This window comes from Tubulanus polymorphus, chromosome 6, assembly GCF_964204645.1.
Source record: "Tubulanus polymorphus chromosome 6, tnTubPoly1.2, whole genome shotgun sequence".
Classification (NCBI taxonomy): domain Eukaryota; kingdom Metazoa; phylum Nemertea; class Palaeonemertea; order Tubulaniformes; family Tubulanidae; genus Tubulanus; species Tubulanus polymorphus.
This window is the reverse complement of record NC_134030.1, coordinates 804,311-919,398: the sequence shown is the minus strand read 5'-3', so window position 1 is coordinate 919,398 and position 115,088 is coordinate 804,311. Positions and strand designations below refer to the sequence as shown.

Genomic DNA, 115,088 nt, shown 5'->3' with positions numbered 1-115,088 from the left:
AATAAAAGGGGCACTCATTCCCTTATTTTCCCTAAGATCATCCACCGTAGTTTTTGGAAATAAGTGACACGGAAGGGGTGGAATCTGGGAAGATTGGATGGCTGCTTGGGAATGAAAGGGCATATCTCAAGTCGGATTCCACCATCAGGGGTGAGATATTTTGAGGAAATCTACTGGAAAAAAGGCAATTTCCGAGAAAATGAATGTAAAATTTATAGGTTTAAACCAATTCTCTCTTATCGAAAATAGGGCAACCTCAATTGGGAGGGCGGGTATCCGGAACCCCGGTATCCATCACTGAAGGTGTTTGGGAGGGTGGGTATCCGGAACCCCGGTATCCATCACTGAAGGTGTTTGGGAGGGTGGGTATCCGGAACCCCGGTATCCATCACTGAAGGTGTTTGGGAGGGTGGGTATCCGGAACCCCTGTGTCCATCACTGAAGGTGTTTCTAGACCTAGGAACCATGAGTAACCTGTCTGCAGCTTTTGTTTAATGAGTCAGAAATGGGAAGGTTGGTATAAGTCAATCAGTACGCCTGATAATGGCTAATAATAGCATTTAGCCGAAACGTTGCTTGGAATATAATCATTTTACTAAAGAACTTTTCATTTTTGGCTGAATTTATTGTGGGATTTCTTTCTCGTTTTAACACCATCAGGTTTCAACCAACAATGAGGCGATTTTTGGTGAAGATTTCGGGAAAAGAGTGCGATCCATTTAGCCCGAGTCCTATCTGCAACAGCAGCACCGAGAAGGAAAGAGAACAAAATGCACTTATTTCTTTATATCTACGTTTATGAAAATCTTGTTTTATTCCTCCAGAATATCATATAATATATCACTGTATGATACTTAATAATAATATTAATAATAATAATATTAATAATAATAATATTAATAATAATAATAATTAACTGAGACAAGTTACAGTCATCACATACAACGCATTACAATACTACTTCTACACATGTACAGCTCTTACTTACAATAATAATTATCACAATATCAATAATATTGATTATTCAATTAGTTTGAATTAAGTATTTATTGATTAATTATAATAAAAAGAAATCCCCTGATTATCATCTCTACTACGAGTTTTGTAAGTATTTACATCAACACCGGAACTTGGAATCGAATCTGATAAAAATAATTCAATCGTTAAAACTTTTCTCAAAATTTTCCAATCGAATCCGATTAATGATTACGACTTGTTGATAAAATGCGCGAAACAAAAATCGCGTAATTTTTCCGTCAAAATCTGAACTTTGTTTTTTTTTTCCGGCGAAATTTAAAACAATATTTCACAGATACAATATCACAATCAATAACTCACTCGAGAAAAACGGAGGTTCAAGCCTTATAAATCTCACGAGTCCGAGGAGGTCCAGGGGTCGTGATCTCACGAGTCTGATGGGATCGGATCTCAGTAGTCTGAGGGGGCCGGTTCCAGATCTCAGGAGTCTGAGGGGGATCAGATCTCAAGAGTTTGAGGGGAACCGGTTCCAGATCTCAGGAGTCCGAGGAGGTCCAGGGGTCGTGATCTCACGAGTCTGATGGGATCGGATCTCAGGGGTCTGAGGGGGGCCGGTTCCAGATCTCAGGAGTCTGAGGGGATCAGATCTCAAGAATTTGAGGGGAACCGGTTCCAGATCTCAGGAGTCTGAGGGGATCAGATCTCAAGAGTTTGAGGGGAACCGGTTCCAGATCTCAGAAGTCTGAGGGGGACCGGTTCCAGATCTCAGGAGTCTGAGGGGATCAGATCTCAAGAGTTTGAGAGTAGGAGGGGATTTCATCCACTGACATTTCGCATTTTGAAAACACAAAATTATTTTTGTGTAGAGTGGAAACTGACAAAGTTTGATAACGACCAAGTGGTGGACTGAGGTAATCATTTGTACAGTTTACACCGATAGGATACAAACCCTACCCCTACCCTTTAGAGCGCTCCCTACTGAACTGCTCTGTCTCAAGACACTTAAGAAAGATGGTGGTATTGTTCCTGAGAAAATCACTTTTATAAATCCTGATATAATCATCATCACTCGGTGTAAACACGTCCGTAGTTTCTATCTATTTCTATATATTTTTATAAGTACCGGTAAAATATGTTTGATCATTTGATATTTCAAACACATTTGAATATTTCAAACCAACAGGGAACGTTTAGTGTGAGCTGAGCGAACATCCTACACGGACCCGGGAAGCGTTTTAAATGTACCTTATACAGTTATACAGCTTGCCAATGTTTTCAGTTTTTAGTTGTAAACAGTTCTGTACAAAAAATATTTAAAAAAAACAACAAACAAACAAACAAACAAAAGCTCAAAAAACAAATATCGTTTCGAATAATAATTATTCATTAAATAGTTTCATAGTTGATTTGAGATACGGGGTTCGGTAGTTCCATAATTTACCACCAGATGGCAGCAACTCCTGGACTAGGAATGTTTAACGATCTATCGGGTTTGAGATTTTAAATGCCACTACAGCATATTATACACAAACATAAATGAAGGAATAAAAGATAAATGAAGCTTCAGATCTATAATATTCAGGGGCCATACAGATACATACTCTAAAAAAAATTGATAACTTGTTTCTCGTTTCTGCTGAGTTTAAAAGTTGACCCGACCGCGGCCGCCTATCTATCCTGTACATTACTTAAATAATTAATCAACAAGCTAACAACAACAGATCCCGCAGATATAGAAAATGAACTGATTACAAATGTTATTGCAGTTTACAAAACGACCCGACCGATTAGCGGAAACAAGGTATCATTTCTTTTTAGCCTAAATTCATACCGATTGCCAACCTTTCTTCCCCCTCCCTCTCCAAATCAAAGGAATCATTCATTTATTACGTACGCATAAAATTTCAAATTTTTCAACCCCCCCACCCCCTCTGTACGCAAAATCGGCCATTTTTTCATATAAATTAAGTGTAACAGTACACAATTGCACTGACCCCTCCCCCTCCCTTAATGCGTACGTAATAAATCAATGATCCCTCAGCATTATGGAGTAATTTTGACACACGCATTTAGATTTCATCTCCTGGAATTAAACTAATAAGCCATTATTATAGTCAAACTTGTTAAAGTCATCATTTGGATAAGACTACTGAAGTTGACTCAAATCTTTCAGTCCAAATTTGTATTTCCAATTCAGTCTGATATATGAAAGTCGCCATTCGGATCTTGTCAATGAGAAAATCATCACTTTAATAGTTTGAACGTAATATTTTTACCCTTTTTGAACATAACACAGGGTCTGATCTAAGGAATAAGAGCCACTTGCCCGGGCGACATTAGATTGCAATAGCCCGGGGGACAAGTGATAATAATAACCTACTTGCCCTTACGATAATATACTTGACCTGGGCAATCGGACAAGTGTTTAGATCGGCCCTGTAATACAAAAAAAAAATCAAGCGGGAATTAATTCGACACCAGCCGAAAAATCAGTTAATTACAAATAAAACTCGAATCGAACGAGAAATAACTTAAAAATAGAAAAGGAACCGGGATTTAAATGATGTTAGATCTCAGTAAATGCTAATATCACAACCAACAACTTCCTTACTTGCTTCAGGAGAGATATTATATAGAGATACATATACACAAGAATGTACATGTTACAGGTACATGTAACACATGTCAGGTGGAGTATTGATCTAAGTATTGATTGATGAGGATAATGTTATATCGTATATAAAATATATATCTACTGTTGTTTTTATACATTGTTTTTGTAGTTCAGTAAATGTATGAATATGTAAGGATATAAAGGCCACATTATAAGACAGGAGTTCACACCACCTCAAGTGTTAAACACGCATTGACCAGTTAACCACCTGAATTAATCACGCACTGACCCAATTAACCACACCTAAGAGTTAACCACTTCACAAAGTTAACCAGGAGTTAACCAGTTAACCACGTCCAAATTGAATTTTGTGGCCAAAATAAAAAAAACTCATACATTTTTAAAAATTCAGTGATCATGATTATAATTATTTGTTCTTTTTTATGTGAGAATAGTTTTGATCCTGGTTGAAGTCGTAGTTGAAACTATCATAATTCAAAATTCACTCGAATATCGTCTTCGTAGATCGCTATCAATAACATAATTCCTACTCCTATAAATATTCCGAAATTCTGTAAAACGAGAAACGCCACCGCGTGCTGTTCGTGCTCACTCGCCGCAGCCATTTCTGGAAGCTGTAAATAGTAATAAACAAACACACATGGTTAAAGTTACCGTATAAAACCTGTAGACTAACAGCGCTGTGACAGTTCAAATTTATTCAAAGTTCAATTATGGAACTGAATCCTACTCATTAGTTATGAGAGAGAGGAGAGAGGGAGAAAGGGAGAGGATTAGAGGAAAGGAGAGGAAGGGGGATAGAGAGGATAGTAGAAAGAGGCGAGGAGAGAGGGGAGAGAGGAAGGGGATGAGGAAGGATTAGAGAGGATATGGGAGAGAGGCGAGAAGAGAGGGGAAGAAGAGAGATGAGAGAGGAAGGGGAAGAGGAAGGATTAAAGAGAGGATATGGGAGAGAAAGGAGGACAGGAGAAAGAGAGAGAGAGAGAGTCCTAATCAGTTATAAGTTATGTTTGTCTTTTAAAGGTAGAATTACAGTCAAAGTTCATTATAACATCCTTTTTAATGCCACCCCTCACTCTTAATGTAGACATATTTCAGACAACAGGTTTACCCCCAATCAAATTCAATGGAGAATACCATTGTTTAAACTTGTCCAAACAGCGCTGGTTTTATAAAGAACTTGTACTGTAGTTCATTCCATTGGTGCGGTAGTTACAAACATGTATTATAACCTAGAACTGCTGAACTAACTTTTCTATTCTATCATTATTATCCGGTAAGTTATGGGATATTTTAGAAATGATAACTAATACTCGAAGCATCAGTAATCGTGCTTACCATATCAACGAGCGCGATGTATAAAAACATTCCACCAGCCAGCGCGAATATCCACAAACTAGCGGTGCTGATGTTACCGATGGAGACACCTATTATCATACCGATGAAACACAATACGGAAGACACAATGTTATAAACGAGAGCTTGTTTTACGGACATTCCGGCGTTCAATAAAACAGCGAAATCACCTGAAATTATATATAACATAGTCCGCGCATGAGAATTACAGGTTTCAGTTTGAGTGGCTGAACAGAAAATAATTAAGTGCTTTATCCGCTGTATGATTAGATAATGTGAAAATTCTACTTCGCAATATGAAGTAGTTCTTTTAACATAGCAGTAACTTTTGACAGCGGTTAAGAGTATTTTATCAACGTCAGGTAGTTTTCTAGACGGACAACAGCAGCCCGTGTGAACTCAGGGGGTTGCGAGGAGGCGAGGAGGGGATGTATACGAACCTAATTCGTGTGGAAGCTCATGACAGAATACTGCTATAGACGTACTGAGTCCACCGGTAATACCGTTAGCAAACGCTGCTCCTATTAAAACAAAAAACAAATAAATCCTTTCATTCAAGCCATCAATATAACAAAATTCATCCCTGAAAATAATATATTTCTACAACTTGTACAGCACTGTTGATTTCGCCAGAGTCAAAGAGCACTTCAGTCTCATCAGGTATTATAATGTATCAAAAAAAAGCTATCCACAGAAGAAATATGCACATAATAAGCCCACAGAAACAAAATAAACAAATATTAAGAGTATGAATAATAGAATATGAAGACTTATCAATAGGTGTGAGAGTAAAGCATTTTAGAATATATGGAGGGTATATGAGGCACCGCTAGCGCAATAAATGTGAGTTTAGTTAAGTTTGGTAAGGATTCTCTGTGTATGGATTCCTTGATTGAACCTCCATTTAACTACAATCTACAGAAGTTTGGTAAGGATTCTATGTGCATGGATTCCCTGATTGAACTTCCATTTAACTACAATCTACAGAAAACATATATACAAACTCCTCATCAGCAATCTAAATATATACTCTACAGTTTCACCCAATGTTTACCAGTTTCATTTGCTCAACGATTTACAGAAATCTATAATTGCAGACAACTTTTGTTTCACAGCTATGAGCTGACACCTCACAACATCACACAGCCAATCAAACCCTAACCCTAGGTCAGCTGACATCTCACGGTGACATCACAACATCACACAGCCAATCAAACCCTAACCCTAGGTCATGTGACCTGGACACCAGTCACCACTACTAACCCTAACCCTAGGTCAGGTGACCAGTGGGTTTATACATATTCATAACCCAAGGTCCAGCAAGCAATGACATCACAGCCAATCAAAACCCTTATACTAGGTCAGGTGACCTGTATGTAGTGGGTGGGCCCAAGTGTATTATTGACACTTGAGTGAACTGATCACTGACTGTATTCAAATCATATGCTATAGGTGTTTATAAGTTGAATGACTTAAACATTCATTCATTCATTCATAAAACATCAGGGTGTAGAATATAAATAAACTGATGTTTGAAAATAAAGGAGATATTTTGGGGCACCACAGACACACAGGCAGACAGCCAGACAGACAGTATTATACTGGTCTGGTGCTAGAACTGTCACTACGGACAGATAGACAGACAGACAGATGGACAGACAGACAGATAGACAAACAGACAGATAGACAAACAGACAGATAGACAAACAGACAGATGGAAAGTCTGACAGACAGAAGGACAGACAGATGGGCAGATTTTAAAATCATTTAAGTTGTAATTGTTGTCCTCATTGAAAAGCAATAGAAATATAGAATACAAACCTATAGCTAAACCATCGCTGAAATTGTGTAAACCATCTCCTAATATAACCATCCACGCTACTGCTGATATTGTAGTAGGTACTTCACCATGACTATGCCCGTGCCCGTGCCCGTGATGTTTGGGCGTTGTTGCCTCTGAGTCTATCACGTCATCGGTAAATTGAGTCATCTGACTCGCTTCATCCAGGTCACCATTAGCGCAGTGAACCCTGTTCGACCCGTGACCTCCGACACCGCTGGCTAACCCTTTCAACGCTGAAATCAAAAACCAACATACATTCAACAATCGGAATATAAAATGTCACCTAGGATACCGTTACCTAGGATACAGTCGCTTAGGATACAATCACCTAGGCTATAGGTAACTAGGATACTGTCACCCTCAGAGAATAATGACACATTTTTACCGTCCCAAAAGGTCTGACTTGAGCGGAATCTATTGTATTCAATCATAATTTCAGTATGAGATTATTAATCATTAGTTTGTGTTGATTAGAAATTAGTTAAAATCATTGCGAGCACTAAACGGTTAACTAACATATATTTCAAACAATGGCATCCGACTGACAGAACTATTAACAATACAGACCACACATGCAGCAGAGTGGAGGGGAGTGGAGAGGGGAGTGGAGAGTGGAGAGGGAGGGGGGATTAAGAGAACACCTGCTGAATCTCTACCTGAGTGGTTACCACAGCTCTCAGCAGCTTACTGTTAGCAGTAATTACATACCAGGGCGGGACACTGTCTACCTCCTTGTCCCCACCCTAACCCTCCCTACCTCCCTCCCTCCCTCCCTCCCTCCCTCCCTCCCTCCCTCCCTCCCTCCCTCCCTCCCTCCCTCCCTCCCTCCCTCCCTCCCTCCCTCCCTCCCTCCCTCCCTCCCTCCCTCCCTCCCTCCCCAGAGAAACGGAACACCTCCCCCTTAAACCCCCCTGACAGGTATAAGCAGTGCTGATTAGTAGCTGTGTGAAACTGATACAAAATATGAGAGCTGTTTGTAGAGTGATATACAGATACATGTTATATCAAAAGTATCAGATACATGTAGTATCAAAGGTATCAGATACCTATCATTTAGAGAAATGCACAATCTCAATCTTAACAACTGTCGCTGTTTATTTCTCAAAGTTCCACGTGGAATCCTTCCACGTGTGTTCCACCAGTTTATTCAAATAAGCTGTGAAGATGGGTGGAAGGATTCCACATGAAACGTACGAAACAGGAATAATTGTTTAGATTGAGATTGTTGGTGTCTCAGAAACTGAGTCTGTATGGAATTTATTGATAGCTCAGAGATACCTCTCCCTCATACAGATAAGTCTCTATCTCTCTCATATTTTGATCTGATCCACTGTGTGCCGCTATTGTAGATATTATATTGTAGAGATATATTGTAGACAGATTTTGATCGAACGTCTCACTCACAATAATCTTCAGATGAAATTAATCGTTGATCGTCGCGGTCGGTTGTTGATCCGGTAAATGATGAACCAGCTCCGTCTAATTCTGCTGTTACTAGACAATAGATATTATAAATACTACGTCTCATAACCCTCTCTCATAAACCGGCATCGGGGGGGGGGGCTGTCTGGGGGAGGGGGCAAAGTGATAATTTACTTTTACAACAATTAATATTTGCCTAAAGCAACATTTCATGCAAATCAACATCTTTTTTTCGGAAGTTTTTCATCTTGTTTCTATAGGTTCAATGAATTAATTGACAACCAGGACCCGATTCCACAGTTACTGAGAGATAAAACTCATTCTAACTCACAACTGCGGTACCGGGCACTGGGCCCAGTTTCACAAAAGAGTTAAACTCAAATTTTTGGTGTAATTTTTCATTGGTTACTTCATGTTTTCAATGAGGACAACAATTCAAACTTAACCGTTTTAGGCTTAAACTTTTTTGTGAAACTGGGCCCAGGTCCAGTTTCACGAAACAGTTTTAGCTTAAAGTTAAACTTATTTTCTATAAAACTGGACCGCTCATGCTGATCGGTTCAAGGGGACTGAATCTCATGCACTTTTAAACCGTTCATGCGTACGAGCGCCACCTAGCACCGCTGCTAGGAACTAAAAAACACCGCGATACAGCGCCCGTTTCATCGCATGCACTTCTCATCCATATCGCGTATTAATATCATCCGCTCGCTACCATTTCAGAGACTTATCAAATAACTTATCGTAGGACTTACCTTTGTTATTATGCATGACTAACACAACGTCCTCACATGATTTATAAAGAACGCTATGATTACACAGTCGATCGCCGATCACGTTACTCCGCGTGTTCGGCGTGCGGAATTTCTTCCGATGTTGCTACGGAAAAAACGAAACGAAAGACATGAAATTACGGCGAGAAACTTTATACGGTTAACAGAGTTTTAAATATCGTCGGAGTAGTTTTACGACTAGCAACGTTATTAAATGATTCTGTTGTTAGATATCGGGAGTATTGTGAGGCTTTACATGTTACACACAAGGTTCTCAGTTTTATCAAACTGGAATTTTGTAAGGCTTTTCACCACAAACGCGACAAATTTCTCAGTAAAATTATACTGATATTTTAATCCTTTCAGTGCTGATTAATAAATACCCTATGGTGCTGGAGGTGATTTGAAAATTTTTAAAAATTCCACCCTAGTGTGTTGAACAACGGGAATAGCGCTATAGTGCGTCTACACCGCGGCGCGGTGTATCGTTAGTTACTAGTATTTCACTATTCACTATATATACTCTTTCAATAGAGATAATTACTAATTACATCAATACATCGCAGTGCGGTGTACTAGCAAAATCCATCACCGATTTATACACCGCACTGAAAGGGTTAACTCAAAGAACTGTGAAACTGAGTCCAGAACTGTGAAACTTAATTCATAAAATTGCTCTCAGCCTCTGGACTGACTGAATTATAATAATAATACCATCAGCAATAATAATAATAATAATAATAATAATAATAATAATAATAATAATAATAATAATAATAATAATTACCTTGTTTTTTCGTCTAATTTTTCTGTTATTAACAATAGCCATGATTCTCTCAACGAGGAAGAATATATAAATACCGCTGAGACCGATCAGACCCTTCCAAACTCCAGCTAAATGATCATCCTCTTCACCATGACTGTGATCACCGTGATCACTATGATCTCCGTGATCACTGTCATCACCGTGACTATGTCCACCAGCTATAGACTGGAAATATATAAACAAACCACTGATTTGATGAACGGTTTTATTTAGAATAGTTTAGATCTGGTTTAAATGAAATTTGGCTTTTGGTAAATAAATAAGTAATAAGTATGCAATTGCTATTGCTAGAAGAAAGTTTTACCACTCCATTTGGTGGATATGGTGCACCACAGTCGTGTTTTGGTGGATATGGTGCTCCACAAATGTATTTTGGAGGTTACGGTGCCCCACAGTTATATTTTGGAGGTTACGGTGCCCCACAGTTATATTTTGGAGGTTACGGTGCCCCACAGTTATATTTTGGAGGTTATGGTGCTCCACATTTATATTTTGGAGGTAATGGTGCCCCACAGTTATATTTTGGAGGTTACGGTGCCCCACAGTTATATTTTGGAGGTTACGGTGCCCCACAGTTATATTTTGGAGGTTATGGTGCTCCACATTTATATTTTGGAGGTAATGGTGCCCCACAGTTATATTTTGGAGGTTACGGTGCCCCACAGTTATATTTTGGAGGTTACGGTGCCCCACAGTTATATTTTGGAGGTTATGGTGCTCCACATTTATATTTTGGAGGTAATGGTGCCCCACAGTTATATTTTGGAGGTTACGGTGCCCCACAGTTATATTTTGGAGGTTACGGTGCCCCACAGTTATATTTTGGAGGTTACGGTGCCCCACAGTTATATTTTGGAGGTTACGGTGCCCCACAGTTATATTTTGGAGGTTACGGTGCCCCACAGTTATATTTTGGAGGTTATGGTGCTCCACATTTATATTTTGGAGGTAATGGTGCCCCACAGTTATATTTTGGAGGTTACGGTGCCCCACAGTTGTATTTTGGAGGTTACGGTGCCCCACAGTTATATTTTGGAGGTTACGGTGCCCCACAGTTGTATTTTGGAGGTTACCGTGCCCCACAGTTATATTTTGGAGGTTATGGTGCCCCACAGTTGTATTTTGGAGGTTACGGTGCTCCACGAATGAATACTTACATGAGGTAGAAGATGTAACATAGCGTCACCCGCTAACGAGCCGACCGCTAGCGCCACCAAGAACTGTATGAGATGATTGTAGAAAACTTTTCGCATGACGGGAACAATAGCGACGCCTAGCAACCCGACAAGACTGATCACTAGTACCGATAACGAACTCCAACCCCATACTGAAAAATATCAAATCATGTATTAAATAAATTAAAACTTATATATAATATGACAGTGATGTTTTACAGTTTGTATACAATACAACGTTAACTATTTCTGTAAATTACTTTTTTGTAATTGAAACGTTTCATCAATATTCTACGAAGCTGAGGCTACGGATCTAATTCTACAGTCTTAAAACTGAATAATAATAACAACGATTCATCAACATCAACAACTTTAGAATAACTATTCCCCGTTCAATTACTATAAAGACTCCATAAATCTATTCATTTCGAATGAGTCTCGGGAGTCCGGAAAGTCCCAGGGTGTAAAACATTTCGACTTCAATTATGAAATACAGTTGGGAATTCTTCGGATATAATTCACAGTAATTTCCTACATGTTTAATTGCATATAATAATATCTACGGGTCAGCAACCGAGATATGGGGGCGTTTGAACTATCTTAATTGCAACAATAATAACTGTTACTAATCAAATCTTGTAGGTGGAGGAGTGGCGGCGAATATTGTGAAAATTATCAATTGTTTCGCTAGCTTTAGCACCTGTTATTAAGTATTAACCGATAAAGCTGCAGTTCGAGTAGGGATTTGAGAGAGGGGGAGGGGAGGGAGTGGAGAGTGAGATAGAGTAGAGAGAGGTTGAGAGAGGTAGAGAATAGGGTGAGGTTGAGAGGAGAGATTGAGGAGGGGAGTGTACAATTAAAGGGTTAATAAGTGGTTTAAGCAGAGAATGCCTCAACTACTTTAGAAATTGATTTAATATTCAACAACTTTCAGTTATATATATTTGTAATCAGTCTCAGTGTATTGTGTATGATCAGTGTTTACAAGTCTGTGTCATTCAGAGCCTGATACCTCTAACCCTAACCCACAGCCAATCACAGCCCTTACACCACGTCAGGTGACCAGTCTCATACATATTCATTACCCTAGATCAGGTGACCTGGATACCAGTCACCACTTCTAACCCTAACCCTAGGTCATGTGATCATGGGACCTGGACACCAGTCACCACTTCTAACCCTTTCCCTAGGTCAGGTGACCAGTCACATACATATTCATAACCCTGGAGTGGAAACCAATCGAAATCTTGACCCTAGGTCATGTTGACCAATGGGTAGTCTGCCAAAATCCAAGTAATGTGACTGGTAGAATCATTGAGAATGACCAATCACAGACCTTACACTAGGTCAGGTGACTTGTGTAAACAAATGAAAGTTCTTCAAATAAATTTCTATTTCAGAATTTATTTGTAACAACAATGAGAAGTTGATTTAATATGCACAATGTTAAACTGGTCAGCCAGAAAATCCCTTAAACAACGAATCAAACCATCTTACAACACAAAGTTATCAGGTATCTCCTTCACAAGCGGAACCAATAAAATGTATCTGTTTAGAATAAGAGAGGAGTTTGCGATTGTATCTGCAGGCTGATATTCACTAAATCAATACGCAATGATATATTTCACCAAACAACTTATCAAAGAACTTTCTAAAATATCTGTGACAAATGACGCTAGCTAGCCACAGCCTACCCACTCAACATCGTACATAGTTATTTCTATCTTAATTCAGAAAAGTCAAAAACCAAATGGCTTTTCCAAAAAACCTCCTAATAATCTTTAACTATTGTCGCAAGTTAGCTCAGATATTATGTCGTTTGATGGATTAGGAAGGCTTTGGGCTTATTGCTGGTCGGTTAATAGAGTTCAAGTTAAGTTGATATTTCGTTATTTTTCTGAAGGGCAACAGAAAATCTAGACATATGTGAGATTCTGAAACTGATACTGCCTCTTCCATTACTGTGTTTACTACCCCCCCTCCCTCCCTCCCCTCTCTCTCTCGCTCCCTCCCTTCCCCCTCTCTCTCCCCCCTGCCTCTCTCTCACTGAGGAGTATGTTATAGTTAGTCAGTATAAGTGTCTATTAATTACTGTTGTCAAGTAGTTATCAGTAAAAGTGCAGTGAGTAAAATCAGCACACTATAAATTATCCATCAGCCTCTTCATATAACACGTATATCACACGTTTACATATGATACACTTCTATTATCAGAAGGTGAGAAACAATTTTCTATGAAAATCTAACGGGGAAATATGAATGAATGTGAGACAGAAGAACAGGGTTAGATATAGGGGGGAGGGGGTGTTGGGGGTTCCTGTGCCTCTAGTCGACAGTTATACAACTAAACATCGCATCTTAAATCATCACGAAAATCAGATTCATACAAAATTTCACACGTATTTTTTCCTTGAAGAAAAATATCTTATCTTCATCAAAACGGCCTAAGTTCTAAAATCTACTCTTCAATTGTTGGTCTTTGTTTAGGACAGAAATGCTAATGAGACAATAACTCGGCGGTGGTGCTCGGCGCTAGTGCTCGGTGCTGGTGCTCGGTGCTAGTGCTCAGTGGTGGTGCTGTGCTCAGCGGTGGTGCTCAGCGCTAGTGCTCGGCGGTGGTGCTGTGCTCAGCGGTGGTGCTGTGCTCAGCAGTGGTGCTCAGCGCTAGTGCTCGGCGGTGGTGCAGCGGAGTAGAGGATGTGATTTATGAGAATGGATCCCGGTTTGTGTTCAATACTGAGATAAATCCAAGATAATCCTTTGCACTCGTTTGAGATCAGATAAATTACTGTCTGTGACAAAACATTCACGAGATGAGCTGAGAGGGGAGAAGGGGAGTGGGGAGGCTGAGGAGTGGGGAGGCTGAGGAGTGGGGAGCCTGATGAGCCGGAAAGAGAGAGGGCAATGATGTAGTAAATATGAAAGTTATAAAATTATGCCGACAAATTCTACAACATTTGAATGTTTGTGAATTTGATGGCCATCCTTTTCTCAACAATGACCGATGGTCATCCTTGTCTCTCAACACTGACCGATGGCCATCCTTGTCTCTCAGCGCTGACCGATGGTCATCTCTTTTTGACCACTTTCTCCAAACATCAATCAAAAGCTGTCACCAGAGAAAACCAATTATGCGAAATCTATTGATGTTTTGTCAGCATCCTTACAGCATCCCTGCAGCTACAGAGAACAAGCAGCTGTTCAGCATCGCTAACGGCAACAGAAAGGAGCGAGGAAAGAGACGAGAGGGATGAGGGGGTGACCACGAGGAAAATCGAATCTAATTGCTGTGTTTTTGTGTTGAAGGACTGTGACTCAGTATCACTAACTGTGACTGACAAATAAAATCACTTTTGTAAAAGTCTGCGACAAAAAAGTCAATGAATGAAAACGATTTATAAACGGTGCCCATGTTTACTGGGCCTCGTGTGCGTGATAATTTAAGCATTACATGGATAGGAAGTAGTGACCAATTTTGGACCCCGTCTCCTAACACTCCATGAATGATCTTGTCAGATATTCTTTTTTTTATTTTTGAAGTGGCCTCATTTAATTGACAAGCTTTTCCCCCAGACTATTCCTTGACATGCACCTATTGTTTTCCCTGACTTGATCTGCTAAGAATCCGATGAATTAACACAGTCAAATATGTAAGACATAGACAGAAACTGTTTGATTTTACACATGATCTAAAATTCATAACAAATTTCCTCGACTTTTCTGATTTTTTCCTTTTTTATAAAATTCCTTGACTTTTTAAAGAAAAGAAAATTCCTTAACTTTTCCTGAGAAGTGGCCGACTGGGTAGGAGGTAGCTGTCGGGAGGGAGGGGAGAGGGAGGGAGGGAGGGGAGGGGGAGGGAGGGAGAGAGTTTACGATGGAATGAATTGAGCTAATTCAACACGCGTCTCTCGTGTCTCACAGAAACAGATACAATTACACAACGGACAGTCCGCCGGCTGATCGTAACCAATTTACCATGATAGAAAACACTAAATCACGGTATATAGCAGAGTCCGAGGAGAGAACAAAAAATGCAGTAGATCTTGAATAGTGAACAGTTTCTGAGAGATTGAGGGTGAGAGGGGGAGAGGTGAGGGTGAGTGGTGAGGGGGAGAGGTGAGGGGAGAGGTGAGGGGAGAGGTGAGGGGGAGTGGTGAGGGGGTGAGGTGAGGGGAGAGGTGAGGGGAGAGGTGAGGGGGAGAGGGTGAGAGGTGATGGGAGAGGTGAGGGTGAGTGGTGAGGGGGAGAGGTGAGGGGAGAGGTGATGGGAGAGGTGAGGGGAGAGGTGAGGGTGAGTGGTGAGGGGGAGAGGTGAGGGGAGAGGGGGAGAGGGGGAGTGGTGAGAGGTGATGGGAGAGGTGAGGGGAGTGGTGAGGGGGAGAGGTGAGGGGAGAGGTGAGGGGGAGAGGGTGAGAGGTGATGGGAGAGGTGAGGGGGAGTGGTGAGGGGGAGAGGTGAGGGGAGAGGTGGAGAGGGGGAGTGGTGAGAGGTGATGGGAGAGGTGAGGGGAGAGGTGAGGGGGATTGGTGAGGGGGAGAGGTGAGGGGAGAGGGGAGAGGGGGAGTGGTGAGAGGTGATGGGAGAGGTGAGGGGAGAGGTGAGGGGAGAGGTGAGGGGGAGTGGTGAGGGGGAGAGGTGAGGGGAGAGGTGAGGGGGAGAGGGGGAGAGGTGATGGGAGAGGTGAGGGGAGAGGTGAGGGGGAGTGGTGAGGGGGAGAGGTGAGGGGAGAGGTGAGGGGGAGAGGGTGAGAGGTGATGGGAGAGGTGAGGGTGAGTGGTGAGGGGGAGAGGTGAGGGGAGAGGGGGAGAGGGGGAGTGGTGAGAGGGTGAGTGGTGAGGGGGAGGTGAGGGGGAGAGGGTGAGAGGTGAGGGGAGAGGGTGAGAGGTGAGGGAAGAGGTGAGGGGAGAGGTGGAGGTGAGGGTGAGGGGGAGAGGTGAGGGTGAGAGGTGAGGGGGATAGAGTGAGGGGTGAGAGGAGGTGAGAGGGAGGACATTTAACCCACAATAGAATACAATGTGAGTGAAAGGGGAGGGGCATGAAGGTCAACCATGTGATCAGACTGACTAATACATCAAATCTTTATCTCATAGTTTAGGTCAATTCCGTATCAGGGGGGAGAGGGAGAGGGGGAGAATGGTGGTTCATTTACAAGTCAGGACAGATAATATAAACTGAGTTGTAACAGTATGAGTCAGTGACAGAAACTCATCATCCTTCAAAAACATTTATCTTTAAACGTTCGGTCGGTCGTTCGTTCGGTGGTAATAATATTCATTATCATCATCAATCTTCTCGTTTTAATCCATTGAGAACGGACTGTAAGAATCTGCGGATATTTCTGAATCCGGTGATGTATGAATATTATTTATATGTAGAGAGAAACTCAGATCACTTGACAATGATTAAACAGTGTTTATTAGACACTGTGATGACATGTAACAAAGACACCGTCGTGGTCTCTAGAATTGACGCACTCACAAGTTCAAGGCCTAAATGGAGAGGAGAACTTCAAGAGCTGCCAACCTCTAAAAACTGCTATCAGTAACAAATTGAATTTTTTTCAGTAAGATTTCATTGAAATATGAAAGAAAATGTTCAATTAATCGGTAATCAACAGTCAGACCATCAGTATTAATGTCTTTCATATTTCTGAATACGCATCAAATAAATCTAATCAGTATCTCTCATTATAAAATACTAACTAATACTGAATATTAGGAACACTTTGCAGCAGCTCTGAAGATAGAAGCAAATATGCATAAGTGCCTCGAAATGTTTAACAGAAAGAAAATAATTTTCTGCAAACAAGATTTTCAAAATTTCACACATTTATTTTTCCATATTTTGCCGATAGAAATTTCATCTTTTCCCATTAATCTTTCGTCCGAGAAAAAGAAGAAGCAAACGACGTTCGTCGTATTTTACTCGTAATCGAGATTTCTGTAACGATTGATGAAGCTAATAACGAGAACGAAGAAAGTCATCGAATTTATGGATTCGCTTCGAGCCGCCGCAAATTGTCAGAAAACTGAATTGATGACCACGAAAAAAAAGCGAATAAAATCACGGCAATTTATACGAAACGAGGAAGAGAGAGAGGAGAGCGAAGAGGAAGAATGATATATAAGTACGTTCGTCGAGCACCTGCTCACAATTCACTCCTAATTTTATACGGCCGTGAATTGTACGTGTGTTTGATGGTACAGTCAGTTACAGTCCGTTCTCAGCACCAATTTACGCAGATATCACGCGTAATTGTCTCGTATTTTCGACGCTAAATCGTCGCTGATTTCGATGAAATCACCGCCAACAATTCGACGTAATTTCCATGAATACCCGACGACCGTCGTCGACGGTAACCGTTGCCGACGGGAGCGACGAGTTTCATGCATATTTCCGTGGTAACCAATTGTGTCTTGACAGATCCACTTGATTCATCGTAAATTAATTCTCGGTTTAGTCTCGACGGTGACCGCACTATGACTGCCGGGTCAAATGAATATTCACGTCGGTCCGCCCCGGTCGGTCCATCCATCAATAGGTAGAACTTAGTTAAAAAGTAAATTCATGTTTGTCGTTAATTGGTTTATCTCAACTTGCTCTGAAGTTTTTTTTTACTTTTTCAATGCAATTAAAAAATTAATTTTCAAGATAAATATGATACAGAATAGAGTATACAACAAGGAGCTGGAGCATTTTAGGAGGACCAGCCGTTGAGGAGCTATGAAGGAGGACCTGTTAAGGAGACCCATGAAGGAGGACCTGTTAAGGAGGACCCATGCAGGAGGACCTGTTAAGGAGTACCCATGCAGGAGCACTTATGGAATAAGATTCGCACAATTCTACCCTACACATCGAACACTGGAATAAATTCTGAAAATTCTGAGAATTTCTCGTATTAACAACGAAATGTATAGTTACTATGGAGATAACGGCGGGACAAAAATTCTCAGAATTTAACGGCGGGACAAAAATTCTCAGAATTTTACCCGAATAGCGATTAACACCAGCATCGCGTTGATTTTAAACGTCGTTTTATAAAATCAACCATGAGAGACTAGCCCTGGTAATTGAGGAAGCTACACTACTATAAAATTGATATCTATGATGAACGCACTGTGATCACTGTGATCGCTGTGTAACTCTGTGATCGCTGTGTAACACTGTGATCGCTGTGTAACTCTGTGATCGCTGTGTAACACTGTGATCGCTGTGTAACACTGTGATCGCTGTGTAACACTGTGATCGCTGTGTAACACTGTGATCGCTGTGTAACACTGTGATCGCTGTGTAACACTGTGATCGCTGTGTAACACTGTGATTGCTGTGTAACACTGTGATCAACGGAGCGCTTACTGTTTCTGTATCGAGTGCATATTGTTACAGACAATTGATTAACATTTAAGAAAACAAAGAGATGAGTGCAACCCCTGGGAAGTGAGTGCAGTAGATTACTTGTTGAGACTGTTCGAGGGTGGATGGGTTGGGGAACTGTACAGAGAAATGTACACTTTCAATTCATTCATTCCATTTCGACCATCCATAGATTATTTAAGAATCCACAACCCTCGGTACAACCAGTATCAGAGCCTTGGTATCAGTGCCTCAGCAGTGCCCTGGTATCAGACAACCAGTATCAGAGCCTTGGTATCAGTGCCTCAGCAGTGCCCTGGTATCAGACCCTCGGTATCAGAGCCTTGGTATCAGTGCCTCAGCAGTGCCCTGGTATCAATTCCTTGGTGGTATCAGACCCTCAGTATCAGATCCTCAGTACCAGTGCCCCAGTATCAGACCCTCAGTATCAGTGCCCTGCTATCAGACCCTCAGTATCAGACCCTCAGTATCAGACCCTCAGTATCAGTGCCCTGCTATCAGACCCTCGGTATCAGTGCCCTGCTATCATAGCCCTGCTATCAGACCCTCAGTATCAGACCCTCAGTATCAGACCCTCAGTATCAGACCTATTTTGTTGTATGGTTGTTTTATATGGAGATATATGTGAAATAATAGTTTCTCTGCAGGTTGTAAATCAAACCAATGTCTCACAGTGTCTGTGCAGTACGTTGTGTCCTTGAGACCGCGGAAGAAAGAATAGACAAGAGAGAGAGAGAAGAGACAGTTTTCACGAAGATTCATGTTTCAGTTAATCCGAACCCGATTGAGAGCTTTGTGCAAAAACACACAAATCTTTAACTGAGAGACAAATCTTCACAAACAGATGAAATATAGTAATCTGATGGAAGCAGTTCTTTTTTATAGCGCGGTATTACGAGTATCACGGTATCATAAACTCCATGATACTATTCTGCAGGACTCCACCATTCTAGGACTCCCGTAGGACTCTATGGTACTAGGACTCTCGTAGGACTCTATGGTACTAGGACTCCTGTAGGACTCTATGGTACTAGGACTCTCGTAGGACTCTATGGTACTAGGACTCTCGTAGGACTCTATGGTACTAGGACTCCTGTAGGACTCTATGGTACTAGGAACTCTGTAGGACTCTGAACCCTGAAGTGTCCTGATGTTTAACGGATTCATTCTTTATCTGTGTGAATGTCTTACCTGCTAACGGAATGTTCAATATATTCCAACCGTTCTCAACAGCTGTTTTATTAACGTAATCGTGATCACCGTGATCGCCGTGATCGTGTAATATATGATCGTAAGGTGGCGCTGTACGACTGAGTTGACACCCGTGTGATTTCGGGCAGGCGTGTAAATCTAATTGATAGACTATCGCTGGACATAGTTTCAGGAATGCACTTTCATTGATGCCATCAATCTCGTGTAGTTTATACGTGTTCAATATCTGTGTCACTGTTAAACACTGAAATAACGAATACAATAAATATCAATCAATCAATCAATCAAATCAATCAATTTTCCATCAACCCTCCGAGCTCCACTCAGGGCCTTATTAGCGGGTTTGACGTTTCTTTTTGCCCCAATTAAGGGAAAGGAGACCAATAGACTGTGGCCACCATGAACCGTGATGAGACCTGCTACCACTGGTTTAAAACTGTCTCTAAAAATCCATCAATCCATCTTTCACTTCTGACATTTACACCACAAGAACATCAAATTTGTTCCAATTTCAGTAATTTGTCACATTCCAATAAATAATTTTTATATTGATTCATAGTAAATTTTGTACTGATATCTAAGAGTACATGCAGCCACAGCAGCCGCAGCAGCAGCAGCAGCAGCAGCTGTACACTGTTTATTAGCCTCGTTAACAGTAAACCTCGTTATGATGTAATTACAAGTGTCTTATTTGACATTTCAATCATCAATAAACAAAGGTGGTGAGGGGCAGGTGAGGGGCAGGTGAGGGGCAGGTGGTGTATCCACAGCTTTCAGTATGGCATGGAACTACAAGTCAGTCAGTCTAGTCAGTCAGTCAGCTCACTGCTATTGATGATGGGTTTGATGCTGGAGCTGATACAGATGATGCTGGAGCTGATGCAGCTGCAGCTGCTTGTGCATCAGACATAATTAAATAATGATAAATTGAGGATGAACAAATCAAATCTCAAACAACAATCTCCTTCTCGTCTCAATCACAATAATGATCAATAAATCAAACTCACTACTATCAAACTACCCCGATACTGGCTGGGGCCGGGTCGGGGGGGGAGGGGAGGCGCAGTACGATATTTCGACAGCCTTGTTCTCACCAGATTCTAGAACATTTTATACAAAAGATCAAAGGCAAGTGAGAAATGAGTAAATCAGATGTAGATATTGAGGGTATGAGGGAGAGGGAGAGTGAGATCAGTAATATGATTAACAGCTACATGTTATACGTGTTACTTGTAACAGAACTGCTGCTGTAAATTGAGTTATCAATCTCAGAGAGAGTTTGAGAGAGAGGGTGAGAGTGAGAGTGAGAGGGGGTGAACTAAGTACTCTCATAGGCTTAGATATTCACATTACTGTTAGGTGGTGGTTTTTACAGGAATTCTGAAGTCAGGATGTTTGTTTGCCGTGTGTAAAACTGAAGAGTATATTTAGATGATATTTGATGATCTGTTTTCAATATGTCTAACACGTTTATTATCAATCTGGTCTCGTTATGTAACATTAGTAGTTTTTATAATTGCCTGGTTTGTGCAGGTTACACTTTTCACTGCTATAAGAACTAGATAATAATTTCTGTGATGGCTGCAGGAAAATAGCTGAAACTTCTACTCTTCTAGGCATACTACTCTATCTCTCCCTTGTCTCCTCTCTCTCTCTCCTCTCCTCACTCTCCCTCTCCTCTCCATTGTCTTCTCTCCTCTCCTTTCCTCACTCTCCTCCTCACTCTCCTCCTCCCTCTCCTCTCCTCACTCTCCCTCTCCTCTCCTCTCCTCTCCTCTCCTCTCCTCTCCTCTCCTCTCCTCTCCTCTCTAACTCTCCACCCCTGCCTCATCCTCTAACTCTCTCTTCCAATGTCACTCTCTCTGTCTCACTCTGGTGGCTTGATCAATTTCAGTTTATCAATCAATTCAGATATAAAATAACTTCCTCCTCCTCCTCTGTCTTATATCTATCTATCAGTCTATCTATGTTTCCCCTCTCTATCTCTCTATCTCCCTTTATCTGTCTTTCTCTCTTTTATTAACTGCTGCAAATATTAGATCTGAAACCACAAAAGATATTAATCTCACAATATATCAATCACTCGTAGATAAACTGACTGACTGTGAGAGTGTGGGAGAGAGTGGGAGAGAGTGGGAGAGAGTGGGAGAGAGTGGGAGAGACTGTGCCTCGCGTTGTCTGTCGTAGTGAAAGTGTAATTATTTCATACATTCATCTGAATAATTAAATTAACTAGATTGAGAGGGAGAGGGAGAGGGAGAGGGAAAGGGAGAGGGAGAGGGAGAGGGAGAGGGAGAGGGAGAGGGAGAGGGAGAGGGAGAGGGAGAGGGAGAGGGAGAGAGAGAGAGAGAGAGAGAGAGAGAGAGAGAGAGAGAGAGAGAGGGAGAGAGGGAGAGAGAGAGAGAGAGAGAGAGAGAGAGAGAGAGAGAGAGAGAGAGAGAGAGAGAGAGAGAGAGAGAGGGGAAGAGGCAGTGGAGGGGGAGAGAAAGAGGTGGCATGCAGTAAAGTGGAATCCCACAATTGTCAGGGGGGTAGAGAGGGGAAAGGAGACACAGGGGGAGAGAAGAAGTAGTGGTGGAAAAAGTGGTTTTCAATTAAATTGAATCCCCACATTTGTCAGGGGGGAGAGGCGGAGGACTATAACTGAGTGTCAGGTTTCATTACTATAGTAAAAGTTGTTCGCGTGACGATAAAATCAGTGAATTCATAAATGATTCATTAATTAGTGAATTCTACAGTCAGTAATTAATCAAACTCATTATTAGCAGCAGCGGCAGCAGCAACAGCAGCAGCAGCACAAGTGTCTCGTCATAACAGACTGAACTATATCGACAATTTAATCACTGACTCCTAAAATGCAGTCAGTTATTTCAATGAAATCTTCAAAGATTGCGTTTCAAATTTAAAAATCATCATCGAGTATAGAATTAGACCTCGCGGTGTGCGTGGGAACCAGACAACACGCTGTTACACTATAGGCTCTTCGTATAATAGCCGTTTGAAAATTCAAACCTACCGGTTTTTAACCGAATACCGAGACAAATATGCATTGAATGAATATAAGATAATACAGTCTGAATATTGACAATACTCACATATATATATATGTATATGTATATATATATATATATATATATATATATATATATATATATATATATATATATATATATATATATATATATATATACCAGTCTCAGAATATATACACGATATTATAATAGGTCAAAATGCGCTTCACATATTTTCATATGAAGTGTTAGATTCACGTTGCGTTGTAACCCCCCTCTCCCTCCCCTCTCCCCCTCCCCCCTATATACACATACTGTATACTCAATCACGACGAGCTGTAATATTATCGGTTTGGTTTTATATTTCTACCGTTTAAAATATCGGTTATAACTATATTTTTTTTTCTCAACAGCGAAATCGATGTGAGCCACAGTTACACCCGAAAAGAGGCACTCGCTCCGAGCTACGTAACCGAGGCAACCGGTAATAGAACGGCCAGTTAGTCTCGACGACAACGGTCTCTGCCTAATTTACACTTGTCATACAACTGGGAAATCGGGGTCAAACTAATTGTTCAATCAGTCAGTAATCATAAAGGGCCCGGTTTAATTCAGTTGGAGTCCGTATATAATATATGTGTAACACATTAGATTTATTAGTCAATTACTTTCCTGATTACAGAAAACAATTGTGGTCCGAATAAAATTATATATATTCTCTCCTATCTCTCCTCTCCTATCTCACCTCCTATCTCTCCTCCTCCTCTCCTCCTATCTCTCCTACTCTCCTCCTATCTCTTCTCCTCTCCTCTCCTATCTCTCCTCTCCTTCTCCTCTCCTATCTCACCTCTCCTCCTATCTCTCCTTCTCCTCTCCTATCTCACCTCCTCTCCTCCTATCTCTCCTCCTCTCCTATCTCACCTCCATCTCATTTCATCTTATCAATACGTTTCTCGACGATGAAACGTATTAAGATATGTGTGAAATTTAATATCTTTAATATTTCTCTAACAGTAGCAGCACGGAACACCACACCCAGCTTACAGAGAGGGAGAGAGGGAGAGGGGAGAGGGGAGAGAGAGGGGGAGAGAGGGGAGAGAGGAGAGAGGGGAGAGAGAGAGGAGGGAGAGAGAGAGGGAGAGATGTTAAATCATCATTCATAACAAATGGTAATAACTACACAAATAATCCTCGTTAATGAGGATTAACAGCACGGTTGGATTAGGATTAGGATTAATGAATGAATCAATGAACTCTAAATATACAGGAAGTGAAATGTGAAAACTGTGATTTCACAACGTTATAGTAATAAATATCTGAGATTCATATATCAAAAAAATAGATGAAACGAGATCTCGATAACAAGAACATCACAGTTAATTCATGCATCAATTATTACCTGCTGGTGAAACTAACACTGGCAAGTGACTATCAATCTAAATTTACATTGATACCAAATCATCATCAAACTGTCATTGATATAAATCAGCATCCCCTCACTGTCGAATCTGTCACTGTCAGGATTCAAACTAGATTGTTTGGGGGGAAGGGCTCAGAGAAGAACCACAGAAAGAAACTCTGTCACTGTCAGGATTCAAACTATCAATTGTCGGGGGTGGAGAGCTCAGAGAAGAACTACAGAAAGAAACTCTGTCACTGTCAGGATTCAAACTATCAACTGTCGGGGCTGGAGAGCTCAGAGAAGAACTACAGAAAGAAACTCTGTTACTGTCAGCATTCAAACTATCAATTGTCGGGGGTGGAGAGCTCAGAGAAGAACTACAGATAGAAACTCTGTCACTGTCAGGATTCAAACTATCAATTGTCAGGGGTGGAGAGCTCAGAGAAGAACTACAGAAAGAAACTCTGTCACTGTCAGGATTCAAACTATCAATTGTCGGGGGTGGAGAGCTCAGAGAAGAACTACAGAAAGAAACTCTGTCACTGTCAGGATTCAAAATGTCAATTGTCAGGGGTGGAGAGCTCAGAGAAGAACTACAGAAAGAAACTCTGTTACTGTCAGCATTCAAACTATCAATTGTCGGGGGTGGAGAGCTCAGAGAAGAACTACAGAAAGAAACTCTGTCACTGTCAGGATTCAAACTATCAATTGTCGGGTGTGGAGAGCTCAGAGAAGAACTACAGAAAGAAAATCTGTCACTGTCAGGATTCAAACTATCAATTGTCGGGGGTGGAGAGCTCAGAGAAGAACTACAGAAAGAAACTCTGTCACTGTCAGGATTCAAACTATCAATTGTCAGGGGTCGAGAGCTCAGAGAAGAACTACAGAAAGAAACTCTGTCACTGTCAGGATTCAAACTATCAATTGTCGGGGGTCGAGAGCTCAGAGAAGAACTACAGATAGAAACTCTGTCACTGTCAGGATTCAAACTATCAACTGTCGGGGCTGGAGAGCTCAGAGAAGAACTACAGAAAGAAACTCTGTCACTGTCAGGATTCAAACTATCAATTGTCGGGGCTGGAGAGCTCAGAGAACTACAGAAAGAAACTCTGTCACTGTCAGGATTCAAACTATCAATTGTCGGGGGTGGAGAGCTCAGAGAAGAACTACAGAAAGAAACTCTGTCACTGTCAGGATTCAAACTATCAATTGTCGGGTGTGGAGAGCTCGGAGAAGAACTACAGATAGAAACTCTGTCACTGTCAGGATTCAAACTATCAATTGTCGGGGGTGGAGAGCTCGGAGAAGAACTACAGAAAGAAAATCTGTCACTGTCAGGATTCAAACTATCAATTGTCGGGGCTGGAGAGCTCAGAGAAGAACTACAGAAAGAAATTCTGTCACTGTCAGGATTCAAACTATCAATTGTCGGGGGTGGAGAGCTCAGAGAAGAACTACAGAGAGAAACTCTGTCACTGTCAGGATTCAAACTATCAATTGTCAGGGGTGGAGAGCTCAGAGAAGAACTACAGAAAGAAACTCTGTCACTGTCAGGATTCAAACTATCAATTGTCAGGGGTGGAGAGCTCAGAGAAGAACTACAGAAAGAAACTCTGTCACTGTCAGGATTCAAACTATCAATTGTCGGGGGTGGAGAGCTCGGAGAAGAACTACAGAAAGAAAATCTGTCACTGTCAGGATTCAAACTATCAATTGTCGGGGGTGGAGAGCTCGGAGAAGAACTACAGAAAGAAACTCTGTCGCTGTCAGGATTCAAACTATCAATTGTCGGGGCTGGAGAGCCCAGAGAAAACCCATTCTTGATCCATAGAGCTGAATCATATAAAGCCAGAATTCAAGCCATCATTTTATTGATAAAATGAAGACCAACATGTGACATTCTCACAGCACTTCACTGTGACCACTTCACATTTATACAAACATACCCTGTGACGATTAGTGTGTGACCAGTGAGTACTGAACATACGGGTGCCAAACATAACTCACACATTCTAACTAACACAATAGATAGACTTTTAATCACTGGGATTAAACCTAAAAATGCTAGCTATTGAATGTGAAATAATTATTTTGAGAATATTTCTGGGGTAGTGAAGTCTATAGCTGTAGTCCAGTATGAACAGAGTCATTATATTAATTGAGATATATAGATGTTTAGGAAACTGATAAAATCTTCATCCGATATCAATCACTATAAACTTCATCATCACAATCAGCATTACTACAATTTATTACTAATAAATCATTATTCGTCACCATTAATCTTATTATTCATACTTCGGTATCTATTTTCATACTTTGTATCAACTTAATTCTTCAATACTTTGTATCAACTTAATTCTTCAATACTTTGTATCAACTTAATTCCTCAATACTTTGTATCAACTTAATTCTTCAATACTTTGTATCAACTTAATTCTTCAATACTTTGTATCAACTTAATTCTTCAATACTTTGTATCAACTTAATTCTTCAATACTTTGTATCAACTTAATTCTTCAATACTTTGTATCAACTTAATTCTTCAATACTTTGTATCAACTTAATTCTTCAATACTTTGTATCAACTTAATTCTTCAATACTTTGTATCAACTTAATTCTTCAATACTTTGTATCAACTTAATTCTTCAATACTTTGTATCAACTTAATTCCTCAATACTTTGTATCGACTTAATTCTTCAATACTTTGTATCAACCTTATTTAACGTTACTTTGTATACAGTTCTTCCAGGATGACACAATTAAAATGTCACGTGAAAATTAATTATGATATCAAGGAAGTATTTCATGTATTTGTCTTGCTATGGACCACACTGTGTATCATGATAGTAATGTATTTCAGTATATATCTTTCTGTCAGCGCTATCACTGAGTTCAGCCTATAAAATCTGCGAGGACAGTCTTAGTGAGAACCATAAAAACTTCTAACAGTATCATAGACCTTTCAGCATTGCAGTCATAAAACATCATCAACTGAGATAGAAAGATAATGAAAGAGAGGATGAGAGAATGAGCGAGGATGAGAGAATGAGAGAGAGAATGAGAGAGGATGAGAGAGGATGAGAGAAAGAATGAAGTGAAGATAAATGAGAGAAGAGGGAGAAAGAGGAAATGGGTTTAAATAAAACCTAAATTAAGATATCAGATCTCAATGAAACAATTTGAAACCAGGAAATCAATAGTGGTCAATAGTGGTCAATAATGACCAGTAGTGGTCAGTAGCAGTAGTAATAGTGGTCAATAATAGAATTATTCATTAGTAATGATTGGATGGATGAGTAAACCGCTATCATTGTTATGTAACCGATGACGATCTTGATGACAATTTGAATGAATTATTGATCGTTATAACAGTAACTGTATCCACTGTGGAACTGGAGTCCTGAACTGTGGAACTGAGTGCTGATTTGTGGAACTGGATACAGAACTGTGAAACTGGAGTCCTGGGGCCAGTTGCTCAAAAGTTGTTTAGAGTTATCCAGTGGATAGTTGACATAGTGACAATTAAAAGTTCATTGTTACTATGGTATTTATCTGCTGGTAATCTTTAACCAACTTTTGAGCAACCGGCCCCTGGATTGTGGGACTGGAGTGATGAGTCTGGAACTGTGGAACTGGATCCACTTACTGTGATCCAAATGATCTCATATTACACAGCTTTCATTTACTTCTATACGAAGAATTTTGAAACAATTTTATGGAAGAATTTATGTAAATGAGATTTCAGTTGATATATTCCGGATTCTGATTTCTGTCTATTTCAAAAATTCCTCAAACCGGAAATAAAAACAGAAAATGTTTTATTCATTTAAAAAGAATCCTGAAAATCAGTTTCAATAAAATAGTTTCAAAAAACTTTGTAATCATAAAGATTTTCCCTAGAAAGCCTATATATACATGCCAATTAAACAATGAGGGAAAGGCTGAGTGAGGAGGAGAGAGGGAGAGAGGAGAGGGAGAGGAGATAGGAGAGGAGAGAGGAGAGGGGGAGAGAGAGACCGCTAGGGACAGTTTACTATCAAATATCCATTGTGTGAAAATATCTGAAATAATTGTCACCTGCAAACAAAGACATATCCGACACAGGGGAAGAGAGGAAAGGGGAGAGAGGGAGGAGGGAGGGAGGGTGGGGAGTGAGGGAGAGGAGTTGATGAGGAAATGTACAGCACCCAATTCCACAGAAAGTTGTTTATTAATTTTGTTCATCTTCATACGTGAAACCTGACTGAAGAGAGCTAGACAACTCATCCCCCCCCCCCCCCCCCGTCGGGAAATAAGCTGAATAAACCTCCCAATGGGTGATACCGGCTGAGGCTGAGTAAGACCCCCCGGGGAGGGGAGGTTCAGCTGAGTAAGGTTATCTGAAATCGATAAGAACTTTCAGTGAACTTTTGTCACAAACTTTTCTCCTTGTCTCGAGATGTTTGATATTCAGTGTTTTGTGTGATCTGAGAATCAATAGAACGACAACATGACGATCTGTCGACTTTATTCTGTCCAACGGTTCTGTCTACCTCATTCTGTCCAACGGTACTGTCTACTGTCCAAACATGCTGTCTACTGACTGTCCAACTTCTACTTCATTCTGTCCAAACATACTGTCTTCTGACTGTCCAACCAGGCTGTCTACTGTCCAACCATGCTGTCTACTGTCCAACCATGCTGTCTACTTTATTCTGTCCAAACATGCTGTCTATTTCATTCTGTCCAGCAGTACTGTCTATCCTCCAATCATGCTGTCTACTTCATTCTGTCCAACCATACTGTCTACTTTGGTCCAACTATAGCCTATCCGTGCTGTCTTCAGATTTTGTCTAAACGAGCTGTCTACTGACTGTCCAACTTTGCGGTCTACTGTCCACCAACACCACACAGTACGTTCTGTCCACTGTCCATTGATCTGTCTAAATGAAACAGACAGTATATTTTGGTGCAGACAGATTTTTTTGCCGGTAATAAATCAATGAATATAGAATGTGAAGAGAGCTGTTGCCGGCGGCGACGACGACGACAAACAGACGACACATCACACGGTAACAATCAATCCAACAATCCTCACGGCTAATCGTCGACGGCAACCAGCGATGATTGTTTCATTGCGATGTTAAGACGTGTGATAATTTGTGAGACTTGAAAATTTCATTGCAGATTGATTTGATTAGAGGTGTTTTATTTGAGGAAGCCTATGAGCTAACAGAACCCCCCCCACTCCCCTCCCCCCACTCCCTCTTTATTAGATTCACTGCCGACTACAATTCTAATCACTTTAGATCTATCCATTTTTATGGAATTAAATAAATTAGATTTGAGGAACCCTTGTGAGTCAGACTGTACCTGAAAGAGTTCCTATGAGTCCAGGAGTACTCCAGGTAAGTCCCTGTGAGCCCTCAGAGTACCCTGCAGGTAAGTCCCTGTGAGCCCTTAGAGTACCCTGCAGGTAAGTCCCTGTGAGCCCTCAGAGTACCCTGCAGGTAAGTCCCTGTGGGCCCTCAGAGTACCTTGCAGGTAAGTCCCTGTGGGCCCTGAAGTACCCTAGGTAAGTCCCTGTGGGCCCTGAAGTACCCTAGCTTAGTCTCTGTGGGCCCTGAAGTACCCTAGCTAAGTCCATGTGGGCCCGGAAGTACCCTAGCTAAGTCCCTGTGGGCCAATTTCTGAATTCTGAATCCTCCGATCAATATTATAAGTATGTTGTATGAATACAATATGAATATGGAAGAGAGATGAGATTTGAGTGTGTGAAATACTGCAGGCAAAACAGATGCCACTGACAAATCAGTGATAATCCTCGACAAGGCTTTAACACAACACAATATAGTATCCATACTCATTACTGTTAATCCTAGATTGAGAATTAATAAAAATAATTCTAGACTATTGTGAAGGGAGGAAGGATGTCAGAGTGGAGGAGAGTGCAACTAAGTGAGAGGTGTCCAGAATCAAATTCAATGTTCATTTGGAATCAATCAATGGGTAAAATATCTGTCATTCATCCTGCTGGGGAGAGGGGAGGGAGGAGGGGGAAAAGGGGGGTTGATAGTGTCTGATTACTGATGTCTGAACAGTTTGAATTTCCCCTGATGATTGTCAGATTGTCACAGATATTTTCATCTAAATTTACGAACACAAATTCTACCAATATCGTTACAATGTATTACAAACATTGTATTACAATGTATCACAAACATTGTATTACAATGTATCACAAACATTGTATTACAATGTATCACAAACATTGTATTACAAACATTGTATTACAATGTATTACACTGTATTACAATGTATTACGATGTATTATACATAGTTAAATGTCTAGCGATTAAGGGTGAATTAATTATGACTCCCAGGAGTCAAGCGATAACACGTGACTCAACAATCTGATCCACACTGATTACATTCATATAATACTGATGGACAGATCACAGAAATAAGTGATCACAGAATACTGACAGACAGATCACAGAAATAAGTGATTACGATTTAAATGATTAAATTTATGATGTCCAAGGCGCGGTATAAATAATCTGTAACACTAGGTATAAATAATCTGTAACACTAGTTCACCGGTTCACACCGGTAGAACACTGACTGAGGAAAATATAAACACATTTCTTGTTGGTGACGCTTACCATTAAAAACCTCAATCCTTCATCCATCACATTTTGTTCATTCAGACAGTATTACTAATATTGGCATAAAACGCATTTGTCAAAAAATAATTTGGGATACCACAAGTCTTAAGACTTTTTAGACCACAAGTCAAAATCCATCACTTTGTTAGTTCTTCGTTAATAGCACGTTTTGCATTTATAAGTAAAACACGTCTCAGCGCTTTGGAGAGTTGACAATGAACTGTGTTTATTATTCATCCCTGGCCCCCCTGTTTCATCCCATCTCTCCCCCCTCTTACCCCCCTACACCCCACTAAGCCCTCCATCCCCCCCTGAGTTATTACTGACCTGATTGATATCTATCTGATTCACTTGTACCGGTTCTAACGGTTCCGTCGCTAACGTTACGTGACGGTCGCTATCGGTAACAGATCGGATAGTTCGCATTGTTGAAGTTTCGACGATTGTTGAAGTTTTATTATTAAATCCTCGCGATGACGTCACAGATTGAGGAGTCGTAACCGTTGACGACGTCGCGGAATGAGTCGTAACCGATGGCGACGATATTGTTGCCACGGTAACTGAATTGTTGCGTCTAGAACTACGTCTAACGCGCTGCTGTTGTTGTTTTAAATCCACGTGTCGCAGTTTATCGATATCACGTCGATTTTCACCGATATTATTTTCACCGTTTATCAGATTTTTGGCGCTTGTTTTCTCCGCTTTATGATCGCCGTGATCGTGATCGTGATCCACGTGATCATTCGACTCCTCTTTTTTCTCCTCGTCGTCGTCTTTGTGAATATGAGTCTCGTGAAACTCGGTAAAACGTCCGTCGTTTTTAAAATGCTCGTTGATTCCGTGCGCTATTTTAATATTCCCCAAACCTAAACTCGCCATCAAATGTTCGAAACCTTCGAACGTTATTTTTCCGTCCTTTCCGTATTTCGCGAAAATCAACTCGAGGAATTTCTCTTGTTCGCCGTCGCCGTGGTGATGATCGTGATCATTGTTGGCGGCGCGACACGTGTGAAAATTCGTGTTGAAAAACGAACAAAATAAAACGCATAAAACGCAAATTCGTCTCGTGGTCGTCGTGTGGTTACACATTGTTACAACAGACTGAGAGAGTGTTAGCTTCTAACAGGAAACATCACCAACACTGAACTGACTGATGAAGGAGGCTGAGGCTGAGACTGCTGCTGCTGCTGCTACTGTTGTAACTATCTGATATTCCTACAATCAAAAACAAGATAAGCAGTGATTGATAAGAGACGATAAAAAGTATACAACTGGATGAGAGAGAATTCACATGAGATTCCTGTGTAGATATCCCCTACTCCGACCTTCCTCCAACCTATCCCCCTCCACCGACCTATCCAAAACATATCCCCCTCTGCAACCTATCCCCCCTCCTTTGACCCATCCCCCTCCGACCTATCCCCCTCCCCAACCAATCCCCCTACTCCTCAAACTATCCTCCCTCCCATACCTATCCTCCCTCCTCACCCCTTTTCAAACTCCTCTCAATAAACCACGAGAGGTGTATAGAGGGAGAGGAAGCTACCGATCTGCTCCTTAAACACCTCATGAGTCTTAAACCGTACAAACTGACAACTCACAATAATTCCACACATACACAGACAAACAAATCATTTTTATATTCGTTTTTTTCCGGTAAATTAAACTAGGAATTAATAAAACAATTTCACACGTGGTCGATTCGCAAACTGAGTATTAGCCGAGTCTAGGAGACACCCTATTGACCCGCGGGGCCTCAGCGGGGGCACCACCCGGGCCGCGATCATCCCTACAGCTATGAATCATGTATTTCCAGTTAAAATACCTGTTATTCTACGTAGCGACGACCATTGTTGTTTATTGTAACAGTATTTTTTTATACGCGTGGATTTATTCTAGGTATTTCCGGTAGAATTAACAGGTTGTCTGTTAAGGAATGCGCGAGGACTGCTCGATGATACCTGACACTGCTTAAACTAACACCTAACCAAACTTCAAATTAAATTTTAAAATCTCTTCGAAACGACAATAAAATACTTTTGCTAGTGACGAGATCAATGTTTGAAAAATTTCAATCCTTTTCTAAATGATTAAATTGATATACAGAATAAAGACCAGGGGATTTCTACTTTGGGGGGAATTTTAAATATATTCAACCTTAAAAGTTGTACATAAAAAATAAATAAATTCTCAAAGTTGTCATTTCCTTCATGTGTACTACAAACCCTTATAATAGGGATTGACGCTGCTATTCATTTGATTTACTTTGATTTGGTGTCCGTTACAAACCTACCAGTCATACCTGCTAGGAGTGAAACAGGGTGTTTTTTTATTGAAATCGGAAATCGAAGTACAGATAATAGTTGTGTGATCTGCGGTACTTTCGTACACACTTATTTAAAGCCTTCTATGAGTGATATAAGATAACTTTAAACCTCAATGAAATTAAGAAATTCATCTTACAATTGAATTTCTTAGAATCTAACAAGTCAAATGCCTATTCTATATTTCATCTCTAACAACCAACAGAATGATGATGACACTAATATGTATTTGTACTGAAACGACTTGTTATTCTATCTACAGTCAGCTGCCTGCAGCTCTACAACTACCACATCTACACAGTACAAATATTCTATCTAAAATCCAATATTCAAAAATAAAGACCGTTTAAATTGATGAAATGTCATTGACAATATTTACATCAGTACAGGTACATTGTTTGTCACTTAAACACACTTTAACTGTTACAGGCTCGAACATGTTAGACTTAATGTAAATAGAGACAGGAGAGGGGGTAGAGAGAGGGGCGAGTGGGAGAGGAGAAAGGGGTAGAGAGAAGGGAGAGGAGAATGGGAGAGGGGAGAGAAGGGAGGAGTGGGAGAAGAGGGGGGAGTGGGAGAGGGGTAGAGAGGGGGAGAAGGGAGGAGTGGGAGGAGAGGGGGTAGAGAGAGAGGGGCGAGTTGGAGAGAAAGGGGTAGAGAGAAGGGAGAGGAGAATGGGAGAGGGGAGAGAAGGGAGGAGTGGGAGAAGAGGGGGGAGTGGGAGATGCGAGTGGGTAGAGAAGGGGGAGGAGGGGGTAGAGAGAGGTGAGAGGAGAATGGGAGAGGGGAGAGAAGGGAGGAGTGGGAGAAGAGGGGGGAGTGGGAGAGGGGGAGAAGGGAGGAGTGGGAGAGGAGAGTGGGTAGAGAAGGGGGAGAAGGGGGTAGAGAGAGGTGAGAGGAGAATGGGAGAGGGGAGAGAAGGGAGGAGTGGGAGAAGAGGGGGGAGTGGGAGAAGGGAGGAGTGGGAGAGGAGAGTGGGTAGAGAAGGGGGAGGAGAGGGGGTAGAAAGAGGTGAGAGTGGGAGAGGAGGCGGGGAGAAAAGGAAGAAAAAGAGGGGGCACCAAAGACAATATAAGGTGAGAGAGAGGGTAAGAGAGAAGGTAAGAGAAAGATAGGAGAGATAGTAAGTTCAGAGTGATAAACAGTTTTATTATAGATAGCTTACAGATGAATGGTGGTTGTATCATGTAATGCAGTAACATGTTTAATGATGCAGCTAATTTTCTACGCGTTACACCGGTGGATAAGTGTGGATGACCAGTGGTCAATCACCCGTGTGTGTGGATGACCAGTGGTCAATCACCCGTGTGTGTGTGTGGATGACCAGTGGTCAATCGCCCGTGGAATAATGACCAGAATAGAGGACATGATACACACTGATCCATTCACATAACTATCGATAACTTGATAATCAGGTAACATTTCTCATTAGTTAGATTTCAACTGATACGGAGCGGTATCATTATCCTGGTGATCATTTGTATCAATAAATTTGGTTTAGTTTGTTACCATCTTATGAACCTTTGTACCTAATTTTTAAAAATCAATAGTCACCATCAATGGATAAAAGGGGGTACAACATAATAGGGTTATACGTACTTAGAGCTAGAAAAATCTGCATAAAAATATCGATTATTCATATCAATTGTGTATGAAGTGGTTTCAAACGTACTTTAAGAACTATATATTAATTCGATGAACTTTATTTGACCACAAAATCTTCACATTTCAATCCCACCCACCCACACATTTACTTATATGTGAAATTAATCATGACATTTTTATTTGGGTTGAAATTTTTGTTTATTCATTACTGATAAATTTTATCGATAAATCATCAGAGTTCTGGTGATATATCAATACTAAAAGGCAGGTGATGTTTATCAGCAACTGATAATATCAAATATATATGCCATTTTTTTCTTATAACTAACACTAGAAGCATTACTGACTATTAGGATAAAATTGAAAGCACTAATCGAACAAACTACACTAGCTCAATAAAACATTTCGAGACTCTTTTTCTTCTGTTCAAGGAAATCATTCTAACAACCTGGATTCAGATATCACCTTGGTCAAAGATCCAGTGATACCTGTTATTCAGTTGTGGCTGAAGTTGCTTATATCAAACATTCATAAAGACTAATTTTTATGAACTTTCGCTTATATCGAATATAGCTCGAGGAAACATTTCAGACTCAGAATTCAATATTATGATTACGACTACACCAGACTCAAATTTTTATCTATCAATGGTTATTATCAGTAGATCTGTATAGTAGAGCAAGGTGGTAAAATATCACCAGTTTATCACATATTCATTTCATATGGATTTTATATTTATTGTTATCAAATCAAACATGACAATTGACAGAAACTATAATCTATTACTACAACTGCTATCTTTATGACACTCCTCAAACACCGAGGGGTTTCATCATCATATCTCAGGCCTGTAGCTAGCGTTACCTTAAAGGTCCCTAACTTGAAGGATTTCTGACCATCATATAAAAAGCCTATACAAACAATATTTTAATTTTCTTTGTTTCATGGTTCCCAGTTTCAAAAAACATTCCCAGGTTTTTCCCAGGTTATTTTTCAATTGCTTTCATAGAAAGAACTGATAACATCATACTACAGTTGACATTTTAATGGTGACCGGTTTATTCAAGGGAACTCGCTTCGCTGAAGAAAATTGCCCAAAATACTTCCCAAATATTCCCCTGATTTTAGGAAAATTTCCCAAATATTTCCAAAATGGGAATCATTATTTCAAAATTCCCAAAAGTGTTTCCCAATCTCCCTCCCTCTGTGGGAACTGTACTGTGTTGTTTAAATTTTGCTTTTCATGTCTAGGTTTCCCATGACTTGCAACCCTGCCATTATTGTTGTAGAAAGTAGTTATTGTGAGTCACCTGGCCGTGTCTGACTGACCGGGCGCCGGCTAGCCTGTTACTAGCATGACCGATGGATCAGGACACGAACAGTGCTCACTAACCTCAGTCAGTCCCAGTCAATGATTCACATTTTCATTCATTCATTCATAATCTCACACACTCGGGACATACCACGCACGGAAGCCTGTGATTCGATTCGATGCCCTCTTACCTTGAGTCAGTTTTTCTAATATTCCTGATCAGTAGTTCTCTCTGGTTCTTTCCCTGTTTCGCTGCTGCTGTTGCTGATGTTTCTAAAAGTCTCCGTAGTATTAAAACTGGCGGTATTAACTCTACTTGGCGCTGCTGAACCTTAGAACCGTGTGCATAAAGCCACTATCTCTAGTAAAGATGGCGGCGGCTATGAGACGTGAAGCTATACGCGGTGCCGGGTCATACACGTGAAACAGCGCCGGGTCGCGTCACGTGAAGCGGCTTCACGTCAACCAATGGATTCACGTCTCTTCCGTTGCGTGAATGTAAAACTTTCTACTGAAACGTCCATTCAAATACAGCAATTTCCTTATCTTTTTTCACTACAAACCCGATATTTTTACTTTACTTTACATTTTAACATAAAGACTTATAGTTTCAATTCACTTTTTAGATATTTTTTTCACAAATGACTTTGTCGACGTTTCGTATAATAGTGAGAAATTTATTTTCAATTCAACGCAAACTTTATTTGTCCCGATAAAAGCAATTTTAATTTTTACAAGACGATATTTTCCATTTTGGAAAGAGATAAATCTTTCTCAACTCAAACAGAAAATTCATACAGATGATTATCGAAAGAAAAAAATTGCAGAACTTTCTCTAAAAATCGAGGACGAAATGTACCGTTCCGTACCCGGAAATAAATAGCAATACAAATATACATTTATTGGCAACTTAAAGAAAACTTAATTTTAAAAGTGCCGATGTAGATTTAACGAACAAAGGTTTGTAATTTCAATCAGCGCAGTTTGATCATCAGTCACCAGGAGATGATGAGTGAGAGGAGGAGAGGTGATGAGGATGACAACGCCAGGTGCGCTGACAGTGACGGGGTCGGTGGAGGTGGTGGAGGGAGATCTGCTGCTGCTGCTGCTGCTGCTGCTGGGGAGCCAGTAGTATATCTACCCCCTCCTCCAACTTCTCGACCACGGAAAAATAATCAGATGCAAAAACTGAACTCATCGGAAAACGAACTTCTTCGAGATCAAGAGTTTGAAATCGGTTTAGGAAGTCCGAGATTAGTGATCGGGGGACCTGCAGCAGCGGCGGGGGAGGGAGAGGGTAGGGGCGCGTCGGACCGAGAACAGGAATATTGTCACAACGCTGACGACGTACTGTTACTACGCAACCATACAACAATACAACAACATCAACGACGACCGTTGTTGGCAGGTAGCGGTGACGATGATGACTCGTTGTTACTGGAAGACGATAAAGATGAAGATGAAGATTCTGACGATGATTATATAGAAGTTGATCATTGCCATCCTCATCCTCGCTGGACCGGTTCAGAGGCTGAGCGCCGTTCTGATAAACTCGCTCGTAATCAACTCATAGCTGTTTCTGTTTTATGCCTCGCTTTCATGATTGGAGAAATAATTGGTAAGTTACAATCCAGACTGGATTCAGTTTGAGTTCCTCACTTCTGGACTTAGTTCCACAGTTCTGGACTCACAGATATGAATCCAGTTCAACATTTCTAGACCAAGTTCCAATCCATAGTTCTCAACCCAGTTCTGGATCCAGTGACACAGTTCAGAACCTAGTTCCACAATTCTGAACCCAGTTCCACGGTTCAGGACCCAGTTCTACACTTCAGGACCCATTTCCACAGTTCTGGACTGAGTTCCACAGTTCTTTGTTAAAGATTAAAATAATGTATTATAATTGTCCCCTAACAATGACTGCTGTGTTTCCACTAACTGATGTATATGTTATATATTTACAGGTGGTGTTTACGCTAATAGTTTAGCACTGATCACTGATGCCACCCATTTAGCCAGCGATTTATGCAGTTTTATAATCAGTTTATTCGCTCTATTCATCGCAAATAAAACAGCAAGCGTTAAACATACGTTTGGATTCCGAAGAGCAGGTACGTATTGTAGTGTAAGCCGTTGTTTAGTTATTATCCTTTGTATAGTGATATCTACGAGATAATCAATCTTAGATATAGGTATGAATCTGCATTCTAAAACATTCACTCTCAGAGTCAATTATTGACGATCAGTTTTTGAAAGTGTGCTGATAAAATGTCTAATATCTGGTGTTTGTAGTTCATTTTCAATTAAAAATGTCTCAGGTGAAGCACTGAACACACGTGAAGTATAGATGATCAGTTTTTGAAAGTGTGCTGATAAAATGTCTAATGCCTATAGGTCCAGCCTGATGGGATATAGCTCCCAGGCTGAGGGGTGCTGGGTCCCGGCTGAGGGGTGCAGGGTTCAGGCTGAGAGGGGTTCAGGGTCCAGGCTGAGGGGTGCAGAGTTCAGGCTGAGGGGGTGCAGGGTCTAGGCTGTAGGGGTGCAGGGTCGAGGCTGAGGGGGTGCAGGGTCTAGTCTGTAGGGGTGCAGGGTCCAGGCTGAGGGGGTGCAGGGTCTAGGCTGTAGGGGTGCAGGGTCCAGGCAGCAGATTCATATCTTAGCAATCGAACGTTTAAGATGAGATTTCGTAGTAAGTTGTAATCTATGATTTATTTGTAGAGGTATTAGGAGCGTTAGTGAGTGTATTGATAATCTGGATTGTAACTGGTATTCTCGTCTATCTCGCTGTACTCCGGTTTATCAATAGAGATTACGAAATCAACGCCGATGACATGTTGATAACCTCAGGATGTGGAGTCGCCTTTAATATAATGTACGTTCTTTTACAATTAATATAACAACATTAAAATGCGGTTACAGTAGACTCAGCGCTTGCCTCAGATCCTACGCAATCTGCCTAAGTCAAGAATAGGTCATTCTTTTCAAGGTGTGCAAATTCTGGGGTAGTTCGGAGCAGGGATTAGCTGTTATCACAATGAATTGATGAAGAAAACTAATTGTCCGATGGGGTAGGCGATGATTTGAGGCAATCCGTAGCTAAACTACTGAAGTCTATTGTATTAAATCTGCCATCTTTTTGATACCAGATATAACATACTAGATTGAGAAAAATTACTGATGCCAGCAACTATAGATGTATACAACTATCTATTCTTGATAATACAGTCTTTAAGGCAATATTTGTATAAGTTTTCGCATAAGTTATCTCTATTTTTGAGTCTCAATTTCCTTCGATTCAATTTTCAATGTCATCATTCGTATGTTAAGTCGTTTCCCAATGACAACGATAAGCGAGTATTCCGCAAGTTTGTCATAGCGCTGGGCCGAGACAATTAATCGGTCGATAACAATACAATTTAAATTGTAACTATGACATTTATCCGCGAATCTCTAACTATTGAACAACTGGCCCCAGCTGTAGTTAGTCACGGGTTGTTTATAATTTCAGTATGGGAGTTGTTTTACATTCCGAATTATGCGCTTGTCATCATCCTACATCGTTTGGTCACGTTCACAGCCACGGTGGCGCTACCGGTCACAGCCACGGTGGCGCTACCGGTCACAGCCACGGTGGCGCTACCGGTCACAGTCACGGTGGCGCCCCTAGTCAGAAGAATATAAACGTGAGAGCTGCGTTTATCCACGTTATCGGTGATCTGATTCAGAGTATCGGAGTCCTCATTGCTGCTTATATTATCAAATTTGTCGTAAGTTCACGAGTAGAAATATCGGAGCCAGGAAATAGTTGTGAAAAATATTATCGATTAAATTCTACTTCTTAAAGTTTAAAATGCATTTCGATTTATCTTGAATTTTCGGAATCGGGTTTCGATAAATGAAATTTTACGTGTTGAATTATTTTCAGCCCGGTGCTAAAATAGCTGATCCGATTTGTACGTTTTTGTTTTCGATATTGGTGCTGATAACAACTTTAACTGTTCTCAGAGATGTTATAACCGTCATCATGGAAGGTACGTTCTAATACCCTCGCTTGCCACAGACTGTTCTTCAATTCCCTCATTTACCAGGGCTCGTTCTACGATGATTCCTTTGCTTGCCAGGGTCTGTTCTTCAATTCCCTCGCTTGCCAGGGCCTTTTCTTTGATTCCCTCACTCACCAGGGTCTGTTATTTGATTCCTTTGCTTGCCAGGGTCTGTTCTTCAATTCCCTCGCTTGCCAGGGCCTTTTCTTTGATTCCCTAACTCACCAGGGTGTGTTATTTGATTTCTTTGCTTGCCAGGGTCTGTTCTTCAATTCCCTCGCTTGTTAGGGTATTTTCTTTGATTCCCTCACTCACCAGGGTCTGTTATTTGATTCCTTCGCTTGCTAGGGCCTATGCTTCAATCCCCCACTCGCCAGGGCCTGTTTTTGATTCCTGCAATCTCACCAGGGGCCAGTTGCACAGTCGAGACTTAAGTCCAAAAGTGGTCTCAAATCTTAAGACTGGTCTTAAGTTGTTAGATTAGCTATTGAACTAAGTTGGTCTTAGACTGGTCTTAAGTCTAAGCCATGACTATGTAACCAGCCCCTGGGCACTTGAAATATCAGGATAGTAACCGTTTATATTTATTTTCAAGGAGTACCAAAGTCAATTTCGGTGAAAAAAGTTAAGACTTCGTTGGAAAAGATCAGCGGAGTTAAAATGGCTCATAGTCTGCACGTGTGGTCGTTATCTATTGATCAATTCGCTGTAGCCGTACACGTAGCTGTAGGTACGTTACCTAGCAACATATAGTAACAATACGGGTCGTTAGACGATACATTTGAATTATGAATGAGAAATAGTCAAATCCAGTTAATTCGGATCATTTGGGACCAACAAAATTCATCCGGTTTACAGGAAATCCGGATTAGAAAAATAGACTGTCATTTTTGTCCGGATTGGACCAAAATCTGGGTTAACTTAAGCCGATCCGGATTAAGCCAGTTCAGCTGTAATAATTTAAATAACAGTTAGAAATACATTAGACACAGGGTGCGATCTAAGGAATGAAAGCCACTTGCCCGGGGGCAAGCATATCTGAAATTTCACTTGCCCCCTCCAAAAGCTACTTGCCCTACACAGGCAGTCCAATTGGTGGCGCTATGATTCCTTTTCTGAAAAATTTTCCATTTTATCGTGAAAACGAAATGCGTTAAGAAATCCGTTGTATCGAATGGGAATTGTGACATAAAATTGCACTAGCCTGGGGAAAAAGTGATAATGATAACCTACTTGCCCTGATGAGAATATACTTGTCCCGGGCAATCGGACAAATGTTTAGATCGGACCCTGGGATAGAATATGCATTGGATCTGTAAGCGGGAATTGTTTAATAAATGCGATTACTGGTAACTGAAACGATTGTTGTAATTTGTATTTTGTAGTCAGTGGTTGCGATTATGATCAGATTTTGAATCAAGCGACCGGAATTCTACAACAGAAATATAAATTTCAGTTTTGTACAGTTCAAGTTGAATGTTACAATCCGGACGTGATGTTAAACTGTGACAAGTGTATTCACTCTATAAACATGTGAATATACACGTTATACTGCTGAATGTGTCCACTTCCACAGTTGTTGATCCACTTCCACAGTTCTTGATCCACTTCCACAGTTCTGAATCCACTTCCACAGTTCTTGATCCACTTCCACAGTTCTTGATCCACTTCCACAGTTCTTGATCCAATTCCACATTTATGTACCCAGTCTTACACTTCAGTATCCACTTCCACAGTTCTGTACCCAGTCTTACACTTCAGTATCCACTTCCACAGTTCTGTACCCAGTCTTACAGTTCAGTATCCACTTCCACAGTTCTGTACCCAGTCTTACAGTTCAGTATCCACTTCCGCAGTTCTGTACCCAGTCTTACAGTTCTGTATCCACTTCCACAGTTCTGTACCCAGTCGTACAGTTCTGTATCCACTTCCACAGTTCTGTACCCAGTCGTACAGTTCAGTATCCACTTCCTCAACTGAACCTAATTCCACAGTTCAGAACCCATTTCCACAATTCAGAATCAGTTTCACAGTTATGGACACAGTTCTCAACTCAGTTCCACAGTTCTAGAGTCTGACTTTGGATGTAACTTGTGAGTCAATTGTGGAGCTGATTTCCGTCTATTTTTGAAAGACAAACTGCTCATTGATTAAAAGTTCATCTGTCTATAAAATCTTCCACAATTCTTTCATTTTATGATTATTTATCAAAAGTATTCTTCTAGTTTTAAACATATTTCAATCTTAACTGTAAACATTTTAACGATAATGAATACTGTCTCAATGGTAAACACTGTACAACGAAAATAGGAAAAATGTGTAAGAAATAATTAGTGAAAGCCTTCATAAATGAAAACGAAAATTTGTATCTGTCTCATGAATCATAGGAACCGTTCCTGCTGCTGCTGCTGTTGCTGCTGCTGCTGCTACTGCTGCAAGCTCTATACATGTAATCATTTGTAATTCACTTAATTCTAATCAGGGATCAATTGTATAGTCATGGTTTATACTTAAGACCACTCTAAGACCAACTTATTTCTACATAGCCAATCTAACAACTTAAGATCACATCATGACCATGCAACCAGCACCAGTTTTAGTTTAATCGAGTTAAGTTTACTTATAACAAGTTATGTTAATTGCACGTTATTTTAGATTTTGTTTCATCGTGATATAAAAATCGATGATTTAAATTTTGTTCAACTTGAATAGCAAATAACCAGTAAGCTTGGTACCTATATAAACAGTTATATACCTTGTCTGTTATTTTGTTTTCTTTCCTAATAGAAAATAACTATCTATATCGGGTACATGTTTAATTCGAGTGGAAGTTCCACTTGATTCCACTCATTAGAGTGGAACTCATAAAACGAATGTAATGCGTTTATTAATGTGTATAATTTGTAAAATAAAGTTTTTTTATAACTGAAAATATTGTCTCGCATTGTGTAAGTTGTTTAACTCAAGTTTATAGTTCAAGTAAATGTTCAGTGGCTAACTGGCAGAATAACCCCCTGTGTTGTGGCCATGATAAGTAGAAAATCCCACAATAATAACAAGAAAATAACGTTAAGTCCGAAAAATTTCCTTGAGCTCACAGGGGCTCGAAGTTTTTGACCCCAATAGGTACTATTAGTAAGGATTCCCGCTGGTGCTGCGAGCCAGGTAGTCCGTCCTTTTGACCGAACGGCTCCGATTTCAACAATACATAGTTAAAGTTCGATGCGAGAAAGGATAATTTGTCTCGTCGATATTATGAATAATCGGTGCCTCTCCCAGTTGGCTGCGCCTTGTCAGCCCTTGCTGATTTCAAATATAATCAAATATTGAATGAATTACACCGAGTGCCCCTAACATTCATTCAAAAAACCCCGATTATTGTATGATTTTTTGGGAAAAATAAAGATGATTGATAAACTTGAGGCGTTTCACGTATGCGGACCGGCCGAGGCAGTACTCGGGCCAGTTCACAATTTGAGGAAATTTACGTTCATTTTATATAATTAAGTTGGTTTTTATATTTTATTACGTGCATAACCGTCGGTAAGTGATAAACAAACTTCGTTGCAACCAAGGGTTTCTGAAAACGACCAATTTATTTTCATGGCGGCATTGCAGCATAGGAGCAGGGGATTCAAATTGTTTGCTATTAGTTTTCGATCAAGTTTATTCCATATGCCGGGTGTATAACGGTGACGTCGCGTCAGTGTTTTATCATGCGGTAACTTCGACAATTCGAAATGTTTAGAGATATTTCTATAGATCAATATTCAATGGTACCCGTGTGCCCGGTCTATATGCCGGATGTATTACAGAGGTGACGTCACGATCGCCCTGCGTGTGCAACAGCGGAACGATCTGTACACTTCGATGTAAATCCTTTCAACGACCAGAGACAACAGCGCGGTTGCCGATTGGTCAATATTGAAATACGCCACCGGTCGACAGTGAGTAGAATCACTAAGCCGGTCATTCATCTCTTGATCTTCACCCTGTGCAGACATGATTTCGAATATCCTGGCGTTCATCCTGGCGATCATCCTGGCGATCATCCTGGCGATCATCCTCGCGATCATCCTCGCGATTACGCTGCGCTCTACTAGCTGGTTCTTTCCATTTAAAGAACGACGTCTTTATGTTTTATGTGTTACTGTCCGTCCGTGTGCTGTCGTGTGCTGTTCCGTGTTTATTAACCCGTTCTTTTTTTCAGCGTATAATCCGTTTTATTTTTCAGGGCCGATCTATCTGTCGATTTTCAACGTACTATGGAACAAAACTAATGTCCGAAAGCGTCGGCTCCTTCGCCGGTCATGTGCAGATGATGTCAGAAAAAGAGTCGGTCAGGAAATGCTGCCCTCTACACGCCCTCATACGGAACACGAAAACCAGGACGACAACTGCTTCACGTTCATTATCTTACTGCAGTGTGTGCTGAACGACGTCAATGACGGGCAAATCTGTCGGATGTTCGGGGTAAAAATGGAGTGGTTATACTGGACTGTCACGCTACTAGCATTCATTGTGTCCTTGTGACCGCCCGGATGAGGGATGATTCTACTGTCACGCTCTTTGTTTCTGGTATTCTGAGTCGGCTGAGGGATGATTCTACTGTCACGCTCTTTGATTTCTAGTTTAAGTGCTAGTTTTCATTGTGTCCTTGTGACAACCCCGGTCAGTGGATGAAGTCTCTTGTCGGCTTGTGAGTGCTAGTTTCATTGTGTCCTTGTGACAACCTCGGTCAGTGGATGAAGTCTCTTGTCACGCTTTTGGGTGCTAGTTGAGATCCTGAATCTCAACCCGGTCAAGCTGGTTGTACTGCGCTATTTGTATTTCGTGCAATCTTACAGGTTTGTCAGTTACTGACGTCGCCCAGTACACCCTGTGGTTTGATGGTGGACGTGAGGCGTTGCCATTCAGGTTTTTGCGTTCTGTGTGAGGGCGTGTAGAGGGCAGCAAATTCCTGGCTGACTCTTTTTCTGTTATCCTCTGCACCTGACCGGCGCCGGGGAGCCAACGCTTTCGGACATTAGTTTTGTTCCGTACCAGGTTTTCATCTCTGTTCTTTTTTTTCATTTCAGGACTCCCCCAGAAGACGACGACGCCGCCGAAGAGGACAGAAGATGACGATGAAAGGATGCTACAACAAGACGATACTGAACTCAGCAATCTTGAAAAAGTTAAGTTGATACACATGTCATTATTATTATTATTATTAATAATAATAATTACAATTAATCAGACAATTGTGTGACTACAGAATGTTGTTCTTTTTCTCATTTTAGGTAAACTTAATCTGAACAGGCCCACCATGATTAAGAAGATGACGTAGACACCACAGGACGATGAAAAAAGGATGCTCGGCAATCTTAAGAAAGTTAAGTTGATACACATGTCAATTAACACGTACAGCTGATTTTATATCCAGCCTCATATTCTATTGTCACTTAAACAGTGATGTATTTATGCCGCTGAACTACTATTAATTATTGTGGCCTTAAGCGGCAAACAATTTCGATGAATTTTGCCCCTACAAAAAACATGGCAGCCCGTATAATTCAAATTAACGTATAAATTATAATCAATGCTTGTTAGGATCGTCTGCCTCAAAGGATGTTCTTCTTAACTTATTTCAGAAAAACTCTATCCTAGAAATAATGGTCATCGCTTGGTAAACGACAACCAAAAGTAGACGACTACTGATGCCGATGAAAACTGCAGACGTCCAGATGAGAAGTTGTGGAGCCAGCAGCAGCGAGTTACGACCCAACGATGGATTTCTTCAACAAGATGGTGGATTTCTACCAACATTATGATTCAGGAGCAACAGTAGCGGATCTTATAAACACTCGAGGAGCAGCATGGACAATAGCGCATCTTAAAAACACTGATCCAGGAGCAGCAGAGACAATAGTGTATCTTATAAACACTGATTCCGGAGTAGCTAGTCATCTTATAAACACTGATTCCGGAGTAGCTAGTCATCTTATAAACACTGATTCCGGAGTAGCTAGTCATCTTATAAACACTGATTCCGGAGTAGCTAGTCATCTTATAAACACTGATTCCGGAGTAGCTAGTCATCTTATAAACACTCGAGGAGCAGCTAGTGAATCTTATAAGCACTCGAGGAGCAGCTAGTGCCTCTTATAAACACTTGATGAGCAGCTAATGCATCTTATAAACACTAAGGAGCAACAGAGACAATAGTGGACTTCAAAGTGTAGTAAAGTACTGATTTATTTTTACACTTCACACTTGTACAAACTGGTCTAGTCAGAAATGTAGTTCACGAAATCTGCCAGATTACAGTCTACTTGTTGGTAGTGGTAGAACAGAGTATGATTTATTCAATGAAATTGAAGTTAGGATAATTAGGGGCCTGTTGCCTGAGAAGGAACTATTCACGTTTGAATATTTCAATAAAATCCCATCCAAATACTTTAAATTGATTGGATGAAATTTTCGTGAAGACTAATGAATTTGTATACAGTCATTCTGTTTTGTAATCTGATTTAAGTTCCTTCCTAGTCCCATAAAATCTGCTGCATGATTTTGATCTTTGTTAGATTAGTTAAGTTAGGTTGGTGACACTGTTGAAATGATTGCGTCAACCGCCTTGTTACGACTCATAGGTCGGTTGAGTTGCGCCTTAACAGAGATATAATATCAACATGATATTGGGAACTTCAGATAATTTTTGATACTTAGTTGAGCATAGCTTTTAATGATTTGTGATAATAATGACATATGAACCTGGATGAATTGGTCTTTTAGTCTTTTATCAACCAATCTTAGAAATAGTGGTTCATTTCATATTTCCTTAGTGTGAAATAATGTGCTTAGCCTGAACCTTAAGTAGTCAGTATTTTAAAGAGTTGTATGCGCGAAAATATGTCGACATAAAATTTTAGACTTTTAGACGCAATAAAAAAGTTAATATGCGTAATATTCTCATTTTTGGATTTTAATGATGTTTTAAAAATCATGACTTGGCCAAAAAGTCAGAATACTTATTTCAAGCGAATGTATTATGTTTGAAAATCTTCAAGTTAAGACGAGGCAAAGTTTGCAAAATTATATTTTTCTTGTCAATTAATAATGTCAATTAAAATGAAATTAAAGATGGATTTGTTAATCTTAAGCTTTTTAGAGTGAATTCTAGGTTTTATCTCTCAGACTAATGCTTTTATGTTGAACTGTTTTTGCAATACAGTTCACGTGTTTGTTCATGAGGAACTTATATGAATTCTTATACCTGTCTTATAGTATAATACCTGTCATTTAGCAGCAGCGTATCAAATTTGTCATAAGAACGACATACATGTTCATCATCATGTTATAACTCTTCAATTGCGTAATAGTTTGGTTATTAGTAACTTGTTCACCCTTGTATAGAATTCAGTTGTTCATGTGATAGCGATTTAATTAAGGTCCTATCGTAAAATAGAGTAGAGTTTGATGAACATGAGTAAATTTTCCTAGTTTATAGTTTATACGTCCATTATGGTTGGTCTTTTTTGAAATACAGTCATCGTGGTTGAGGAACTTAATCTGGATTTTGTATAATTGTTGTATGGAAATATATATGATTCACGTTAAAACCTATCAATCGTTTCACGAAGTTTTTAGTAACAATCAAAGGTTGATTCAAATGCAGCCCTTTGGGCTTGGCCCTGCTTTGTTTATTTCATCGTTGTTTCTACCATGAGTTTTCTTCGAATAAATGATATTGACTTTTATCACTTGTGATGACTCTTTCTCATATTCGAGAAGTTTGAATTGGACAGTGTGGTCGATTTATGAATTAACAATGGTGAATCCTTTTTAGTCTGACACTAAACGCGGTATATCGTCCTCATGTTCGAGAAGTTTTTTTTTACAAATTTATGAACTTATTAAAGGAATTTGTGGTTTGAATAGAACAGCGATCAGTGATTGGCTGACTTGGCCACCTTGTCACACCCCGCGCAATCTAAAATGACTCGATGTATTATGGCTGCTGTCTAGCTTTATCTCTCGATAGCTGTCATCATAAAGCAATTATGTTGTTTTAGTAGCAATAAAAAGCGATAAAGAGCTTAATAGATCCCCGAAACGTGGATGTATTAGGATCATAGCTATCGGCATGCGTGTTTGTCCTGGGGACTGATTGTAATGTTTGTCCTGGAGACAGTACCAGATGTTTGCCCTGGAGATAGTACCAGATGTTTGCCCTGGAGACCTTCACTCGTCAAGGGATTCGAACCCACTACGCTAAAGCTGTTCGCTGAAGCTGGCGGAAGCGAGTTCGGGAGTGATACCGGAGCCCTGGTAAGCGAGGATGCCCTGGGTCCAGTTTCACGAAAAAGTTAAAGCTTAAAACGGTTAAGTTTGAATTGTTGTCCTCATTGAAAACATGAAGTAACCAATAGCGATTACTCCAAAAATTTGAGTTAAACTCTTTTGTGAAACTGGGCCCTGGAGACTGTACCTAGTGTTTGTCCTGGACAGTACGGTGCTGCCGCTATGATCGACATTAGCGGATTTTGCATAAACTAACACGAACTGACTCTGGCAGTAGACTCCCCCTTGATTGCCAGAGTCGATTCACGTCAGTGTCTGAAAAATCCGCTAATGTTGAGCATAGCGGCAGCACCGGACGGTGTAGTGAGACAGGGCGGGCGCTTGCCGTGTTATGTCATACCAGTAAAACATTCTTATGCTATATTCTTCGTGTATTTAGAAATAGTTCCTCGGTATATAATTATTGCACTTTTCATTAGGTGCTACCCCTCCATATATGCCCTGAATACCCACCCATGGTCGCATACATGGCAGATACTGATGATGTTCGATGCCGTTTGTTTCTGGCCGCTGAAACCGATACAATCCGATACTGTAACATAATCATCACATACACATCACACAACGATCAGATCGATATAAAATACCTAATTAATTAACAGTTGATATTTTTCCTGTTCTGTTGAGGTCATACTTATGAATGTGTACTTCCCGCCCGAATGATTATTTTAATTTCCTCAGTTATCAATAGGTGTCTGGATCCTCACCCCCACCCCCTCCCCCTGGCATTCTATCTCAAATCAATCGTCGGAGTCGATGCAGTCGATACAGAAGGCATCCAGTGAGACTAACTGTTCATAACTAAGCGTTGGAAAAACTGGAAACTGTAACTGGAAACTTCAATTCGAGAGAATTGAGGAGGGGCCTCAGAGAGTGGTAAGTGAATAAAGTCGAATAGTTATCTGTGGAAATGATATCAGGGCCCAGTTTCACAAAAAAAAGTTTAAGCTTAAAACGGTTAAGTTTGAATTGTTGTCCTCATTGAAAACATGAAGTAACCAATAGCAATTACACAAAAAATTTTAGTTTAACATTTTCGTGAAACTATGGGTCCAGGTGTTAGTTTGATTTCAATAGAATATTTATAGTTCAATCCATGTCGTCCGTTTTGGAGTTATATCTCTGAGATAGAATCAGTTCAGTATAACCACACTCAAACTCGGGGATCAGATTATAAGACAGAAACCCACTTTATCGCTATATACAGATGACGTTTCGATCTCACAATAGAGATCATCGTCAGGTGTGAGATCGAAACGTCGTGTCTTATTGATATTTGGATTGAATAAATTCTCGATTTTTAAAACTTTTAAATCTGTATAAAGTGGGTGTTTATCTTAAAATTAGTTCAGTTATAGTTCCGAATTTGTAGGTCTAAATCAAACGTATGCTTATGAATTAGTTTAAAACACATTGGAAATGATAGGAATCGAATTTTCCCCCTATCTTGTTGATTGGTTTGATACGTACTTGGTGTCCCCCTTGTTAAACTGGTGTGTCCGTTACAGTTATACCTCCCGAGACTTTTTTCAATTAATTGACCGGTTATCATATTGTGTTGATCCTTTGTTGGCTGCCTGTAATTCAATTCATGGGTATTTTGAAATTGGGCTACTAAAAGGGTTAAAAATCGTGTTTACCATTTTTATGTTTTTTTAGTCGATATATTTATCAGATTCCATGATTCCAGGGCTGTGAAGAGCAATTATGGGTATGTGTAATTCAATGTACGATGTGCCGTTAGAATGGTACAGTTCACGACGCCATAATCAACAAAATTCTGCAGACGTTTTAGGAGATTTTCAAATCGAAATCATTCAGAAAACGTGGCCGACTTTTAGTCAACATCGTCAAGCGGTCGATACTGGCTGTAAGATATTCATGCATATGTTTGCAAACAGCCCGGAAATAAAGAATTCCTTCTCGTTTCGGTAAGTTGTTAAGATCGTGTCTTGAGTTGGTGGACATGCAATAGCCATATTTGCCACCGATCATGTGGCATTCCCTACCTCCCAAATCCCGTCAACTCAAGGTATCTCTGCTCTCAAGTCGCCGCGCGACCTGTTTCTGTTATAGCGCCTTTGATAATAGTTCTTCTATCTACAAGGCAATATATACAAATTCATAGTCCTCAGCTATGAACCATGGAAAAATCAAATCTCCAATAAAAAATCCATTTAAGCTATTACACTATAAATTGTTGGGTCATTTTTCCCCTATTTTTATAACTATTTGTGATGCGTGTTTTATCGTAATCATAGGGTTCCAGTTTCACGAAAATTTTTTTACTAAAATTTTTGGTGCAATTGCCATTTGGTTACTTCATGTTTTCAATGAGGACAACAATTCAAACTTAACTGATTTAAGCTTAAACTTTTACATGAAACCGGCCCCTGGTCGATAGATGAATAACTTTGGCAACATTCAAACCTTGGGAATCTCCACTTTTCATTCATGTAAAATTCATATCTCATTTGCAACAAAGCGATATAAAAAAGCTTTATTTCTGCAGATCGCTGACAGGTGACGAGTTATACCAGAATTCCGTGTTCCGCGCCCATTCGGCGAACTTCATGACTCTCATCAACGACGTAGTAACGAATATCTACAGACTGGACGAGACGGCCTTAAATCGTCTGATCCCGCTCGGAGCTAAACACGGACTGATCAACGCGTTTCATCCCAGCTATTTGAAAGAATTTAAAAAGAGCGTTTTGTACACGTGGGAAAACGTATTGGGTCACTCGTACACGAGCGAGATACACGAAGCGTGGTCGGGACTGTTTGAATTCATGATCAATAACGTCGCTAACGGTTACGAGGCGTATGAGTTGGAGAAATCGAGAACAGGAGGAGAGGGACCGCACGATGAAATAGTCGTACCAATCCGTATGATTGAAGAGTACACGCGTTAATGACTCCTGGGGCCAGTTCCATAGTCACGACTTGTCCAAAAGCGGTCTCAATTCACAAAACTGGTCTTAGTTGTTAGATTGGCTATAGAACTAAGTTTGTCTTAGACCGGCCTTAAGCCTATGCCCTGTCTTTGGAACCGCCCCCCATGGCCCTTAAATAGCTGCATTTACTTTAAGCGAACCCCTTCCGCAAGGACGTTTTTAATTTAGTGTACAATAAAGACTCAAGCATTTCCTTAGCCTACAATCCTAATAGTCATCTTCGGAATACTGAGTCTGCGATGTTTCATTGAGCTAGTGTAGTTTATTCAACGTTTCGACTTTATCCTAATAGTCATCTTCAGGAATACTGTATTCCTTGAGCTAGTGTAGTTTATTCAACGTTTCGACTATATCCTAATAGTCATCTTCAGGAATACTGTATTCCTTGAGCTAGTGTAGTTTATTCAACGTTTCGACTTTATCCTAATAGTCATCTTCAGGAATACTGTATTCCTTGAGCTAGTGTAGTTTATTCAACGTTTCGACCTTATCCTAAATAGTCATCTTCAGGAATACTGATGTTGTCTTCATTATAACCATTGATGAAACACTTTGAGTCCGTGTTGTAAATATAATATAAAATCAGACTCTTTTTATTCTTAGTGTGCAGGGATTTTATATCATCTTCTGATTCTAAATCTTTGGTTTTTTATAATCGTTTTTTGTTTTATTTTCTGATTTGCGCTGAAAGATGCGGTTTTTGATAAAATAATGAAATATCGGATCAATAGCTGCTATGGAATAAAGGAATTATTGCCAATGAATAGAAAATGATCGACAACCAGCTCTCACAAAGTGACTGGTGACCAGCCACCATGCCTGACTGGTCAACTCACAGCTGACTGGTCACCAGTCACCACCAGACTGAACAGACTAACTCAAAGACTACACCAATCGCTACTGGTCTATGGTCTAGTGGTTGGCAAGCTCGGCTGGCATGCTGGAGGTCGCGGGTTCGACTCTGGTCAGGGTTAGGGTTTTAGCGTGCGATGTTTGGGGTCAGTCAGCAGTCCGAGCTGCGTCCTCCATCTCCGAGGAATTTTTTTTAATTTTTCATTTTCAGGAATAGTGTTAAAAGAAGCCCGAGCTCAATTCTTTGCTCCTGATGGTTCTAAGGGTTAAGGCATTTTTCAGATCGAGCAATCATGTCATAGGCCACCGGGGTTCCTTCCACCTTCGTCGTTGTTTAGATATTTTTGAAGAAATGTGCGAAAATATGCAATCTCGGAATGGAGTTCTAAGTCTTGACGAAAGGGGCAGTCTCGATGGGTAGAGAGGGGCCCGGACCCCCGAGACAACGCCCTAAATCCACCCCTGAATGTTTCCTTGGGCTTTATAGTAGTTTATTTCGAAATTGTCGTCACAGAAATCTTTAATGAGGAAATGTTTTCCATTGTTCTTTCCGAATAAAACGAAGAGAATAATTTAATGAGAATAAATCAAAACAATTAATGATTAGATAAAGAGGACGATAGAAGTTTTCTAAGACCAGCGCGCTTGGTCCCCCGATCAGAATTCTTGAATTAGATCCAGAATCCGTAATTAAGCACTGAGGCCAGTGCGACGGGTTTCCATCTCCAGTTCTTTTTCATCCTCGACGGCGGCGGCGGCGGCGGCGGTGACCATCGCCCAGACTGAGGCCAACATCACGCACAGCGGAACAGCGAATTTATACACATTACCTTCAAATATAAACTTACGTTTAATACATGTACAATCACCTAATAAATCAAATCGTCTGAAATACACATTTATACATTAACTAATAAATCAAATCAGATCAAATATATTTATTTACAGAAATCATCGAAAGTATATGATTTTCGCTGTCAACTCAAATTTTAAATGTATGTTCTTTCCGAGTTATAGACAACAAACCCGTGCCGAGAAAATACACTTATTTCACCATGAACTTAAACATCATCGCATTTTATAATTTCTACAACGTCAGATTTATAATATCTATCTCCAATATTCAATAATAATATATTCACAACTACTTGTACTGTTTCATTTCCCCCCCCCCCCCCCCAAAAAAAACGTGAAAATTGTATCAAAATTTCGCAAAAATCTTGACCCGAATTTAGGGGGTTCGTTCGCTATTCCCGAACTCATCATCAAAACACTAAATTCAGATCGTTAATGATTCGATACATTCCAGGGGATTCTGGAGGATGGTACAAGAACTGCTGCGTTCTTTATATACCCTATATTTTGGGGGCGAACCTCTCCCTGAAATAGTGTATTATACGCTGCTCTGCCTTCGTAACTTACCAATCATTTTTAGCTATCGCGGTTTTCAAGAACCTGCAATAAAACCGATACGATTGTTGAAACACTCTCCGAGTCCACCGTGTTAAATAGGCCTAACTCGATAAAAATCCCACACAGAGAACGAAAATATCGAGATATTCCTCGTCGACTATTAGAATAAAGTCGAAATGTTGCTTAAAGGAAACTTTTCGGACTCGGATGCGTTGAATAAGACCTGATCAGAAACATTGATGCCGTCAGGTAATTACGAAATTTATATTCAACTTACGTGACTTAAATAACGGGATAATCAGATGCAGATGGTTCTAGTCCTGTGAGAGGTGGAGGCTGTTTTATATACCAGAACAGAATCGGTTACTAGATATACTAGATATTCGAGTGCGGGTTTTTTTTGTTTGTTCAGTTCTAGTTGACGGATGGAACTTGAATCCACTTTCAGTTAACAAAAACTCGTCGAAAATTATGGAATTCTAGCATCACGTATTGTAATGCAATATTCCAATACGAATCGATATCGGTAGATATTCCAAAAATCCTTCTAGAAACCACTAAATGGATTCGTAATCTCCTCAATACATTTTAGGCGGTCTCCGAACGACCTGTCCTCTCCACCTCTCACCTATACGTATAACAAAGGTCCATGAACCCCATCCGTTCCTCTTGCTGCAAAAACCTACAGCAAAACTGGAGGATTTTGCGTGTCGTGATGCAGATCATTATATTGGTGACTTACACTTAATCAATTCAATAAGAAATACAAACGAGACCAAAAAATAGAGATGACTTCAGTAATGTGACGACTTAGATACAAATGATGACTTACACTTAGTAAATTGAATTAGAAATACAAATTGAGACTAAAAAATAGAGATGACTTCAGTAATGTGACGACTTATACAAATGACGACTTACACTTATAAAGCGAGTCTGAATGTACGAGTCTCATCACTGATCAGCACCTCGGACCTTACTCCCAGAGAGATAATGTGAATCCTTCATAACTGATCAACAAATCAGAAATAACTAATAAACAACTGGTTTTACATACAGAATAACGATACCATTTTATTATCACTTTATTGCAAAATATAATCATAGAAATGAATGAATGAATTTACAGATCTGAACACAATGAGTAAGAATTTGTTAATCATTCGAAACATTTTTATTTTTTACTCTTTTTTGATTTATTTTTAGTTGGTTTTTGATTCGCGTATTTTTGTTCTAAATGTGAGAAGAAATCGTTCATTTCGCTTTCACGCGATTTCTGACGTTGTTTTATCAGAGACGTCAGACTATTGTTGCCTGTTGCCGCGGAATCGTCTCCTAGCTCCTTTTTCAACTCCTTCGCCTCCTTCTCAGCCTGGAATATTCAAAATAGAAAAATTAAGTGGCAAGTGAGGATCCACCAGGTGTCACTAGTGTACAGTAGGATATCGCTTGTGACAAGTGAGTTTGCACCAGGTGTCACTAGTGTGCAGTAGGACATCAATGGATTCCACTTGTGGCAAGTGAGGATCCACCAGGTGTTACTAGTGTGCAGTAGCAACTACTGCGGCAATAGAGGTTCCACATGTGGCAAGTGAGGATCCACCAGGTGTCTTTAGTGTACAGTAAGACATCAACTACTGCGGCAATAGAGGTTTCCACTTGTGGCAAGTGAGGATCAACCAGGTGTCACTAGTGTGCGTTTGGACAGCGATGCCAGATTTCTACTCAGATTCAATTAAAATTTATCCACAATTTAAAAAATTCTACAAAAGATAAATAATTTGAAACCTTCAGTCGGAGTTTATTACTAGATTTTTCTACCTTTCTTTTTCTTCTTTCTTTTTTCTTTGTCGTTTCTTTCGAGAATTTTGGGAAATCTGGAATTTCCTGTGATTTGATGAGATTATTTAGAATTTCAGTCAGTCTTGGTTCATCATCAATAACGTTCGCACATAAAACACACTGCATTATTTTATCCATATCTCCTTCATATTTCAAATATGCTTCTTTCAAATCAGCGAGTTCTTCATCTGATTCTAAAAATAGACAAACATATTACAAACTGAGTCCTGAACTGTGGAACCGGCTCCAGAATTATGGAATTGTCTCCAGAACTGTGGAACTGGATCCAGAACTGTGGAACTGAGTCCAGAACTGTGGAACTAGGTTCAGAACTCTGGAACTGGGTTCAGAACTGTGGAACAAGGTTCAGAACTGTGGAACTGGGTTCAGAACTGTGGAACTGGGTTCAAAACTGTGGAACTGGAGTTCAGTAACTGTGGAACTGGGATCAGAACTGTGGAACTGGAGTTCCGAACTGTGGAACTAGGTCTAGAACTGTGGAACTGGAGTTCAGTTACTGTGGAACTGGAGTTCAGTAACTGTGGAACTGGGATCAGAACTGTGGAACTGGAGTTCAGTAACTGTGGAACTAGGTCTAGAACTGTGGAACTGGAGTTCAGTATATATCATTTACCTTTATAATTACGTTCATAGTTGACGATATCATCAACGGTTACAACGCTGAATAGTTGTCTCCAGTATTTGTTCCAATCTCGATTTTTTTGTTCATCGTTAAATTCATCGTCACCGACGACTTCTCCTTTAAATATACAACATCAACAATCACTCATCAACGACTTAACAGTCTATAGTTCAAAATAATCATCCAGCCTGCTTCCCTTTACGTCTAACCAACACACTAAATACTACATAACATTGGTAAAAGTGCAGATCCGCACCTCTCCGCGTAAACCGTTCAATCACTTACATTAAACATCATTGTTTCAGATTCAAAATGTCATCAGCAATTCATTCAGCATTGCCATTGGTTAATTTAAGATATCTTCACAAGAAAGATTTTAGCCAGGATTCTGTCATTCAGTAGATTGCGTCAATCACGAGAGGTGCGGATCTGCACTCTTACCCATAAATAACATCTTCACTAATACTAAACCAGGGTTTGTGTTGGCATGAGGCAATCAACCTCTGGCAAGTGAGGATGACACTTTATGGCTTTAACATAATCATAATTCAACATAATCACAATTTATTCACATATCTCAAGTAGACTCACTGAGAATTAGAATAGAATACAATTACAGAGGGGGGTTTGCGGCCACTACTGACCTGTTTCATCGTAAACTGCCCTCTTCTCCTTATCAGATAGAATCGAATAAACTTTGCCGAGAATTTGAAATTTTAAAGTTGCTTCTTGTTGCTGCTCGGGTTCTACGCGATCCGGGTGAACCTTCAGAGATACACGCCGGTATCCTTTCTTTACTGAAAAAAATAAATAACCCGAGAGCTGTCAAAATTAGCGCCACTACCGTCAACTGCTGCCATCTAGCGAGAACGGGCGGGAATCTGGATTCTTACCTTGAGATTCATCTGAATCCGACTCGATTCCTAAAACGCTGTACAGATTCCTCGTGTTGTAATACTTAAAGCAATCTTCAATTAATCCAGACATGTTTAACTAAACCAATTATCGAGATATGTAGAGTCAATTCTTATGGATATGAACGGAGCAATAAATGTTTGAATTGAATTGTGGAGTCATCTCGGAGAGCAGAATTTATACTCGCTTACCAGAGCTTATTCAATTCAAATATGCATTAACTTTATTGTACCGAATGAAATAAAATTGTTCACAAATACGTAGGAAAAAAAGGAAAATTAGATTCGTTATTGAAAATGGCTAGTAGAATCAGAGACGTCAAATTCCATCTCCTTCGTTTTCTTCGATTTCTTGACTAATCAATGGATACTTCGTCAAGTAAAAAACTTTGGGGGCTGCTTTTGCTGAAAAGTTGATAACCAGGACCCAGTTCCACAGTTGTGAGTTAGAGTTAACTCTGAGTTAAAGTTAGTTCATTTTCAATGTATTAACCCAGGGTTAAATCTTAACTCAGAACTGTGGAACTGGACCCTGTGGAAGTTAACATAAGAGCTTGAAGATTAGGACCCAGTTCCACAGTTGTGAGTTAAGATTTGACCCCGAGTTAAAACATTGAAAATGAACTAATCTTAACTCGGAGTTAACTCTAACCCACAACTGTGGAACCGGATCCAGATGTTTGTGGCCCTGATCGGTCTGTTCATAGTAACATAGAGACAATTGAAATTTCATTGTTGCTATGGTATTTGTCCACCGGTAATCTGTAACAAATCTTTGAGCAACTGGACCCAGAATTGTAACCTGATGGTATTTGTCCACCACCGGTTATCTTTAACCAACTCAGGAGTGAAACTGACCGAAACCTTCCAATTTGAATTAACACAAAAGATGATAACTAATGAAGTAAAACAGCAAGTGATATTTTTATGATAACATCTTGAATTTATTCCTAAATACTTTAAATATCAGAGATTGTCCATAACAAAAGAGTTAATGATCACGTAGAACACTCAGAACTCAGGAGTGGAATAAAAAGATTCCACTATGAACTCAAAAGTGGAATGTAGATTCCACTAACTGGATTCCACTATGTTTCCATGGCAGTAAATTCTCATTAACACTTTTGAAATTTTTCCAGCAACTAAAAATAAAATCCGAACCCTCCGTCTTTTATTTTGTTTTTAAAGACATAAATAATTCAGATTTCAAATCATCTAAAGTCGAAGCATTTTTAAAGCTCCTTTGATATTTATTTACAGTGATTTCATTTTTATTTGTTTATCAAACAATCATTTTACACTATGAAATATTAACACTACAACCAACCCCTCCCCTCGCACTCCCCACCTCCCTCAAACTCCCTACCTCCTCCCCTCCCCTCCCCTCACACTCCCTACCTCCTGTTTGTGGACATTTGTCTTATAGATTTCTCTTTTTATGTAATACCTCGGGAATTCGCACAAAATGCACTGGATCACTTAATTTTCCCCTGAGGCTTTTAGAGGGCACTCAATACCTGTTTAACAGTATAATATATACCCTTTTCATTTCTTTGTCCTCCTGTAATATTTTCCTCCTGAAGTCATTTCTTATTCCCTGCGTCCTGGTCTCGGTTAATAACCTATTTTTACAATACATTTTGTGTTTGTTTTATAAGGGATCATTCATTTATTACGTACGCATTAAGGGAGGGGGAGGGGTCAGTGCAATTGCGTACTGTAATGCTTAATGTATATGAAAAAATGGCCGCTTTGCGTAGTGAGGGGGAGGGGGTTGAAAATTCAAATTTTATGCGTATGTAATAAATGAATGATCCCTAAGCAAACACACATAGGATTATACTGTGAACTACCGGTATAGGATAAACATTAGTCTTTGTAAATTAACTGAATTTAGGAAATAATATATTACGGTGATGATATTTGAAACATCACGATATATCAAATATCACTGAATAGAGACTGAATAGATCGCTAAATATAATCGATATCTCATCCGATATCATTGAAATCTAATCTAATATCATTGATATCCTGTTAAACAAGGCGGATAGAACGCATTTTTGATTACATATCACTTAATATCAACTACCCATCAATCCTATAACTCAATAAGCATATACATGTAATGAAATTTAAACTGAAGCATATTTTATGAGTAAAATTAAATTTGAATATTTAAGTAGTTTTTCTAGGGAGGATTGGTTGATTCAGCAGCATCCAGGATCCAGTTCCATAGTCGTGAGTTAGAGTTAACTCTGAGTTAAAACTAGTTCATTTTCAATGAATTAAATCTGAGTCAAATCTTAACTCAGAACTGTGGAACTGGATACTGATGTAACTAAGGGATTATCTGGAGGATTAGCTCGGATTATCCGCAGGATTAACTCGGATTATCCATGGTGTATTATCACAGGTAATAATACAGAAGAATAAACTATTTACAAATGTTTTCCAATAAAACAATCAGAAATAAAACCGACAATTCAAATTAACTCGCAGTAACAGCAGTTTTTTTGATTTATCGTAGATAATTAATCTGAATCCACTGTTTTACCTCTCGTATATACTTACCTCAATGATGAGGAGGTAATTATCTGAAATGAGGTGAAACCTCTCGCGGAGAAATATTCAATAAATATTCAAACTCTGTTACAGTACGAACTCATAGCAATCGATTCATTCAACACTTTATAAAATCACAATTCATCAACGCATTAAATTAATTCATGAGATCGCGATCATACGTTTTTGTCGTCGCGAGATTTAGCAGCAGTTCGTGATTGGGTTAATAGATGGCGCAGTGACGTATGATATCCACGTCTCGTGTGCGAAGGATGCGTCGGAAAGTTCAGCACGGCGTGTAATCCAGTCGTATGCGACGGATTCGACCAATCAGCTACCGGTATTCCGTGTTGATATTGTTTATAAGATGTTTTATTATAAATCGGTAACAGTTCGTTCGCTTCTGCAGGGAAAACCTACAATAATTAGTAATAAACACAGATTACCGATCCACTCATTTAACTGCTGACATTTATAGACATAGAATCAGTTTATTCCACAGTTAGATTCTGTTATTATTTAATGTTAACAATAGGGGTTATTTTGAGTATCAAATATGGCCCCCTGGTGGCGAAGTCATTCCTAGCAACAATGGCGCATCTATGAAATAGAAATTTGCTCAATATTGAGGTTATACACTTATAGTTGAAGCGACACAGTCTTATAGAGCATCTCTCTTCATTACACATAGAAAACTGACAGATGTTTGACCAGTTTGATACTGAGATTATAGGCTTATAGTTGAAGCGACAGTCTTATAGAGCAGTTCCATAGTCGAGACTGAAGTCCAAAAAGTGGTCTTAAATCTTGAAAGTGGTCTTAAGCTGTTAGATAGGCTATAGAACCAAGATAGTCTTAGACTGGTCTCAAGTCTAAGCCATGACTATGGAACCAGCCCCAGTTCTCTTCATTACAAACAGAAAACTGACAGATATTTGACCAGTTTTATACTGAGATTATAGACTTACGAGTTTATAGAACTATCTCTTCATTACAATTAGAAAACTGACAGAAATCATATTGATCCCGATTAAAACCTTTTTCGGGTTGAAGGTAAAGTAAGACCATTCAGAAAATGATTGAGATCTGCAGAAATTCAGCTACTTCACAACAATTCCATGCGATGTCGCAATCAAAGCAAACTGATTACCTTTAAGTATATAAGCGCATCAGTGCCGTAGCCCTCCATTGAACTGAGTATTATGTCTCCTTGGAAGTATTTAGCGTAAAGTCTCGATAATGGCAAACCGTATCCATAACCTGCCTGAAATTGTTAAACACACGACAATTCAGAATTCATGACAATAATTAAACTGATGGTCAGTAACAGGATAAGGGATCATTCGTTTATTACGTATGCATTAGGGGAGGGGGAGGGGGTCAGTGCAATTGCGTACTGTAATGCTTTATGTATATGAAAAAATGGCCGATTTTGCGTACAGAGGGGGAGGGGGGTTGAAAAATTCAAATTTAATGGGTACATAATAAATGAATGATCCCTAAGGCTACTTAGATATCTCTTCTTGTAGAAGTTTTTACAAAAATTGAGAGTAATTTGAATTCAAAAATCGAAAAATGAACAAGAAATTCTTCGGATTTTGATATTTTTGTGAGAAGTTCAGCTTTTGGAAAGAGAAGAAACTACTCTAAAATAGTTGCCGTAATCCACTTTCCATCACAGGGGCTTGTCATGAGAGCTGGGGTCCAAAATCAATGATTTGACCCAGTATCCTGTTACCAATCTGGGTCAAATCTTTGATTTTGGACCCCCAGCTCTCATGACGAGCCCCTGTGCTTTCCATTCTCCACCAAAGACAGTGGCGGATATCAAAATTTGACAAAAATTAATTGCACAATTCATCGGTAACTAAACTTACAAGTGGAGCGGAGGTGGAGCCACTTGTGTCCGGTTGTGGAGCTGTTGAATACATATAGTTAAATAGTTTATCTATATTATTCCTGGATATACCTCCTCCTTGATCGGAGAGCTGAAAATATAAAATCAATTCATACTCCAGCAAGTGCTGCCATCTTCAGGATTACAACGAAACAAAAGCGAAAGCCCGGCCAAACAAATACATACAATTACATTCTCAGAAAAACTAATCATTCACGGCAGAAAAATGAGAAACCTCTAGATGAACTGCTGCGCGCTATAGACGTCAGACATATCAAATATATCCGACTGTTATAGATGTTATACCTAGAATTGAGGCAGGGGGTCGAGCACAAAGGGGCCAAGCAGGAAACAACAAGAGATTATTTTTTACCTTTATTGTGAGATCTTCTTTGCCTTTGCAAACCATTACTTTAAGTTTAGGATAATCGTCACTGGCTGTACCGTGGTATTCAACCACTGCTCTCATCGCATTCTATAGGAAAACCACGGCGTCGTTAGTAAATAAACATTCATATAAACTATACGTCAAAATTCTGCTGGTAAATATTACGATAATATCATGAAAAATCTCATAGAATGATATATCGATCAGAAATGAGTTACCTTGAATAATTCAAACAGCATGTGATAGAGATGTGACGGAACGTAAACCATGTGAATCGGAACTTCAGGTTGTAATGCTGTAAATATCACACATACATTAATACAGGCAAACAGGGGGTCCACCTACAGCTGAGGGTTACCTGTAGCAGGGTACTTATCGATCAGAGAATTCAAGATTCTAATATTTTCCTTGATCCTACCAAAAATTCCTTGATTAAATTATAGGATATTCTCAGTGGGGGCTGTTTCTTATCAAGAGGTTCCTTGTGACACTCAGAACAACAAGACACCAAAAATTCAAATTTCCTGATTAAATTATAAGATATCCTCAGTGAGGGTTGTTTCTTATCAAGAGGTTCCTTGTGCCACTCGTCACAAATTCCCAGACTTTTCCCTGATTTTCAAAGGACTCAAAAATGCCTGATTTTCTCTGCAGGGAGAACTAAATCTGGATTCTCTGATCCACGTAAGAACCCTGATATGGGTATCCCCCCCCTAGAGCAGGGGGTTTAGCGTAGAGATGAGAAATAAAGATATTTTTATTACCGTTATGACATTGTATTTCTATTTCAGGTGAAGCTAGATAATACTGATCACATAGAAAACGTGCATTATCAAACGCATCTGTAAAAATAGAGAGAGATACATTATAGAATCCAGACTACATTTCAATACATGAAGAAATAGCACAATTCGAATTTATGATAGAATTTATCAAAATGAAACCACGTTTCTGCTGTTCCCTAACAGGTGGAATGTGACCAGAAATTGAAGCGTAAACAGAAGTTCTTCTGTTTCTGGTCACATTCCACCTGATGATAGCTGTTTAGTCTACAGCCAAAATGTTGTGGTTTCATTTCAATAAACTGTTATCATAGAAAATTCTATGATGGGACCTTGGAGTAATCATTTGAATTCACTCCAAGGTGAGACTTATTCATGTATCTACAGTTTACACGCGATTAAAGTTGTTTTATTCGACTACTAATAACAACCCACACTATCACAACAAAAACAAACAATGATCACTGATAACTGTACAACTGAATTCTCATGATTCCTGGGCGCAAACGCACCTCGCCACAAGATCCCAACTTCCACTATTTTTGTCATAGAAAATTTTCAGTGACTTTGTTATATGAAATATTACTAACATTGGCTACAATGCTTAGAATTTACTTGGACCTCCAAACCCCTCTCAAGAGTTTTGTCAATACGATACGATACGATACGATACGTACCTTCTACAACTGATACGACATCACAGTGCGGATCTATACATCCTATATGGCGATGGTGACCGGTTAAACTGCTACCAAATATTAGAGCTACAAAATATAAACACCCCACAATTATTAATAAATATAGATATTGATCGGTGTGTGATCCTGAGAATTATCAAACTGCAGTTTTTATATACCCTATAAACAGGTGAAACTAATAACATTTTTTCATATAGTTTGAAAGGACAATAATTACATTCAGTAGTAGAATTAAACCAGTTATAAGTGTTGAATTGACTAGCACAGACTGAACTAAAACAACATCGATCCATTTTACACTTCATCGAACGATTTGTCAAAAAGTCTTATTTCACTGAAGTTGATTCAGAGAAAAGTATTTTTGAATGAATCAATTTTCATTATCTAATTTGAAAAGAAAGACATTAACCATAGACAATACTGAATATAGTTATATCTAAGAATTTCAATTATATCTTATGTTGGTGTATTCATATTTAAAAGCACTTCAACAACAACAAACATTCTATTGCTGTCCGTAAGATTAAAAACACTCTTAATATCGTCGAATAATAATAACATCGATGATATGATTGCCAATGTTAAAGTGACCGCAGAAACACAACCAAAACAAACAACTCCCCTTTTACTCCCTCCCTACACCCCTATATTCCCAGTTGATACATTAAACCGAGTAATGTAATCACAGCAGGTCGTCCATATCTCAACTGGAAAATACAAGTTCCACTTAAACTTTAAACCTTTTTGTGTTGTCAATTAAACTCACAACTAGGCGGTACGGGTCACGTTTCATAGCTAAACACTTTTGGTACGAGTTCTAATTTGAGACAATGTTATCGACACAATGACAAATATCAGTAATCGCGCATAAACCTTTTAAAAACATTTCATGTGAAATTTCAAAGTTCAATCGTTGAATTATTTACGCGGAATATTTTTCAAATAAACAGAACAGAAGGTCAAGGTTTGTTTGCGCACGTAATACCGTATCTATTTTTCCCCAGAACTGATACAAGAGCTCAGACCTTGACCTACGGCGGTATTAACTGACTGCTGGTCGAAATCATTAGAAACTATTCTCAAATACAAGCAGCTTCAAGGCTCCAGATTCATTGAGTCACAGAAGGCTAACGCAGTTTTTGACTGTTATGTAGAGAGTCTGGGCAAATGGCCATTCTCCTATTTTATAACAGCTCTCATAAGCTAATTGATTTGGTGACTGTGTGTGATACAGGTCAGATACAGTGAATACTTACTGTGTGATACAGGTCAGATACAGTGAATACTTACTGTGTGATACAGGTCAGATACAGTGAATACTTACTGTGTGATACAGGTCAGATACAGTGAATACTTACTGTGTGATACAGGTCAGATACAGTGAATACTTACTGTGTGATACAGGTCAGATACAGTGAATACTTACTGTGTGATACAGGTCAGATACAGTGAATACTTACTGTGTTGATTGATCAGCATTCTGATACTGATTCTGCTCATGTAAAATCGATCTAAGAAATATTGAACTTGATTTTCTACGACGTGGTCCCGACCGTAACTGTCTCTCATCTCAATTACACCCTGAAATATATCAAATATCAGCTCAATTACACCCTGAAATATATCAAATATTATCATCTCAATTACACCCTGAAATATATCAAATATCATCTCAATTACACCCTGAAATATATCAAATATTATCAGCTCAATTACACCCTGAAATATATCAAATATCATCTCAATCACACCCTGAAATATATCAAATAATATTATCATCAATTACAGCCTATCATATATCGGATTCAGTATATTATTGGATAAGTTATCAATATAAAAGCCTCATATAAAAAGATCATTACAACAATGATGAGTGAATGAGTTTTGTTCAGGTAGATTCACATTAAATTGTTAGTTGTTTTTTATATCACATGTTGCACTGTTTTACACTGTTTTTTTTTCTGCACTGTACACATTACAGCAAGTGTTAGTATGAGCAGCACTAGTGTTATTTATAACACACCACAGCTGCAGCAGTATGTGTAACTCAGTCACCCAGTTTTAACAGCAAGCTTTAGCTATCTGTAGAACTTGAAGTAAATGTCCACAGGTATTTGATATATCGAGTATTAATCACTCAAATAAAGTCCGTAATTTAGATAATCAAACTCGATTCAATAATTTGACAGACATTCAGTCAGTATTTAACAGTAGATTTCCACTACGAGGTATAGTTAAAAATAGATATACATCCGCAGTCGAGAGTTTATCAGTCAAACCATGGACTCTAAAACAAAAACTGTTGACTGTAAGAGTCCATTATTAACACCATTGGACTCCAGAGTCCAAGGTACAAGTGAGAGTCCATGGTTCATGTGATGTGTACCCTCATTACTGTAGAGTAGGATAGGATAAATAGGATTTAGATTCAATTTGGTCAATAATTTATGAACCTCGCTCATTCTGTACCCAGCAACCCTTTGTCTCTCCGGGTCCCGCTTCAGCCTGGACCATTCACCCCTCGTGGCCCAGACGTTTCAAACTCAGCCTGGACCCTCAAACTATCTGCATCCAATCAGAGCAGACTCTGTACCCCGCACCACACAATGCAGCTCTGTATTCTAAGATTTTCATCGTGGTTTTTGATAAATGAGTTTGAATATAACTTACTAGAGCCATAGTTTCGACAACGTTCACGTGTCGGTTCCTGATCTTCATTAACGCATCACAAAATCTAACGAGAAAAAAAAACAGAGATACCTTTTAAATGGGAGAGAGGAGGAGGGAGAGAGAGGGGAGGGAGGAAGGAGAGATGGGGAGAGGGGGAGGGAGAGGGGGAACTCACTCTGATAATGTGTTCGGATCGTCAGGATTCGCGTCCTCGAAATTCAAAACTTCTTCGAAACTTTGACGATACCTGAAATAAAAATAGAGACATTTAATAAACAGAGGATACTGCGTTTAACGATGGGTCCAGGAGGGGGGTTCAGGAGGGAAGGGGGGTACAGGAGGGGAGGGGGAGTTTTCTGATAAGGATCTCATTATGTACGTAGGATCTACATTAGGAGCTACCAGTGACAATAAAATTAAAATGGAAGGCCTGGGGAGGCAATCAAGGAGGGCTTGAGGTGGAGCATTTGGGGTGAGATCCTAGTCTTTCCTGAGTTCCGATGGGGTGGGATTCTAGGAGGAGAGGAAAGTTTTCTGATGATGCAGGATCTATCAGTGAAAGTATAACACAAGGTTTGGGGTTTGGTCTGAAGGAGCTTCTATCATTTGAAGAGGGATGGTGTGGAACATTTAGGATGGAGTGAGATGAATTCTAGGAACTCTCAATTATTCTCCTAATTTAAATGAGTTATATTGAGTTAACCAGCAGTATTGAGAGCTAACTCTTCAAACGGCTCAGATATATTTTTCACAGCGATTAGAAATTTCTGGCATCAGTCCACGTTATAAAAATGTCTAGTATTTTGATTAGATGATATTGCGCTAAGGTGACGCATTTTGAGTTCATTTCTTAACCCAAATGTTAAATAAACAATGTATCAGCTGTGTGTTAAAAACACAAAGCATTTCTATAAACTAGTTTTCATTTAAATCATTTCATTTATTGGAATCGATTCAGATATAATTGAAATAATTTGAAATAGTTCCATCGGACCTAAAAAAATCTAATGCAAACCCAGGGATAAGTTAGACCGGTATTCAACTTGCAGGCTTGTAGGCAGGATTTAGAGAGTGGGGGTTTTTTGATATAAAAGGGCGCTTTCTGGTTCCATCATGGAAACTGCCCTTTAACGTCAATGAAAGTGCTATTTTTATGGAAAGGGTGCCCTGTGTCTATGTGAAAGTGCCCTTTCGTGGTTTCAAGGTAAAGAAGTAAAGGGGTTTAAATGAATATTATCAGTATATTTCAGTAAAAGGGCACTATCAGCCAAACAGTAACCCACTCTGCCTACAGGCCTGGCCTGGGCGAAAGTTACTACTCAGGGTTCATAGTGTCCATGAACAATCTCATTTAACTTTCAAGGGCTTTTTTGACTCTCGATTCAAGGACTTTAATCGTCATGTTTAAGCCAGTAATCCTGAATCTACATTTACCAGGCATCCTTATTATAAGGATGCCTGGTAAAAAATGTGATTATCAACAAACAACACAATGCATAATTCAATCTGTCTCACATCACAATTCATGATGTAGGGGCCTACATTGAAAGAATGTTTAAAGAAAGGTACTTCAGAAATAGGTGATACAAAATTCTCTGAGAGATACAATTGTCAGAATTTTAGGGGATTTTGAGGGGCCAAGGGCTAAAACTCAGAATTTGAGGGATTTTGTACCCTCAAAAATGGATTTTGGAATTTGAGGGGTTTTTTGAGGGATTTGAGGGGCTTTAGGAACCATGTTATAGTCAGTAGATTTTAAGAACTGTGAAAGTGAACTTGTATCTTTGATCTGCCGATGATAACTAATGACTGATAACTAATGACTGATGACATTCAAGAATCATGATTTAAGGATTTAGAGCCCACTCCATGAATGGCCTTCAATTGACCCATTCCCTTTTCATAGACCACTCCCAGGAGCCTGAAAATAGCTCTTTTAAAAACGTTAAAATCATTCAAATGTTATTATCTAAAAGTTTTGAATAATATAATAGTAAAACTGCGCGAAATGACAAATAAACTTATTCAAACAATATTTTTATCAAACATTAATGACTCACCAGCTTTCAACCATTTCAACTGACGGCATATTGATCAGCTGTTCGGGAAGCAGGTTGATTTCTTTCATGATATTCGCCAAACGAACCGGAACTTCTTTACGTAAAAACAGAAACGATGTTTTCTCGCATGCGTATTTAGAGCCTGCAAATTCAGAAATCATTTATAATAGATATCACTGTTCTTTCCAACTCATGGTGGATCTGCACTTGTCGTGGAATCCTTATTTGCCATTAGGCTTGTCATCTCATGTACATGTACGTACATATGTACATGTATTGTACAGGTCTTGTTGTTAGTTCAGAGACCCTCAGATAAGTCATTCCCAGATATTCAAATACCAAAAGTGGCCTTAACTCTTAAGTCAGGTCGTAAATTGTTCGATTGGCTATAGAACTAAGTTGGTCTTAGACTGGTCTTAAGCCTAAGCTCTGACTATACAACCAGCCCCAGGATATTCGAGGAGTTTTATAGGAGAAATATCATATTTCAAGGTGTCTGTATTAACAGGTCTACTGAACTGCAGTATTGTCTGTCTCTGCAGACTAATTTGCAATTCGGTGAGAATTGTGAGAATTAATTTTTATCCTACACACTACTTAACTATGTTTCTAATTAGGTAACCACCTAATTGGATAATAAAAAGATCCTGGTTACAACTGTACTGATTTAGGCCTAGCCTATGAACAACTAAAGTATCTAAATTGCTTATTGCTAAATCGAAATAGCTTTAAAGTAGTTTCTGACATTTTGCTCAAACAATAAGGAGTTTCAAACATCATCGAAAGTAATTTTCGTATAGAAGTTTGTAAGGAATCAGTGAGTGGTAGGGGCACTATGGTTCTTCCTCAAAGCCAACATCATCACGAATGTGGAAATCGATTTATCAATCTCAGATCAATAATTGAATATCGACGATAGATCAATAATCTCATTATCTGTTCTCTCAGGTTACAAAATATCGAAAATATCGAGAGTGAATGAATGGATGATGATAGAGTAGGATCTTTTAGAACAAAATGTGTCATTTCAAAGGTTTGGATAACATAAGATCTCTGAGTTGATCTTATCCGGCCCTGTGGTAAAGTTTATTCACACGAGGTCAATGTGGGTAGGGGGTGTCGGTTTGGGGCGTTCAAGCAACATCCAGCAATAGTAAATTGCCTATATTGCAATCATTAAAAATAGGTGACCTCAATTTCAGCTCAATATGTCTGACACACATTTTACAACTGATTCAAACCAGAATTAATATGTTTGTTTGTTCAGGTTTGATTTGATCCAGTTCCACAGTTGACTCTGGACCCAGTCTCACAGGTGTGTGGTTTTAATTTGACTCTGAACCTAGTTTCACAGTTGACTCTGGACCCAGTCTCACAGGTGTGTGGTTTTAATTTGACTCTGAACCTAGTTTCACAGTTGACTCTGGACCCAGTCTCACAGGTGTGTGGTTTTAATTTGACTCTGAACCTAGTTTCACAGTTGACTCTAAACCTGGTTCCACAGTTGTGTGTGTTTAATTAAATCTCTGAACCCATAATTCTTCAGCTGCTGGGTATAACTTGACTCTGGACCCAGTTCCACAGTTGTGTGGGTTAAATTTAACTCTGGATCCAATTCTACAGTGGTGTGGGTTCAATATTAAACCTGATTTCTAGTAGTTTAAAGTCAAGGTGATTTGAAAGTAGGCCTATTGAGAAAAATGTTGTTCGTTTGGTAGGCCTACCTCAAACACTGCAAGGTTCTTAACCAATAAATTGAAAAAAAAAAACATTATACATTAAGGTTGGTTTTTAGTAATCACCAAATATTGTTTGGCAAGGGGGATGTTTTTAACAACTGAAAGTCACCTTAAAGATTTTTTCAGGTTGAAACTTAGGTCAATTGCGAAATCACTAAATAAATAGCAGGGCATGTGATGAGAATTGCGGAATTCTTAGAAAATATTTATATTTTCAATGTCACACATGTTTACAGCTGTTTACACCTCCACCTTACCAACCAATCACAGAGCCGCGCAAATACCAGACCGGCCAATCACTGAGCCGCGTTTACGTACACACCCCTGAATGACCTTGACACACTAAAGCTATCCGCATCCAATTTGTTGGTAAATTTCCAAGATACAAAATACAAGAGGATGCTGGGATCTTGACCCAGTTAGAATTAATTAAATTGACCTGATTACATTTAAGAGAACCACTCGCGTACAAATAGTAAATATGATGATATAGAATGGACTCTATCGAGCCAGAAAAGATTGAAAACAGAGAAATTTAGAAAATCAGGATTCGAACTCACCGAAATCAATAAACTGTTTCATAGAAAGCGACGACGGATGAAACTGTGAATAATAATCCAACAGTTTCACAGTTTGAGCAGCGCTCTGATATATCCTTACAGTTAACCTCATCTTTCTGCCGCCTACTACACGAGCAGCTCTGGTGTAAATAAATAACAAACCCTTCTTTACACACGACCTCGCGTTCCTCACAACGTCATCAAAACAAACTCGACATTACTGCCACCTTGTATCAATAACCGACACTGAACCTTTCCAGCAGGTTCGAATCCCATATAAACACGGAACTAATTCTTTAAATTTGTAATAAAGATTTTTATTCGATAATTACATATTTACAATATTTTACATTCAACAATATATTGATATTCTATTTTTAGCACTCATTTTATCATAGAAAGCACAGGACTAGGAATAATTTGATACACTGCCGCGAGTCGCCGCTGCTGCAGCTGAATTCTACTAAAACCGTGTGATCTTAATCGGAAAATTCTCAGTTATCAAGTGGTCGTCATGGAAAACAATCACAATGTTACATTCAAATTCTGAAAATAGAGAAGAAATAATTGTAATGATTCGCTCGACCAAAATGTTTAACAATAAACCCTGGAATTCAGCTTCTAAAACGGAAAAACTAACCGACTTTGAAGTTTGGAGTGTGAAGCGTTGGACTCGTGAAAAGTCTCGGGAATATCATATAAATAGGAATCGTCAGATTACGACACACGTCTCCCTCGGCGATCTGAATATTCTGAATCTCCGTCGCTATGGAAACGAAAAGAATATAGCAACAATTCGAACGGTTACGGATAAGTTTACTAAGTTTGTTACGGTAGTTATTACAGTCTTTAGCGTAACCCTCCGCACAGCCGCACGTCTCAACACGGACCAGCTGCAGTTCAACTGATTTTATCGGGGCTTCGCAACTTTCAACAACTAACTGAAAACAGGTCAAATTCGAACAATAATCATCGTCAACGAACAGGTCATATTTGAACAATAATTATGTCAACAAGTCGAAAAAGAACAGATTCTAGTTACATATTGTTAGTTTAGTTTTGAAAAAATGTACAACCCACGACCTGTGTAACTGTGTCCAGTAATAATTCCCTCGTTACTTACATCTCCGGTGAAAGGCTCATTTATTTTACAAATTGTCGCGTCCAATTTACCGGTAACCTTAAACCGTGGAATATTGTATTTCTGAAAAAGTAATTTAAATTGTGGTTTATAGTCAGTAATCAGAAACTGGGAGTAAGATCCAGTTTTACAGTTGTTAAGGGAGCATCTCAAAATTTTGATAGTTACTTCAATTAGAATAACTCGCAGAAGGGGGTTGGGTAAAAACCAATGGTGTAAAACCAATTAGACAGTTATTCTAATTGACGGAACTATTGAAATTTTGAGATGTTCCCTAACTGAAGATTAAGTTAACTGAGTTTTCAGTGAAATGTTAAATCACAAATGTTGGATTATTTCCATAGGGATCAGTCATTAAATATCAGGCATTAAATATGCATAAAATTTGAATTTTTCAACCCCCCTCCCCCTCCGGTCGCGAAATGGGCCATTTTTCATATACATTAAGCATTACAGTACGCAATAGCACTGACCCCTCCCCCTCCCCTAATGCGTACGTAATGAATAAATGATCCCAAAGTCAGCAGAGATTTCTCAACCCCCCCTCCCCCTCTGTACGCAAAATCAGCCATTTTTCATATCCATAAAGCATTACAGTACACAATTGCACTGACACCTCCCCCTCCCCTAATGCGTACGTAATAAATGAATGACCCCATAAACCACTTACATCTTTGACATTCTGTAAAGTGCTCGGTGTAATATTGAATTGTAAAGGTTTAGAAACAGCTTTCTCTTGTCCCTCGGCATCGTTCATTTCCACGATGAATTCACATTGTTTTTGTAGATCTTTATTTAACAACGATCGTTTCATATCAACTCTAATCAAATACTGTAAAACAACACAATTATAATAAATCATTAAATCAGTATCTGGATGATTGAATTAAATGGCGAGCGGAGAGACTGTTATATGGGACGGGGAGATGGAGGTCGGGGAGCGTTTTAAAGGGAGGCAGGGAGAGGTCGTTAAAAGAGGGATGTAGGAAGGGTCGTTTGGGGAGAGATGACATAGGGGAAAAGGGGGAGGGGTATGGGGAGTTTTTTTAGGGGAGGGGTGCAGAGGGAGAGGGGTGTTGAAGAGGGAGGCAGGGAGAGGGTGTTTAGAGGGAGTGGTGTCTTGGGGTGGGTGTTTTAGGGAAGAGGGTGTTTAGGGGGGATGTAGAGAGGGAGGCAGGGAGAGGGTGTTTAGAAAGATTGGTGTCTTAAAAGGGGTCGGGTATTTAAGGGAAGAGGGTGGTGCGGGGTTAGATTTACACCGGGAATCCTCACTGAGGTAGAGAGGGAGGCTAGATTTACACCGGGAATCCTCACTGAGGTAGAGAGGGAGGCAGGGAGAGGTTGCTTAGAAGGTTGTTTAGAGGGAGAGGATGTTTAGGGGGAGGTAGAGAGGGAGTGATATCTAACCTGTATATTAACAAATACACCGTGATACGTCTCGTACAGCTTGCGCCCGGTTTTACCTTTAACCGGTATTTCAAACGGTATCTCAGTTCGACCGGACGGCAGACGACCCGGTTTCGCAATCTCCATGTTTACTATCATCAACTGTATCGGCTGCAAGTAAAACACTAAACGGTCAATTCTAGTTACTGAACCAACGATCGGATATTTTCAAAAGAAAATTTCACCTTAAAATGATGCAATGGGACTATCTTGATGTTGATTTACACTTAGTAAATTGCATTAGAAATACAAATTGAGACTCAATAGTAGAGATGACTTCAGTTAAATGTGACGACTTATCCAAATGAGGACTTAGACTTAGTGAATTAAATTTTGAATTAGAAATACAAATTGAGACCCAAAAAAGTAGAGATAACTTCAGTTAAAGTGACGACTTATCCAAATGACAATGTCATTTACCTTTAATGAATTATAGAATGCTTCAAACAGCCCGACACTTTTAGCGCTGAGTTGAAGATCGACTTTACCATCGACGGTTAACGTGATTCCCTGGTGTTGAAGTTCACCTTTACTCGTTATAACAACAAAACCAGTCAAAATCTCCTAATAATAAAACATTCAACAAACATAGTTATCAATCATTAAATCTACGCGATCTATCTTACACCGGATCATTATCAAACAACTCAAAATATCGTCTTAACCGATAATAAACAGAGAATTGACATCTCAACGAGTGAACGTTGTGAGCACAGACTAAGCAAGAACTCACTTTTAAAGCAGATTCACGGTTTACCCTTTGATCGAATTGATAAAATTTGATTTCAAACTAAAGATTTAACTTACCCCTTCGTGGTAGATTTTATTGACCTTTTTTAAACGGATGTCTAAAGCGGCGTTCGACATTTTGACGGATTTTTATTTCCTACTTTTCTCCCATCAAAACAGTTGTAAAGACTGTGCTGGTGCTGGTTCGTGCCGCGAGTGGACGCGACGCCGCTGTCTGTTCATCTGTAGATTGTCTAGTTGTCCAGTGATTGATTTCGCCGCCGCCTCCAACTCGCACTCGCAGGTGATGTGTCGGGCTGTTTACAGGCGGTAGTTAGTGAAACCGCGGACAAAGGTAAGCCGCTTTATTTACTAAAATCTGCTGAAAATACGTGAAAAAATTCGTTAAATAAATCATTAAAATATTGAACTGAAAAGAGTTGAATTATTTAAACTCGAATCCTTTTAAACTGAGTTCATTTTATACCTGAGAATGTCAACATGAAATAAAATGGTAGTCTGTTCATAATCTGTTCAGTTTTTAAGTGCCGCTTCTTTAAGGTTTACAGATTAAACTATTCCAGAATAGGCATAGGAGTGTATTCTGGTGGAAACAAATGCGCCAGAAGTGAATTCTGGATTGATAAAACACCAATCAAAACCTCCCTTAAACATCTTGATGTCAGAAACTGGATTTGATAAATCAAATGTGTGAAGAAAATGCTTCATTCATTCATTCGATTCATTTCAGTTTTGACAGTGATCAGTAAGAGATTGTGTTTGAGTGGTTGTGGCTTACAAGATGTCTCTACCAAACTACCGGGCTCCCTCATTGGGCAGCTACCCTTCGTGTAAGTATCATGCTGAACCCCCCTCTCGTTGGGCGGCTTTAACTTTCAGATTTTAAGGATTTACTTTTAGATAAAGCGGGTTCGGGGGCTGACCCAGGGAGGCCACATTTGACGAAGTTGTTCCATCACTAAAAGGCACTTTGATGTCCAAAAAGACAATTTGAAGGCACTCAAAAATATTTGACAAGTTCCCCTCGGGAGCCGCAGTTTGAATTCAGATAAAGGATGAATTCCAAATGAAGATTGAATATTTCAGTATCTGTGCTTCAAAGTACTATCAGAAATTAATGTTTTCCCATGAATCTTATTTCACCAATAGAGGATATTTTAATCTAATTCTTACTTTTGTTTTCTCAACGAGAAACTTCAACGAAAAAGCAAAAATGTTTTAATTGATATATTGTTGATTATTTACAGCTCGTTACCGACCGCTGGGAGTAACATCGGGATCGACGCCGTTTATTACGAGTAGCCATGGTCACCCAGCGTTTAACCCCGTTAAAGGTTCAGGCTCTAAATCATCGAGTGTTCGTAACACAGTCATGGTCAGTTTCTACTAAAAATATCTCAATCCGTATTCATTTGTTCGAAAAAATATTCTAAAAAAAAAATATCGATTCAAGTTTGTCTTGTATCTAATGAATATGTTGTGTTTTGAATATTTTATGGGCGCAGATTGACCGTAAAATATTTCAGGATTCACGGATCCCGAAACCTCCGAAAGCCCCGGATAAACCCCTGATGCCGTATATGAGATACAGTCGAAAAATATGGGATCAAGTGAAGGCTTCGAACCCCGAATTAAAATTGTGGGAAATCGGAAAAATCATTGGTCAAATGTGGAGAGAACTTCCGGAGAGTGAAAAACAAGAATACATGGACGAATACGACGCTGAGAAGGTAAAATTCCCCCTATGACATCATCAAACTGATATAGACTCTTCCATTAAACTCCATAAATCCCTTTATGACATCATCGAACTGATGCTGTGAAATAGACTCTTCCGATAAACTCCATAAATCCCCCTATGACATCATCAAGCTGGTACTGTGACCCAATCCTAGCTGTCGATGCAATTCCCCCTATGACATCATCAAACCGGTGCACTGATATACACCAGTTTCAGGCTGTCCACAAAATCACCCTACGAGATCGAAATACCTACTATAACCTGTTTGATATAAAGATCCACTGTGCTTCCTGAATCCCCCTATGACATCATCAAACAGTGCATCAGTTGTACATCTGTTAAAAGTTTCGTTCAGAAATCAATTCAAATTTCTTCCTTTTTGAAATCAGTAAATTGTGCCATGGCCGACTGTTGTACTATGATAATGAGTGTAACATGTGACTAATAAAGTGTTAATTTTAAAACGAGGAAGTGAAGTATAGTGTGAGAGGAGAGAGAGAGATCAACATGTCGCTATACGCCAGGCAATATTTGATACATAGAAATGTTTGTATAGTCCAGGCAGATTGATATTCCGTGTATCCAGTTCTATAGTCCTGCGCCAAGTTTTACAAAAATGATTAAAACTCTTAAACAATTTAAGCTGAAGTGAATTGAGGAAATTAAATAGATTTAAGAGATAATTCTTTTTGTGGGTCTGGGTTCAGTTTGCCTCGTAATGAGTTGAAGTCAGTCTGAACTCACAACTGTGTTTAACCGATGAATTTAAGGGGTTTGAAGTTTAAATGTTATTCTATTTCAGACGCAATATGCTGAGAATATGAAAGCTTACCAGCATTCACCGGCCTATCAGGCGTGGGTCGCTGCTAAAGGCAAACGTAAGTTTCAAAATTCATAAAATCTCGGTTGAAAATATAACAAATTTTCTATTGAATTCTACTGAGTTCACAAATTAAAAACGGTTGAAGCTTCAGTTGGATCTTTAAAAAAGTCAGGGAATTTTGTAAAAAGAAAAAGCTAAAAATGAGGTAAAAGTCAGGAATATTTGTTGAGAATGCTTGCGTGTAAAATCATTTCATCTTTGTATTATGTATTTGACTGTTAATTGATTGGATTCTTAGCAGATCAAGTCAGTGAAAACTATGTCAGGGAAAAAAGCTAGTCAATTAGGCTAAAAAAAATTGATACCTTGTTTCTCCGCTCTGCTGAGCTTAAATGTTGACCCGGCCGGCCGCCTATCTACCCTTTACATTACTTTTTTTTAAAATCGTGATCAATTTTACCGTAACAGACCCGGCCGCTATAGAAATGAACTGTTTATAAATTTTATCATATTTTACAAAAATGACCCGGCCGCTGCGGAGAAACGAGGTATCATTTTTGTTTAGCCTTAAAAGCGGCCGCCCTTAGAGAGGGATTGAATGAACCTCAAGCGGAGATGAGGGACAGAGATGAGGGATAGAGATGCGGGACATGAGGGGTGTTTGAATGCGCAGGTCGGGTTTTACTATTCTGAAGTTTTTTCTTTCTGACGTGTAATTTTGCAGTTTTGGAAGTGATGGAAGAAGAGGAAGAACAAAGACGAGGAAGAGGTTCTAAACAGCAACAACAAGAATCTCGTATTAGTATTCAACCGGCAGACGATGATGATGGTAATTAGTCACTAGGGGGCAGCACTGTCAATAAACCGAACACTATGGGCCAGTTCCGTAATCATGGCTGCTGTTGCTCAAAAGCTGGTTAGAATTAACCAGTGGATAGTTGATATTTGGACAATTAGAAGTTCATCGTTACTACTATGGAATCTATCCGCCAGTTGTGTTTAACCCCTGGTTCAATTGCACAGTTGTGACTTAAGTCCAAAAGTGGTCTTAATTCTTAAGATTAGTTTTAAGTCCAAGTCGTGACTATGCATCTGGCTCCAGATCTCTATAGCCAATCTAACAACTAAAGTCTTAAGACTGTTTTTTGACTTAACTGGAACCTGTCGCGGGTGGTAGCACTCAGTATTGACTGTGCTAAGTATTGTCAACGTAACACCAGAGGGCAGCACTGATAACGATTCGCGTTTCATTTGTAGATAATGACGAGGGATTTTCGGTGAAACATATCTCCGCAAGTCGTTACCATAGAAACCATCGTTTAATCAACGAAATATTCAGCGAGAGTTGCGTACCGGACGTGAGAACAGTCGTCACGACAAGTCGGTTAGACGTACTCCGTAAACAGGTTCAATCTCTTCAGAAACATCAGAAAAAACTCGAAGACGAACTTCAGGACATCGAAGAGAAACACGAAACGAAGAAACGTAAATTTGTCGATTCCAGCGAAGAGTTTCACGGTGAACTTAAAAAGGTAATTTAGATTCGGGTAAAACTGGGAACACCAAGGGAGGGGGTAAAACTGGGAACACCGGGGGGGGGGGGGGGTAAACTGGGAACACCAGGGGGGGGGGGGTAAAACTGGGAACACCAGGGGAGGGGTGGGTCAGTAAACCCTTTAACTGGAATTTACAAAACTAGCATCCCTAGGGGACTTGGACCAGGAAATGGAGTCAAGATTAACGACATATGCCTTGAATAGAGGAGAACCCCTAAGTCTAGGAGATAGGAGGGGTTACTCCTCCTATCTCCTAGACCTGGGGGTACTCGATACCCCTAGGTCTAGGAGATAGTAGAGAGGAAAGTGCAACCTCGCAAAAAATCAAGCATCATGGAACGGAGACAAGAGATGAACCCCTAGGGCCAGGGGTTACTGCAATCTGGTAAAAATACAACCTCCTGGGGGAAGGAGTAAAGGTGAAACGAATCCTGCCTCAGGAACGGACAAAATGTGTCTCATAAATAAAACACTCATGAAAATTTTAATAATAAATTTTGACGTGTTATTTTTTGCAGTTGTGTTCGAATAAACCTGAAATAACGGACGCAATGTTCAAAAACATGGTCCTGAAGGCACGAGACGATCTGTTACTACGGCAACAACAGATGATCAAAGAACGTCAAGAGTTATTGGCGAAGCAGGCTGAAGAGGAGAAACAACGCGCCGCTGAGGAGGAAGAACGAAGGAGGAAACTAGAGGAAGAAGAACAGCAAAGGATGAAAGAGGAAAATGAGAAGAAAGAAAAGGTAGATTTGATGTTGTTGGGGAAAACAATGATTTTTTAAATTTTTCGTTTAGTCTAAAAAGAATGGGGAAATATCTGCGAATTCCGAAATCAGGGAATTAGAATTTTTGATGTCTAGTTGTTCTTGCTGGTGATGAGTGACACAAGGAACCTCTTGATAAGGAACAACCCCACTGAGGATATCTTATAATTTGATCAGGGAATTTGAATTTTTGGTGTCTAGTTGTTCTTGCTGGTGACGAGTGACACAAGGAACCTCTTGATAAGAAATACTGAAGATATCTTATAATTTTATCAGGGAATTTGAATTTTTGGTGTCTTGTTCTCTTGCTGGTGATGAGTGACACAAGGAACCTCTTGTTAAGAAACACTGAGAATATCTTATAATTTAATCAGGCAATTTGATTTTTGGTTGTCTTGTTGTTTTTGCTGGTGACGAGTGGCACTACTAGGGCCACTCGTCTAGTGCCTAGTCTAGGAACCTCCTGATAAGAAACTGCCCTCACTGAGGATATCTTAAAATTTAATCAGACAATTTCTGGTCAAGCGTCAGGGAAATTTGTAGGACCTATAACAGAATTTGTTAACGAAATGATTTCCAGGAAGCGTCTGAAAGTAAACCTAGTGAAGATACAGCACCGATAGATGGCGATACCGTTGTGAAGAATGAAAGCGCGGAACAACCGATGGATACACAAGACGAGACTGTAGCGACCGTGAACGAACCATCACCTACGCAACACACCGATTCTACTACCACCGGTAAGCAATAGAGGGCGCTCCACGTGAAGTCATACTTTTTTTTACCCGTTAGTGCAGAAGACCTACCATACTAAACAGGTTTGACTTGAGGATAAAAATCTGTTCTGAATTCCACGGTTTCCGATGCCGGAAGTTTCAAACTTTAACCGAAATCGAGATTGTGGATATCTGTAACTGATTTATATTTATATTTTTAGCCACTACAGCGCCCCCTACTGGTGAGCAACCCGTCAAATCTGAATCCAAGGTAAATTGTTTTTCTAATGGCTCTTCTCTCCTTTACTCTTCGAACTCATTAATTGGTTCGTGTAATTATGATTTCAGTCTGAAGAGGGCAGCACTGATAGTAAACCAGCAGCAGATGGCACAGAACAATCCTCACCTGCCACGACTGCTCCAGCCCCTGCAGAACCTATGGAAGTGAGCGAACCACCAGTAGCAGCAGCAGCAGCAGCAGCACCTGCTGTACAACAGACGGCTCCACCTGTCACTGATGAACCACCCCTGAAAACTGATCAACAATCGATTGAACCAGTAGCTCCACCTAGTAATAATGAGAACCCTACCGCTCCTGGTGGAGGTGATGCTTGATTTGATATCAGTGTCCAGTGGTTCTGAGGTCTCCTCCAGAATCTGAGGTCTCCTCCTGTATCTGAGGTCTCCTGAATCTGAGGTCCCCCTGGCTCTGAGGTCTCCTCCTGAATCTGAGGTCTCCTGTATCTGAGGTCTCCTACTGTATCTGAGGTCTCCTCTGGCTCTGTGGTCTCTTGAATCTGAGGTCTCCTGGCTCTGAGGTCTCCTCTGGCTCTGAGGTGTCCTCATGGGTCTGAGGTCTCCAAGGTTTGGAGGTCTCCTCCTGAATCTGAGGTCTCCTCTTGCTCTGAGGTCCCTGAGAATCTGAGGTGTCCTCATGAGTCTGAGGTCCCCCTGGTTCTGAGGTCTCCTGAGAATGTGAGGTGTTTGTCCTCATGAGTCTGTGGTCCCCTGGCTCTTGAGGTCTATCCTCATGGATCTGAGGTTTCCCCTCAGTGTGAGTGAGATCTCATGTTTGTATTTATCCATGTGTTCTGTGTATTCACTTCTATCATTTGTAGTTTTTCCTGTAATCATCAAATATAAAATCGTTTCGTGAAATAAAATCTTTTGTATTCAAAAATGTTTTGTGGATATTTCTTAACGAGGATGATTAAATCCCAGGACTGGACCTCTAGGGCGGAGAGGACCCTGGTCAATTTTAGGAATATCATTCTTATACAATTTTGTGAAGCTATGGACTGTCATTTTCTTAAATGATACTGATTCATCAAATTCGACTATCTTATTGTCTTATCACAAATTGGTAATCCGTATCAATAAAAAGAAATTTGTATTGAATTTAGACCACAAATTTGAATTTTTTTGATTTTTTTGTGATCACAACCATGTTAACATATCATATCAGAATACACAATTATAAAACGATGAATCGAATTCAGGAAACGGTAGCGAAAAAAATACTTTAGAAACGGTTGATAAAACAAGTGGGTTAAAAAGCTCTGTGCCGTACTGTGGCGCCGCTCTCTCGGTAAATCGACGCACTACAAGGTTATTTCCGCATTGCTGCCTCCAAATTCAGGTAATAAAACTCATAAATCGCCGATTATTTGTCATAAACGGATCAATTTTACTGACGAAATCGATCGAGGAGATATTCATTGAGTTTATCCTACCGGTTCGATCGGGATTCATGATTCAAAAATGGCTGCAAAATCCCAACTGAAATCCACAGAGAATCCACTGATTCTAGTCTGTGTGACCCTCGTTCAGTTATCATCGTTCTCTCGCTCTGTTGTTATAGGTTTCAATCATGTTGGGAAAAGTCGTAATCAACAATTTACGCCAGGTACACCGCGTAGTCACGGTAACGATGAAACGAAACATCGGCGTAACCGCGGCGACGTACCAGAAAACGGACATGGACCCGATTCAGAAATTATTCGTCGACAAAATCCGCGAATACGGAAAAGCTAGCAAGTACGTATCGGACGTAACTAACGTACGTCGGCTGTTTCTATGGTAACTGTAATGTGTATTGTTGTTTTATTTTTTTAGGTCGGCAGGTGGCGCTATGGTTGATGTCACTCCGGACGTAGAAAAAAACCTGAACGCTGAATTGAGTAAAATAGAAAAAGCGTATCAGGCGACCGGACAGGATATGACTAAATTCCCTGTATTTAACTTCACAGGTAAAAATACATTTAGTATTTAAGAGATGCTGTTCCAAATTTATGAAACGCGTTTCAGGGGATGGGGGCTCTTTGAAGGAGGTTGTGTCTTAACATCTGTTGTATACATAGAAAATGGAATTTCTCCCTAGAAAAAAAATCTCGACCATTTCCTGATAAATACCTTAGTAACAATGAACTTTCAATTGTAACTATATCGACTATCAACCGGTCAACTCGAACCAACTATTGACCAACTGCAGCCCCTGTTGTTCCAGATTGTGTTTGCAGACGATTAATTTTCTGAGAATCTCTGAATACAAAGTTCTGAGTAAACCTCATTCGAACCACGCGTGGATTGTCTGTTTAAACAGATGTTGTCTCGATCTAAACGTTTGATTATTTCTCTATTCAGATCCCGATTTACAGAAGGTTGATATCGGCGTCGACCAACAAGAGGCTCAAGCCAAACACGAAAAACTATTGGCCGCTGAACGGGAACAGCATGCTGCGGCCAATCAGCAGCAAGAAGCCATCGATCCAGACACTCCTTATTATTCTTATTAACGAGTATTTAATTAATTAGATAAATTTGATTGGATTAATTCTGTAGTAGTGTGTATATATATTTAATGTGGCGCGAGGCAGTGAATGTCATCTCTTACTGTTGCCTTCAATAAAAATCTGTTATCACATTTTACAAAAATAATTACAACAATCGTTTGTATTCGTTGAATTGACAACGCCGTCTAGTGTACGATAATGGAACTATCGGTCCGGTTTGCTGCTGGTCTCCGGGTCCCAGTTAAGATTTGACCGAGTTGAGTTGATCGAAAATGAACTAATTTAATTGGAGCCAAACTCACTACTGTGGAACAGGATCCTGAAGTTCATTGTGTCAGTTCCACTGTGGTTTGTGAGTTATGGACTGAATTTCCAACTTCAATTCAACTCGTGTGATAATGACCAGTTGTCACTCAAACCACCTCAGTCAGGGATTCAAGGAATATGTAACGCAAAATAGTCTCTGGTCGGCTGTATCTGGTTGTAATAATGTTCTACTGGATCCTCTTAAGGTAACTATAAAAAATACAACAAACTCTTAAAAAGATATTTGATGAATGTTGAGTCACATTTATTCATTTATCTAAAGAGTCACATCATCCAGATATCGGATATTGGTATTGAGATACTTGTATCGGATATTGATGTCTCGATATTTGTATTGGATACTGATATGATACTTGTATCGGATACTGATATCGAGACACTTATATCCGATACCGATATCGAGATACAATGTATTGGAATTCTATTCTCAATACACCCGGTACGAATTAACATCGACCTAATTTAAAACTTCATTTACATTTTACAAATACGTCAAATTTGTACAAGTTGTGTACATGATATACAGTTACTGTACAGAGTAAGACCAGCGGTGACCTCTAGTGTTCACACAAATAAACTGCATTCACCCGTTATTAAGTGAGGGAAAATTTCATTAAAAAAAAATATCTTCATTTGAATTCAATTAATAAATTTACACGTAATACGTTAAAAAGCAAAGATGAGCAGGAATTAAAAATATATATACATAATTATATAACTAAACCACGCCGCAGCCATCTACTGGTGAAATATAGAACTAAACCTGCGGCAGCCATCTGTCTTTATAAATGCGATAAATATAAAACAGTAGACGTATCACCCGCAGTAACCATCGTCGATAGCAACAACCGCATTAGCAAGTCAATTACCATAGTAACAATGTTATCGGGCGGTAGCCGGTTTATAACTGTTCGTCTATCGTTTTTTAAGAGTTTTATGTTTTTTGCGAGGAGATGGAGATGCTGCTGCTGAGGATGTAGAAGATGAAGATGATGATGAATAATGACGTTGTTTTTTCTTGGATGCTGCTGCTGCTGCTGGTTGTGGTGGTCGTGGTTTAGTCAGTTGTGTTGAACTATCCGACTGACTGGAATCTGAACTACTACCGCTGCTGCTGCTGCTGCCGCTGCTGCTGCTGCTGCTACTCGAACTGGAACTCGACGAACTCAGTTTACGTTTCCTGTTTTTCGTGCGACGATCGTGAATTTTATTCTTCGCTTTTTCCGACGATTTCGATTTCTTCTGTTTCGTCGTTTCTTGTTTCGATGTTTTACTAGTTCTCGTTTTCTCCGCCGGGGGCGCCAGTGTTTTATCTTTATGTCTTCGCGACGTCGAACCGTCGGATTTCGTGGATTTATCCCTAGAAAGATTCTCTTTTTTCGAAGGAATTTCTTGTCTCGACGGTTTTTCCGGCTGCAAGACTTTCGGCTCTTTTGTCTCTTCCTCTTGTTTCATGAGTTGTAACTCTTGTTTTGCTGTTGTAAACTCTTGTTTTGCTGGTGTTAACTCCTCTTGTTTTTCTGTTGTGATCTCTTTTTTTGCGGGTGTGATCTCTTCTTGTTTTGCGGTTGTTGAATCTAATGGTTTTTGTTTTATCGAGTCGCCCTCTCCTCCTTCCCCTTCGTCGCTCTCTATCGAATATTTACAATCCAATTTCAGTTTTTTAGTTTTACCAGAGATTTTAAAACCGGTAAAATTGATTTCTGATTTCGCTGCTATGACGATGGTGTCAACGGGCTCCGTGGCGGCGATGTGTTTCTCTATTTGAGGTGTAGGTGGAGCCACTATCGGTACAGTAGCGGGAGGAGCCACAGCGGGAGGAGGTAACGTAATATCCGATAGATTAGTTACTGCTCTCAGCTGCTCCTCCTCTGAATCAATAATTTCACCCTCCGACAAACTATCAGTTCTCGCAAGACGTTTTGTTGCCATTGATGATGCATCCGCTGACAAACATTGTTTATTCAATTGTTGCCGATTGTTGCGATGTTGCCGCGGACTTTTAGATCGTTTACGCTTTGAACTGTTGCGTTCGATTGGAATATTCGATTGCGGCGATGAAGGGGGAGAAGCTATAGGACTGGTAGGGGGAGAAGGTGGTGGTGACTGAGACGGACTACGCGCAACAATACGCCGTTTCTTCTCTTTAGACGAATCGCCATGGCGACTATCACCTTGGCGATTGTCGTCGTGATGACTATCACCATTTTTCAATGAATTTTCGTCAGTTTTCTTGTTGATCTGTGATGATGTTTTTTGATGTTCGTGATGATGATGAGATGTTGTTTTACTCCGTGGGGGGTCTCCTGTATCGCCACGGTTACTACTCGATTTCGAGGAAGAATCGACAGTCTTTTTCCGATCGGAACTCCGTGAACGGTCATCACGTTTACGTAGAGACCGTCGTAGTTCCCCTGAACGATCTTTACGTTCCCCTGAACGATCTTTACGTTCCCCTGAACGATCTTTACGTTCCTCTGACCGATCTTTACGTTCCCCTGAACGATCTTTACGTTCCTCTGACCGATCTTTACGTTCCCCTGACAAATCTCTACGTTCCTCTGACTGATCTTTACGTTCCCCTGACCGATCTCTACGTTCCCCTGACCGATCTTTACGTTCCCCTGATCTATCTTTACGTTCCTCTGATCTACCACCACGTTCCTCCGATCTACCACCACGTTCCTCTGATCTACCACCACGTTCCCCGGACTGTTGGCTCTGTTTCCGGGATTTCTCATTATCCAAACTCTTATCTCTATTTTGTCGTCTATAATTACGATCTTTACGTTCGCCTCGTTCCCGTGAAGTATCCGCCGCTGCTGCTGGTGTCACCGGCGTCGACTCTTGCGATTGTTTCGTCGTTGTCGTAGTTTTCATCACTATTTTACTCTTCAAACGTTTCTCCTCTTTTTTCTCTCTCTCGCTCGGCTCAACGCCGCGGAACGCGCTATGAATACGATCGTTCCACGGTTGTTGTAAATGTTTCGGGCGTCGTCCACGAGGTGGCGCTGCCGCCGGTGCACCCGAGTTGAAATTCGACGGCGGCGACGACGAGCGTTTGCGCGCACGACGATGTTTTATCGGTTCGTCCGATTGTTGTTGGTTCGACGACGCCGGTCTGTCAGATTCGGGACAATCTTCAGGATATAACTCGGCGAAACCGCTATGACCCCACCTTCAAAAATAATAAACACAAATCAGAGATATAATTATTTACCGATCAGCGTTCCACCAGGACCACAATTACCGGTATTCAATTTGAGGGGCGTTTAATAAAAGTCAACTACAAACTTAAAATGTTACTGTTCTAAACTGGTGGATTAATACAAGGGTGGATCTATAGGATTGTTTGAAGGGGTGAACTCTTTATTTGTCAAGAAAAGGGCAAATTTGGCCACGCGAGCGCCACAGGTCATCGTAGAGTGGAACCTCTTAACAAACTTGCATTCAACGATATTAAGACAATCCGATTAATTTCGTACTGGGATATAACAAACTATCATATTCATAACAAACAGATTTTCAGGTCCAGTGAAGTTCACTGTTACGAGGTTCCACTGTAGCGGGCTTTGGGGCTCACCCTTGAGAACTTAATCTAGTATAAAAGGGGGGAGGGGGGGGGGGGGTTTCTGACCATTTTCAGGTCATCTGAATTCATTCGTTTGTTGAATTTTCTGCGCAAAATTAGAAGGGGTTGGAAGGGTGAATTTATCCCCCCATGAAATATTACATTCAACGCAATTAAATTAGCTGTTCACAAATAACTAAGAAGATCAGTAGGGTTTTCTGCCTCGCTGTTTTAAATGTCGTACTAGAAAGCGTACGAAGATTTCGTCAAACATTACGCAACAATACGAGATACATACTTGTCGTCGGGGGCGATGAGACGATTGTTTTTGGCGACGCTGAGTTTTTTCGTAGATATCGGAGATACAATACGATCCATGTACGTGTGAGGAACCTCGTCGACTCGCGACCTCACTCCGCCGCTCGATCGCGACCACAGTCTCCCCGAGGACGCAGGAGAACGACTCCTATCGCCGTGACGACCATGATGTTTACGTTTATGATGATCTTTCCACATTTCGTCTTCTTCAACGACCTTCAATTAAATACAATTCAATATTTTATTTATCTATCGACAAATTTAACCATTTTTAGAAACGCAATTATAAAGAGATTATAAAATATGCCGATATAATTTTAAATGTCACTTCATCCATGATCCCTGGCAGGGATTCGAACCTGATGACAACGTTTGACTCTGCCATGTTCCTCCCTCTGACGGGGATTCGAACCTATAGGCATCGCTTCACTGAACCACACTAGACCGTCCGCACGTTGTATAATCGCTGAGGTAAATTTCACGGAAGAACTATAAATTGGGAAATCCCGGGCTCAAATAAAACGGGATATCTGATTGGCTAATAAGCGTTCGAGTCTTGTTTGTCGGGTCGAGTCTCGATGCCATCAGGTTCAAAACCACACGTTTGGCTTTGACCAACAGTCAAGGTGGATTTAGGGGGTGGTGGACTAGAAAACAAATTTTCGAATATGCAACGCGAGAATAGGTTTTTAATAACCAACAACATATTAACTTCGTTACCAACAACATCAAACATGCCTATGTCGACGAGTGCGTCAGGGCCGAGCAGGCTCTGGCCTGGATCGATGGAACCGATTGGCGTTCACTTCAGTGTCAGCAGCGTTTGTAGTTAGTTACCTAATCGTTGGTGGTAAGCTTTTTATAATCGGATGGGCTTATACCAACGTTAGGGATGACAAGGACCAAAACACGGTTGAAAAAAGTAACACTTCAAAAATATACTTTCTTTTCACTTCAGTCCACAATTAATGGCTTAATTCACAATCTAACACAGGTACCTTTCGAAATAATCCAATTTTATGTATGTTTCGAGTGGTTAATCAACATTATTTTGAGAAATTAATTAATTTCTCCACCAATTTCGCCATTGGCCGCCATTTCTCTGTATTGCACATGTGGCATGATAAGACAAGGGGACCTACAAGGATTTATATAAAACTTTCAAGACGAAACGACAATTTTTATTTTTGATGGTTTTCCAACTTATATTTCAAATCTTCAGGTTTTCCATATTAAATTATATTATAATAAATTCTGGTAAAAGAAAAATGTGAATAAGTGTTGATTTCTTAATTTTTTTCAATTTCGTCGTTTCGCTTCGTTAGTTTGTGCTGTTGTCCTGGCCTCAGTCCACAGGTGCCAGCACCTCCAGTAATTTTCAAAATGGCAGCTGTTGACCCGACGGAAATTTACTCTCACTTTACGGCCGATTTGCACATGGATTAAGATCGTCAGGTGAGGTGTTATAGGTATCAGACAAACTACGAATCTGTTGTGCGTCGATTACAACAAAAATTAGACGGATATCTTAAGAGACAATGAAATGCCAGGCAAATTACTCGTCAGTCAAATTGGCTGACAAAGATTTCATACAAAAATATCCGATTGTGAAACTAAACCACAGACAGGTTACTGACTACAGCGTTGCCGTTTGCGACTTTGATGATTTGGTATGACGCGACGGCGCCGGGTCGGGAGGGAGAGCGAGGGGAGGGGCCGCACGGCGGATTACCTTGTTATGGGCATCAGTGTGACGAATAACGTTTTTAAGATAAACCTTTGAATGTCGTGACAACATCAAAGATATCAACACAGTTCCACAATTCCACACAAATCCACTTCTGAGAGGAGAATCAGACACGGAAATACGGAAATACACTCTTTACGCATGCGCAATATTAACCCAATTCAATTCAAATATACGGCTCGATGCAAGCCGCCAGAGCCTGATTTTAATCGGACTGGTTAGCGGTCTCTAGAAGAATACTGAATGTAGACTGGTTACCGGTCTCTGTCTTCTTTATACTGGTTAGCGGTCTCTATCTAGACTGGTTACCGGGTGCCCATCCTCCATTTTACATTCTCGATGCATGTCAAATAAGGTCAAACATGTTAATTAGCAAGTTGCGCTTTCGCCATGCTTATTTTTTTCGCAGGTTCGTGGGCGCGGCCATCTTGGATTTTAGAAACGGTGGCAGCACGGTACAGTCAAAGTCAATACAAATATACTATATTGAATAAAGAAGTTAGGTGGTAACGCCACGATGATCCGGCGTCTGGGATCCGTGACTTCAACAATTCAAATCGTGTCTAAATAATTCTAATTTCAGAAAAAAACTAATATTCCAAATCGTTACAACTGTCGTTATCTTTTAACTGCATCGTTGTCTTTACTCTTATTGGAATCATAAGGAAATGCCTCTCGGGACACCGGCCTCCACCAGGACCACTCTGAATCAATATCAGTGATTACTGAGTTCGAATCCGGGACACCCCTGTACATCCTCTATTCAGCATCAGGACCACTCTGAATCAGTGTCAGTAATTACTGGGTTCGAACCCGGGGCACCCCTGTACATCCTCTATTCAGTATCAGGACCAATCTGAATCAGTGTCAGTAATTACTAGGTTCGAACCCGGGACACTCCTGTTCTTCTCTATACAGCATCAGGACCACTCGGAATCAGTATCAGTAATTACTGAGTTCGAACCCGGGACACCCCTGTACATCCTCTAAACAGCATCAGGGCCGATCAGAAATAGCTAGAGTAACTATCGATGGAGTTTGTACCGGGTACAGTTATTTTTCAGTGTAGTACAGAATATACTCAAGGAAACAATTGAGAAAAGACAAATTGATTATTATTCCATTAAAGGATGAATTAGTGTCCTAAATGCAGGTTGGTAGCTGCATAAATAGTCAAATACATGAAAGTCTCCGAGACCTTAGAGTAATGGGACAAGATCGGTCCGATTACTCCTAGCCGAGTCGTAGTGAAAGGTGTCAATCTGTAACCTGGACCCCAGACATTCTGAAAGGGGTGGATGGTTCAAGCTGTGTTTCAAGATCACTTCAGATTATGTAGAAGGTGACAAGTCCGAAGGGTATGGGTGGGCACTGTAGTATCCTCAGGGTAGTGCCAAGCTGCTGCAGATTGATACATGCATTAATATAATCTAGGAGTAATCAGACTGATAACTTTAATAAAGAAAGTCTCTACAACAGTGAGAATGGTTTGAAGTCCTCATTTTACAGTGGAACCTTAGTTAACTACAAATATTATGGGCGAAGTGAAATTGTTGTATTATCCAAATAAGGATCGATGTAAATTTGCCGGGACCTGCTGGAAATCTGATCGTAATAAACAGGTTTTGTCTTGAACAGAATCGAGGGTTCAATGAGGTTCAACTGTCGTCTCATTTCATTCAATTCACTTCCAGAGAAAAAAGAATCTATCTACAATAGACTTGACTAACTCGAATCAATTAAGACAAGGTGATAATTGTCACCTGCAGATAAAAGAATTTCAATGAAATAGTTCAATGTGTTTAGTCCGATGTAAGCTTGGAGAATGATAACTCCAGGATAAAAGTAACAAGACTTGAAATGATTCCAGTTAAGAGAGAGTCCACCGTACATTATATAAAGAAAAAATAACACATACAATTTGTAGCGAACAACTGACCACTGATGATACTGATGTTAAAACAACTAGTGGTTAGTAGTTCAATTGGAATTCATAAACAATAGTTCAACAGATAATCAAACACCATAAAATCAATGTATTCATCAATATAATAATCAAACAAGTCAAGAGCAAACTGTGTATCTTGAGTTAAGAGTTTAACATCGTCAGAATGTGATGCAACACAAAAACAATCATTTTAAAGAAATAAATGTATTTACAAAAACAAACGCAAAGTTATGAGTACAATCTCACAGTGCTCACATTAATCACTGTAACAAAACTCTAAACCAACGTTTGACGTCCTCAATTATCATTTACAAAATTATTTAACCAACACAACAAAAATAAGCTCCTTGAAATGTATGCATTTAAAACAAGTCGTAGCAAATCAGTAATTGATAACCCACAATCAGATTCAACAACAATCCAGCCAATCAAACCATCAATTCATATTTATTTTTCAATAGATGTACAATTTGTATTTACATTCAACCTATACTGAAGCTATCAATCAGCTCTTATGATAAATAAACTTAAAATGACAAGTCATGATTATTAACACAGAGAATTCCTCAACAGTGAAATATCTCTCTGCTTTTTGACGGAGAAATTCCTCGCCATCTCTGGAACTACGCTAACTCGCGGTAACAAACACTGAAAGTTCTGATTTGACGGAGAAATTGGTCGGCATCTCTGGAACTACGTTAACGTGCGGTAACAAACACTGAAAGTCCCGATTTGACGGAGAAATTGGTCGGCATCTCTGGAACTACGATAACTCGTGGTAACAAACACTGAAAGTTCCGATTTGACGGAGAAATTGGTCGGCATCTCTGGAACTGCGCTAACTCGTGGTAACAATGACTGAAAGTTCTGATTTGACGGAGAAATTGGTCGGCATCTCTGGAACTACGATAACTCGCGGTAACAAACACTGAAAGTTCTGATTTGACGGAGAAATTGGTCGGCATCTCTGGAACTACGATAACTCGCGGTAACAAACACTGAAAGTTCTGATTTGACGGAGAAATTGGTCGGCATCTCTGGAACTACGTGCGGTAACAAACACTGAAAGTTCCGATTTGACGGAGAAATTGGTCGGCATCTCTGGAACTACGATAACTCGTGGTAACAGTCACTGAATTGACAGAGAAAATGGTCAGCATCTCTGATTTGATCTTTTCCTGTCAGCTGATATTCTACAGCCAACCACAAGCTCAAAACTACAATGACAAAACACAAAATATGAATAATGATATCATTTTTGAGGCTCTTCTTGAAAATAGATTTCGATTATACCTGATTTTTAGTAGATTCAGACACATGACTCTTAGGTTTTTCATGAACAAATTGATCTGCATCATTGGTATCGTTTCCATCTTGATATCTGGTATTGTGTGACGAATAACTCAATACTAACTACAACAACAATGTACTAAATATAAACTATGATTTTCATTCATGACTCTTCATAAAAACAAAATTCATCTAATTTCAATTTTACCTGATTTATAGTCAATTCAGATTCATGACTCGGACCTTGAGGAATTTGCTCAACACTTCCTGAACTCTGATGTTTCCTTTCCTCTGGTTTTGAGCGTCTCTAACAACAACAGTCCACTGGCTACAACAAAAATACATAAAATAAAAGTAACCATCTTCTTTGAGTCGACTGTTCCTGCAAAGAAATTTATATCAAGTACACATTTACCTGACTTATAGTTGATTCACACTCGTGACACCTTGAATATTTCTCAACAGTAACTGGAACAATCCTGAATGTTTCCTGTCAATCGTTTGGTATTTTGTACTTGATGACCAAATCAATACACGCTACAACAGGGAAATATGAAATACATGTAATACTAACTTACCGTCCTAGTTGAGAACATTCTTATCAACAAAGAAATTTATAGCAATTTATACTATACCTGATTTATAGTCTTTACTTAGTGAAATTTCTCAGAACCTCAGGAACTTTCAGTATCATCTTGAACTCTCTGTTTGGGGCGTGGAGATTCCTCAGTAGAGTACCTCAGATTTCTGCTGACAACAGACACCAATCCAACACTTCTCTTTCTGGTACTTTCATCTTCCTCTTTCCTCTTGTTTTACAAATTGATATTTAACTATTTGACATTTTGATATTTTTACTATCATAAAATTGCTATTATATTTTTCTTTACATCATCGTTATTTGAGATTGTACAAGGAATGATACAAATAATACGTTTCTTAATGTTCCTTAATTTTAAACTCACAGCTGTTTGTAAATTCTTTCCACACACAAAGATGGCATGCTGCATGCTGATCAATTTGCTTACCATGCGCATGGACCCGCGGGTGTGCCAGTGCTGTTTAGTGCAATTGATGCGTCGGTGCAAGTGCAAAGTGAGACGTCAAGTGCAAAGTGAGACATCAAGTGCAAAGTGAGACGTCAAGTGCAAAGTGAAACGTCAAGTGCATAGTGGGACGTCAAGTGCATAGTGAGACGTCAAGTGCAAAGTGGGAAGTCAAGTGCAAATTGAGATGTCAATTGTTTTCACCAGTGTTTACGATGATCAACCATCTTTCTGAAGATGTTTAAAACAATTTGAATTCTAACAGTTTTTTACACTGTCGGCTCACAGACTTAGAAACTGGTTAACCTCATCATCAGAGTTTAGATGCTGACAATTTTATCACTCCTTAAGTGGAGTACAAGTCACTGACAATTCAGTTAATGTCAGAATTTACTTGTCAATTCAAGAAGGGAAGGAGAAGGGATTAAACTTAAATTTTAACACTAAACTTCTTACTAATTCAACCACAGTGTTTTGTAACATTTAACTTATTTAATCACTAATTTATCACTACTGACTGATTTAGCAGTAATTTACCAAAAGTGTTTTTTAACACTTAACTTTCATCACCAACAATTGATTTAACAGTAATTCACCCACAGTGTTTTGTAACACTTAACTTTCATCACCAACTTTTGATTTAACAGTAATTCACCAACAGTGTTTTTAACACTTAACTTTCATCACCAACTTTTGATTAATCAGTAATTCACCCACAGTGTTTTGTAACACTTAACTTTCATCACCAACTTTTGATTTAACAGTAATTCACCCACAGTGTTTTGTAACACTTAACTTTCATCACCAACTTTTAATTTAAACAGTAATTCACCCACAGTGTTTTGTAACACTTAACTTTCATCACCAACTTTTGATTAAACAGTAATTCACCAACAGTGTTTTGTAACACTTAACTTTCATCACCAACTATTGATTAAACAGAATTTCACCCACAGTGTTTTGTAACACTTAACTTTCATCACCAACTTTTGATTTAACAGTAATTCACCAACAGTGTTTTGTAACAGTTAACTTTCATCACCAACTTTTGATTTAACAGTAATTCACCAACAGTGTTTTGTAACACTTAACTTTCATCACCAACTTTTGATTTAGCAGTAATTCACCCACAGTGTTTTGTTACACTTAACTTTCATCACCAACTTTTGATTTAACAGTAATTCACCCACAGTGTTTTGTAACACTTAACTTTCTTTAACTTAACTTTCATCACCAATCATTTTCTGTATAGAAATTGTGATACCTCATCACATTTGCTCAATTGCGATTTTCCATTTTAACTGTATATAGTCAAAGATGCCAATCTTCGGGTGGTGGTTCCATGTGTACAGATGCTGGCAAATTGTGATCCTTAATCACGTTTGCTCAATTGCGTTTTACCATTTTAACTGTATATAGTCAAAGATGCTGTCATGTGATAGCTACGTAAATATGTCAATCTTCGGGTGGTGGTTCCATGTATACAGATGCTGGCAAATTGTGATACTTAATCATGTTTGCTCAATTGCGATTTTCCATTTTAACTGTACACGATTTGCCAGTATACATGGAACTACCAACTGAAGATTTAAGATATATCGCAGAGTGACTGTACATTCAAATGAAATGATGAAAATGTGAATGTTAACATTTTCACTTACACCAAAGGAGAGATGTAGTTTATGGCAGTTATCAGCGACGCCATTGAGATGCAGCAGTAATCAACAACCCGTAATCAACTAAAGCAGCAATCAGTGTTGTTTGTCACCAACAATTCAGTAAATGTCACATCTATTTTGACACTTGAAGAAGGTAAAGGAAGAAAACTCAATATCAGCCTCGCCTGAAGTTACTGACTGTTCGTCAATGTCACATTTCGTCTTTACATTCGAAGGAGATGTTGATTCTGCAGTAATTTACCCATGCACAATCAATGAGATGATAGTTCATAGCTGCAACCAATGAAGTGACAACCAGTGAGGGGGAAGTATGCACAATCAATGAGATGATTGTTCATAGCTCATAGCAACCAATGAAGTGACAACCAGTGAGGGGTAAGTATGCACAATCAATGAGATGATTGTTCATAGCTGCAACCAATGGAATGAACTGCAACCAGTGAGGGGGAAGTATGCACAATCAATGAGATGATTGTTCATAGCTGCAACCAATTGAGCAAACTGCAACCAGTGAGGGGGAAGTATGCTCAATCAATGAGATGATTGTTCATAGCTGCAACCAATGGAGTGAACTGCAACCAGTGAGGGGAAGTATGCACAATCAATGAGATGATTGTTCATAGCTGCAACCAATGAAGTGACAACCAGTGAGGGGGAAGTATGCTCAATCAATGAGACGATTGTTCATAGCTGCAACCAATGGAATGAACTGCAACCAGTGAGGGGAAAGTATGCACAATCAATGAGATGATTGTTCATAGCTGCAACCAATGGAGTGAACTGCAACCAGTGAGGGGAAAGTATGCACAATAAATGAGATGATTGTTCATAGCTGCAACCAATGGAGTGAACTGCAACCAGTGAGGGGGAAGTATGCACAATCAATGAGATGATTGTTCATAGCTGCAACCAATGGAGTGAGCTGCAACCAGTGAGGGGGAAGTATCCTCAATCAATGAGATGATTGTTCATAGCTGCAACGAATGAAGTGACAACCAGTGAGGGGAAAGTATGCACAATCAATGAGATGATTGTTCATAGCTGCAACCAATGGAGTGAACTGCAACCAGTGAGGGGAAAGTATGCACAATAAATGAGATGATTGTTCATAGCTGCAACCAATGGAGAGAACTGCAACCAGTGAGGGGGAAGAATCCTCAATCAATGAGATGATTGTTCATAGCTGCAACCAATGGAATGAACTGCAACCAGTGAGGGAAAAGTATGCACAATCAAAAGAGATGATTGTTCATAGCTGCAACCAATGGAGTGAACAGCAACCAGTGAGGGGGAATTATATCGCAAACCAGTGAGGGGAAAGTATGCACAATCAATGAGATGATTGTTCATAGCTGCAACCAATGGAGTGAACAGCGACCAGTGAGGGGAAAATTTGCACAGTCATTTACAAACAAGTGATGGTTAAATACACTTGCAAGCTAACAGATCAGAGATCACAGGAAGCAACATCAATCCAATCCTTATTTCTTGACATATAATATAAAATGCTCTTTAGCCTGTGACAAAATGTTTTCGATGTAGAACGCTTAGTAATATATGCTTAACTAGAATCTTCTTTCAAATATTAAATCAAAAGGAGGGACTAATCTAATGTTACGAATGTATGTAAAAAGAGAGTAATAGTTTTAAACCAAGATTGAATGCATTCATCTTGTTGTATTGAATAAAGTGTGTTCCGATGAAAATGATTAAAATCGCCTCTAAAATAGTTTCAACTAAAAAATAAATATTTTAAGTTTGAAAATTTAAAACGTTTTCTTTAAAATGTACAAATAATTGTTTAAAAAAGAAAATATTCCGGAATGTATATATATATATACACTAATAAAAAAAATGGATTACTACTTACAAATTTACAATATCTACAAGAAAAATAAAAACTACTATTTACATATTTACAATATTTACAAGAGAAATAAAAACTACTATTTACAAATTTACAATATTTACAAGAGAGAAATAAAAACTACTATTTACAAATTTACAATATTTACAAGAGAGAAATAAAAACTACTATTTACAAATTTACAATATCTACAAGAAAAATAAAAACTACTATTTACATATTTACAATATTTACAAGAGAAATAAAAACTACTATTTACAAATTTACAATATTTACAAGAGAAATAAAAACTACTATCTACATATTTACAATATTTACAAGACAAAGAGAAAGAGAGAGAAAGAGAGAGATAGGAGAGAGAAAGAGAGAGAGAGAGGAGAGTGTGGAGAGAGAGAGAAGGGAGAGAGAAGGGAGGAAGGAGAGCGGTGAGAGGAAGAAAGGAGAGGAGAGAGTTAGTGGGTTAGAGAGAGAGGAAGAGAGAGTTAGTGGGTTAGAGAAAGAGGGAGAGAGTTAGTGGGTTAGAGAAAGAGGAAGAGAGTTAGTGGGTTAGAGACAAAGGGAAAGGATAGAGAGAGGGAAAGGATAGAGAGAGGAAAAGGATAGAGACAGAGAGGGAAAGGATAGAGACAGAAAGGGAAAGGATAGAGGTAGAAAGGGAAAGGATAGAGGTAGAAAAAGAAGGGGTTAAAAAGAGGCAGTTTAACGTCGTACCACAGGACAAATAGATAAAAATCACTGATAAAATGTATGGATAAAACGTATTGTTAAAAAGAGGCAGTTTAACGTCGTACTACAGGACAAATAGATAAAAATCACTGATAAAATGTATGGATAAAACGTATTGTTAAAAAGAGGCAGTTTAACGTTGTACTACTAGACAACTTGTAAACAGAGGAACACTAGCTATACTACTTATATGTTACTAGGTATTTTAGACAATTCTATAAAATTCTATAATTATTTCAACCTCTGCAATTTTAATTCTACAAGTCATCTTTGAAAACGTTTATATGAGATAAACTAACAAAACATAACGTAGCATTGAATTAATATTAATGTAATCAGGAGCTGTAAATCTGAAATCAACCATCAGCCATAAATGAGGAGGCGGGACTAATGCAATGAAATAATATCAATGCTCCAAACTTATAGGTTAAAATCTTGTTAAAACAATAGATGCAACAAGTGATATCAGTATCAAACTAAGATTGAATGCATTCATTCAGTTGTTTTGAATATTAAAATTATTCGATAGAATTAAAATATTGAATATCAGTTAAATCTTTATCAAAATTTGAACTGAAATAGATTTGATGTATAGATACTATGAAGTTTAGAAAATTAAAAAGTTTTAAGATTATATTTAAAATGTTTAAATAATCATTAAAATCAATGTTTCAATACATCTATCATTGTTTAAGTACACGTATCAATGTTTCAAGACGCCCACTTTCAATGTTTTATAACACTTAACTTTCATCACTACCAATTGATTTAGCAGTAATTCACCCACAGTGTTTTCTAACACTTAACTTTCATCACTACCAATTGATTTTGCAGTAATTTACCCACAGTGTTTTCTAACACTTAACTTTCATCACTACCAATTGATTTTGCAGTAATTCACCCACAGTGTTTTCTAACACTTAACTTTCATCACTACCAATTGATTTTGCAGTAATTTACCCACAGTGTTTTCTAACACTTAACTTTCATCACTACCAATTGATTTAGCAGTAATTCACCCACAGTGTTTTGTAACACTAAACTTTCATCACCACCAATTGATTTAGCAGTAATTTACACACTTTCATCATATCTGAACACTAAACGTTCGCTACAATCAATATTGATTCAGCAGTCAACAACAGATTTGTGTCTTATTCATGAGAGAGGAGAGAGAGGAATCATATGCAAATATCAAGTCTTTTCTAGACTTTGAACATCTGTTGCTGGAGTAAACAAACTGTATTCCTATTGAAACCCTTTAAGCGTCTTCTTATAGAGATTGAACCCACAAGAAGTCTGGCAAAGACTTCGAACATTTTGACAACTGCTCGTGTAGAGCCGTTGATAAAACCAGCATTTATCATCATCAAACCTAAGCTGAAAACTACAACCAATGAGGGGAAAGTATGCACAATCAATGAGATGATTGTTCATAGCTGCAACCAATGGATTGAACTGTAACCAGTGAGGGAAAGTATGCACAACCAATGAGACGATTGTTCATTGCTGCAACCAATGAAGTGAACTACAACCAATGAGGGGAAAGTATGCACAATCGATGAGATGATTGTTCATACTTGCAACCAATGGATTGAACTGTAACCAGTAAGGGAAAGTATGCACAACCAATGAGATGATTGTTCATAGCTGCAACCAATGAAGTGAACTGCAACCAGTGAGGGGGAAGTATGCACAATCGATGAGATGATTGTTCATAGCTGCAACCAATGAAGTGAACAGCGACCAGTGAGGGGAAAGTATGCACAGTCATTTACAAACAAGTGATGGTTAAATACACTTGCAAGCTAACAGATCAGAGATCACAGGAAGCAACATCACTCCAATCCTTATTTCTTGACAAATTCTCTTTTGCCTGTGACAAAATGCCTTCGATGTAAATCGCTTAGTAATATATGCTTAACTAGAATCTTCTTTCAAATATTAAATCAAAAGGAGGAGGGACTAATTTAATGTTATGGTATCAATGCTACGAATGTATGTAAAAAGTGAAAAGTAATAGTTTGAAACCAAGATTGAATGCATTCATTTTGTTGTATTGAATAAAGTGTGTTCCGATGAAAATGATTAAAATCGCCTCTAAAATAGTTTCAATTAAAAAATAAATACTTTAGTTTGAAAATTTAAAACGTTTTCTTTAAAAAGTACAAATAATTGTTTTAAAAAGAAAATATTCCGGAATATAATATACAGAAAAAATTAAAATCATAAATATATATATATATATACACTAATAAAAAAAAATGGATAACTATTTACAAATTTACAATATCTACAAGAAAAATAAAAACTACTATTTACATATTTACAATATTTAAAAGAAAAATAAAAACTACTATTTACAAATTTACAATATTTACAAGAGAAATGAAAACTACTATTTACAAATTTACAATATTTACAAGAGAAATAAAAACTACTATCTACATATTTACAATATTTACAAGACAGAGAGAAAGAGAGAGAAAGAGAGAGATAGGAGAGAGAAAGAGAGAGAGGAGAGTGTGGAGAGAGAGAGAGAAGGGAGAGAGAAGGGAGGAAGGAGAGCGGTGAGAGGAAGAAAGGAGAGGAGAGAGTTAGTGGGTTAGAGAGAGAGGAAGAGAGAGTTAGTGGGTTAGAGAAAGAGGGAGAGAGTTAGTGGGTTAGAGAAAGAGGAAGAGAGTTAGTGGGTTAGAGACAAAGGGAAAGGATAGAGAGAGGGAAAGGATAGAGAGAGGAAAAGGATAGAGACAGAGAGGGAAAGGATAGAGACAGAAAGGGAAAGGATAGAGGTAGAAAGGGAAAGGATAGAGGTAGAAAAAGAAGGGGTTAAAAAGAGGCAGTTTAACGTCGTACCACAGGACAAATAGATAAAAATCACTGATAAAATGTATGGATAAAACGTATTGTTAAAAAGAGGCAGTTTAACGTCGTACTACAGGACAAATAGATAAAAATCACTGATAAAATGTATGGATAAAACGTATTGTTAAAAAGAGGCAGTTTAACGTTGTACTACTAGACAACTTGTAAACAGAGGAACACTAGCTATACTACTTATATGTTACTAGGTATTTTAGACAATTCTATAAAATTCTATAATTATTTCAACCTCTGCAATTTTAATTCTACAAGTCATCTTTGAAAACGTTTATATGAGATAAACTAACAAAACATAACGTAGCATTGAATTAATATTAATGTAATCAGGAGCTGTAAATCTGAAATCAACCATCATCCATAAATGAGGAGGCGGGACTAATGCAATGAAATAATATCAATGCTCCAAACTTATAGGTTAAAATCTTGTTAAAACAATAGATGCAACAAGTGATATCCGGATCAAACTAAGATTGAATGCATTCATTCAGTTGTTTTGAATATTAAAATTATTCGATAGAATTAAAAATATTGAATATCAGTTAAATCTATATCAAAATTTGAACTGAAATAGATTTGATGAATAGATACTATGAAGTTTAGAAAATTAAAAAGTTTTAAGATTATATTTAAAATGTTTAAATAATCATTAAAATCAATGTTTCAATACATCTATCATTGTTTAAGTACACGTATCAATGTTTCAAGACGCCCACTTTCAATGTTTTATAACACTTAACTTTCATCACTACCAATTGATTTTGCAGTAATTCACCCACAGTGTTTTGTAACACTTAACTTTCATCACCACCAATTGATTTAGCAGTAATTCACCCACAGTGTTTTGTAACACTAAACTTTCATCACCACCAATTGATTTAGCAGTAATTTACACACTTTCATCATATCTGAACACTAAACGTTCGCTACTATCAATATTGATTCAGCAGTCAACAACAGATTTGTGTCTTATTCATGAGAGAGGAGAGAAGAGAGGAATCATATGCAAATATCAAGTCTTTTCTAGACTTTGAACATCTGTTGCTGGAGTAAACAAACTGTATTCCTATTGAAACCCTTTAAGCGTCTTCTTATAGAGATTGAACCCACAAGAAGTCTGGCAAAGACTTCGAACATTTTGACAACTGCTCGTGTAGAGCCGTTGATAAAACCAGCATTTATCATCATCAAACCTAAGCTGAAAACTACAACCAATGAGGGGAAAGTATGCACAATCAATGAGATGATTGTTCATAGCTGCAACCAATGGATTGAACTGTAACCAGTGAGGGAAAGTATGCACAACCAATGAGATGATTGTTCATAGCTGCAACCAATGAAGTGAACTGCAACCAGTGAGGGGAAAGTATGCACAACCGATGAGATGATTGTTCATAGCTGCAACCAATGGAGTGAACAGCGACCAGTGAGGGGAAAGTATGCACAATCAATGAGATGATTGTTCATAGCTGCAACCAATGAAGTGAACAGCGACCAGTGAGGGGAAAGTATGCACAATCAATGAGATGATTGTTCATAGCTGCAACCAATGAAGTGAACTGCAACCAGTGAGGGGGAAGTATGCACAATCGATGAGATGATTGTTCATAGCTGCAACCAATGAAGTGAACAGCGACCAGTGAGGGGAAAGTATGCACAGTCATTTACAAACAAGTGATGGTTAAATACACTTGCAAGCTAACAATCAGAGATCACAGGAAGCAACATCAATCCAATCCTTACTACTTGACAAATTCTCTTTTGCCTGTGACAAAATGCCTTCGATGTAAATCGCTTAGTAATATATGCTTAACTAGAATCTTCTTTCAAATATTAAATCAAAAGGAGGAGGGACTTATCTAATGTAATGGTATCAATGCTACGAATGTATGTAAAAAGTGAAAAGTAATAGTTTGAAACCAAGATTGAATGCATTCATTTTGTTGTATTGAATAAAGTGTGTTCCGATGAAAATGATTAAAATCGCCTCTAAAATAGTTTCAATTAAAAAATAAATACTTTAGTTTGAAAATTTGAAACGTTTTCTTTAAAAAGTACAAATTATTGTTTTAAAAAGAAAATATTCCGGAATATAATATAAAGAAAAAATTAAAATCATAAATATATATATATATACACTAATAAAAAAAATGGATTACTATTTATAAATTTACAATATCTACAAGAAAAATAAAAACTACTATTTACATATTTACAATATTTAAAAGAAAAATAAAAACTACTATTCACAAATTTACAATATTTACAAGAGAAATAAAAACTACTATTTACAAATTTACAATATTTACAAGAGAAATAAAAACTACTATCTACATATTTACAATATTTACAAGACAGAGAGAAAGAGAGAGAAAGAGAGAGATAGGAGAGAGAAAGAGAGAGAGAGAGAGGAGAGTGTGGAGAGAGAGAGAAGGGAGAGAGAAGGGAGGAAGGAGAGCGGTGAGAGGAAGAAAGGAGAGGAGAGAGTTAGTGGGTTAGAGAGAGAGGAAGAGAGAGTTAGTGGGTTAGAGAAAGAGGGAGAGAGTTAGTGGGTTAGAGAAAGAGGAAGAGAGTTAGTGGGTTAGAGACAAAGGGAAAGGATAGAGAGAGGGAAAGGATAGAGAGAGGAAAAGGATAGAGACAGAGGGGGAAAGGATAGAGACAGAAAGGGAAAGGATAGAGGTAGAAAGGGAAAGGATAGAGGTAAAAAAAGAAGGGGTTAAAAAGAGGCAGTTTAACGTCATACCACAGGACAAATAGATAAAAATCACTGATAAAATGTATGGATAAAACGTATTGTTAAAAAGAGGCAGTTTAACGTTGTACTACAGGACAACTTGTAAACAGAGGAACACTAGCTATACTACTTATATGTTACTAGGTATTTTAGACAATTCTATAAAATTCTATAATTATTTCAACCTCTGCAATTTTAATTCTACAAGTCATCTTTGAAAACGTTTATATGAGATAAACTAACAAAACATAACGTAGCATTGAATTAATATTAATGTAATCAGGAGTTGTAAATCTGAAATCAACCACCAGCCATAAATGAGGAGGCGAGACTAATGCAATGAAATAATATCAATGCTCCAAACTTATAGGTTAAAATCTTGTTAAAACAATAGATGCAGCAAGTGATATCAGTATTAAACTAAGATTGAATGCATTCATTCTGTTGTTTTGAATATTAAAATTATTCGATAGAATTAAAAATATTAATTATCAATTAAATCTATATCAAAATTTGCACTAAAATAGTTCGATTTGATGTATAGATATTATGAAGTTTAGAAAATTAAAAAGGTTTTTAAAAGATTATATTTGAAATAATCATTAAAATCCAAAGTTTGACAGATATCTAAAAAATATAAACAAATAGAACTCAAAATCAATGAAAAATCTAAAAAGAAATATTATATATATACAAATAAAAAGCTATTCAAAAAGTTACAATACGTACAAGTATAGTGTTAGCACAGATAAAATGTGTCGATCATTTTGATGAAATATCATATATATGTCAATCATAATGGGAACCCAAGTGATTTCGGAATGGAATAACTGGGCCAGGCCAATCACTCACTCGATGATCACCAATTACTGGTACTACACAACCACAGAAAGAGTGGTTTTTACCGCGCGGCATATTAGGCCAGGTGCACCTCCCACTAATAATGCCGCCTATTATGGTTGGCTTTTTGTGTGTTGATATGTACATCGATACATCCTCAATCACCAGGGTTTTATTGTCGCCCACCGGCACTCACGCTTACACAAACCCTGGTTACAAACCCTTCATTGGTGTCTTACATTGTCCAAGATATCACTGGTCGACAGGTTGCTGCTAAGCGGCTACCAATCTTTATATCTAGTCAATCAGATGTGTAGCGAAACTGCCGGTGAAAAACAACGCATCTGATTGACTTAATACATAGACTGGTGGCCGCTCAGTGGTAACCAGTCTACCCAAGAAATCTTGAGCAATGTAGTAGACCAATGAAGAGCTAGCAGGCAGGCTTTATGTTGGCATGAGCTTCGGCAGACGACAATTTAAACCTGGCAAGTGAGGATGATATTGATATTGAATGAAAAAGCTGCATGAAATGTGTAAGAGAACCTTGAAAGCAGTGAGAAAATATAAAAACAAGGGGTAAACAGTAAACCTAAGAAACAGTAAACCTAAGAAACAGTAAACCTAAGAAAAAGTAAAATATACTGATTTAAAATTCTATTGGTTCTTTCAATTATAATTTAGTAAACCCTAGATCCTTAAAATTAAGATAACATTAAATATTATGTTTCAATGACCTGGGAGTAATTTCATTATCAATTAATCTAATTAACTGCAAGTTCATCCAACAATAAAAAACCCAATCTATTCTATAACTTGTGATGTAACTATCAATAACACGAAAACAGTGGATTAATTAAAACTGCTGTTAATGCTAAAATATTTGCAATGAACTGAGAGTAATTTCAACACTGATGAATTTACCCTCAGTTCATTCATTGTTTTAATGATGATCCTGACAGTGATTTCAACAATGATGAATTCATTCTCAGTTCATTCATTGTTTTAACGATGATCCTGAGAGTGATTTCAACAATGATGAATTTACCCTCAGTTCATTCATTGTTTTAACGATGATCCTGAGAGTGATTTCATCAATGATGAATTTACCCTCAGTTCATTCATTGTTTTAACGATGATCCTGAGAGTGATTTCATCAATGATGAATTTACCCTCAGTTCATTTATTGTTTTAATGATGATCCTGAGAGTGATTTCAACACTGATGAATTTACCCTCAGTTCATTCATTGTTTTAATGATGATCCTAAGAGTGATTTCAACAATGATGAATTTACCCTCAGTTCATTTATTGTTTTAATGATGATCCTGAGAGTGATTTCAACAATGATGAATTTACCCTCAGTTCATTTATTGTTTTAATGATGATCCTGAGAGTTATTTCAACAATGATGAATTTAACCTCAGTTCATTTATTGTTTTAATGATGATCCTGAGAGTGATTTCAACAATGATGAATTTAACCTCAGTTCATTTATTGTTTTAATGATGATCCTGAGAGTGATTTCAACAATGATGAATTTACCCTCAGTTCATTTATTGTTTTAATGATGATCCTGAGAGTTATTTCAACAATGATGAATTTAACCTCAGTTCATTTATTGTTTTAATGATGATCCTGAGAGTGATTTCAACAATGATGAATTTAACCTCAGTTCATTTATTGTTTTAACGATGATCCTGAGAGTGATTTCAACAATGATGAATTTAACCTCAGTTCATTTATTGTTTTAATGATGATCCTGAGAGTGATTTCAACAATGATGAATTTAACCTCAGTTCATTTATTGTTTTAATGATGATCCTGAGAATAATTTCAACAATGATGAATTTACCCTCAGTTCATTCATTGTTTTAATGATGATCATGAGAGTTATTTCAACAATGATGAATTTACCCTCAGTTCATTCATTGTTTTAATGATGATCCTGAGAGTGATTTCAACAATGATGAATTCATTCTCAGTTCATCCATTGTTTTAATGATGATCCTGAGAATAATTTCAACAATGATGAATCTACCCTCAGTTCATTCATTGTTTTAATGATGATCATGAGAGTTATTTCAACAATGATGAATTTACCCTCAGTTCATTCATTGTTTTAATGATGATCCTAAGAGTGATTTCAACAATGATGAATTTAACCTCAGTTCATTTATTGTTTTAATGATGATCCTGAGAGTAATTTCAACAATGATGAATTTACCCTCAGTTCATCACATTCTAAAACGTTACTATTTTATTCGGTGAAAATCTCTGAACTGCATAAAATAATGAGACCTCAAATGGGATTATTGATTAATAACCTGAGTGTAACTTATCATAAGATAAATTGACCCTCAGTTTATCAAAGGTTTATACTTTACTTACATTAGTTACAATTTAGTCAACTTGACCTAAACGAACTTTAACTTAAACTAAACTACACTTAAATCAACTGGAACGAACTAAATTTAAAACAGTGAAAATTGATTAAAAAAACCAAAACTAACTATTTTAAACTAAGGCTAACTTGAAACACACTAGTGATTAATTATAAACGTCATGCTCACAATTTAACAAATCCCAGTTAAACAGTTGTGCAATTTTATGCATTTAAATTCTTGTATCCAAATCAAACTGTGGAACTGAGTACGGTTTTGTATGGAACGAAATAAATTCTAAAAGAAAATCCGAGTGTATTTTTTATATGATGTTTTCAGCGACATATTTTGTTATGATGACATCAAATTAGCGTTGATTTATATCATTTCCAAAAATACTATAGATTATCATTACGTTCAAAGACAAGTTTTGAAAAAGCCGACATAACGTCTAATAAAACTAATAACATGACCGCTAGCATTTAGGCTAGAGGAAATTCTAATTCAAAGATAGTATTGGACTTTACTACTATTTGTGTATTGTGCAGGAAAATAAAGTATGTTGTTATTGTTTGTACTATAAGTGGTTATATTACTATTATATCTATCTGATATCAATGAACTAATAATCTGACACGCCACCTAGTTGTGATTTTCTGAATCTACGCTTCAATAATCTACGTCAATTTCTTACGTCGAGACGCTGAAATTATCATATGAAAAATACACTTGGACTGTTTTTTTTAAGTGAAACACCGACTGAAAATGAGTGGATTTTCTATTGCTGATAGAAAATTGAAAAAAAAACTATAAGAAAAAAGGAAAAGAAAGTATGAGAAAAAGTTCTCAATCACATTTCACATTTCCTAAGCCTATATCAACTACGAGTAAAAGCTCTTTATGCGTGCACTATATACAACATGGGCCTTTTATATAACCACTATTTATATCTGTGTTGTGGACCACGTAATTGTGTCAAAGAGTATTCGGTGATAAAACCTGGACCTTCAGTTATTCCATTCTCATGAAATCACTGGGGTTCGAATATACACAGTGATAGTCAAATATAAAATATTTCATCAAATTGATATTTTAGTTAGTATTAAAATACAAATAAAACATTGTTCTAAAAGCATATAAACAAATGAAATAGTTTTTAAAATATATACAAATGAAATAGTTTTTAAAATATAAACAAATAAAATAGTTTTTAAAATATAATCAAATTCAATAGTTTTTAAAATATATATGAATGAAATAGTTTAAAAAAGAATAGTAAGTATAATATTCAGATGAAATAGTTTTTAGATATCATAGGTATTTTAAAATTCAGATATAAAATAGTTTCTTTGATAGACTAAAATTCAGATAGAATATTTTTTTTAGATATCACAGGTATTTTAAAATTCAGATATAAAATAGTTTCTTTAATAGATTAAAATTCAGATAAAATTCTTTTTAGATGTCACAGGTATTTTAAAATTCAGATATAAAATAGTTTCTTTAATAGATTAAAATTCAGATAAAATTCTTTTTAGATATCACAGGTATTTTAAAATTCAGATAAAATAGTTTAAAATTCAGATATAAAATACTTGATTAAAATTCAGATAAAATAGTTTTACATTAAAATTGAAATAATCTAAAACGTTTCTAGAATAGTCTTAAGATACGTGTAAAATTGTTCTTAGAATTTTTTCAGAATTACCAGTTTAGAAGTATCAATGAAATTGTTCAGATATGAATATTTCAAAATTGATACAGATGAAATAGTTTTAGATGGATCACCTTGATCAATCATAATATCGAACCAAACCCCAAGAGACCTGTAATCAATCAGTGAAAGAATACAATCATAGTAATAATGATTCATATGAGATATGATTTTGGGCAATGATAAAAACGAAACCAGGAAAATAATTGAGGATATTTCGCAGACATTCAAAAACCGCAAATAATTTTGAGAACTGGAATGAAATCTTCGAGAAGAAATAGAATAGGAAAAGTTCAAATTTATGAAAAGTTAAGATTAGGAAACTTAAAATTTGTAATAAATTGGAATTTAAGCGCTGAAGGACTCAAAATTTAGGAATTGTGTTCTATCTCGGAAAGTGAAAAAAAGCTGGAACCACAAAAATTACAACACAAACTATTCAGTAGAAATCTATTAATGATGCTGGTAGGATTTTGTGACCTCTTAACAACAATAATTGCAAAGTGGCTGAGAAACTACAAGTAGCCTCTTTTCATGTAATAAATTAGTAGGTTACCGGTATGTCACATACTTTGATACAACTTATGCAGTTTTTGGGGACCAAGGAAGCACCTGAGAACCTGATCTGATTAACTGCTATATGAATAATCGACCTCTTGAAAACAACTTCATCGTAGATGTCTTAAATCTATTGATAATTCACTCTCAACAGCCTTAAACTGACGTGTGCTTAAACTCCTCTATCATATCTCCTTAAACTCCTCTATCATATCTCATTAAACTCCTCTCTCATATCTCCTTAAACTCCTCTATCATATCTCCATAAACTCTCATACCTCCCTAACCTCCTCTCTCATATCTCAGACCTCTCTCATATACCTTATTGATTTCAACAAGAGATGCAGATTAATCTAACAAGTGTCTTAAACTCAAATCTTCATCCCGGTGATCGTTAGGATCAGTAGAGATCAACATCAATCAATAAAACCTGATCACTGAAGTGATTACGACTAATTCTCTAATCCGAGATATTCTATTCTTTTTTATCCAAGATTCTTTATCATTGCATTTTTGCAGATTTTTGCATGTTCAATTAAGAACTCGTAAATTCATGGATTGATCACTGATCCAGTGAACTTTCACACCTTAGAAATGTAATGAAATTGATTACCGTAGTCTTTGCTGTGGTTTCCTTTCTTGCGCAATTTTTTTTCGAGGCAATCTCACATGATATATCTATATTTCTATTCCGTATGAGTAAACCATTTTCAATCCCTCTGATCACATGTGAAGGACATTCAAGTTTTCGCGTCATATTACATTAATCTTTAATTCTGTAATTATAAAAACAAATAGGTTAATAACGATATAATGGTTTTACACTTGACGTATAAACGTCATAGTATTTGTGGGAGGGGGCAACATGGAACATTGAACAATCTGTAGTTTCCTAAGGAATCGCACTATGTGAAACATAGCTGTTCCTTTTCCATGTTATTCCTTCTCCATGACGGGGTGACCGACGCAATGCAGGCATCTGAAGCGGTGGGGCCTCTGTCGGGGTCCCCACGTCGGCAGGAGCGACCTCCTGCTCCACGTGTACAGGAGCAGAGACCACCTCCTGCGGAATAGCAAGCTCAAAAGGTGGCACAATAACATGTTAAGGAGGAGCTCGCTCCTCAGGCCCACGACGGGAGTCAACGCACCTGTCAACGAAGGCTCCGAAGATGTTACGAACTTCGCGGGCTGCTTCACACTTGTCTTTTGTGATGGCAGACTGCTTCACACTTGTTTCTCTGTATTGCTGTTAAAATATCCAAATCTGGAATGAAAAAAAAAGCATTAAGGGTCACGAATATTACGCGTACAATTATCATATCTGTCAAAAGTAACCTATAAAATAATGTAGGAGATATTCACGATAGTTAATGGAAGGTGATGTGATGGAAGAATGAACGAAGGGCCAGTTGAACGTTTGGACACATATTTGTCATGTCGCTGATTGCACGAGATGGTGGCAACTCTCTAACGCTGTTGTAAATACAACTATACCACTCTCATTATCTGTAATAATCATATTGTTAGTCAACAGTATAGTAGGTCATAAATGAGGCAGATAATGAAATCTTTCAGTGTAGATTTTATGTATATAAATTTATTCGCAAACGTATCTTTACAATGAAGTGCGGGTGCAAGGGTGCAACAAACGAGATCCGATAGGACCCAAACACTATTTTTTACATATATAGTTAAAGCTTAATGGCACATACGCATTAAGTCAGCAATAGCCTCGGTTTTACTTTTATAACTATATCCAATACATCCATCCGTAGACGGGTACTATGCGCCAATTCGATATTGAAACAAATCAAGATTATACTTAATGAACTTTCATCTGCGCGCATACCGGGGACGTTTTGTAAAATAACCTACCAAAACAATAGGTTATAATCAACCAGAATTTTCCTCATATCTTCCACAAAAATACTGGTATATTTTCCGAAATTGTATTTCAAACCAAAAATACTGACTAAAATATTACAAATGTTGTTACGTACATCATTGACTTGACTTTTTACAATATAAATAACAACACAAACAAATAAAGCAGCAAGGCAGCGATAACAGGTTTTCTGATCAGCCGCGCCATGCTAATCACGATTGAGGGAATTATACAAAACCAAATTATTGGATTGTCGGGATTCGAACATGATGTGTGGCACCGCTGAAACAACATCTATAGCATCCTGTAACTGCTAGTAGTCGAATCTGAGAGGATATACATTTGTTTAAACATTTGCTGTCTCGAAAGGGAGAAAAATAATAACTATCAGCAGAATTCCAAGAGGGTTTTCTTTTCTGACCAGGGGTGCAAACCATTTAACACGACACTGCCCGCTGCTGTACCTTCAGAAACAACCACCAGGGGTGCAAACCATTTCACACGACACTGTCCGCTGCTGTACCTTCAGAAACAACCACCAGGGGTGCAAACCATTTCACACGACACTGCCCGCTGCTGTACCTTCAGAAACAACCACCAGGGGTAAAAACCATTTCACACGACACTGCCCGCTGCTGTACCTTCAGAAACAATCACCAGGGGTGCAAACCATTTCACACGACACTGTCCGCTGCTGTACCTTCAGAAACAACCACCAGGGGTAAAAACCATTTTACTATAAATAATAAACATTTTTTTATTTATAGAAACTGAATATCATTAAACAGAAAACAATGAAATATATTTAAAATCTAGTCCTTTTTCAAATAGGCCTTTTTTTATTAATCAAATATTTCAAAATAGTCAGTACTTACATTTTGAATATTGGATCCTTCAGTTGAATAATTCACAATGAATACAGCTGCAGCCATGTAAAACCAGTTCAGCTGGATTAAGCCTAAATAATGTCCATGCGTAATATAATGCTAAATATTCTTATGAGCAAAGCTGGAGGCTGCAACCGTTGCACACCACCAAATTCTAAAATCTTGTTTAGATAGTGGATATTTTACCAATGCGGCTATAAATTATAATACAAACTAATAAAAGTAACAATAAAGTCATTATATTGGGTTTAGGGTTAGGGTTTCGATAGGGTTAGGGCCTAGGGGGGTGCAGAGGGTAAGGATTAGGTTTGGAGACCCTGCTAGTGCACGGGTACATGTTATCCCTGTAAAGAAAAGTATGAATTAATGGGATACCGGCAAGGCTACTGAGGGAAGCGAGGATTCAGCGATAATCCGCCAGGATCGCTAGTGGAACTGGGTTACCGCGCTTCAATTTCTTCTACATTTCAATGAACTTTGAGTCAAACTTTCTGATTAGTAAATCAATTTTCAGTGAAATCAATACCATATACTGAGAGAGAAAAGAAATTGTATATCAATTCGGTGACTCGTTTGATAATTTCCGGATTTGGAAGTTAAAAAATAATGTTCAAATTTCATTGATAATGAACTGATTTTCACCACGAGTAACCCAGTGTTTTGTTGCGCCATCTGGTGTTGCCGGTATCCCATTGTTGTAGTGAGGCGGTCTACGGGACGTTGATGCCTCGGGGCGTGTTCGTGTCGAGTCCTCGTATCCAGTCTTGTTCGGCTGCTTCGCGGATCGGTCTCGTCGAGCCTGGTAGGTGTTGGAGACCGTACACCAGAAAGTGTTCGTGGGTGTGGTCGACCTGGTTGAAGTGGTCCGAGACTGGAGTCGAATTCTTCGTTCTGATGCGTGAGACGTGATGCGTGACGCGTTCTCGTAGAGACATTCCGGTTTGGCCGACGTACAGCATGTTGCACTTGGTGCAGTATATTATTTCACGGGTCGCGCAATTAATTGTGCTGCGGATCCGTGCATTTTGTTGTGGCTGCGGCAAACAGTTGTTTCTCGGACGAGTGGACACCGGCGACATCTCGGTGTATTGCATCTCATTACGGTGAGGGTGAGGTTTAGGGTCTGTTTTACCCCTAGTTATAGGATTAGGGTAAGGTTGAGTGATGTAGTTAAAACTTACGGTTGGATTTCAGTGAGCCGGTGCATGGTCTAGTGTCCCGCTCTATTATCGGACTATTTTCTCTAACTCTGTTCTCCACACTTTCCTTGAATTTTCTAAGTCGCGCATGCGCGGCGTCAATTAGCCAATCAGAACGTACCAATGGTAAAATAGTGCGTTAACAGGAATAATACCGCATTGGCAAAATATCGGCTGGCCCATCATCAAAATTTCTTTGCACATTTATGATTTTTCTTCTGCTTTTGACGCGCGCTGGCGCAGCAAAAATAATAGTAAAATGTGAATTTTCTGTAGTGTTGAATTATTCAACTCAGGGCTACACAGTTTCTAAACTAACTTTCTCTCTATTTACCAGAAACAGCATTTAATATAAAGGACCTCTGAATGACGGAAACGTGATATCGAATCCGGATATAAATTTACTTCCTCGAGTTATTTCTCATCCATCAGAGCCTCTTACTCACTATTCAATTCAATTTTATTTTATTTAGCTATCGATTGCAAATTGCAGAATTCATCGAAATAAAAAAGTTCTTCAAAATGAGAAAATTTAAAAAGTATAAAAGAAATATTTCATGATATCTTTCCTAATTAAGGAGTCATCAAACAGAAATGATATGAGGTATTTGAGATTGTCATGAGTTTGAACTTACTAATTCACAAAGCACTAAGGTCAGGACCTCTGTGCAAACAGCTTCCACAATCTGTTTTAGTTGACATCTTTATTTTTTCTTTATATTTTCTCCTACTGCTGTCTGCTGTCTGCTGACTGCTGACTGCTGACTGCTGACTGATGACTGATGACCAATGACTGCAGACTGCTGACTGCAGACTGCTGACTGCTGAATGCTGACTGATGACCAATGACTGAAGACCAATGACTGCTGACTGCTGACTGCTGACTGATGACTGATGACCAATGACTGCTGACTGCTGACTGCTAACTGCTGACTGATGACCAATGACTGCTGACTGCTAACTGATGACCAATGACCGCTGACCGCTGACCGCTGACCGCTGACCGCTGACCGCTGACCGCTGACCGCTGACTGCTGACTGATGACCAATGACTGCTGAATGCTGACTGCTAACTGATGACTGATGACCAATGACTGCTGACTGATGACTGATGACCAATGACTGCTGACTGCTGAATGCTGACTGCTGACTGCTAACTGATGACTGCTGCTACTGCTGCTGAAATGTAAAAAAAGACATTATATGAAAATCAAGAATTAAATCGAAAATGACCAGTTTTAAGGAATTTTCATCAAACTCTAGTTTATATCCTAACCAATAGATACCAAGCAAAAAAAATCGAAATAAAAATAATTTAATGAATCAACATTAGAATTATCACGATTATTCAAATATTCGATATTCAAAGAAGCCACACGAGTTAATCTCAATTTCAAAGTCAGTTGGCGACGCTTCCCGAATGAAAAGTTTCTATGGATTCGAGTCACGGTTGAATAGACTGAGCTGTCTGTGTATTACACCTAGGCATGTCAACTAGCCGCTTTAGCGCGAAGCCAAGGTTTGAACACCAGAAAAATACTTCCGAAAATTTCAACAATAAAATCACAATAACGTCTTCATTATTACGAGAGCGAAATTGAACATCAAATGTTGTAATTTATTTCTAAATATCAAAAACACAATTTGGATAATTTTGGGCAAAAAGAATGTCACAAGGGAAATGTCATTATTAAACACCTATATTCAATAGTTCGTACTTTCGGAACTTTTGAAATTGTCTAATATACAACCGTTTGCGAAACCTTTAACGTCTATATGAAATTTACAAGTAAGATTAATAAATAAGTTCGATCGAAAGAAACGAATAAAATGGATGATGTTTGCTTACCTGAAAAATATGGCGTAACTGGAAAGAAAGAGGGATCAGGTGACCTGGGTTTTTATACTGACAGTGTGACGTCACTGATCCTCACCAATGAAAAGTACTAATATTCCCGCCAAGATTAGAAAATCATTTTCTGGTGGGATTCGAACCTGATCAACGACACAAAAATATTCCATCTGGTTCGAATACACGCAAATTCAATTAATATTCACCATGATGTGTCCTCAGTTTACCCCAGTAACTGTTTTACTTAATCCGTTTGACAAACTGTTTAAGATAGATTCTGAAAATCGATTCTGAGCAAACTGAACAAATAGAAAATCACATATGAGACTAAATTACACACCCAAGTGATTACCACAGATCTATGGTCTGGTGGTTAGAATGACCGCCTGGTGTACTAGAGACCACCGTTTCGAGTCCTGCAGCGCAAACACTTTTTTTTACTTCACGGGACTTGTTAATTTGCCCCAAGCCTGTTTCTTTTTTTGTAATATTTCAGATTGTGATGAGGGGTTGACCTATTCGGTGATATAGATTTGAAGATGAAGTAATTTATTTAGTTGATCATTAATTTAGGAAAAAGATTACAGCACCACTGACCCATGTTTAAAACAGGAATTTTGGCCGTACAGGAATGTTGCAGATGACGGATGTAATTTCAGAGGGTATAATTTGAAACGCCAATAAGAGCAGCCCCAAATAGTGATCGGTAGTGTGAGTGAGTGAATCCCGTGATGGCTCTGACTCTCTTAATTACGAATCTTTTCAATTCTTATTCAGTCTTGACATACAGTCGGATTTGTTACTGTAAGGTGCTGCCCCTATGCGTATCATTAGCGGTAAATTTGTGAACTAAATGATGGTTCAATTTTCCTACTGCGGCGCGCGAGTAATGAATTAGTTCATATATTCGCCGTCTACGATATGTATAGGGGCAGCACTTGACGGTGCTATTCTGGTAAGAGCTTTGAATACTAGCAGTAGTGTATGAAATCCATTGATCCTGAGAGGACAGATTGATGATGAAATAAGGGAATCCCTGGACTTTTTTTGCTTGGAGTAAGGGTACCAAACACGGTGGGGGATTCCCTTAGATATTTGGCTTAGATGTACTGGCATACCTGTACTGGGATACCCCTCCTTTCTAAAGGTTTGATTATTTCAAAAGTTAGGTTGGGTATGTGGGGCGAAAACCACTTCAATGCGTAGCTAAGATGCTGGCCTATGAGCCATAAGCAGGATTTCCCCACAGGGGTTTGGCGATGGGCTTGGATTTTATTTCCGGGTTGTTGATAATCTCGCGAGAATGGCGCTAAATATGAACTGCGAATAAGTGATTTTATATAGTAAAGCGTGACGACCGTCTGATAATGATTCTTAACGACCAATTGTTTATCAGAACTTTATAGCGGATAAATAAACAATATAAACACAAGGTATTTCCGTGATATTTTGAATTTATTCGCAGTTCATATTTAGCGCCATTCTCGCGAGATTATCAACAACCCGGAAATAAAATCCAAGCCCATCGCCAAACCCCTGTGGATTTCTCCTGAATTCACGCGCTTATATATGAACTAAACTCTCGGATTTCTTGTTTTTACTATAGGATATCGAAGAATTGCGAATTGGT

General features: G+C 38.8%; 9 protein-coding genes across 9 annotated transcripts; 4 read left to right on the top strand and 5 right to left on the bottom strand.

Annotated features, from left to right (window-relative positions):
• Positions 1-2,909: 2,909 nt before the first annotated feature.
• On the bottom strand, positions 2,910-31,541 carry LOC141907127 (zinc transporter ZIP10-like). Its single transcript, XM_074796698.1, has 9 exons — positions 30,990-31,541; positions 19,577-19,841; positions 10,991-11,160; positions 9,795-9,998; positions 8,990-9,113; positions 6,791-7,045; positions 5,410-5,490; positions 4,952-5,139; positions 2,910-4,227 (listed from the first exon to the last, which is right to left on the bottom strand). Exons 1-9 carry the CDS (start codon positions 31,539-31,541, stop codon positions 4,081-4,083), a joined length of 1,986 nt encoding a protein of 661 aa, XP_074652799.1. The 3' UTR covers positions 2,910-4,080.
• A 5,370-nt stretch (positions 31,542-36,911) lies between these two features.
• On the top strand, positions 36,912-42,954 carry LOC141907126 (proton-coupled zinc antiporter SLC30A2-like). Its single transcript, XM_074796697.1, has 7 exons — positions 36,912-37,521; positions 37,868-38,014; positions 38,622-38,775; positions 39,412-39,670; positions 39,829-39,934; positions 40,542-40,676; positions 41,332-42,954. Exons 1-7 carry the CDS (start codon positions 36,912-36,914, stop codon positions 41,481-41,483), a joined length of 1,563 nt encoding a protein of 520 aa, XP_074652798.1. The 3' UTR covers positions 41,484-42,954.
• Positions 42,955-49,996: 7,042 nt separating this feature from the next.
• On the top strand, positions 49,997-51,204 carry LOC141907124 (neuroglobin-like). The gene is made up of 2 exons (XM_074796695.1): positions 49,997-50,220; positions 50,802-51,204. Exons 1-2 carry the CDS (start codon positions 49,997-49,999, stop codon positions 51,202-51,204), a joined length of 627 nt encoding a protein of 208 aa, XP_074652796.1.
• A 3,428-nt stretch (positions 51,205-54,632) lies between these two features.
• LOC141907444 (dnaJ homolog subfamily C member 9-like) lies at positions 54,633-57,062 on the bottom strand. The gene is made up of 5 exons (XM_074797089.1): positions 56,890-57,062; positions 56,641-56,793; positions 55,988-56,113; positions 55,333-55,547; positions 54,633-54,883 (listed from the first exon to the last, which is right to left on the bottom strand). The coding sequence occupies exons 1-5, from the start codon at positions 56,981-56,983 to the stop codon at positions 54,686-54,688; spliced, it is 786 nt and encodes a 261-aa protein (XP_074653190.1). The 5' UTR covers positions 56,984-57,062; the 3' UTR covers positions 54,633-54,685.
• A 782-nt stretch (positions 57,063-57,844) lies between these two features.
• LOC141906821 (pyruvate dehydrogenase (acetyl-transferring) kinase isozyme 2, mitochondrial-like) lies at positions 57,845-70,476 on the bottom strand. Its single transcript, XM_074796221.1, has 12 exons — positions 70,270-70,476; positions 67,971-68,112; positions 66,086-66,157; positions 65,911-65,974; positions 64,701-64,821; positions 63,220-63,306; positions 62,525-62,602; positions 61,979-62,055; positions 61,746-61,847; positions 61,353-61,463; positions 60,626-60,739; positions 57,845-59,891 (listed from the first exon to the last, which is right to left on the bottom strand). Exons 1-12 carry the CDS (start codon positions 70,379-70,381, stop codon positions 59,652-59,654), a joined length of 1,320 nt encoding a protein of 439 aa, XP_074652322.1. The 5' UTR covers positions 70,382-70,476; the 3' UTR covers positions 57,845-59,651.
• A 122-nt stretch (positions 70,477-70,598) lies between these two features.
• On the bottom strand, positions 70,599-73,944 carry LOC141906687 (vacuolar protein sorting-associated protein 26C-like). Its single transcript, XM_074795971.1, has 8 exons — positions 73,664-73,944; positions 73,277-73,420; positions 72,818-72,967; positions 72,081-72,242; positions 71,393-71,473; positions 71,114-71,210; positions 70,910-71,035; positions 70,599-70,815 (listed from the first exon to the last, which is right to left on the bottom strand). Exons 1-8 carry the CDS (start codon positions 73,721-73,723, stop codon positions 70,733-70,735), a joined length of 903 nt encoding a protein of 300 aa, XP_074652072.1. The 5' UTR covers positions 73,724-73,944; the 3' UTR covers positions 70,599-70,732.
• On the top strand, positions 73,896-80,380 carry LOC141906686 (uncharacterized). Its single transcript, XM_074795970.1, has 11 exons — positions 73,896-73,940; positions 74,337-74,436; positions 74,854-74,981; positions 75,112-75,336; positions 76,150-76,225; positions 76,895-76,999; positions 77,428-77,702; positions 78,245-78,475; positions 79,077-79,236; positions 79,434-79,483; positions 79,561-80,380. The coding sequence occupies exons 2-11, from the start codon at positions 74,388-74,390 to the stop codon at positions 79,825-79,827; spliced, it is 1,566 nt and encodes a 521-aa protein (XP_074652071.1). The 5' UTR covers positions 73,896-73,940; positions 74,337-74,387; the 3' UTR covers positions 79,828-80,380.
• Positions 80,381-80,699: 319 nt separating this feature from the next.
• On the top strand, positions 80,700-82,118 carry LOC141906690 (ATP synthase peripheral stalk subunit F6, mitochondrial-like). The gene is made up of 4 exons (XM_074795974.1): positions 80,700-80,851; positions 81,074-81,249; positions 81,328-81,461; positions 81,856-82,118. The coding sequence occupies exons 2-4, from the start codon at positions 81,083-81,085 to the stop codon at positions 82,005-82,007; spliced, it is 453 nt and encodes a 150-aa protein (XP_074652075.1). The 5' UTR covers positions 80,700-80,851; positions 81,074-81,082; the 3' UTR covers positions 82,008-82,118.
• Positions 82,119-82,573: 455 nt separating this feature from the next.
• On the bottom strand, positions 82,574-88,112 carry LOC141906685 (uncharacterized). Its single transcript, XM_074795969.1, has 3 exons — positions 87,953-88,112; positions 86,201-86,436; positions 82,574-85,509 (listed from the first exon to the last, which is right to left on the bottom strand). The coding sequence occupies exons 1-3, from the start codon at positions 88,016-88,018 to the stop codon at positions 83,247-83,249; spliced, it is 2,565 nt and encodes an 854-aa protein (XP_074652070.1). The 5' UTR covers positions 88,019-88,112; the 3' UTR covers positions 82,574-83,246.
• Between the last annotated feature and the right edge of the window lie 26,976 nt (positions 88,113-115,088).

Bases quoted from the DNA above. Each gene is read 5' to 3' on its own strand.
- LOC141906690 (XM_074795974.1), top strand. From the start codon at position 81,083: ATGTTGGGAAAAGTCGTAATCAACAATTTACGCCAGGTACACCGCGTA. The intron at 81,250-81,327 runs GTACGTATCGGA...TTATTTTTTTAG, and splicing joins GAATACGGAAAAGCTAGCAA to GTCGGCAGGTGGCGCTATGG. The intron at 81,462-81,855 runs GTAAAAATACAT...TTCTCTATTCAG, and splicing joins CCCTGTATTTAACTTCACAG to ATCCCGATTTACAGAAGGTT.
- LOC141906686 (XM_074795970.1), top strand. From the start codon at position 74,388: ATGTCTCTACCAAACTACCGGGCTCCCTCATTGGGCAGCTACCCTTCG. The intron at 75,337-76,149 runs GTAAAATTCCCC...ATTCTATTTCAG, and splicing joins ACGAATACGACGCTGAGAAG to ACGCAATATGCTGAGAATAT. The intron at 78,476-79,076 runs GTAGATTTGATG...AATGATTTCCAG, and splicing joins AAAATGAGAAGAAAGAAAAG to GAAGCGTCTGAAAGTAAACC.
- LOC141906687 (XM_074795971.1), bottom strand. From the start codon at position 73,723: ATGTCGAACGCCGCTTTAGACATCCGTTTAAAAAAGGTCAATAAAATC. The intron at 72,968-73,276 runs GTAAATGACATT...TTTTACTTGCAG, and splicing joins CATTCTATAATTCATTAAAG to CCGATACAGTTGATGATAGT. The intron at 71,474-72,080 runs GTAAGTGGTTTA...TTACTTTTTCAG, and splicing joins CTTTACAGAATGTCAAAGAT to AAATACAATATTCCACGGTT.
- LOC141907444 (XM_074797089.1), bottom strand. From the start codon at position 56,983: ATGTCTGGATTAATTGAAGATTGCTTTAAGTATTACAACACGAGGAAT. The intron at 56,114-56,640 runs GTCAGTAGTGGC...GTATATTTAAAG, and splicing joins GGCAGTTTACGATGAAACAG to GAGAAGTCGTCGGTGACGAT. The intron at 55,548-55,987 runs GTAAATGATATA...GTCTATTTTTAG, and splicing joins CTATGAACGTAATTATAAAG to AATCAGATGAAGAACTCGCT.
- LOC141907126 (XM_074796697.1), top strand. From the start codon at position 36,912: ATGAGTGAGAGGAGGAGAGGTGATGAGGATGACAACGCCAGGTGCGCT. The intron at 38,015-38,621 runs GTACGTATTGTA...ATTTATTTGTAG, and splicing joins GTTTGGATTCCGAAGAGCAG to AGGTATTAGGAGCGTTAGTG. The intron at 39,935-40,541 runs GTACGTTCTAAT...TTTATTTTCAAG, and splicing joins TATAACCGTCATCATGGAAG to GAGTACCAAAGTCAATTTCG.
- LOC141907124 (XM_074796695.1), top strand. From the start codon at position 49,997: ATGGGTATGTGTAATTCAATGTACGATGTGCCGTTAGAATGGTACAGT. The intron at 50,221-50,801 runs GTAAGTTGTTAA...TTATTTCTGCAG, and splicing joins AAGAATTCCTTCTCGTTTCG to ATCGCTGACAGGTGACGAGT.
- LOC141907127 (XM_074796698.1), bottom strand. From the start codon at position 31,541: ATGGCGAGTTTAGGTTTGGGGAATATTAAAATAGCGCACGGAATCAAC. The intron at 19,842-30,989 runs GTCAGTAATAAC...TCGTTATTTCAG, and splicing joins ATCAGATAGATATCAATCAG to TGTTTAACAGTGACACAGAT. The intron at 5,491-6,790 runs GTTTGTATTCTA...TTGTTTTAATAG, and splicing joins CAGCGATGGTTTAGCTATAG to GAGCAGCGTTTGCTAACGGT.
- LOC141906685 (XM_074795969.1), bottom strand. From the start codon at position 88,018: ATGTTGTCACGACATTCAAAGGTTTATCTTAAAAACGTTATTCGTCAC. The intron at 86,437-87,952 runs GTAATCCGCCGT...ATTTAATTGAAG, and splicing joins ACACTGATGCCCATAACAAG to GTCGTTGAAGAAGACGAAAT. The intron at 85,510-86,200 runs GTATGTATCTCG...TTATTTTTGAAG, and splicing joins CTCATCGCCCCCGACGACAA to GTGGGGTCATAGCGGTTTCG.
- LOC141906821 (XM_074796221.1), bottom strand. From the start codon at position 70,381: ATGAGGTTAACTGTAAGGATATATCAGAGCGCTGCTCAAACTGTGAAA. The intron at 62,603-63,219 runs GTACGTATCGTA...CTATTTTTACAG, and splicing joins TGTCGTATCAGTTGTAGAAG to ATGCGTTTGATAATGCACGT. The intron at 60,740-61,352 runs GTAAGTTTAGTT...TAACAATTTCAG, and splicing joins GCTCCACCTCCGCTCCACTT to GCAGGTTATGGATACGGTTT.